The sequence below is a fragment of the Scyliorhinus torazame genome, chromosome 7 (genome assembly GCF_047496885.1).
Source record: "Scyliorhinus torazame isolate Kashiwa2021f chromosome 7, sScyTor2.1, whole genome shotgun sequence".
Taxonomy (NCBI): Eukaryota; Metazoa; Chordata; class Chondrichthyes; order Carcharhiniformes; family Scyliorhinidae; genus Scyliorhinus; species Scyliorhinus torazame.
Window position 1 is genome coordinate 239,328,961 of NC_092713.1, and position 138,909 is coordinate 239,467,869.

At 50.0% G+C, this 138,909-nt stretch overlaps 1 protein-coding gene and 1 long non-coding RNA gene across 5 annotated transcripts; one reads left to right on the forward strand and one right to left on the reverse strand.

The window, feature by feature from the left end:
* The first annotated feature begins 19,703 nt into the window (after positions 1 to 19,703).
* On the forward strand, positions 19,704 to 26,737 carry LOC140426920 (uncharacterized). The gene is made up of 3 exons (XR_011948345.1): positions 19,704 to 19,800; positions 21,788 to 21,841; positions 26,145 to 26,737. It is a non-coding gene; the product is annotated as an uncharacterized lncRNA (long non-coding RNA).
* On the reverse strand, positions 21,816 to 121,120 carry sncb (synuclein, beta). 4 transcript variants are annotated; one of them, XM_072512204.1, is made up of 6 exons: positions 120,970 to 121,120; positions 120,580 to 120,713; positions 120,055 to 120,093; positions 117,254 to 117,405; positions 63,671 to 63,769; positions 21,816 to 22,396 (listed from the first exon to the last, which is right to left on the reverse strand). In XM_072512204.1, the coding sequence occupies exons 2-6, from the start codon at positions 120,698 to 120,700 to the stop codon at positions 22,364 to 22,366; spliced, it is 444 nt and encodes a 147-aa protein (XP_072368305.1). In that variant the 5' UTR covers positions 120,701 to 120,713; positions 120,970 to 121,120; the 3' UTR covers positions 21,816 to 22,363. The 4 variants fall into 4 exon arrangements, with proteins under 4 accessions (XP_072368305.1, XP_072368307.1, XP_072368304.1 ...); XM_072512206.1 differs by having other exon boundaries at positions 120,580 to 120,728; positions 120,970 to 121,094; XM_072512203.1 differs by having other exon boundaries at positions 120,822 to 120,982.
* Between the last annotated feature and the right edge of the window lie 17,789 nt (positions 121,121 to 138,909).

Below are 138,909 nucleotides of genomic sequence, written 5' to 3' on the forward strand. Positions count from 1 at the left end.
TGACCCAGGAGCCCCCGGACTTGGGGTTGGATGAGGTCATTGACTTTCCGGCACTGCTGTCTCCTACACCCTCCACCATCTCAGAGACTATCACCTTGGTTGGGCAATTTAGTGGAGAGGCTACTGGTACGCTCACTGTGCGCACCACACAGCCGTACCGGTACAACAGGTGGAGGTAGGAGCTGCCGAGGGGCCGGATGGTAGGAGGGCAGCCTGGCCCCAGCAATCAGCTGCCGCCCAGATGGGTCCCGGGCTCCTGGAAGATCTATTCCGACCTATAGTTCATGTGCAGGTAGAGACGGAGGGACTAGAGACGGGGATGACGGCCGGCTTGCAGCAGCTGCAGACGCAGGTGGAGGAGTCCAACCACCTACAGAAGCAGGGAGTGGTGCCGGTCATGCTAGCCACCCAGGCCGAAACCGCACAGGTGGCATCTGCGGTGGAGGAATTGGGGGCAAGGGTGTCGGACATGGGTCAGGTTTTGCAAGGCCTGGGTAATTCTGTGCAGGCGGGGGCCGTGGCGCTGGAAAGGGCTGCCCACTCATAGGCAGCCATGTGCCAGAGCCAGATACAAATTGCAGCGGGGCTCCTCAGTGTGGCCCAGTCCCAGCAGGCCATGGCTGAGAGCATCGGTGCCATTGCCCAGGTGCTGGCGGGTGTTGCACAGTTCCAGAGGGAGGTGGTGCAGTCCCAGAGGGTGGTGGCACAATCCCAGTCAGGGATGGCCCACTTCCAGTGCTCCATGGCCACAAACTTACAGACCCTGGTCAATACCAGAGTGGGCATCCAGGACTGGCAGTGCCAGGTGTCGGGGGGGGGGCCTCGGGGCTTGACTCCGCTCGCACCGCCATCCCATGGAGAAGCCCGGGGAGCCATTGGGCACCCTGAGGGAGGGGAAGATGCTGGGGCCCGTGCCGGTGCCATCTGCAGGGGAGGTGCCAGAACAGCGCAGCACCTCGGACTCCACCCCCCCTCCCCCCATCACCACCCCCCACCCCTGGTGCATCTGGTGGGCAGCGGGCAGAACATATCGGTACCACGCCACCCAAGACGTCCGAGGAGCAGCCGGCCCCATCCAGGCCGGGCCGCCCCAGGAAACATGCGCCAACGGAGACCCTAGTCGCAGGGCAGGGGTCACAGCAGTCTACATCCACTCCTGCTGTACCATCTGGGGAACCACCTAGGCGCAGTGTTCGGGCCCATAAGGCCAGAAAACTAAACACCAGCTGAGTTGGCACGGGTGCAGGGCACAGTTTATAGGGGCTGGTCACAGACTATATATATCGCTTCACATTAAAGACATATTCTCACCGTTGAACGCCCCGCCTGTGCTCTGTCTGACAGGTGTGGGGGTGGGGCATTCAGTGATGGCCACTGTGGGTGAGGGGTGGTGGACGAGTGAGGCCCAGTGGGTGGGCCGTGCAGCCCCCTCCCCCCACCCCATCACCCCGTCCTCAGCTATTTGACAGGGCCATGTGATGGACTGGCCAGCTCGCATGCAGGGATCATCCTGGTGGGAGGTGCTACTGTGGGCGTGACTCAGACATTGTCTAACAATGTGGAGCGGAGCTCATCGCAGAGCGGGCTGTCATCATCCTCAATCCCATGGAGCAGACCCGCTGTCACTGTCAAGCCAGTGCCCCCAGCTCGTTGTGCCGCATGTATATATAATGGAGGGGGGTGTGCATGTGGGTGGTTCGGTGGTGTGGGAGGTGAGGGAGGTCGGTGGTGAGGTGGTGTGGTATTGTGGTGTCTGTGCCCCTGCCGAGCAACTCCCCCCACCCCCAGTTGGTGAAACGTGTGTCCCGTGTTCGCTGGCCCTGCTGATGGTGTAGTGCAGCCTCTCGTGCATGGCCGGCCCATTCTATCATGGTCTCCGCAGTACCGCATGTTGAGAAACCTGCTTACCTGACCGCTCCTTGGGTGTTTTGGAAGTAGCTTTGGAAGTGTCCTGTGTGTGCATAATTAATGTGGTTGGAAGTAGACACAACGATGCAAAATCTCCCCCACCTGAAGGATGGATAACAAATACTTGCCGAGCCAGTGATGTCCCCATCCTGTGAAAAAGAATACTTCCAAAAATTTAGCAGTAGAAATCTTTTTCAAAATAACCTTTCCTGTCCCTTTATCCTTGATGTTTGACAAGTGAATTCACTGCATTGGTCCCAATTTGGAAAATGGGTATCACACCCAGTGGTCGGGCTGCCTGGGCCTCGTTGTACTGGGCCACCGCTTTGGTCTCCGACCTCTGTACTGACGTCATTAGCCAGGCTCTCAGTAGGTACCCGTTATCCCCCAAAAGCCAACCGTCCATCCTGGGGTGCTCCTCGAAGAGGCCGGGGATGACCGACTGCCCTGGGATGTACCTTTCGTGGACACTTCCTGGGAGGCGTGCACACACGTGCATTATCTGCATCTTGTGGTCACACATGAGCTGTATGTTGAGGGAACCCCTTTTGGTTCACATAGGACATCCCCAGATGGCCCCATGATGCAGGGCGACATGCGTTGCACCTATTGAAATGAAATGAAATGAAAAATGAAATGAAAGTCGCTTATTGTTACAAGTAGGCTTCAAATGAAGTTACTGTGAAAAGCCCCTAGTCGCCACATTCCGGCGCCTGTTCGGGGAGGCTGTTAGGGGAATCGAACCGTGCTGCTGGCCTGCCTTGGTCTGCTTTGAAAGCCAACGATTTAGCCCTGTGCTAAACAGCCCCTATTACCCTTGGACCTGAGGCATCCCAGCGATGGCAGAGAAACCTGCTGTCAAATACAATGTAGTTTTTCGTCCGGGCATACAGGGCATCCATGACCTGCTGGATTCACCTGTGGGCTGTGGGGTGTGGCCTGTGGGCTGTGGCCTGTGAGATACCACATAGTTCCCTGCTGGAACCCTGGAATGATCCCTAGGTGTAAAAATTCAAGGCTGCGGTGAACTTGACGGCCACTGGGAGTGGGTGTCCTCCTATTCCATGTGGCGCCATGTCCGCGAGGACGTGGCACAGGTGCTGCACTGTCTCTTTGTTGAGGTGGAGCCTCCTGTGCCGTGCGCTGTCCGCATTCTGCTCAAATGACCAGCGACGCCTGTACACTCTGGCCACCGCGGGACTCCCCCTCTGGGCCCCCTGCCTGGCTTGATGGGCGGCCGGGTCCTCAGGGTGTGGGACAGGGTCTGGCACATGGGCTGCCATCTCAAGCATCTGCACATGCTGCCGCCGTCTCCGGCATCTGGTTGCCTGGCCTACCAGCAGCACCACTTGGGGCAAGTTCTGGGTTCAACATTCCTGCCACAGCGTTTAATATCTGTAAGGAATTGGGGAGGGTATTACCCTGACAAAGAGTGGTGGATCCCACCCCGGGACCTTCCATTCCCTCATTGATCCACCCCCTCCACCCACCCACACGGAATGCCCTGCCCACGCACTCCCAGCTGTGGCAGGCTCCTGTCACCAGACCCCAGACCCTGTACCCCGGACACCCGCTCATAACGTCACCTGGACTGGGCGCTGGTCCCATCCGTACAGCACTCACCCACCCTCCGACCCTGGACATGTCCCCGGAACTGTGTCTCATCCCCTGAGTGTTCGTATATTGGCTGCTGCGTATGTTCACCTTGGGATGAGCCCCAGCTGCCCCTGCATCATCTGGCTCTGCCAGCCCTGACGGTTCCCAATGGTCTGCAGCATCGTGTTGACACCTTTGGCAATGCTCCTCAGTGATTGTGCCACACTCTGCAGCGCCTCGGCAATGCCCACCTGCGACTGGGACAAGCTCCGTAGCGCCTCGGCCCTGCCCATCGGAGGACGGGACATGTCCCGCAAAACCTCATCAAGGTCGGCCTGATGCTGGGTGATATCCCCCAGCGAGGCAGACATACTTCTGAGACCCTTAACCATGGCCGTTCACCGACTGCGCAACGCCTTGGACACCTTCACTAATAGTGCCATCGCGTGCACCAGCCTCTCCACTGCGGTCGCCACCCTGGCAGTGTTGGCTTCGGTGCCACTCATTGCCGGCACCATCTCCTGAGCCCGTAACCTCTGGGACTCCTCCAAGTGGCTATGGATCTGCTGGGGTGGCGCTGGCATCACCCTCTGAATATCCCGGCTGCTACCTAATGTCTCCATCAGCTCTGGGTAACCCTGTTGCAAAAGCTCAGCATCAAGCTGGGATCCAGCTGGGTCCAGGGATCCAGCAGACCTCCAACTGTTGTCTCGTTTGGGGGTTCCTGCCTCCACCAGATGTGCATCATCAGCGGTGTGGTGCTCACCAGATTGTACCCCAGGAGCCTGACCACTAACATGTCCCAGCGAGGTGCATGTATCTGCACTTGTGGAGGGTGCGGGTGGACAGCTGTTCTGCAATTATAACAGTGGCATCCTCAGAGCTCTCCTCCAAGGTGTTCTCCTCGGAGTCAGGGTGCGGCCGTGATGGGCTGGCACTGCCAGCTGGAGGAGCTACAAGAGAATGGACATGTGGTCAGTGGGAGGGATGGGTCAATCAGTATTGCAATCACTACTCACGTTTGACAGGTCCTCTGGGTGGAGCCTGGTGGTTCCTCACCTTTGTGACGTCCGCTAGCCTCCGCGTTGGTCACCGCCCTGTCCTCAGCCACACCAGTCACCTCCAGGGCCCGCTCCTCGAAGGAGGTGAGGATTCGCAAGTCTGGCACCCCACCGCCAGCCTGGGGCCTCTCCCGTCGATTATGGGAGAGTTTTTCCTGAGGGAACGCAGAGAGGGCATCGTGAGCCACACGCTTAGTTCACAGTGGTGGGGGTGGTGTGGTGTGAAGGGAGGGTTGGGGTGGAGGAAGGATTGAAGGGGAAAGTGGATGAGGAAGGATTGAAGGGGAAAGTGGATGAGGAAGGATTGAAGGGGGAGGTGGATAGAAGAAAGTTTGGGGGTTGCCTGGGGGAATGCTCCCTTGGGGGGTGGGGGGGTTGAAACCTTGCTGTCTACTCACCTGTGCTGCCCAGTGTAGATTGTTGACCTTCTTCCGACACTGGAGGCCAATCCGTCTGGTCACACTGCCTGAGCTGACTGCTCCCATCACCTCGTCCCAGGCAGCACTGGCTGCCTTGTGGCTCACCCTCCGGGTTCCACAGGGGAACAGGACATCCCTCCTGGCCACCACCGTGTCCAGAAGCCTCCCAGGTCAGCATCTCCGAATCTTGGGGTTGGTCTCCTCGGTGCCATTGTTGCAAGTTGGCTGGGATTGGCTGAGCAAGGGCAGCGTAAGCGCTGCTCGACCTTGTTTGCGGGGGCTGGTGAGCGCTGTCCCGGCGAATCAGCTGGCGAGCCGGCATTCGGGGTGGGAAGCCCGTGAGACCTGGTTAAATGGACCAATTAACGTTGAATAGTGTTGCCGGTCTCGCTGGGCCGAAAGCCGGGAAACCCGTGACAATTCCCGCCCGCTACCACACTTCGAAATTTTTCGGGAAGATCGCGCCCTTAATTTTTTTTTGCACTGGAGAACTGAACTCAAAGATCGGGCTGCCATTTTGAAAGGGTGCCCTGATCTCTGAGGGAGCTTGTCCGCCCACCCATGGGCAATGTCACCACCACCACGTGGCCAGCTAAACACGTGGCTAAACAGCTGGTGTAGGAGGGAGGGTTTCCATTATCTGGACCACTGGGAGCTCTTCCGGGGCAGGTGTGACCTGTATAAGAAGGACGGGTTGCATCTAAACCGGAGAGCCATAAATATCCTGGCCGCGAGGTTTGCTAGTGTCACACGGGAGGGTTTAAACTAGTATGGCAGGGGAGTGGGCACGGGAGCAATAGGTCAGAAGGTGAGAGCATTGAGGGAGAACTAGGGAATAGGGACAGTGTGGCTCTGAGGCAGAGCAGACAGGGAGAAGTTGCTGAACACAGCGGGTCTGGTGGCCTGAAGTGCATATGTTTTAATGCAAGAAGTATTACGGGTAAGGCAGATGAACTTAGAGCTTGGATTAGTACTTGGAACTATGATGTTGTTGCCATTACAGAGACCTGGATGAGGGAAGGGCAGGATTGGCAGCTAAACGTTCCAGGATTTAGATGTTTCAGGCGGGATAGAGGGGGATGTAAAAGGAGAGGCGGAGTTGCGCTACTGGTTCGGGAGAATATCACAGCTGTACTGCGGGAGGACACCTCAAAGGGCAGTGAGGCTATATGGGTAGAGATCAGGAATAAGAAGGGTGCTGTCACAATGTTGGGGGTTTACTACAGGCCTCCCAACAGCCAGTGGGAGATAGAGGAGCAGATAGGTAGACAGATTTTGGAAAAGAGTAAAAACAACAGGGTTGTGGTGATGGGAGACTTCAACTTCCCCAATATTGACTGGGACTCACTTAGTGCCAGGGGCTTAGACGGGGCGGAGTTTGTAAGGAGCATCCAGGAGGGCTTCTTAAAACAATATGTAGACAGTCCAACTAGGGAAGGGGCGGTACTGGACCTGGTATTGGGGAATGAGCTCGGCCAGGTGGTAGATGTTTCAGTAGGGGAGCATTTCGGTAACAATGACCACAATTCAGTAAGTTTTAAAGTACTGGTGGACAAGGATAAGAGTGGTCCTAGGATGAATGTGCTAAATTGGGGGAAGGCTAATTATAACACTATTAGGCGGGAACTGAAGAACATAGATGGGGGCGGATGTTTGAGGGCAAATCAACATCTGACATGTGGGAGGCTTTCAAGTGGCAGTTGAAAGGAATTCAGGACCGGCATGTTCCTGTGAGGAAGAAGGATAAATACGGCAATTTTCGGGAACCTTGGATGACGAGAGATATTGTAGGCCTCGTCAAAAAGAAAAAGGAGGCATTTGTCAGGGCTAAAAGGCTGGGAACAGACGAAGCCTGCGTGGAATATAAGGAAAGTAGGAAGGAACTTAAGCAAGGAGTCAGGAGGGCTAGAAGGGGTCACGAAAAGTCATTGGCAAATAGGGTTAAGGAAAATCCCAAGGCTTTTTACACGTACATAAAAAGCAAGAGGGTAGCCAGGGAAAGGGTTGGCCCACTGAAGGATAGGCAAGGGAATCTATGTGTGGGGCCAGAGGAAATGGGCGAGGTACTAAATGAATACTTTGCATCAGTATTCACCAAAGAGAAGAAATTGGTAGATGTTGAGTCTGGAGAAGGGTGTGTAGATAGCCTGGGTCACATTGAGATCCAAAAAGACGAGGTGTTGGGTGTCTTAAAAAATATTAAGGTAGATAAGTCCCCAGGGCCTGATGGGATCTACCCCAGAATACTGAAGGAGGCTGGAGAGTAAATTGCTGAGGCCTTGACAGAAATCTTTGGATCCTCGCTGTCTTCAGGGGATGTCCCGGAGGACTGGAGAATAGCCAATGTTGTTCCTCTGTTTAAGAAGGGTAGCAAGGATAATCCCGGGAACTACAGGCCGGTGAGCCTTACTTCAGTGGTCGGGAAATTACTGGAGAGAATTCTTTGAGACAGGATCTACTCCCATTTGGAAGCAAATGGACGTATTAGTGAGAGGCAGCATGGTTTTGTGAAGGGGAGGTCGTGTCTCACTAACTTGATAGAGTTTTTCGAGGAGGTCACTAAGATGATTGATGCCGGTAGGGCAGTGGATGTTGTCTATATGGACTTCAGTAAGGCCTTTGACAAGGTCCCTCATGGTAGACTAGTACAAAAGGTGAAGTCACACGGGATCAGGGGTGAGCTGGCAAGGTGGATACAGAACTGGCTAGGCCATAGAAGTCAGAGAGTAGCAATGGAAGGATGCTTTTCTAATTGGAGGGCTGTGACCAGTGGTGTTCCACGGGGATCAGTGCTGGGACCTTTGCTCTTTGTAGTATATATAAATGATTTGGAGGAAAATGTAACTGGTCTGATTAGTAAGTTTGCAGACGACACAAAGGTTGGTGGAATTGCGGATAGCGATGAGGACTGTCAGAGGATACAGCAGGATTTAGATTGTTTGGAGACTTGGGCGGAGAGATGGCAGATGGAGTTTAATCCGGACAAATGTGAGGTAATGCATTTTGGAAGGTCTAATGCAGGTAGGGAATATACAGTGAATGGTAGAACCCTCAAGAGTATTGAAAGTCAAAGAGATCTAGGAGTACAGGTCCACAGGTCATTGAAAGGGGCAACACAGGTGGAGAACGTAGTCAAGAAGGCATACGGCATGCTTGCCTTCATTGGCCGGGGCATTGAGTATAAGAATTGGCAAGTCATGTTGCAGCTGTATAGAACCTTAGTTAGGCCACACTTGGAGTATAGTGTTCAATTCTGGTCGCCACACTACCAGAAGGATGTGGAGGCTTTAGAGAGGGTGCAGAAGAGATTTACCAGAATGTTGCCTGGTATGGAGGGCATTAGCTATGAGGAGCGGTTGAATAAACTTGGTTTGTTCTCACTGGAACGAAGGAGGTTGGAGGGGAGACCTGATAGAGGTATACAAAATTATGAGGGGCATAGACAGAGTGGATAGTCAGAGGCTTTTCCCCAGGGTAGAGGGGTCAATTACTAGGGGGCATAGGTTTAAGGTGAGAGGGGCAAGGTTTAGAGTAGATGTACGAGGCAAGTTTTTTACGCAGAGGGTAGTGGGTGCCTGGAACTCGCTACCGGAGGAGGTGGTGGAAGCAGGGGCGATAGTGACATTTAAGGGGCATCTTGACAAATACATGAATAGGATGGGAATAGAGGGATACGGACCCAGGAAGTGTAGAAGATTGTAGTTTAGTTGGGCAGCATGGTCGGCACGGGCTTGGAGGGCCGAAGGGCCTGTTCCTGTGCTGTACATTTTTTTGTTCTTTGTTCTTTGTTGTTCACATACATGGACACTACCCCACACCCCTGCAAGTGAGGAAACCCCGCTATGGTGTCACTGGGTGACCCCCCTCTTCAAGCCCCCCCCCCCAAGACTCCTTACAGCACTCCCTTCCTTCTAGGACCCCACCCATCACCCACCCAACCTCCTGGAGGCCCCTACTTACCTGCCCTGCACTCCCCACCCTTCAAAGCCCCCTCCACCTTCATTTCATGGGCATGGTCCCCTTCACCCCCTGACCCTTGGCAGTGCCACCCTGACACGCAGCCACCCTTGCATTGCCACCCTGGCACCCAGCCAATGCTCCTGCTGGCTTAGCAGTGCCATCATGGCACCTTGGCAGTGCCAGGGTGGCAGTGCCATGGTGCCAGCTGTGCAGTGCCAAGGTGCCCGCATTCCAGGGGGAGGGTCAGGGAGCCACACTGCACTTACCCTGAACATCCTGGGCATTGCCCCTGGGTGCCGTTCTGCCTGGGCTGCATTTGTGTGTTCCAGCACTGATCGGCGCCCGGCTGCAGCCTCGATGGGGAGGCCAAGAAATCGCGGGAGGCCGCTGAATCCCACACAGGTAGGTCATAAGTAGGTTTAAGACCTACTTCCGTGAATGTCATTCGGTCCCGTCCATTTGAAGCGGGGTTCCGACTCTGACGTCTCGTGGGACTTCGGAGAAACTTGGGAGGTGTGGAGCCTGTCGGGAAGCTCGCTGGAGGCCTTTCTCAGCATTCTCCGGCTGCATTGCGCCCAAGCGAGAGCCCAACGCGGCCGGAGATTTGCGCCCGAAACATTCTTTGTCCACAATCTGGCACTCAGGAAGCTAAACCCCTGCACTCTCCACCCAGTCATGTGCCTGAGTGCAACCTTCCCCTTGCCTGAGGCCAGGTATACTGCTTCCCCCTCGGCCTGCAGACATTGAAAAGTCAGCACCACCGGTCCTGTTGGCAGACACTTTCCTGTGAGACCCCCCCCTGAAAGCGATGAGGTACTTTCTGCAAAGCCTCCACTTTGTGTAGAAGATTTTAGTTTAGGCTTGGAGGGCCAAAGGGCCTGATCCTGTGCTGTACCTTTCTTTGTTCTTTGTTTGGTACCTGTGAGACCTAATCTCGAAATCACGAGTGAAGCACAGGTCACCAGTTCCATATCGGGGCGCATCAGGTTTTGGGGAGTCAGGAGGGAAATACTTGGTGCATAATTCCCAGCCTCTGACCTTCTCTTGTAGGCACACTATTTATATGGCTGGTACACTTCAGTTTCTGGTCAATGGTGACACTTAAGATGTTGATATTGGGGGACTTAGCAATGAATTCAGCCATTGAACACGCTGGGCTGATGCACGATCAATTGCACAGAGACGAGAGTTGAATACAACTGAGGCTTTATTACTCTAAGATGTGTGGCCTCCTACAGCAGCTGGCAAAATGGCTGCCGTATAGGGAGCACACATATTTATACGCAGCCTACTGGGCGGAGCCAGCAGGCAGGGACTACCCCCATACCTGTAGTACAGGGCCTTACCACGCCTCCTAATATATACAACAATGGTTATTACCATATTCACCCCCTATTAAAATTGAGTCCGGTGGGGGTGGTGGAGAACGATATACAGAGCAAGTTTAATATACAGAAGCGAAAATTTTTTTTTATTTTTGAAGTCCAGTACAAGGTGGTTTGATAGTCCCGAACCAATTATAAATTTAGCCGGTCCGGGGCCTTGATGTGCCGCTGGGAGCGACGCAGTGGTGGCGGCGATTCCGATGTTGGTCTGGTCTTGGGTGACTCCGGGAGCGTGCTGAAATCCTCTTCATCCTCGGGCGTGGGCAAGGGGAGGACAGATGGTCCTGGGGGGGTTGCTGCTGGGAGCGCCGGGGGAGGGGGGGTGGAGACGGGCCGGAGGTGTGTGTGTGTGGAACCTGCTGGTGCCAAGTCCCTGAGGGAGACAGTAGCCTGGCGGCCGTTGGGGTACGCTACGTAGGCATTCTGGGGGTTAGCATGGAGTAGCTGCACCCTTTCAACCAACTGGTCCGCCTTGTGGTGTCAGACGTGCCTACGGAGGAGTACGAGTCCTGGAGCTGCGAGCTAAGTCGGGAGCGACACCCCAGATGTGGACTTCCTGGGGAAGGCAAAGAGACGTTCATGGGGTGTGTCATTAGTGGCGGTGCATAGTAGCGACCGAATGGAGTGCAGTGCATCGGGGAGAACCTTCTACCAGCGGGAGGCTGGGAGATTTCTGGACCGTAGGGCCAGTTGGACGGCCCTCCAGACCGTCCCGTTCTCCCTCTCCACCTGCCCGTTTCCCCGGGGGTTATAGCTGGTCGTCCTGCTGGAGACGATAACCCTGCTGAGCAGGAACTGATGCAGCTCATCACTCATGAATGAGGATCCCCTGTCACTGTGGATGTAGTCGGGGAAACCGAACAGAGCGAAGATTGTGTTGAGGGCTTTGATGACGGTGGCAGACGTCATATCAGGGCATGGGATTGCGAAGGGGAATCTGGAGTATTCATCGACCACACTGAGGAAATACGTATTACGGTCGGTGGACTGGAGGGGCCCTTTGAAATCTACGCTGAGGCGTTCAAAGGGGCGGGAGGCGTTCAAAGGGGCGGGAGGCCTTCACCAGGCGCATGCGGTCCGGCTGGTAGAAGTGCGATTTGCACTCCGCACAGACCTGACAGTCCCTGGTGATTGTCCTGACTTCCTCGATGGAGTAGGGCAGATTGCAGGCCTTTATGAAATGGTACAACCGTGTGACTCCCGGCTGACAAAGGTTATCGTGCTGGATCCGGAGTCGGTCCACCTGTGCGCTGGCACATGTACCTCGGGATAGGGCATCTGAGGGCTCGTTGAGCTTGCCGGGGCGTTACAAAATCTCGTAGTTGTAGGTGGAGAGTTCGATCCTACACCTCAAGATTTTATCATTTTTGATCTTACCCTGCTGTGTGTTACTGAACATGTAGGCTACCGACCGTTGGTCAGTGAGGAGAGTGAATCTCCTGCCAGCCAGGTAATGCCTCCAATGCCGCACAGCTTCAACGATGGCATGGGCCTCTTTTTCGACGGAGGAGTGCTAATTTCGGAAGCATGAAGGGTGCGGGAAAAGTATGCCACGGGCCTGCCTGCCTGATTGAGGGTGGCGGCTAGGGCGACATCTGATGCGTCGCTCTCCACTTGAAAGGGCAGCGTCTCGTCTACTGTGTGCATCACGGCCTTGGCGATATCGGCTCTAATACGGTTGAAGGCATGTTGAGCCACGGCCGTCGGGGAAAAGGGTGGACTGGATGAGTGGGCGGGCCTTGTCCACGTAGTTTGGGACCCACTGGGCGTAGTATGAAAAGAACCCCAGGCAGCGTTTGAGGGCCTTGGGGCAGTGGGGAAGGGGGAGCTCCATGAGGGGGTGCATGAGGTCGGGATTGGGCCCCAGAACTCCGCTCTGGACCACATAGCCTAGGATGGCTAAGCGGCTTGTGCTGAATATGCACTTCCCCTTGTTATAGGTGCGGTTTCGGAGAGTGGCGGTCTGGAGAAATTTGGCAAGTTTGGCATCTTGGTCCTGCTGATTGGGGCCGCAGATGGTGACATTGTCTAGGTACGGGAAGGTGGCCCGCAACCCGTACCGGTCGACCATTCGGCCCATCTCCCTTTGGAAGACCGAGACCCCGTTGGTGATGCCGAAGGGAACCCTGAGAAAATGGTAGAGGCGGCCATCTGCCTCGAAGACAGTGTATGAGCAGTCCACCTTACGGATGGGGAGCTGGTGGTAGGCGGATTTGAGGTCTACAGTTGAGAAGACCGGGTACTGTGCAATCTGATTGACCATATCAGATATGCGTGGGAGGGGGTACGCGTCGAGCTGCGTGTACCTATTAATGGTCTGGCTGTAGTCCACGACCATTCTGTGTTTCTCCCCAGTTTTCACCACTACCGTGGGCTCCGGGGGCTCTCCAGGGGCTGTTGCTGGCCTCGATGATGCCTTCCCGAAGCAGCCGCTGGACCTCGGACCTGATGAAGGTTCGTCCTGGGTGCTGTACCATCTGCTCCTGGTGGCGACGGGTTTGCAATCTGGGGTTAGGTTTGCAAATAGGGAAGGTGGGTCGACCTTTAGGGTCGCGAGGCCGCACACAGTAAGGGGTGGTAGGGGCCCGCCGAATTTCAAGGTTAGGCTCTGGAGGTTACACTGGACGTCCAGGCCGAGTAGCAGGGCAGCGCAGAGGTTGGGGAGGACGTAGAGGCGGAAGCCACTGAATTCTATGCCCTGGACCGTGAGTGTGACTATACAGTACTACCGGAGTGGGATCCGGAGGCCAGGGAGATTCTTTGATTGGCGGGGCGTACTGCAAGGGAGCAGCGCCTTACCGTATCTGGATGGATGAAGCTTTCGGTGCTCCCGGAGTCCAGCAGGCAAGAGGTCTCGTGCCCATCGATCTTCACGCTTGTCGAGGCAGTGGCTAGATTGTGCGGGGGAGACTGGTCGATCGTGACCGAGGCGAGTCATGGCTGGTCGTCGCTGGTGTCGAACGATGCGGTGCCCGGAGGGCACGGGTGTTGGAACAATGGTGGTACCCATGTGCCGTGGGGAAGACAAGATGGCGGTGCCTGATGATCTTGGGTTGGACAAGATGGCGCCACCCACGGACCGCATGTGGCGGGGGTTGAAAAAGATGGCGGCACCCATGGGCCGCACGTGGTCCGAGAAGGGGAAGGTGGCGGCGCCCACTGGCCGCGCGTGGTCCGGTGAGGTGAAGGTGGCGGTGCCCATTGTCCGTACGCGAGAGGGGTTGTGGCAATAGCGGCGACTGAGCGGGCCTGGCCCACCGCAGCGAAGTGCCCCTTGCTGCAGGCCTTGCAAAGGGCGGGGCGGACCGGGCAGCGTTGGCGGGGACGTTTCTGTTGCACGCAGAAGTAACTTCGGGGGCCCCCGGGGTTGGCTGGCTGGCGCGTGGCACAGGCGTATTGACTGGGTGAGGCCCCCGGTGGGGCGGCCATCTGCGGAGTCCACGATGTGTAGGAGGGGTGGGCCGCCCGGTTAGGGTGTAGACCTGAGTATTGCGCGAGCCGACTGTCATCGATAGTGCCAATGTGTGTTGCTGCGGGGTTGAGTGTGGCCCCCTCCAAAGGTCGCTGGCGTCTGAGGTCTGACCCTATCCCCGTAACGAAGGCCTCCCGCATGAGGAGGTTCGAATGTTCTGTGGCCGTGATGGCCTGACAGTCACAGCATCTGACCAGAGGAATTAAAGCACGCCAGAAATCTACGGACTCACCAAGGAGTTGACTGCGAGTAGAGAGTACGTGTCTGGCGAAGAGCATGTTCTCTTTCAGCAGCGCCATGGCTTCGGCGTAGTTCGGTGCGTCCTGGATAAGAGGAAAGATGTTGAAGCTCAGCCGCGAGTAGAGTATCTGGATCTTCTGAGCTTCCGGGATTGGGTCTGGTGCAGACCTCATGTAAGCTTCAAAACAAGCTAGCCAGTGTTGAAAGTCTTTTTTGGCGTCGCTTGATTGCGGATCCAGCTGCAGGCGATCCGGCTTGAGGCGGAGGTCCATCTTCTGAAAACCTTAGAGTAATAAATTGATGCACGATCAATTGCACAGAGATGAGAGTTGAATACAACTGAGGCTTTATTACTCTAAGATGTGTGGCCTCCTACAGCAGCTGGCAAAATAGCTGCTGTATAGGGAGCACACATATTTATACTCCGCCTACTGGGCGGAGCCAGCAGGCAGGGACTACCCCCGTACATGTAGTACAGGGCCTTACCACACATCTCCTAATATATACAACAGTGGTTATTACCACAGAGACCCCCCACCTGAAAGCGATGAGGTACTTTCTGCAAAGCCTCCACTTTGTGTAGAAGATTTTAGTTTAGACGGGCAGCGTGGCCGGCGCAGGCTTGGAGGGCCAAAGGGCCTGATCCTGTGCTGTACTTTTCTTTGTTCTTTGTTTGGTACCTGTGAGATCTAATCTCGAAATCACAAGTGAAGCACAGGTCATCAGTTCCACATCAGGGGCATATCAGGTTTTGGGGAGTCAGGAGATGAGTTACTTGGTGCATAATTCCCAGCCTCTGACCTCTTGTAGGCACACTATTTATATGGCTGGTACACTTCAGTTTCTGGTCAATGGTGACACTTAAGATGTTGATATTGGGGGACTTAGCAATGAATTCAGCCATTGAACATCAAGGAGTGATAGTTCGATGCTATCTTGTTGGAAATGGTCATTGCTTGGCACTTGAGCAGTTTGAATGTTATTTGCCACTTATCAGCCCAAGACTGAATGTTGCCTCGGTCCTGCTGAACGCTATTAGCACAGTCTCTTTGGGTCCCTGCCTTACATAGAGACAGCCAGGAACTTGGAGATATTTTGCCCGAAGCTGCAGTCGAGTGACTTAGATGGCAGCACTAGATTTGCAAGCTGCACGTTGAATGGACAGGTCGCAAATCATGACCTCCATTCTAAAAAGCAGTATTTTTAGCCCAGTCTCTTTGAAGTAGGAAATACAAACTGAAAGATTGAGGTAAAGTATGCAACTAATTGAACAGCAAGAAGTATATTGGAACATATACAAGTAATTATTTGTAATATTATTGTTATAATACTACCTAATGTGAATGAATGATGTGATGCCGATTACTGGGTGAGATCTAGATTAGCATATTTAAATGAGCCTAGATTCCCCAGCCGTCCGGGATGGAATGGCTTCGCCTGGTTGACCTCGCTAGGGCGACGTATAGCTCTGATCCACACAATTATGAACCAGGCCTAACGCACCTAGGGGTCGCCCAGGCCATTGGAGACCCCCAGGTGGTTGGGTTCTGGGCATTGCCGCAGACACCCGGGCACCTTGAAACTGCCAGCCTTGCACCTTGGTACTGCCACCTGAGCACCCTGGAAGTGCCACCCTGGCACAACCAGGATGCCCGAGTGACACTGCCAGTTTGGCAGGAACATTGCCAGGGTACCAGGCTGGCAGTGCCATGTTTTCCATGCCAAGGTGAAGGGGGGGGTTTGAGGACCCCGTAAGAGGTAAGTTGGGTGCAGTGGGAGAGTCTGAAAGCCGCTGTGTGTTGGCTGCGGGGGGGCTCGAAAGATCAAGGTGGCTTTAAAAATGGCATCTCGATCCGCAAGTACACAAGTGCAGGAAATGATGAAGGTGCGGCTGGCCACAATGAGGCGTTTCCCCGCTGAGGCCAACAAAAACAGCAAAGTGCCATCGCATAGTGGGGTGTTTCTTGGTGCTGTGCCCGCAACGGGATTCTGGGCTCGATTCAACTAAAATGTCCCATAGCAAGCGCGTTTAGCCGCGTGTTTCCCGGAGCTCACAAGGTCTCCAAGGCAAAGAGGATGAATCCCAAAGCCTCAGGTACGTCGGGAAACTGCACATTATAGTGAGACTAGCTGCTCACTCTAATATACTGATTTACCAAAAATTTGACTCGGTTGTTTAAGGGACCTAAACGGGGAATGCGCGGCCAAGGCCGCACATAGCCCCATTTTGTACGCTGCGGAGCTCTGATGGCTGGAACTCCGCAGTGTAGCTAGAGATTTGGATTCCCCCAGCAATCCCCGCCTCTCCCCCACACATTCCCAACACCCACGAAGGGCACCCTGGCCTGATCATGCACATGACAAAAATGCCAGCATGGCTGCCACCTGCACACCTTGATACCAGCAAGAAGCAAGGCTGGCACTATCAGGGTGCCCAGGTGGCACCAGCAATGCCAGGGCACCACCCTGCCCAAAGGGCATGCAGCTGGGGGCATCCGACCCCCTGAGAGACCCACACAAATGCAATTCCGCCTGGTATTTGTGGGAGACCAGTCTCAAGGTCTCCAAGGCAAAGGGGTTGAATCCCAAAGCCTCAGGTACCTCGGGAACCTGCACATTAAAGTGAGACTAGCTGCTCGCTCTAATCTACTGATTTATCAAAAAGTGATCCCGCCCACAATGGGTTGGATCTTGTGAGGCGTTGCGAGCCAGGTACATCCCGGGAGTGGGAAGTCCTGGCTTTTATCGGTCACACTGTGGCACGGCGAGCTACCTTTCCAGTGCACTGTGGCCATTGGATCGCACCCTCTATTTTTTCTCCATTGCATCATGCCCAATGTCCTTGGGCAAGCTAATGGGGCTAAAGGTAGACAAGTGTCCTGGCCCTGATGGTATGCATCCCAGAGTGTTAAAAGAGATGGCTAGGGAAATTGTAAACGCACTAGTGATAATTTATCAAAATTCACTAGACTCTGGGGTGGTCCCAGAGGATTGGAAAGTAGCAAACGTGACACCACTGTTTAAAAAAGGAGGTCGGCAGAAAGCGGGTAATTATAGGCCGGTAAGCTTAACTTCGGTTGTAGGGAAAATGCTGGAATCTATCATCAAGGAAGAAATAGCGAGGCATCTGGATGGAAATTGTCCCATTGGGCAGACGCAGCATGGGTTCACAAAGGGTAGGTCGTGTCTGACTAATTTGGTAGAATTTTTTGAGGACGTTACCAGTGCAGTAGATAACGGGGAGCCAATGGATGTGGTATATCTGGATTTCCAGAAAGCTTTTGACAAGGTGCCACACAAAAGGTTGCTGCATAAACTAAAGATGCATGGCATTGAGGGTAAAGTGGTAGCATGGGTAGAGGATTGGTTAACTAACAGAAAGCAGAGAGTGGGGATAAATGGGTGTTTCTCTGGTTGGCAACCTGTAACTAGTGGGGTCCCTCAAGGATCAGTGTTGGGCCCGCAGTTGTTCACAATTTACATAGACGATTTGGAGTTGGGGACCAAGTGCAATGTGTCAAAGTTTGCAGACGACACTAAGATGAGTGGTAAAGCAAAAATGGCAGAGGATACCAGAAGTCTGCAGAAGGATTTGGATAGGTTAGGTGAATGGGCTAGGGTCTGGCAGATGGAATTCAATGTTGCCAAGTGTGAGGCTATCCATTTTGGGAGGAATAACAGCAGAATGGATTATTATTTAAACGGTAAGATGTTAAAACATGCTTCTGTGCAGAGGGACCTGGGTGTGCTGGTGCACGAGTCGCAAAAAGTTGGTGTGCAGGTGCAACAGGTGATTAAGAAGGCTAATCGAGTTTTGTCTTTCATTGCTAGAGGGATGGAGTTTCATAGATTATCATAGAATTTACAGTGCAGAAGGAGGCCATTCGGCCCATCGAGTCTGCACCGGCTCTTGGAAAGAGTACCCTACCCAAGGGCAACACCTCCCCCCTATCCCCATAACCCAGTAACCCCACCCAACACTAAGGGCAATTTTGGACACTAAGGGCAATTTATCATGGCCAATCCACCTAACCTGCACATCTTTGGACTGTGGGAGGAAACCGGAGCACCCGGAGGAAACCCACACACACACGGGGAGGATGTGCAGACTCCGCACAGACAGTGACCCGAGCCGGAATCGAACCTGGGACCCTGGAGCTGTGAAGCAATTGTGCTATCCACAATGCTACCGTGCTGCCCCCCTGTTCAAGACTAGGGAGGTTATGCTGCAATTGTATAGGGTGTTAGTGAGGCCGCATCTGGAGTATTGTGTTCAGTTTTGGTCTCCTTACCTGAGAAAGGACATATTGGCACTGGAGGGAGTGCAGAGGAGATTCACTAGTTTGATCCCAGAGTTGAGGGGATTAGGTTATGACGAGAGGTTGAGTAGACTGGGACTGTACTCATTGGAGTTTAGAAGGATGCGGGGGGATCTTATTGAGACATATAAAATTATGAAAGGAATAGATAGGATAGATGCGGGCAGGTTGTTTCCACTGGTCGGAGAAATCAGAACTAGGGGGCATAGCCTCAAAATAAGGGGAGGTAGATTTAGGACGGAGTGTAGGAGGAACTTCTTCACCCAAAGGGTTGTGAATCTCTGGAATTCCTTGCCCAGTGAAGCAGTTGAGGCTCCTTCTTTAAACGTTTTTAAGAAAAAGATAGATGCCTTTCTAAAGAATAAAGGGATTCGGGGATATGGTGTACGGGCCGGAGAGTGGAGCTGAGTCCACAAAGATCAGCCATGATCTCATTAAATGGCGGAGCAGGCTCTAGGGGCCAGATGGCCTACTCCTGTTCCTAGTTCTTATGTTCTTACTCACACCTGTCCTGTAAACCAGGAAGGTAAGTTATCAATGACAAGAGCTGTTTATAGTTAATGGTCAAACATGTCAAATATTTGAGGTGGAAGCAGGAAAATAAAACAAATGGACAATGATCAATCTTTAAGGCCAATCCCAACCACAGAAATTATGTCAAAGAGTATTTGCAAGTCTGAAATTGGGGCAGCACAGTGTTAACAGTGTTGCCTCACAGTGCCAGAGACCCCAGTTTGATTCCAACCTTGGGTGACTGTCTGTGTGGAGTTTGCACATTCTCCCGATGCCTCCTTGGGTTTCCCCTGGGAGCTCCGGTTTCCTCCCACAGTCCAAAGATGTACATGTTAAATGGATTGGCCATTCTAAATTGCCCCTGTGTCCAAAGGTGAAGTGGAGGTAGGGTAGGAGTGTAGCCCTAAGTAGAGTGCTCTTTCAGAGGGTGGGATTCTCCGGCTGCGTCCGCCCAGCAACCGGAAATTTGATGTCAATGGACCTTTACATGGCCCGCGTCCTGCCTGCGGCAATTTTACACAGGCGGGGCGGACGAATCCAGCCCAGAGTATCAGTGCAGACATGATGTGCCGAATGGCCTTTTCTGCAGTGTAGAAATTCTATGATTCTACGATTCTACAATCGCATTGAAGCCTCATACTTCAAGGGGGTAGAATTTCTGCAGGGGTATTCCGACCTTCCTCAGTTTACGTGTTCTCTGTATGAACTTTTTGCCAGTTTGCCGCTGAAGTTACAGTGAGGGATTGGGAGTTGCATCACAGAAATTATAACAAAGAGTCTTTGCAAGTCTGAATATTCACACAAAATACACTGCTCTTTTTGTATTACAGTGAGTGACACATAACTGAAACAAAGACCCTTTGCAAAGTTACATTTATGTTCCATATTTCCATAGTGCCAGGAGGGGACATGAGAAGTCTTTGGCAGGTAGGATCAAGGATAACCCTAAAGCTTTCTATAGATATGTCAGGAATAAAAGAATGACTAGGGTAAGAGTAGGGCCAGTCAAGGACAGTAGTGGGAAGTTGTGCGTGGAGTCCGAGGAGATAGGAGAGGTGCTAAATAAATATTTTTCGTCAGTATTCACACAGGAAAAAGACAATGTTGTCGAAGAGAATACTGAGATTCAGGCTACTAGACTAGAAGGGCTAGAGGTTCCTAAGGAGGAGGTGTTAGCAATTCTGGAAAGTGTGAAAATAGATAAGTCCCCTGGGCCGGATGGGATTTATCCTAGGATTCTCTGGGAAGCTAGGGAGGAGATTGCTGAGCCTTTGGCTTTGATCTTTAAGTCACCTTTGGCTACAGGAATAGTGCCAGAAGACTGGAGGATAGCAAATGTTGTCCCCTTGTTCAAGAAGGGGAGTAGAGACAACCCCGGTAACTAAAGACCAGTGAGCCTTACTTCTGTTGTGGGCAAAATCTTGGAAAGGTTTATAAGAGATAGGATGTATAATCATCTGGAAAGGAATAATTTGATTAGAGATAGTCAACACGGTTTTGTGAAGGGTAGGTCATGCCTCACAAACCTTATTGAGTTCTTTGAGAAGGTGACTAAACAGGTGGACGAGGGTAAAGCAGTTGATGTGGTGTATATGGATTTCAGTAAAGCGTTTGATAAGGTTCCCCATGGTAGGCTACTACAGAAAATACGGAGGCATGTAAATTTGCAGACGACACTAAAGTCGGTGGAGTTGTGGACAGTGCGGAAGGATGTTACAAGTTACAGAGGGACATAGATAAGCTGCAGCGCTGGGCTGAGAGGTGGCAAATGGAGATTAATGCAGAAAAGTGTGAGGTGATTCATTTTGGAAGGAATAACAGGAAGACAGAGTACTGGGCTAATGGTAAGATTCTTGGTAGTGTGGATGAGCAGAGAGATCCGGTGTCCATGTACATAGATCCCTGAAAGTTGCCACTCAAGTTGAGAGGGTTGTGAAGAAGGCATACGGTGTGTTAGCTTTTATTGGTAGAGGGATTGAGTTTCGGAGCCATGAGGTCATGTTGCAGCTGTACAAAACTCTGGTGCGGCCGCATTTGGAGTATTGCGTGCAATTCTGGTCGCCGCATTATAGGAAGGATGTGGAAGCATTGGAAAGGGTGCAGAGGAGATTTACCAGAATGTTGCCTGGTATGGAGGGAAGATCTTATGAGGGAAGGCTGAGGGACTTGAGGCTGTTTCCGTTAGAGAGAAGGTTAAGAGGTGACTTAATTGAGGCATACAAGATGATCAGAGGATTAGATAGGGTGGACAGTGAGAGTCTTTTTCTTCAGATGGTGATGTCTAGCACGAGGGGACATAACTTTAAATTGAGGGGAGATAGATATAGGACAGATGTCAGAGGTAGGTTCTTTACTCAGAGAGTAGTAAGGGCGTGGAATGCCCTGCCTGCAACAGTAGTGGACTCGCCAACACTAAGGGCATTCAAATGGTCATTGGATAGACATATTGACAATAAGGGAATAGTGTAGATGGGCTTTAGAGTGGTTTCACAGGTCAGCGCAACATCGAGGGCCGAAGGGCCTGTACTGCGCTGTAATGTTCTATGTTCTATATCAGTCAACAATAACACCAGTAAAATTCACAGCTTGGTTCATGTTAATAATATAAGATAAATCTAGGATGAGATGTGTCCATTTAGTTGTTGGACTTTCTCCCTCTGTAAATTGCTGCATTTAATTAGTGAAGGCTGTTTGTTTTTACCAGAATCTTATCACTGATGGAAAGTAATTACTTTCACTAATTAAACAAACATTTTGCACCAGAAAACTACCATTAGTTTAACGTTTGACTTGTGCGATCTATTAATTCTCACTTATTACAAAGAATGCAGCAAATGTTAAGCAATTCATCCAATTTAGAAGTGTAAATATAAAGTGGCTTGATGTGCAGTTTTCCTTTTGTTTCCTTGTACAGGTCTAGAAACATTACAGAAACGAATGCATTGTGGTTCCAGCACTTTATTTACAGGTAATCATTCTTCTCAGCATAAAGACATGTCCATGTTCAATTTGCTTGAATTGGGACTCACCTGGGCACTTTGATGCCACAATTCTGGATATTAAACAGTTTACTCCATTCTGATTTGATGGTTACAACAAACAACATTGAAGTAAGACAATGTATAAAAAGTCAGTCAATATGAAACACCTAAGTCACTTACAAGCAATGTACAGCTAGACAGCTATCTAACTTAATGTTCAAACTTGAAGTTTGCAGTAACATTGGTCCTTTGTTCAAAACACAAAATCACACATAGAAACAGTTTGAAAACAATGCCATCTCTACAAAGTCGAGGTCTCATCTCAGTGGGAGGGATTCAGTGAAATGAGCCATGGCAGGTAAAATTGTATAACACCAGTATGGCTAACAAAATGCTCTTTTCCACGCGATAACAAAATAACAAAAGTTAAGAATCATTGGATCAATTGAAGATGATTACAGTAATCATTTTATGTGAATCTTTTTATATCTTGTTGGTCCTATTGTGCTTCATGCCTCTGGTTCGTATTCCTGATACTCCCCCTAAGATGTGAAGAAAGAAAAATTATTGATTGCTTCCAAAATTGTATGAACAATTGGCTCTCATTTTTGCCATAAAAGCACAAAATATAATTCAACACTTCTTAACATATCCTGCATTGGTGTGCCTACATTGATTTAGTTCATGTCTTCCAGTAGGTTATGGTACCTCAGAAGTTGAAATTGCCACTATTGATTGTGCGGACTCATTCAGCAGCAGACATACATTTCCCTCGGTCAATACTCCAAGTCAAATGGACATATATATGTGTACTTAACACAATGTGAAGGCCTCCATAGAAAAATAATTAACTGTGACCTGAAATCTACACCCAATTTAAAAATAAATTAAGCAGCACAAAACATGCATAGTAAACTGAATTAATTTTACTGAGGTTGGATGTATTTTTAAATCACTAACATAAAAAATACCTTTCTCAAGATAATTAATTTCATTCTGCAATCATTTAAAAATGGCACTGAATGGCACAGTGGTTTGGGAAACATCTCACTGTGCAGATCTAGGGCGGTATTCTCCGAGCCTCCACGCTGAAATCGCAATCAGCACGGGGGCATAGAATAGGCGTCAACCCCGAAATCCGGTCCGACGCCGCTCCCGCGATTCTCCGGTTCCCAGAGAATCGGCGCGAATCACATGCGCGCCGTCTATGCAGCACGGGTAGGGAGACATTGACAGGGGCCACCCTGGTGGGGGGATCCTTCACCGGGGGGGTGCCTCACGGACGGTCAGGCTAGCGATCGAGGCCACCGATCCGCGGGCGTGCGATCTCAGGGGGCCTATATTGTCGGGGCCGGTCCGTGGTCTGAGTCCGCCATGTTGCACGGGGCGGCCTCTGAAGGCCGTCGCCGTGTGCATGTGCAGACTCCCGACCGGAAGTGCAGAGCCCCATATCGGCAGACAGAGCTGCGAGGACTTCAGGGATGTCCAGAGTGAAACCCCTGCGTTCTGACGCTGGAGTGGGTACATAGCCCCATTACTGGAGAATCCCACCCCTAGTTTTTGCTCGCAAGGCTATTAGGATGAAAGTCTCTCTTTGCTGAGTGGAGATCCTTTTCAAAACATCTGGGTTGTGTCAACATCATTTGAAGTCGGCACAAGCTCAAAGCCGAAGACTCTTCATAATTCTGCACTGATTGCAGTGACAAGCTCACAGGCCACAGATACCAGGTGCAGGAAATGGAAGCCAGGTATTTGTACCATGAGGCACCTTCTGGTGAATTTGTCTTTGAGTAATAGAGTGGGGGTAAAATGGAGCAGCCTCAACTTCACACTAACACATGTTTTACTTTTATGTCGACACCAAGTTTTAAATATTCCATTAATTATCACAGTTTAATGTTAACAATTAAATTGTTTCATTAGAAAAACAATTACTGAATAAATATCGTGAAGTACAAAAAATACAACATTACAACATTAATCTTATGCCATATGTGTTAATTATCATGACACTTGCCTGTCAAGTTGGGCCCAGTTTTGCATTTGTTATCTCATGGCATGTCTTTAATATTTAATAGCTAAATTATAGTGGTCTGAACAAATGCTTGAAGCCTTGATATGTGGGTGGCAAAAAATTAATTTTGAATATGCATTTTTTTAATGGGACATTTAAATTACTGCTGTTATTGGCCCCAGAATACAAGGAACATGGTTGCTTTCTGAGGGGACAAAATTGATTAGCACTGCAAATGGTGTGAGGTCTGCACTCCATAATTAACCCACACCTAGTCCTTCTAATGCAGGCAACTTTGCATTGTTTATCCAAGGCCCTAATTGTAACATGCAGCTGTCGCCTCTTAAAGCAGCGATGCTTTCTGGCTGCAGTAGATGTTGGAAGTGATTTGGAAAGAGTGTTCAAACAAGCAGAATACTGAAGAATGGTGTAACAGGGCAACTGAATGCTCCAATGTTGTCTGAGGCAGTACTAAAGGCCTTATTGCAGAGCGTGACAGGAGAAAAGTGGCCTTTATTTATTTTGGACCACAAGGGCCTCCAGACAGACACGAAGAAGCAGTTTGGCTCTCAGTCTCGGCCAGCAGTTTAGCCCCAAGGTCCTAGATGCAGTGCTGCAAAAGGTTTGATGAACTTATAAGATTGGTCAAGGTAAGTGACAGCATCTTCAAATACCATGGCTGGGATTCTCTGAGCCCGCGCCGGGTTGGAGAAACGGCGTGGGGGGCGCGAGAATCCCGCCATGCCGCTCCAACTCCGGGCCGCCGATTCTGCGGTCACAGGTGAATCGGCGGCAATTGTGCCCGCGCTGTCGCCGGTCGGGGGCCGTTGAAAGCGGCCCCCGCGGCGATTCTCCGCGCTCGACGGGCCAAGTGCCCGCGAAGTCCCGCCGGCATTGGTCACATATGGACCCATCTGGCGGGACCTCGGCGTTCTGGTTGCGGGGGCCGTCCTGGCGGGGGGGGGATCCGACTCCGGTGGGGGCCTCCACGGTGGCCAGGCCCGCGATCGGGGGCTACCGATCGACGGGCACGCTCATTCTGGGGGGGGGCCTATGTTCCTACAGGCTGGGCCCCTGTAGGGCTCCGCCATGTTGTGCGGGGGCCGGCGTGGAGACGGCCGGCGCGCACATGCGCTGGTGCGGAGACGGCTGGCGCACGCATGTGCGGTCCCGCGCCGTCTGTCGCGCGCATGCGCGGACCTGCGCTGGCCGTGCAGGGCTGGCTTTCGGTGCCGGAGCAGCGCACAGCACACCGGCGCCGTTCTAGCCCCTGAAATCCGGAGAATAACTGGGCCAGGAGTCCCGTTGACGTCGGCGTACGCCACTCCGGTGTTTATGCAGGCGTCAACACTTGGCCAGGTTTTCGGAGAATTCCGGCCCATATCCCAGCAAGTGAAGCACTAAGTACCAAATTGTGCTCAATTCACCATCTCCTTGTCTCTCACCACCAACTAATAATCTCTCTCAAGTATGACTCATACTTCGCATCAACAGCTTCATCTCACCCTCACAGCTACAATAGCTTCACCTCACCCTCACAGCTACAATAGCTTCACCTCACCCTCACAGCTACAATAGCTTCGCCTCACCCTCACAGCTATAATAGCTTCACCTCACCCTCACAGCTACAATAGCTTCGCCTCACCCTCACAGCTACAATAGCTTTGCCTCACCCTCACAGCTACACATGAACACCGCAACCTTCAGGTTTCCCTCCAAGTGACACAACATCTAGACTTGGATCCATATCGCTGTTCCTTCACTGTTTCTTGGTCAAAATCCTGGAACTCCCTCCCTAACAGCACTGTGGGTGTACCTACACCACATGAGCTGCAGCAGTTCAAGAAGGCATCTCACCACCACCTTCTCAAGGGCAATTAGGGATGGGCAACAAATGCCAGCCTCGCCAGTGATGTCCACATCCCAGAAAAGAATTTAAAACATCTTAGCATTGCTGCAAACACACATCTCATACTTTGCACACACTGCCAGCTATTGAACCATGACTGACACAGCGCACAAATGGATTATACCATGATCAGTGAGGCATATCCCTCTCTTTTGCAGGACAAGACGGTACGCAAGTCTAGACAGAACCATCTATTCTTTAGGTGATAGGTAGGGCTACATATCCTTCCCATGGTCGCCATCATTAGAGTGGCCATGACTGGGGGCGTAACAGCAGCAGGTCTGAAGCCATTGAAGATGACATTATGCTCATATATAATCTTCCTTCTCACATCCAACATCACCCCCCAATCTCTTCTGATTTACAGATTATCTAAACTTGCTCCCCCTCCTCTCCGACAAACATACCCTTGTGTCTTCCGATATCCTTAAACTGGAGCCAAGCAGTGGTGAAGGAGCAAGAAGTGGAAGAGGAGGCTAATGATGAAGAAACATTCTCACTCATTTTCACACTTGTAGCCACCTGTTCACATACTTGCATCGTGCATTGTTTAGAGAGTATCTTAGAGGTCAGAGTCACTAGCATGAAGGTTCAGTTCAGTTCAGATAAAGCATCTCAGTTCAGTTAAAATATATGTCTGTAGCTAGATTAGCAGTTTCCTTTCAAGCAATTCAGAAGAGGGTTATTAGAAGGTGAGTCTAATCAAGCTGGAGCAACTTCTGATGAAATGCAACCAGAGTTCCTGCATGGCTCTTACAGGATTCAGCTTTTTTTTAAAACAATTTCAGAAGATCTTTTTTTCTCAAAGTAGTGTCAAGACAGCTGTGTTAAGCAGGTATTCCTGTTGGTAATTGTATTTTAACAGTGGATTAAGAGCTGAGATTAGTTTTTTTGCTGTTTGCGTAGGAATAAAGATAGCAGTTAAGGGTCACTGTGTTCACTGCATCGATTAGCATTGTTTAAGGGGTAACTGGAAGCTATTTTCTGGTGTGATGTTAAAGATATTTTAATACTGTGTTAGTAATAAAGTTGATTTTAATATGCCATATCCCAATTTCTTCGTGAAATCACTCCTGAAGCTAGGTATCTTTCCTCACAGTCTTACAAAATGAAAATAAAATAATTGGGTATCTGTCCAGTATCCTAGTTACTGTTGGGATTTGTACGGGATCGCAATAATGGCTAGGAGAGAATTACGGGAGTTGAATTTCAGGTTATAAGGGTGTGAATAAGGAGTTATGTCTTATGGCGTTAGTCTGCTAATTTTATGCTGTGAGAAATTGTGGCATCTTGCTAACACAGGCAGTGGAGGAGTTGAAAAGGTGGAAGAGAGATAAACATCGTGAGCGGGATTCTCTGATCCTGAGGCTAAGTGTTGACGCCGTCGTAAACGCCGTTACGTTTCACGACAGCGTCAACAGGCCCTCAGAAGCAATGATTCCAAGCCCCTCAGTAGGCCAGCACGGCACTGGAGCGACCCACGCCACTCCAGCTGCCGAGACCAGCGTCAATTGGGTGCTGTGGGACTGCGCATGCGCGCTGTGGCCAGCGCAAATGCGCGCATGCGCAGTGCGACCGGCACGGATGTGCGCATGTGCGGTGGTTCCATTCTCTGCGCCGGCCCCGACGCAACATGGCGTAGGGCTACAGGGGCCGGCGTGGAGCAAAAGAGGCCCCCAGCCCGAGAGGCTGGCCCGCCGATCGTGGGCCAGGTCACAGTGGAGCCCCCCCCCTCCCCGGGGTCAGACCCACCCCCTCCTCCCCCACCAGGCCGTCTCCGGATGGATGCACGCCGAGGTCCCGCCAGGTAAGACCACACGTGGACGGCGCCGGCGGGACTCGGATTTTTTTGCGGGCACTCGACACATCACGGGCGGAGAATCGGCGGGGGGGGGGGGGGGGGGGGGGCGACCGGCGCCGTGCCAACCGCGCTCTGGAGAATTGGCGGACCGCGTCAAGTGTCGTTGCGCGATTCGCGCCGGCCCGGCGATTCTCCGGCCCGGCATGGACTGCGAGAATCCCGCCCCGTACATTTCTTTGGGTGATGTAAGTAAAGAGGCAGAAGCCAAGGATAGATTGTTGGACTGGTTGGATGTGAGCTGAGGTAACAATATGGGGGAGAAAGAGGAGCCATTACTGGAGGCATTTTCACTGAGATCAGATATATAGAAGCAGAAATACATAACTGCAATCCCACTGATTTGGAATGAAAGCGTTTTGATGGTGTCAAAAGGTGCAGAGACAAGGGATAATAAACCATCGTCACACAAAGGATCATGGTGTGATCTACCCAGGTGGGAACAGAGTCACATTGCGCATGATCAGGGTGTTTCCTGACACTCGGACCGCCGAGAAACACCACGCTATTGAATAACCATTCGGGTAGATTGGTAGCCACAGCAGGGAATGGGCAGCCGACGCCGTACTTAGTCCCATATTCTGCACTAAGGAGCTCCGCTCGCCGATACTCGACAGTGCAGGGAGATATTGGGATGCCATTTATCTCCTGACCCCCCCCCCCCCCCCCCCCACCTAACACAACCCTCAAACCACCTGGATAGGGGTCCTCGGCTTTCCCACACCCGTGCAGGGCATCCCTAGGCCCAATCCCCATCACACAAAAACACCAGCTTGGCACCTTATCAGTGCTACCTGTCATTCTGGCAGTGCCCCTTCCAGCTAGCAGTGCCACTTGGGCAGCTTGGCAGTGCCTGGATGGCACCACCAGTGTGCCAGGCTGGCAGTGCCAGGATGTCACCCTGCCCAGAGGGCAAGCAGCTGGGCACCTCCAATCCCCTGGGAGACCCCCACTGGTGCCGTTCCACCTGGTTTCTATTTGTGGAGACCAGCCCTGAACGGCACTTGCCTAAGGTCTCCAAGGCGAAGGGGTTGGATCGCATGACTTGGTTAGATCTTGGGAAATCATATTAGAGTGAGACTAGCTGAATTCACATTGCGACGCCTCGCGAGATTGCGTTAGATCTTGTGAGGCATGGCGAGCCAGGTCGATCCCAGAAGAGGGATCTCCCAGCACCTACTGGCTGCACTGCTCTGCCTTTTGGGCGCAACACACTGGTAGATCTTGCCCCTCATTTTTTACTTTATTTTGGGTCGTTCCAGTATTTAAAATTCAAGGGATTGTAGAAAATTGAACCAATCCCACAAAAAACCATTAGTTCTGAATTTCATGAATTGGGTACCCGTACATCATCTAGAAGTTGCTCTTCTCAAGTGCAATTAAGGATGGGTAATAAATGCTGGGCAATTACTGTCAGTGATGCCCACATCCCGTAAACAAATAAAAAAAAGTTTTGGTATTGTTATGGGCGAGGCGTTTTCAGAACCCCAAAATGTATCATGGAGTTCAACCAACCTCTCCCTTTAATGGATTTGTTGCTTTTCCTAGCACATGGCTTTTTCCCCAGGTGTGGGATTACAATTATGGACACGTGGGTTTTTAAACACAAAACACTTTTAATTCCATGAACTCAACTTAACATCTGAAATAAACATTGGAACTCTTAACACCCTTTACTTCAAAGATAACTCAGAAAATATTGCAACAGTAAATAATTCCTTAAAATGTTCCTTCAAACTTCCAAGAGACTTAACACCTTTAAACAGTATCACATCAAGTTAAAGGATATATATTTTTTCTGTAGAATGGCAGAGACATATTAGCTTGGTTGACTTCAGCTCCAGCACCTTGCTTTCTTCCTGCAGTTCTCTGGAAACCCACAGACACACCCACACTGCTTTCTCAAACCTGGCTTTCTCCCTTCAAGCAGATCACAGCAAAACAGAACTTCTCAAGCTGCTGTCTCAAACTGGCTTTCTACTTTTAAACTGCTCTCAGCAAAACCAGACAGGCATTTATCAAACTGCAAAACCACCCTTCAAAATGGCTGAACTGAGTTGAGCTCCACCCACTCTATGACATCACTGTTTTCTTAAAGGTACATTGCTTAAACATCCAGTTCTTAAAGGTACCCTCACATGACACCCGTGACAGGATGTTTCAGAGACCGTCACTTGTAATCATGCACAGTGTAAAATTGCCTCTCCAAAGTGATGTATTGGTGCTTTGGTTAGTTGCTAATTTTAAAAGTTGTATTCCACACTAATTTTAATACAAATTCATTATAACCCTCTTTTGACTCAGCAAATGGACAGGTAAGCTGTTTTAGGTTTTCTCCAACCCTCCCAAAGGTTGTGGGTGGGGGAAAAAGTGTGCGACCAACTGGTGGAGCACATGTGTAATGAGACAGGATTGATTCAGGATCTCATAGTTAGGGATCCTCTCGGAAGGAGCGATCACAATATGGTGGAATTTAAAATACAGATGGAGGGTGAGAAGGTAAAATCAAGCACTAGTGTTTTGTGCTTAAACAAAGGAGATTACAATGGGATGAGAAAAGAGCTAGCTAAGGTAGACTGGGAGCAAAGACTTCATGGTGAAACAGTTGAGGAACAGTAGAGAACCTTCCAAGTGATTTTTCACAGTGCTCAGCAAAGGTTTATACCAACAAAATGGAAGGATGGTAAAAAGAGGGAAAATCGACCGTGGATATCTAAGGAAATGAGGGGGAGTATCAAATTGAAGGAAAAAAACATACAAAGTAGCAAAGATCAGTGGGAGACTAGAGGACTGGGAAATCTTTAGGGGGCAACAGAAAGCTACTAAAAAAGCTATAAAGAAGAGTAAGATAGATTATGAGAGTAAACTTGCTCAGAATATAAAAACAGATAGTAAAAGTTTCTACAAATATATAAAACAAAAAAGAGTGGCTAAGGTAAATATTGGTCCTTTAGAGGATGAGAAGGGAGATTTAATAATGGGAGATGAGGAAATGGCTGAGGAACTGAACAGGTTTTTTGGGTCGGTCTTCACAGTGGAAGACACAAATAACATGCCAGTGACTGATGGAAATGAGGCTATGACAGGTGAGGACCTTTTTTTTTCTTTTAAAAAAAAATGTATTTATTAAAGTTTTTTAAAAACACAATTTTGTCCCCTTACAAACAATAACCTCCCCCCCCCCCCCAGCCCCGGTAACAAAATAACACAAAATTGCGCTGAGCAAGACATATACATGGCAAAATGGTATATTTACATAGCTTTATACACTGGCTCTCGCCCGCACGTGCCAGTTTCCGCCACCCTCCATGTTTATCTCCTGCTCATCCATCCCCTCAAACAATCTCTCGTTCCCCCTCCCATCCTTTCCCCCCCCCCCCCCCCTTCCAGGGTTGCTGCTGCTGCTGCTGACCGACCTTCTTCTAACGCTCCGCGAGGTAGTCTAGGAACGGTTGCCACCGCCTGTAGAACCCCTGCGCAGACCCTCTCAAGGCAAACTTAATCCTCTCCAGCTTTATGAACCCAGCCATGTCGTTTATCCAGGCCTCCACGCTGGGGGACTTCGCCTCCTTCCACATTAGCAAGATCCTTCGCCGGGCTACTAGGGACGCAAAGGCCAGAATGCCGGCCTCTTTCGCCTCCTGCACTCCCGGCTCATCCACTACTCCGAATATTGCTAGCCCCCAGCTTGGCTTGACCCGGACTTTCACCACCTGAGATATTGCTCCCGCCACTCCTCCCCAGAACCCCTCCAGTGCCGGGCATGACCAAAACACGTGGACATGGTTCGCTGGACTCCCTGAACACCTTCCACATCTGTCCTCTACCCCAAAGAACCTACTCAACCTCGCCCCCGTCAAGTGCGCTCTGTGAACCACCTTAAATTGTATCAGGCTGAGTCTGGCACATGAGGAGGAGGAATTAACCCTACCCAGGTCATCAGCCCAAACCTTCCTCGATCTCCTCCTCCAACTCCTCCTCCCATTTACCCTTCAACTCTTCTGCTAGGGCTTCCCCCTCTTTCATCTCTTGGTGTAATGCCGAAACCTTGCCCTCCCTGACTCATACACCCGAGATCACCCTGTCTTGAATTTCTTGTGCCGGGAGCAATGGGAATTCCCTGACCTGACGCCTCACAAAAGCCCTCACCTGCATCTCTCTAAATGCATTTCCCGGGGGTAACTCAAACTTCTCCTGCAGTGCCCCTGGGCTCGCAAATGCCCCGTCAATGAACAGGTCCCCCATTCTTCTAATCCCCGCCCGATGCCAGCCCTGGAACCCCCCCGTCCATCTTCCCCGGGACAAACCGGTGGTTACCCCTGATCGGGGACCACACCAAGGCTCCCACTACACCCCTGTGCCGTCTCCACTGGCCGCAGATCCTTAACGTTGCCGCCACCACCGGGCTTGTGGTATACTTTGATGGCGAGAGCGGCAGTGGTGCCGTCACCAACGCCCCCAAGCTCGTTCCTTCACAGGGCGCCATCGCCATCCTCTTCCATGCCACCCCCTCTCCCCCCATAACCCACTTGAGGATCATCGCCACATTTGCTGCCCAGTAGTAGCTCCCTAGGTTTGGCAGCGCCAGCCCTCCTCGGTCCCTACTGCATTCCAGGAACCCTCTCCTTACCCTCGGGGTCTTATTCGCCCACACAAACCACATAATACTCCTACCTACTCTCTTGAAAAAGCCCTTGGTGATCACAATGGGAAGGCACTGAAACACAAACAAAAACCTCGGAAGGACCACCATTTTGGACGACTGCACTCTACCCGCCAACAAGAGCGGCAACATGTCCCATCTTTTGAAGTCCACCTCCATTTGGTCCACCAACCTCGTCAGATTCAATTTGTGTAGGGCCCCCCAACTCCTGGCTATCTGGATCCCCAGATACCGAAAGCTCCCCTCCGCCCTCCTCAGCGGTAGGTCCCCTATACCTCTTTCTTGGTCCCCTGCCTGTAGTACAAAAAGCTCACTCTTCCCTACATTGAGCTTAAAGCCCGAGAACTCCCCAAACTCCCTCAGAGTCTGCATGACCTCCACCATCCCCTCCATTGGGTCTGCCACGTACAGCAGCAGGTCATCCGCGTATAGCGACACCCGATGCTCTTTTCCCCCGCGGACCACTCCCCTCCATTTATTAGACTCCCTCAGTGATATGGCCAAGGGTTCAATCGCCAATGCAAACAACAGGGGGCACCCCTGCCTCGTTCCTCGGTACAGCCGAAAGTACTCCGACCTCCGCCGGTTCGTCACCACACTCGCCACCGGGGCGCTGTAAAGGAGCTTAACCCAGCTAATAAACCCTCCCCCGAACCCAAACCTACGCAACACCTCCCAGAGGTACTCCCACTCTACTCGGTCAAAGGCCTTTTCCGCGTCCATAGCTGCCACTATCTCTACCTCTCCCTCCTCCGATGTCATCATTATCACGTTTAAGAGCCACCGCACATTGGTATTTAATTGCCTGCCCTTTACGAATCCCGTCTGGTCTTCATGAATCACCCACGGGACATAGTCCTCAATCCTCGTGGCCAGCACTTTTGCCAATAACTTAGCGTCCACATTAAGGAGTGAAATCGGCCTGCACGATCCACGTTGCAGTGGGTCCTTGTCTCGCTTCAGAATCAAGGAAATTGTCGCCTCCGACATTGCCAGGGGCAGGTCTCTTGCCTCGTTAAAGGTCCTCACTAGTAGCGGGGCCAACAGGTCCACATACCTTCTGTAGAACTCCATCGGGAACCCGTCCGGCCCCGGGGCCTTCCCCGCCTGCATGCTCCCCAAACCCTTACTCAGCTCCTCCAACCCGATTGGTGCCCCCAAACCAGCCACCTCTTGCTCCTCCACCCTCGGGAACCGCAGTTGGCCTAGGAATCGTCTCATCCCCTCTTCCCCCCCTGGGGGCTGGGATCTGTACAGCTCTTCATAGAAGGCCTTGAATACCTTGTTTATTTTCGTTGCACTCTGAACCGTGGCTCCCCATCCATCTTTGATTCCCCCTATTTCCCTCGCTGCCGTCCTCTTACGGAGCTGGTGTGCCAGCATCCGACTGGCCTTTTCCCCGTACTCGTAGGTCGCCCCCAGCGCCTTCCTCCACTGTGCCTCCGCCTTCTCCGTGGTCACCAGGTCAAACTCCGTCTGGAGCCGTCGCCTTTCCCTAAGTAATCTTTCCTCCAGGGCCTCTGCGTATCTCCTGTCCACTCGCAAAATCTCCCCCACTAACCTCTCCCTTTCCATGCCCTCTGTCTTCTCCCTATGAGACGTGATGGAGATTAGCTCTCCCCTGATCACCGCCTTCAACGCCTCCCATACCACCCCCACTCGCACCTCCCCGTTGTCGTTGGCCTCCAAGTACCTTTCGATACACCCCCACACACCACCTCATCTGCCAGCAGTCCCACGTCCAGCCGCCACAGCGGGCGTTGGTCCCTCTCCTCTCCCAGCCCCATTTCCACCCAGTGCGGGGCATGGTCCGAAACGGCTATGGCCGAATACTCCGTCCCCTCCACCCTCGGGATGAGCGCCCTGCCCAGAACAAAGAAATCTATCCGGGAGTCGGCCTTGTGCACGTGGGAAAAGAAAGAAAATTCCCTGGGCTGCGGTCTTGCATACCTCCATGGGTCCACTCCCCCCATCTGATCCATAAACCCCCTGAGCACCTTGGTCACCGCCGGCCTCTTTCCCGTCCTTGATCTGGAGCGGTCTAGTGCTGGATCCAGCACTGTATTGGAGTCCCCTCCCATTATCAGGCCTCCTATCTCCAGGTCCGGAATGCGCCCCAACATGCGCTTCATGAATCCAGCATCATCCCAGTTCGGGGCGTATACATTTACCAACACCACTCACGTCCCTTGCAACCTACCACTCACCATCACATATCTCCCTCCATTATCCACTACGATAGTCTTGCCCCCCCCCCCCCCCCCGGCCGACTAGCCATCTCCTTTTCTGGGCCAATCCCGTGTTCGCGTCTCCCTCACCCTGCAGTCCCCCAGTCGGGGGACCTCCGTCCCCACCACCTCTTCTGTGTCCCATTCCCTTTCGGCCAGTGCAGCAGCAACCCTTTCCCCCCCTCTCCCCCCCGTTCCCCCTCTCCCCTCCCCCCGCTAGATCCCTGACTAGCTTTTTTGCTCCCCCCCCCATATCACTCCCGTAAGTCAGCTGACACCTGCTGACCCCGGCTTCCCCCGCCATCCCTTTGACCCCCCCATGTGGGAGTCTCCCATCAATATGCGTTCCTTTGTTCCCCTTCCTGCGCAGGGGAAAAAAAAAACGCGCTTTCCAAAGCCTGCAATCCCTGCGCATGATTGCCCCCCTATATACAACAACCTTCATACATCAACGCTCAAACACCCCCCACCCTCACAAACCCTCAGTTAGAGTCCAACTTTTCAGTTAGTATAAAGGTCCACGCCTCTTCAGGCGTTTCGAAGTAGTGGTGTTGGCCATTATGTGTAACCCACAGTCGCGCTGGCTACAACATTCCAAATTTCACTCCTTTCCGATGCAGCACCACTTTGGCCCGGTCGAAACCCGCTCTCCACTTAGCGACCTCGGTGCTCCAGTCCGGGTATATTCTGATCTCAGCATTGTCCCACTTGCTGCTCCGCTCCTTCTTGGCCCATTTCAGGACCCTCTCTCTGTCCGTAAACCGGTGAAATCTCACCACCATCGCCTTTGGCGGCTCATTTGCCTTGGGCTTCCTCGCCAGCACCCGGTGCGCCCCTTCCAGCTCCAGTAACCCCGGGGGGGCCTCCGCCCCCATCAGCGCCCCGATCATTGTGCCCTCTATATGCCGCGGCGTCGGCCCCCTCCACTCCTTCTGGGAGATCCAGGATCCTCAAATTATTTCTCCTCGACCTGTTCTCCAGGTCTTCGAGTCTTCCCGCCCACGTCTTGTGTAGTGTCTCGTGCCGCTCCACTTTCACCGCCAGGCCCAAGAGCTCGTCCTCATTCTCACTCACTTTTTCCTGGATCGTCACCTCGTGGGCTTTCTGGGTTGCCCCAAGTCCTTCAATTATTGCCAACATAGGTGCCACCATCTCCTTACGCAGCTCCTCGAAGCAGCGCTTGATGAATTCCTGCATCTCCTCTTTGTCCCCGGTCGCCGCCATTTTGCTTGTCTTCCCTCTCTTCTCCCGCTGCTCCAATGCCACTTTTCTGGCTGTTTCATAGAACATAGAACAATACAGCGCAGTACAGGCCCTTCGGCCCACGATGTTGCACCAAAACAAAAGCCATCTAACCTACACTATGCCATTATCATCCATATGTTTATCTAATAAACTGTTAAATGCCCTCAATGTTGGCGAGTTCACTACTGTAGCAGGTAGGGCATTCCACGGCCTCACTACTCTTTGCGTAAAGAACCTACCTCTGACCTCTGTCCTATATCTATTACCCCTCAGTTTAAAGTTATGTCCCCTCGTGCCAGCCATATCCATCCGCGGGAGAAGGCTCTCACTGTCCACCCTATCCAATCCCCTGATCATTTTGTATGCCTCTATTAAGTCTCCTCTTAACCTTCTTCTCTCCAACGAAAACAACCTCCAGTCCATCAGCCTTTCCTCGTAAGATTTTCCCTCCATACCAGGCAACATCCGGGTAAATCTCCTCTGCACCCGCTCCAAAGCCTCCACGTCCTTCCTATAATGCGGTGACCAGAACTGTACGCAATACTCCAAATGCGGCCGTACCAGAGTTCTGTACAGCTGCAACATGACCTCCCGACTCCGGAACTCAATCCCTCTACCAATAAAGGCCAACACTCCATAGGCCTTCTTCACAACCCTATCAACCTGGGTGGCAACTTTCAGGGATCTATGTACATGGACACCTAGATCCCTCTGCTCATCCACACTTTCAAGAACTTTACCATTAGCCAAATATTCCGCATTCCTGTTATTCCTTCCAAAGTGAATCACCTCACACTTCTCTACATTAAACTCCATTTGCCACCTCTCAGCCCAGCTCTGCAGCTTATCTATATCCCTCTGTAACCGGCTACATCCTTCCACACTATCGACAACACCACCGACTTTAGTATTGTCTGCAAATTTACTCACCCACCCTTCTGCGCCTTCCTCTAGGTCATTGATAAAAATGACAAACAGCAACGGCCCCAGAACAGATCCTTGTGGTACTCCACTTGTGACTGTACTCCATTCTGAACATTTCCCATCAACCACCACCCTCTGTCTTCTTTCAGCTAGCCAATTTCTGATCCACATCTCTAAATCACCCTCAATCCCCAGCCTCCGTATTTTTTGCAATAGCCTACCGTGGGGAACCTTATCAAATGCTTTGCTGAAATCCATATACACCACATCAACTGCTCTACCCTCGTCTACCTGTTCAGTCACCTTCTCAAAGAACTCAATAAGGTTTGTGAGGCATGACCTACCCTTCACAAAGCCATGCTGACTATCCCTGATCATATTATTCCTATCTAGATGATTATAAATCTTGTCTCTTATAATCCCCTCCAAGACTTTACCCACTACAGACGTGAGGCTCACCGGTCTATAGTTGCCGGGGTTGTCTCTGCTCCCCTTTTTGAACAAAGGGACCACATTTGCTGTCCTCCAGTCCTCTGGCACTATTCCTGTAGCCAATGATGACATAAAAATCAAAGCCAAAGGTCCAGCAATCTCTTCCCTGGCCTCCCAGAGAATCCTAGGATAAATCCCATCAGGTCCCGGGGACTTATCTATTTTCAGCCTGTCCAGAATTGCCAACACCTCTTCCCTACGTACCTCAATGCCATCTATTCTATTAGCCTGGGGCTCAGCATTCTCCTCCACAACATTATCTTTTTCCTGAGTGAATACTGACGAAAAATATTCATTTAGTATCTCGCCTATCTCTTCAGACTCCACACACAATTTCCCATCCCTGTCCTTGACTGGTTCTACTCTTTCCCTAGTCATTCGCTTATTCCTGACATACCTATAGAAAGCTTTTGGGTTTTCCTTGATCCTTCCTGCCAAATACTTCTCATGTTCCCTCCTTGCTCGTCTTAGCTCTCTCTTTAGATCCTTCCTCGCTACCTTGTAACTATCCATCGCCCCAACCGAAACTTCACACTTCATCTTCACATAGGCCTCCTTCTTCCTCTTAACAAGAGATTCCACTTCCTTGGTAAACCACGGTTCCCTCGCTCGACGCCTTCCTCCCTGTCTGACCGGTACATACTTATCAAGAACACGCAGTAGCTGATCCTTGATCAAGCCCCACTTATCCAGTGTGCCCAACACTTGCAGCCTACTTCTCCACCTTATCCCCCCCAAGTCACGTCTAATGGCATCATAATTGCCCTTCCCCCAGCTATAACTCTTGCCCTGCGGTGTATACTTATCCCTTTCCATCATTAACGTAAACGTCACCGAATTGTGGTCACTGTCCCCAAAGTGCTCTCCTACCTCCAAATCCAACACCTGGCCTGGTTCATTACCCAAAACCAAATCCAACGTGGCCTCGCCTCTTGTTGGCCTGTCAACATATTGTTTCAGGAAACCCTCCTGCACACACTGTACAAAAAACGACCCATCTATTGTACTCGAACTATATCTTTTCCAGTCAATATTTGGAAAGTTAAAGTCTCCCATAATAACTATCCTGTTACTTTCGCTCATATCCAGAATCATCTTCGCCATCCTTTCCTCTACATCCCTAGAACTATTAGGAAGCCTATAAAAAACTCCCAACGGTGACCTCTCCTTTCCTGTTTCTAACTGCAGCCCATACTACCTCGGAAGAAGAGTCCCCATCTAGCATCCTCTCCGCCACCGTAATACTGCTCTTGACTAGCAGCGCCACACCTCCCCCTCTTTTGCCTCCTTCTCTGAGCTTACTAAAACACCTAAACCCCGGAACCTGCAACATCCATTCCTGTCCCTGCTCTATCCATGTCTCCGAAATGGCCACAACATCGAAGTCCCAGGTACCAACCCATGCTGCCAGTTCCCCTACCTTGTTTCGTATACTCCTGGCATTGAAGTAGACACACTTCAAACCACCTACCTGAACACTGGCCCCCTCCTGCGACGTCAAATCTGTGCTCCTGACCTCTATACTCTCATTCTCACTTACCCTAAAACTACAATCCAGGTTCCCATGCCCCTGCTGCATTAGTTTAAGCCCCCCCAAAGAGCACTAACAAATCTCCCCCCCAGGACATTTGTGCCCCTCAGGTTCAGATGTAGACCATCTTGTCTGTAGAGGTCCCACCTTCCCCAGAAAGAGCCCCAGTTATCCAAAAATCTGAATCCCTCCCGCCTGCACCATCCCTGTAGCCACGTGTTTAAATGCTCTCTCTCCCTATTCCTCATCTCACTATCACGTGGCACGGGCAACAACCCAGAGATAACAACTCTGTTTGTTCTAGTTCTGAGCTTCCATCCTAGCTCCCTGAAAGCCTGCCTGACATCCTTGTCCCCTTTCCTACCTATGTCGTTAGTGCCAATGTGGACCACGACTTGGGGCTGCTCCCCCTCCCCCCTAAGGACCCGGAAAACACGATCCGAGACATCACGTACCCTTGCACCTGGGAGGCAACATACCAAACGTGAGTCTCTCACGCTCCCACAAAATCTCCTATCTGTGCCCCTGACTATAGAGTCCCCAATTACTAATGCTCTGCTCCTCTCCCCCCTTCCCTTCTGAGCAACAGGGACAGACTCCGTGCCAGAGGCCCGTACCCCATGGCTTACCCCTGGTAAGTCGTCCCCCCAACAAGTATCCAAAGCGGTATACTTGTTTCTCAGGGGAACGACCGCAGGGGATCCCTGCACTGACTGCTTTTTCCCAGTCCCTCTTACAGTTACCCACCTATCTCCAATCTTTGGTGTCCTAAATGTGGGTCCGGTCCATGCAAGTTAGTAGGGGACCTCGCTCCTCTCTTCCCCACGGGTTGGCTGTAAAAAAAATTCCGTTGGGACTCTTCTATCGAGCCCGAAAGTCCGTGTTCGCGGGAGCTGCCGTATCGTGCGGCTTAGCTCCGCATAGCCGCAACCGGAAGTCTTGACAAGTGAGGATCTTGAGAGGATTGTTATCACCAAGGAGGTAGTGATGGGCAAGCTAATGGGGCTAAAGGTAGACAAGTCTCCTGGACCTGATGGAATGCATCCCAGAGTGCTAAAGGAGATGGCTAGGGAAATTGCAAATGCACTAGTGATAATTTACCAAAATTCACTAGACTCTGGGGTGGTTCCGGCGGATTGGAAATTAGAAACGTGACACCACTGTTTAAAAAAGGAGGTAGGCAGAAAGCTGGTAATTATAGGCCAGTGAGCTTAACTTCGGTAGTAGGGAAGATGCTGGAATCTATCATCAAGGAAGAAATAGCGAGGCATCTGGATGGAAATTGTCCCATTGGGCAGACGCAGCATGAGTTCATAAAGGGCAGGTCGTGCCTAACTAATTTAGTGGAATTTTTTGAGGACATTAACAGTGCAGTAGATAACGGGGAGCCAATGGATGTGGTATATCTGGATTTCCAGAAAGCCTTTGACAAGGTGCCACACAAAAGGTTACTGCATAAGATAAAGATGCATGGCATTAAGGGGAAAGTAGTAGCATGGATAGAGGATTGGTAAATTAATAGAAAGCAAAGAGTGGGGATTAATGGGTGTTTCTCTGGTTGGCAATCAGTAGCTAATGGTGTCCCTCAGGGATCAGTTTTGGGCCCACAACTGTTCACAATTTACATAGATGATTTGGAGTTGGGGACCAAGGGCAATGTGTCCAACTTTGCAGACGACACTAAGATAAGTGGTAAAGCAAAAAGTGCAGAGGATACTGGAAGTCTGCAGAGGGATTTGGATAGGCTAAGTGAATGGGCTAGGGTCTGGCAGATGGAATACAATGTTGACAAATGTGAGATTATCCATTTTGGTAGGAATAACAGCAAAACGGATTATTATTTAAATGATAAAATATTAAAACATGCTGCTGTGCAGAGAGACCTGGGTGTGCTAGTGCATGAGTCGCAAAAAGTTGGTTTACAGGTGCAACAGGTGATTAAGAAGGCAAATGGAGTTTTGTCCTTCATTGCTAGAGGGATGGAGTTTAAGACTAGGGAGGTTATGCTGCAATTGTATAAGGTGTTAGTGAAGCCACACCTGGAGTATTGTGTTAGGTTTTGGTCTCCTTGAGAAAGGACGTACTGGCACTGGAGGGTGTGCAGAGGAGATTCACTAGGTTAATCCCAGAGCTGAAGGGGTTGGATTACGAGGAGAGGTTGAATAGACTGGGACTGTACTCGTTGGAATTTAGAAGGATGAGGGGGGATCTTATAGAAACATATAAGATTATGAAGGGAATAGATAGGATAGATGCGGGCAGGTTGTTTCCACTGGTGGGTGAAAGCAGAACTAGGGTGCATAGCTTCAAAATAAGGGGAAGTAGATTTAGGACAGAGTTTAGGAGGAACATCTTCATCCAAAGGGTTGTGAATCTATGGAATTCCTTGCCCAGTGAAGCAGCAGAGGCTCCTTCATTAAATGTTTTTAAGATAAAGATAAATAGTTTTTTGAAGAATAAAGGGATTAAGGGTTATGGTGTTCGGGCCGGAAAGTGGAGCTGAGTCCACAAAAGATCAGCCATGGTCTCATTGAATGGTGGAGCAGGCTCGAGGGGCCAGATGACCTACTCCTGCTCCTAGTTCTTATGTTCTTATGTTCTATTCACCATTCCAATTTCTGCAGAAAATGGGCCAAAGCCATTGTGAGGCTGGGACCACATTAAAATAGAATACAGAAGTGACTTTCTGGATTCAGGCTAATGCAATATCAGGCAGTCCAGAGCCAGATGGCAGCAAGTTAGGTGAGAGGAAGTCCAAGGCAATAATGGCCCTACAAAAATATATATAAAACTTAGGTTTCTGGGATCCTTCTGCACACTCTAACCAATTTTGCCCTATAATGGCGAGCATGATTCTATGTATGTCAAAGGTCCCCATATTATGGATGGTGGGAAATGCAGCCCCACAGTTATTTAACACTCTGAGGAGCATTAATTGTTCGCAAGGCTGCGTACTTAGCCCCCTACTATACTCCCTGTACACACGATTGCGTGGAAAATTTTGATTTCAACTCCATCTACAAGTTTGCTGATGACACAACCATAGTGAGCCGGATTTCAAATGACGATGAGTTAGAATACAGGAAGGAGATAGAGAACCCAGTGGAATGGTGCAATGACAACAATCTATCCCTCAATGCCAGCAAAACTAAAGAGCTGGTTGCTGACTTCAGGAAGCAAAGTACTGTACACACCCCTATCAGCTTCAATGGGGCCGAGGTGGAGATGGTTAACAGCTTCAAAATCCTAGGGGTGCACAGCACCAAAAATCTGTCCTGGTCCACCCACGTCGATCCTACCACCATGAAAGCACAACAGCGCCTATACTTCCTCAGGAAACTAAGGAAATTCGGCATGTCCACATTAACTCTTACCAACTTTTACAGATGTACCATAGAAAGCATCCTATCTAGCTGCATCACAGCCTGTATGGCAACTGCTTGGCCCAAGACCACAAGAAACTTCAGAGAGTCGTGAACACAGCCCAGTCCATCACACAAACCTGCCTCCCATCCATTGACTCCATCTACACCTCCCGCTGCCTGGGGAAAGTGGGCAGCATAATCAAAGACCCCTCCCACCCGGCTTACTCATAAAATTAATCTTAATTGCTTATTATAATATTTAAATTGCTTGCCCAATAGCTGCACAGAGAGACCCCGTCCACTTGCAAGTTAGTCTGGGTAAAGCTGGAAAAGGGGGTTCTGCGAAAACTACTCCCAATGTATTCAGGTCCTGGAATGGGAATAGAACCTGTGATCTTCTGATTTGGACGCAAGAGTTCTACACTGAGCCAAGGCTGAAGCACATCGGTTAAGAGGGTGAGTAGGGGGTGGAAGCCTTCACAGACATAAAAAAAAATGAAACTCAGGTGTGGTTAAGCCAAGGAAAGGAAAATAATGGGAGTTTATTTATTAAAAGAATGATTGGTCAGATTCTCCGTTCCTGAGACTAAATGTTGACGCCGGGACAGGATTCATAGAGTTCTACGACAGCAAAACAGGTGCCGCATCTGGACCGCTTTAGCGACCGTTGGGGGGTTAGCACTGGCGCCACGTGCAATATGATTGATTCCAATGATTGATTCCAATGGACAGCACGGTAGCACAGTTGCTTCACAGTTCCAGGGTCCCAGGTTTCATTCCTGGCTTGGGTCACTGTCTGCGTGAGTCTGTACGTTCTCCCCGTGTCTGCGTGGGTTTCCTCCGGGTGCTCCGGTTTCCTCCCACAGTCCAAAGATGTGCAGGTTAGGTGGATTGGCCGTGATAAATTGCCCTTAGTGCCAAAAAAGGTTAGCTGGGGATGCTGGGTTACGGGGATAGGATGGAGGTGAGGGCTTAAGGGTGCTCTTTGCAAGAGCCGGTGCAGACTCGATGAGCCAAATGGCTTCCTTCTGCACTGTAAATTCTAAGTAAAACAGTGTCAGATTCGCCGGGTTTCGGGATTGACACTCGAGAGTTGACAAGCTGCAGCTGCATGTTAGCATTCCACACCTCACACACACTCTCATTCCAGCTAACAAGATTGCATTGGTTGCACTGAAGGCCATCCATCCTGTTGATGGGTCAGCTGGGGCCAAAGGGTACCTAGGAGGGGGCCTGGGAGGGCACCCATACGACCTGTGGCACTACGTTCACAGTGGGCAGTCAATGGCATGCGCAGCTGCATGGCTGCCTTGTCGGCTGCGGCAATAGTGTTCCATGCCAGTCCACCTCGACCCCACAGCCCATCTCCTGGCCACCCCCGCTACTCCCCCAGGCGCTGGCAGAAGCACCCCAGCCAGCGGCACAACTGTCAGCACACTTTGGCGATGCTGGACACTTTCTGTATCCCCTCTCTCACCCACATCAGCCACGGCACCTGTATCATGATGTTAGAAAGGACAAGTGAACCTCGCCGCTGGGAATTCCCTCCAGCGGAGGCCGGAAAATCGTGGTGGCCCCGGAGAATACCGGGTCAGGCCCGCTAATGATACGCAAACGGTTTTTACTGTACGTGTGGATGGGACGCATTGACGCTGCTGTTGACGCACCAAAGAATTGTGATTTGGTGTGAATCTGGCGCCCGTCACGATTTTGCCGTCAAAACCGATTCCCCGCTCAATTACCTGTCCCAATTTTGGCCTTGGCTGACGGAGAATCCTGCTTGATGTGTTTAGAATGGCAGGGTTTAGAATGTTCTGAGGAGTGAGAGAAATATTTTTGGGGTTCAGAATACAGCTGGGTTTCTATAAGAGAAGAATGTGGGCACTGGAACAATAGGTTTCAATTACATTAATTTTCTTGTATAGCCTTGGAATTTCTTTATCTCCTTAGGAGTATGTTTTGATTTACATGTAAAATGACATATGTCATGTTGGTTTTTCTTCATTATCGAACATGGACATTTCTTGTGTGCGTGGCGTCCTCTATTGTGTGTACTTGTGTGACAGTGAAGCCCGATTGGAAACCTGCATGGTTTTCCACAACATGGGCAAGGATGAACTGTCTGATCTTGTTGAGACTACACTGTGTTTTTGGCCTACCTTTTGTCCTTAGTTCCCTCTATTCTTTGCTGTTCGAAGGAAACAACGTCACTACTTGAGATTGCTCCCCAGGTATTTCTTTCTTGTGTATATTTCTCCTTGGCTCTGGTGAACAGATCACATTTCCTGATGTTCGCCTCCAGGAAATCCTTGAATCTTAATCTCAGCCTTCCCCTCAGGCGGTGTCCAAGTTTAAGTTGTGAATACATGACTGTTTTAGGGATTTTATTATCAGTTGCATCTAGTACACATTCACTCAATCTGAACTGGGCTCTGATAAGGAATGTTTCAATTCCAGAAATTTCTGCTCTTGTACTTTGCCCTCCGATTTCATGCTCATCATGTTCCAAATGCATCTCATGTGGAGCCTGTCCAACTACTTAATATGTCTGGAGTAAAGATAAGGTAAAGTCACCATAGACCCAGATGACCATAGGCTGCTTTCCCCTTTGAGGGGGAGAGCTGACTGGTGGTGATTTAACCTGAAGATCACAACACCTCAGGTGAGAGGCAAGGTTGAGAAGACAGGCCTTCATGAATAACTTCAGCCATTACAGGAAATGAACCCACGCTGCTGGCTTCGCCCTGCATCACAAACCAGCTGTCTAACCAACTGAGCTAAACCGGGCCCCCCGGTAATCCATGCCCTGCAGGACTATAGGAGAGTGGGTATTATTTCCATAGCTTCGTACAAAACAAGTTTTATTGTAGCTTGATAACTCATTTCCTCCACAATTTCTCATGGAAATGGCTAAATGCTCAGCTTGCTTTGACAGTTCTATTTGCCACTTCACTGTCAATGCAGACACTCCTGAAGATTTGGCTTCTGAGATAGGTCGCGTTATCTACAGCCTCCAAAATCTTGCAATTGATTGTTACCGTCATGGGGTAAAGCCAGAAATTACTGGTGGTTGTTGGAGCATCTCTGTCTTTCTTGAGATGATGGACCATTAGCCCATAATCATCACACACTTTTGAATACCAGTCCATAGTCAAATGAAGGCCATGATCACAGTTTGTTACAAGGGCATAATAATTGGCAAACAATAATTCCCATATCATCATCTATCATACATTAATTGCGAATTTCAGTCAAGTCAGGTTGAAGAGATTGCCATCTGTTATGAATTGGATGTATATTCCATCAAATACCCCAGAAAGCAAGGCAGCTAAGAATATACCGAAAAGCAAAGGGGCCATGACACACCCTCGCTTCACACCAATTGTTCCATCAAAGTGTTCAGAGTCATTGACTTCAGTGGTTATTCCATTATGAAATTGCTTCATCGGATGGGCAGCTCGATTCGGACATCCGGGTTTGGCAAACAAAAGCAGGTTTGCAAATGCTTGGTCTCTAGCTTTCTTATCAACTGATAGTATTTAGTGCTCTGTTGGGGTTACCAAAAGTCTTTTTTTAAATTAGCAAAAAATCAATCTTCAAAGATTTTATAAATCAATTTTAATGGTAGTAATAACATATCATTTACACAGGTGCACTGAATTAAGTATATATGGAGCGAGGAAGGTTGGGAGAATTTTTTATATTCCCCTTTGACTCATAAGAACAGATCTTCAATTAACAATATGAAAATGAGACAAATACACAATTTCTTTTGTTGCTTGTTATCCTTTGGTGATTGAAACATGCAGAACATTTTGCAGAATCTCTGCTTTCTCAATGCATTGTTACAAATAATTATCTCTCAATAAGCAAGTAACACGTCTAAAACCAAGCAGCTTTATCTTGAACTGCAGCTTTACCGCATTTTCCATAAGAAACACTGAATAGCATTTTAGGATCAAAGTATGTGTATGCAATTGTTTTTTCGGAAAGTAGGTCAGCTCAAATTCAGTAGGGGAAGGGCTGCACTTCTCAGTTTTTCTTTTAAACCAGCGCCTTTAATCGGAATATGGTTAATCCCCACAATACTGAAAAGCATGGTGCACACTATAATTTTAAGATCTTGCACACCATCATTATTGATACTTGAAAATATGTTTAGCGGTGCAAAGAGGATGACATTCAGAAGGAAGATTATTGGCTGTCAGTGCTTGTTTAATAGCCTTGGCATTTAATGCTGCAATATGTAATTGTGTTGCCGAGAGGAACAGGAACTGCTGCAGTTGTTGTTTTATTGCACCATTATCCAGCTCCAACTAAGATCATTAGACGCAGCATTCTTTAAACGTTTAAAATATCAATGCCTGTTCTCGGGAAAATGTATGCCTTAGTTTAATTTCCCTCAGTTGCACATATAGATTAGTATTCCATTTAGAAATAGCATGTTAAGTTCATGTGCATATAATGCAGACAATGGCAATTCTAGAGAATAAAACATTTCCACCATTCCGTCCAACAATAGTTTAAAGTATTTGGGTGTCATACAAACTAATCCTCAATTTAAATAATTTTCAGAAAATCACTCCTACTTCATCAGCCTGTTATGTCCTTCCTCTGTATTACTTGCAATGTTTTTTGCTTGGAATACGAATACTACGTATTCAGAATACCAGATATGCATAGTAACATCAAGAAAGTTTCTCAAACATGTTATCCAGCAAGTAAAAAACATGGGACTGGATTCTCTGTCAGTGGGATCCTCCATTTCGCAGGCAGCGCACTCACTCCCGCCGATTTCCAATGGCCGGCTGCCGGGACGGAAGATCCCACTGCCGGCGGGGGCACGTTGCACCTGAAAACGGATGCAGCAGGATGGAGAATCCCGCTCATGTTGCCTTTGGGAGGCCTCTGAAGATGAATACGAACTAAAATATTATTTTCTATCTAATTGGTGTTTCCTTTTTGTCATACCACTGTTGTGCTGAAAGAATATAACCGCAAGAGGCTTAAACAAGAAAATATTACAAACTGGATGATGACATAGCTGGCAAAAAAAAAATGCTTCAAATGCTACAGGAAAGCTTTGTACATCTGTAAGATGCTTTTGAAAAATCATGTCAGTTACATATCTATGAATATTATAAGTGTGGTTAAATGGCTCAGACTCCCACTTGAAGCTGTTCAGCAGAGCTGTATTTATGATGGAATATATGAAGTTCCAAAATAATACTTTGTTGTATGACAGTTTTATGAATTGTATCATTCAATAAATAGATTGGTTGATAATCTGCATCATATTTGCATTACGTATGTAGTGCAAGTATTTGGTAGAATCATAAAATCCCGACAGTGCAGAAGACCACCCGGTCCATAGAATCTGCACCAACCCTCCGAAAGAGCACCCCACCGAGGCCCATGCCCCCACCCCAGTAATCCCATCTAGCCTTTTTTGGTCACTAAGGCACAATTTAGCATGGCCAATCCACCTAACCTGCACATCTTTGGACTTTAAGAGGAAACCGGAGCACTTCGGAGGAAACCCACGCAGACACGGGGAGAATGTGCAAACTCCTCACAGTCACCCAGGGCTGGAATTGAACCCGCGTCCCTGGTGCTATGAGGCAGCAGTGCTACCGTAGCGTTTGTTTATTTTCAATCTTTTCTGCATGTTATCTTGGATGCTTTGGCAAAGTCTGTGTGGACTGCTACTCAAAATAGCGTTTATCATCAACAAGTTATACTTATGTAGTGCCTTTGACATAATGAAACATCCCAAGGTGGTTCAGAGGAGCATTATAAAATGAAGTATGACACTGAGCCACATAAGGATATATTAAGTCTGACGACCAAAACCTTTGTCTATGAGGTAGGTTTAAAGAAGCATCTTAGGGGGAAAAGCGAGACTGAGTGGCTGAGAAGTAAAGAAAGGGAATTTCAGAGATTGGAGTCTAGGCAACTGAAGGCCTGGCCACCAATGTTGGAGCAATTGAGAATGCAGGTACAGGCAGAAAAGCCATTGCAAATGATTCTCTGGCTCTGATTAAATAGGAGGTTTGGCACCATATGAAAACAGTCCCGCCCGGCTGGATAATAGATGCAGTGGAGGGGAATGGTGCGGTTAGCCATGTCAAATCTGATTGAAAGGTTATCTTAGAATCCATACAGTGCAGAAGGAGACCATTCAGCCACCAGGTGTGCACCGACACTCCAAAAGAGCACCCCACCAAGGCCCACATCCCGCCCTATCCCCGTAACCTCACCTAACCTACACATCATTTGACACTAAGGCGCAATTTAGCATGGACAATCCACCTAATTTGCACATATTTGGACTATGGGAGAAAACCGAAGCACTTGGAGGAAACCCACGCCAACACAGGTAGGACGTGCAAACTCTAGTCACACAAGGCCGGAACTGAACCTGGGTCCCTGGCGCTGTGAGGCGGTGCCACCATGCCAACTACATGCTGCAGACAGATCATCAAGGATGAGGAGGGAATGTTTAACTTTGTCACAGTTATTTAAGATTTCATTTGTAATTTTGGCAAGAGCAGTTGTCGTACTGTAGCAGGGGTGGAACCCCGATTTTAGGAATTCAAAGATGGAGTTCCAGGAAAGATGGGAACCCATTTTTGGAGGCAACAACACATTCAACAACCTTGAAGAGTGTGGTAATCACCACTAACCGTATTAGATGTATATTAGATGTAGTACGGTAAGACTCCTGTACTAGAGGTACATGGGTAAATCCCTGCCTGCTGGCTCCGCCCAGTAGGCGGCGTATAAATGTGTGTGCTCGCCGTTGCTGCAGCCATTCTGGTAGCAGCTACAGGAGGCCACACATCTTTGCTCAATAAAGCCTTGATTATTCAGTCCTCTCGTCTTTGTAGTGATTGATAGTGCATCAAAGAGGACATCATGATAATCATACAAAGAGAAAAAAGCAGAAGCATACACACTGGGAAAAACAAAAGCACTCAAAGTGGTAAAGAGAAATTTCAGAGGGACAGCAAAATAAATAATGATTAAGCTAAAAAAATATAGTGGGTGAGATAGTGAGCTGTAAAGAGAAAGACACATAGTGAGGGAATAAGATAATCATGGGAACAAACAGACATGAAAAAAAGAAAATAGAAGCATCTGAAATCAAACCAGTGCTAGGAATCTGCAGGCTTAACAGTCTGATACCCATTATTAGGAAGATGCTGGGAGGAATCATAAGAAATATCTTTTCTGATCACAGGGAAAGGGAGGGGCAATTAGAAAGTAACAACATGCCTCCTAAAACATAGGTTATGCCTAATTAATCTGGAATTGATTTTTCAGAAGTTACTAGGAAAGTGAATGAGGGGGATTTGGTGGTCTTTGATCTCCGAGACTTTCTGAAAATTTTGACAAGATATTTCATAAAGATTTAGATGCATTCGTAAAGTGGGCCATTTATTGGTGAATAGTATTTCATTTGGGTAAATGTTACGTCCTGCATGTTGGTCAGGTCAACATAGCATACTCATATAACTTGCTAGGAACTATATTAGGAGAGACCAAGAGAGAAAAAATATTATGGCGGCCTTGTGCACAATTCACCAAAGGTTCAGGCCCAATATAGGGAAGCTGTAGCTGAAGCAAACAGATGTTGGGTTATGTTAATAGAACTCAATATATTAAAGGACACCTTTTGGACATCATATAGATTGCTGGTCAAACAATGTCTAGAGTATTGCGGCAGTCTAGCCCCTGCTCACCCCTCCCCTCCCCCCACCAGTAGTCTTGGAGAACTACAAGAATGGTGGCCGGGATTCTCCGAAATCCTGGCCAAGTGTTGATGCCGGCGTCAAAACTGGCGCGAGCGGCGCCGGCATCAATGGGCCTCCAGGCGGGAGGCCTGGCTGGGGCGGCAGGAATCCCGCTATGACCGGTGGGGCAGGTATAGAACATAGAACACACAGTGCAGAAGCAAGCCATTCGGCCAATCAAGTCTGCACCGACCCACTTAAGCCCTCATTTCCACGCTATCCCCGTAACCCAATAACCCCATCTAACCTTTTTTTTTTGGACACTAAGGACAATTTATCATGGCCAATCCGCCTAACCTGCACATCTTTGGCGTGTGGGAGGAAACCGGAGCACCCGGAGGAAACCCACGCAGACACGGGGAGAATGTGCAGACTCCGCACAGATAGTGATCCAACGGGGAATTGACCCTGTGACCCTGGCGCTGCGCTAGCCACAGTGCTAGCCACTGTGTTACCGTGCTGCCCAACAACAAAAAATGGAGAATTGCGACTGGTTTTCTGCCCGGGGAGAATTCCGATTTTGCCCTCCAGTGGGATTCTCCACTCAATCGGGATTAGAGGCGGGGAAGGGAGAATCACGGCCCTCGTCAGTTATTCTATTGTTTGTGGTAGCTCGCTGTTTTGCAAATTGGCAATGGTCATCTATTCAAACCAAATAGTGATTTTCTGATAAACCGAGATACAAAAATGAAAGAAAACAACTAAGTCTACAAATATCTCTGCAAGATTAATTCTATTATCACCAGTTGCAACATAGCAACATTCTCTGAAAGGAATGTTCGAGTCCTGGAGCATCAATGCATGCTTTGCACATTAGAGCAAGTATGAGTAATTTGTTACATTGATCTTACTGTCATGATGTAAATCCCCATGCACCTGTTAACACAGTTTTATGTTGTCCTTTAACAAATCCTGAGGAGCTATACTCTTATTTCCTTACGTAGAATATTAATTATTTCCTCAGGTATGTTGTAATTTAAAAAAAATGTAATTGGGTGTATTTTAGGTGTTGCGTTGCGGATCCCACTGGCGGTTGGTGGGAATCTGGAACAGGTCTGTAGCATGGGCAGCACGGTAGCATTGTGGATAGCACAATTGCTTCACAGCTCCAGGGTCCCAGGTTCGATTCTGGCTTGGGTAACTGTCTGTGCGGAGTCTGCACATCCTCCCCGTGTGTGTGTGGGTTTCTTCCGGGTGCTCCGGTTTCCTCCCACAGTCCAAAGATGTGCAGGTTAGGTGGATTGGCCATGATCAATTGCCCTTAGTGTCCAAAATTGCCCTTAGTGTTGGGTGGGGTTACTGGGTTATGGGGATAGGGTGGAAGTGTTGCCTTTTGGTAGGGTGCTCTCTCCAAGAGCCGGTGCAGACTCGATGGGCCGAATGGCCTCCTTCCGCTCTGTAAAGTCTATGTATGTCTATATGGCCAACTGTGATAAAATGGCAGCTAGCTTTTGCAGACCCCAAATGAATCTGACCCAAGAAGGTTAAAGAAAACATAGTTCATTACAACACACTCGTATTTACAATATACATCAGATCCCAGCCAGGTCTGTGCTGTTGGGGCCATACCTGGCCGACTTTATACAGAATTTAATCATGGTGATTTAGGGCTCCCGCCCCCTTAGTGGGGGAGCTCGTATTTGGTGAAACAAATGGGGAGACTGATTGTTCCAACCCTGTAGGCCTTGGGTGAGCTATAACATCGGCCAAGGAACAGAAGTGACATGCAGAACCAATACAATTGCAGGATGGGGGCCAGTGGAGGAAGCCAGCATCAGGAGATTCTAGTGCAGGAGCTGGCACTGTATTTAAATGACAGTCAGCTCTGCCTCTAGATTTCAAAAGCTCCTGGAAGATGTCCCTGAAAGCTGCAGAGCTAGGGAGAGGAGCAACTCAAACCAGAAGACTCCAGCATCCAATTACAATGACATACCATTGAGGAATAGGATACCGCACAGAGAGAGAGAGAGAGAGTAAAGGTTACAGTCAGCTGTACAGCATAAAACTGAAGGGGTGCCACAGACCTCCTCCAGACAATCACTGAACAACTCAATGCATTCTCCCAGAATATGGTCACAGCGAACCCGAGTAGTAATGAGCCTATGCCCAGTACAGTAATGACCTCCTCTGGTCAGGTGTGATTGCAGCAGAGAGTCATGAGGAAGCTGCCAGTGGGGACCCTCAGACCTCCTCTAAGGTGGAAAGTGTTGATGTCTCAGAGTGTACAGCATCACATCATTACCCCTGTTCCAAACACCAGCACTGATACAATCACTCCAGTGGGTAGACATTGCTGGTTTGGCTGAGGGGGGTCACACTCTGGTCAGTAGCTCACAGAAAAGCAGATGCTGATGCCAGAGGTTGTGATAGCTGAGGCCACTGACAGCGAGAAGGCTCTTGGAGCCCAAGCCAATGATGGGCCTCTGATGACAGCCATGCTCTGATGCTGGAGCTACAGAAATGAATGAGGGGAGGAATCAGGGGCGAAATTCTCTCCCAACGGCGCGATGTCCGCCGACTGGCGCCAAAAACGGCGCCAATCAGACGGGCATCGCGCCGGCCCAAAGGTGCGGAATGCTCCACATCTTTGGCGGCCTAGCCCCAACATTGAGGGGCTAGGCTGACGCCGGAGGGACTTTCGCCCCGCCAGCTGGCGGAAAAGGCGTTTGTTGCCCCGCCAGCTGGCGCGGAAATGTGGCGCATGCGCGGGAGCATTACGCCGGCGGGACAGGCAATATCTGGGCGGGACTTCGGCCCATCCGGGCCAGAGAATTGAGCGGGGAGTCCCGCCAACCGGCGCGGCCCGATTCCCGCCCCCGTCCAATCTCCGGTACCGGAGACTTCGGCGGGGGCGGGATTCACGGCGGCCAACGGCCCCGGCGAGGGGTCGGAGAATGACGTCCCTGGTTGCGCTGCCTGAGGCTTTGAGCAGACATGAATGGGAGATGAAGGAGTCCATCCAGGTAATGACATCTTCTATGTCTCAAGTAGGCAAGTGCATTGTTTCATTCTTGGAGAGGTTTTATGGGCAGCACGGTAGCATTGTGGATAGCACAATTGCTTCACAGCTCCAGGGTCCCAGGTTCGATTCTGGCTTGGGCCACTGTCTGTGCGGAGCCTCCACATTCTCCCCGTGTGTGCGTGGGTTTCCTCCGGGTGCTCCGGTTTCCTCCCACAATCCAAAGATGTGCAGGTTAGGTGGATTGGCCATGATAATTTGCCCTTAGTGTCCAAAATTGCCCTTAGTATTGGGTGGGGTTACTGGGTTATGGGGATAGCGTGGAGGTGTTGACCTTGGTAGGATGCTCTTTCCAAGAGCCGGTGCAGACTCGATAGGCCGAATGGCCTCCTTCTGCACTGTAAATTCTATGATCTATGAGGTTAAAGAAAGCCATGGATAGGCAGACCTAAGAGAACACTCAGTTGTTGCCTGGTGTTAGTGCAAGCCTGCAGACCATTGCTACCTCCATGAGCTTACTTCAGGAGTAGCCAATTAAAAGATGAAGGGTACATCTGGATAAGCTTCCAGGTGCACATCCATCCACATAAAGCAGGAAACTGCCATATTGCATGGAGAGATGGAGAAGCTACAGCTTAAAGTGTTGACAGTATCTCCTCAGGCTTTCAGTCTGTGACCCAAACTCCTCCAGTGGCAACAGCTACAGAGGAAGCATCTACAATTGTGCAGGAGACCCTTAGTTTCCCAGTGCCCTACAGACGTGCGGCTATCAGAGAACACCCTCCACAGTCATCAAGCTATTTTCCAGTACTTGATCTATAATGTTGTATGCTACGGCATTTCAAGTGCTCATCTCACTGCATCTTAAATGTTGTGAGGACTCTCACACTTTCAGGCAGTGAGTTCCAGATTCACATCACCCTCTGGGCAAAAAGCTTTTTCCTCAAAACCCTTCTATATCTCCTGTCCCTTACCTTAAATCAATGCTCCCTGGTTATTGATCCCCCTACTAAAGGGAAAGATTTATTCCCATCCACCATACCAATGTTCCTCAATTTTGTACACCTCAATCAGCCTTCTCTGCACGAACGAAAACAACTCTAGCCTAACCAGCTTCACTTCATAGCTGAAAGGTATATGCGTGAGTTTTTTCTGGTGGGATATGTGAAATATTAGGCTAGAGAAGATCAGAGTGGCTGCCCCTCTTGAGACACCATCATGATGGAAACATGTAAGAATCAGGTTCTCTCTGGTCTCCATGGTGTCAACCTCTAGCCCTCTGGCCTCAACAGAAAGTCAAGTTTTCTTGTCCTCCTTTCTGCTCAACCCCTTCAACCCCAGTGACTGCCTCCTCTTCTGACACATGGTTCAGATTCTCATCACTTTGCATCACCAGGTTGTGCAGTGCTCAACATACTATGACAATATGAGCGAACCTTGTTGCTTCAGACTGCAGAACTCCCTGGACCCGTCAACGTAACAGAAACACATCTTCAAAAGACTTAGGGTTTATTCTGGCCCTTGTGAAGCCATGACTGGAATTGTATCTCTCAGCCTTACTGTGAAGGTTCCTGATGGGTGTCATCAGCCAAGTCCGGACAGCTTAACCCCTATCACCATCTATCCAGCTGTGGATGTAGGATGAACAAGTGTGGCACTCGGCCCGTCGAGCACGGAGAATCGCCATAGGGGTGGCTTTTAACGGCCCCCGAGCGGCACTGCATCGATCGCATACGCACGACTGGCAATGATTCTCCGGTCACCGGAAAATCACGTTCTGGAGTGGGAGCCTATTTTGGGTAATTCTCCGCCCATACGTGGATTTCCGCGTGGATGGTCGGAGAATCCCGCCCTGAGTCTTGACAACTTTCAACACTTGCATTATAGAAGTCTAATCCTGTCCTCAGCTGTAGCCCATCTAATTCCTTCAGAGTTCATCCAGTAAGTGTTCAAGAATCCTGGCAAATTGTTCTTAAAAATTCCTTCTCAGCAAGTGAACATAGCTAGCAAAATCAACAGACGCAATTTAACGCGCAGCACCTAGAACGACCCTATGCAGGAAGAGATTGGGGGGGCTTTTTTTAATGCTGTACTAATCTTTCGACCCCCTCGGAATTCCCACCATGGTCTACAGAACCCCCCCCACCCCGCACTGCCCCAACTTATCTCTTAGGGGTCCTTGAGCCCCCCCCCCCTTACCCCACCTCACCCTTAAGGGAAGGGCACCCTCGGGCCCGATCCCTGGCACGGGCAATCTGGCAACTGGGCTCCCTTTTACTGCCAGCCTGGTGCCCTATCAGTGCTCATGCCAGCCTGGCAGTGCCACCCAGACACCGTACTGCCAGGGCACCCAGGTGACGATGCCAAGGTGCCCGGGTGCCATCGGTGTGTCAGGGTACCACCATGCCTAGAGCCCGACCGCCCGAGGGCCTCTGTTGGCCAGGGAGCCCCCCCCCCATGGTGCCATTCTGCCTGGTCCACGTTTGTATGGACCAGTGCTAAATGGTGCCATGGCGAGGTCTCCCAGGGGCGGGCATTATTTCCTGGGCCTCGGGAGGGGCCCAGGCCCAGTGAGGGTGAGATCCATATTATGACGACTCACAAGATTCCGTTAGATCTTACGAGGCGCCCCGATCGTCACAAATCTTGCAAGAGGCCTCTTACGAGATTTAACTGCCTCACTGCGTCACCATGTTGGGTGCAACATGGCCATTACATCGCATCCAACATTTATCGCTCATCAACAATTGGCCTTGAGAAAGACAGAGGGGTCTTTCTTCCAAGATTTGACATAACGGAATTGTTTCTTATGTTGCTTCAGAAGGCAGTTGAGAATCAACCATTAGTGTGGGGCTCAAGTAAAATCCAGGTCAGGCTGGGAATGGATGGTAGTTTTTTCCCCGAAAAAATATTATCTTTAATATGCATTATTTCACTGTGTCCACGGTGTCCCTCTATCAACTTTGACACTAATTTTGTTCTCTGCAATCCATTTTCATTGCAATGCTCTCTTTTCGCTTTGTTATATCTGGAAAAACAAAGACAAAAAGCTCCTAATAGCTTCGCCTACTCTGCGTCTAAGGCCACCATCAGAAAGAAGAGATGCCATAGCTCCTTTCTCCATTCCATTCTCTTCCTCCTTTATGTTTCCTCCCCTGGCCATAACATACACAAGTGCCGCATCAGTCTCCGCACATTGACTTACGTCTCAGCTCTAAATCTATGTCTTTTCCATCAATGTAAACCTGCAAGTATATTGCTCAAGTTTTCACTGGCTTTAAGGGCAGAATTTCCAACAGCTTTAATCACAGAGTCATAAAGAACAGTGTCTTATTCAGCCCATCATAACTGTGCCAGCACTTTGACAGAAGTATCCAATAAGTCACATTCCCTGCTCTTGCCCTGTAATCCAGCAGAATTCTCCTCTTCAAGTATATATTTAATTACCCTCTGAAGGTTAATGTTGACTCCATTTTCACCCTGTATTCCAGATCATAACATGCTGCAGAAAAAGCATTCTCACAATTCTGCCCTGGATAATGAGACAATTATCTTAAATTTGTGTTCACTGGTTTCCAACCTTCTTGCCGAATAATCCAGGAAACATGAGCAGGAAGACTAATGTAGTTTATTTGCAATACAAAAGTAAAGCCACTACTGTGGCTTACAGCAATAGAGTCCCAACTTGGGTCTCCCAGCACTGTCGGTCCAGGTTAGGGCCGGTATTTAAAGGGCTCAGTTAACAAGTCACTGCCGGATGGGGCTCTGCATGCTACCAGGGAAGTCCGTACTCCAGGAACCACACTGGGAGATCTATCAGTAATCCCCTGTGGGGGTTATCACAAACAAACAACTTTGAGCACCCCTATCAAATCTCCACTAAAGCTTCCCAGCTCTGAAGGTGAAAAAATACCGCAAAGGCTATGGATCCTAATAATATTCCGGCAATAGTACTGAAGACTTGTGCTCCAGAACATGCCGCACCCCTAGCCAAGCTGTTCCAGTGCAGCTACAACACTGGCATCTACCAGGCAATATGGAAAATTGCCCAGGTGTGTCCCGTACACAAGAAACAGGACAAATCCAACCCAGCCAGTTACCACCCTATCAGTCTCCTCGCCATCATTACAAAAGTGATGGAAGGAGTCATCAACAGTGCTATTAAGCGGCACTTACTCGGCAATAACCTGCTCATGGACGCTCAGTTTGGGTTCCGCCAGGGTCACTGAGCTCCTGACCTCATTACAGCCTTGGTTCAAACATGGACAAAAGAGCTGAATGCCAGAGGTGAGGTGAGAGTAACTGCCCTTGACATCAAGGCAGCATTTGACCACGTATGAGATCGAGGAATGTTAGCTAAACTGGAGTCAATGGGAATCAGGGGGGAAATTCGCCACTCGTTGAAGTCATACTTGGCACAAAGGAAGATAGTTGAGGTGGTTTGAGGTCAATCATCTCAGCTCCAGGACATCACTGCAGGAGATCCTTACGGTAGTGTCCCAGGCCCAACTATCTTCAGCTGCTTCATCAATGACCTGCCTTCCACCATAAGGGCAGAATTGGGGATGTTTGCGGATGACTGCACAATGTTCAGCACCATTCGCGACTCCTCAGATAATGAAGCAGTCCATGTCCAAATGCAGCGAACTCAAGACCTGGACTATATCCAGGCTTGTGGCTACCAGGGCAGGTCAAAGGCAAGGAAGCCTACGGCGAGTAACTCACCTCCTGACCCCCAAAGCCTGCCCACTATCTACAAGGTACAAGTCAGGAGTGTAATGGAATACTCTCCACTTGCCTGGATGAGTGCAGCTCCAACAACACTCAAGAAGCTTGACACCATCCAGGACAAAGCAGCCCGCTTGATTACTCCTCCTTCCACAAACATTCAAACCCTCCACCACTAAAGAACAGTGGCAACCATGTGTACCATCTACAAGATGCACTGCAGTAACTCACCAAGGTTCCTTAGACAGCACCTTCCAAGCCCACAACCGCTACCATCTAGAAGGACAAGAGCAGCAGACACCTGGGAACTCCACCACCTGAAGGTTCACCTCCAAGTCACTCACCACTCTGACTAGGAAATATATCACCGTTCCTTCGCTGTCGCTGGGGCAACATCCTGGAACACCCTCCCTAACAGCACAGTGGGTGTACCTACACCTCAAGGACTGCAGTGGTTCAAGAATGCAAATTACCACCACCTTCTGAAGGGCAACTAGGAATGGGCAATAAATGCTGACCTAACCAGCGACGCCCACATCCTTTAAATTAATTTTTTAAAATCCAGACCGTCCTATGTCTCCAAGTTTCCAGATAGGTTGTTCAATTATGGACTTGACAATTCTCAAGTTGAGGCATAACCATTGAGATGCAACTCCAGTTATTTTGTATGGAATACCTTAATGTGGACAAAGCTATTCCTTTAATTTCCCACCATCAGCCTCTTGGCCAGCTAAGTCCACTCGCTGGGAATTAATTTTTTAAAAGATTTTGTCAAGGCTCCTAAAGATTATTATAGGACAATGCAATTTAATGGGCTAGAGCTGAGGACAGGATGAGCCTGCTGCAATGCAAACGTTGAAAGCTGTTCATACCCTCTGTCCGGGCTAAAGCATGAAGCATGGCCACATGGAGAATGCACAGAAGACCATCAGCACTCTTGGTTGTCAGCTCAAGCTGGTTGAAAATTTTAACTTACTCCCAAGGCACCTTCCCCATGAACTTTCTCTTTCTAAGGACGGCATGGTAGCACGGTGGTTAGCACTGTTGCTTCACAGCGCCAGGGACCCAGGTTCGCTTCCCGGCTTGGGTCACTGTCTGTGTGGAGTCTGCACATTCTCCCCGTGTCTGCGTGGGTTTCCACCGGGTGCTCCGGTTTCCTCCCACAAATCCCCAAAGCCGTGCTTGTTAGGTGAATTGAGCATTCTGAATTCTCCCTCAGTGTACCCAAAATGGCGTGTGGCGACTAGGGAATTTTCACAGTAACTTAATTGCGGTGTTAATGTAAGCCTACTTGTTATTATTATTATTAATTTCACTTTCTTGTGCCTCTCCATTGTCATCAAAACTCTAGACCCGGCTTTATTTTGAGTATTGATTTCTGAAAGATTCTGGTAGTCGGCCTCCAGATTTTGCAAATTACCCATGACTTGTTCACACAAAGATGACCGCTCCCATTACACTTTTCCAATCTTCACTGGTTAGTCATGTTTTGGTAAACTGAAGTATTTCAATCCTCATTACAGAGTCTGATGGCCTCTAATGTCTGTAAATGAGAGGTTAATTGCATATGCATAGCATGGCCTATTCTTTTGGATAAGCAGGAGAGTGCAACCAAAAGCCCAGATAGCAATGATGAGTTCAAGTCTGGGCACCCCAGGACAGAACCAGTTATGGAGGGACTGGGCAGAGCGCAGCGAGAGATAAGGGGCGTCATTCTCCGACCCCCCAGCGGGTCGGAGAATGGCCGTTGGCCGCCGTGAATCACGCCCCCGCCGGTTGCCGAAGTCTCCGGTACCGGATATTCGGCGGGGCGGGAATCGGGCCGCGCCGGTTGGCGGGCCCCCCTGCTCGATTCTCCGGCCCGTATGGGCCGAAGTCCCGCCGATAAATTGCCTGTCCCGCCGGCGTAAATTAGAGTACCTATTTACCGGCGGAACAAGGCGGCATGGGCGAGCTCCGGGGTCCTGGGGGGGGGGACCTGGGCGATCCGGCCCCGGGGGGTGCCCCCACGGTGGCCTGGCCCGCGATCGGGGCCCACCGATCCGCGGGCGGGCCTGTGCCTTGGGGGCACTCTTTCCCTTCCGCCTCCGCCACGGTCTCCACCATGGCGGAGGCGGAAGAGACTCTCCCCACTGCGCATGCGCGGGAAACTGTCAGCGGCCGCTGACGCTCCCGCGCATGCGCCGCCCCGACATGTCATTTCCGCGCCAGCTGGCGGGGCAACAAAGGCCGGTTCCGCCAGCTGGCGGGGCGGAAATCCCTCCGCGTTGGGGCTCAATGTTGGGGCTCAGCCCCCAAAGATGCGGAGCATTCCGCACCTTTGGGGCGGCGCGATGCCCGTCTGATTGGCGCCATTTTGGGCGCCAGTCGGCGGACATCGCGCCGTTTCTGGAGAATTTCGCCCCTGATTCCTAGATTTCTCAGTGTGCAGACAGCAAATGGTGATTGTCACAGCAAGTAGAGGCATTTCCAACTCATTCCAAGTCAAAGGATAATTGGTCAGATTGGGACTTGCGGTCTATAAATGGTACGCTGCCACCACATGAACTGGACTTGAATATTCTGCCGTCCAGTTATTATCTGCTAATCAAGCTAGAAGTGATACTGCTTACAGAACAACCTAGAAAACACGGAAAGCTTATGAAGATGAGAACACAAGAAAGAAGAGCAGGTGTAAATCATAAGGCCTGTCAAGCCTGCTGTGACATTCAATACCACCATGGCTGATCTTCAGCTTCAGCTTCATTTCCTGCCCATTCCCGATATTCCAGTCGGCGGACATCGCGCCGTTTGGGGGGAATTTCGCCCCAGAATCCTGGATGGGATTCTCCGACTGTGGGCCGGGTCGGAGAATCGCCGGGGGGGGGGGGCGCGCGATTCACGCGACGCCACTCCGACACCGGTCCGCCGATTCTCCGGTGACCGGAGAACCAGCGCCAGGGGGCCGTTCTAAGCGCCCCCGGCGACTCTCCGCACGCGATGGGCTGAGTGAACGTCGAGATAGGCCGAATCTCGCCGGCGCCTTTCACGTGTGGTCCTACCCAGCGGGACCACGCCGTTCATCCTGTGGGGGGCTGCCTGGTGGGGGGGGGAGGGGGGATCCAACCTCGGGGGGGGGCCTCCACCATGGCAGGCCGGCTTCTCCTGGTGGGGGTCTATGTTCCTCCGCGCCAGGCCCCTGTAGCTCTCCGCTATGTTGCGTTGGGGCCAGCGCGGAGAAGGAAACTAGCGCGCATGCACGAGTTTGCGCCGGTCGTAACGTGCATGCGCAGACCCGCGGCGCCCGTTTGACACCGGCGTCAGCAGCTGGAGCGGCGTGAGTCGCTCCAGTGCTGTGCTGGCCCCCCTGTAGGGTGCAGAATCGCTGCTCCTAGGGGCCTGTTGATGCCGTCGTAAAATGCAACGCCGTTTACGACGCTGTCAACACTTAGCCTCAGGATCAGAGAATCCCGCCCCATGTTTGAACAGGTGGAGAGAGAAGGATTTGGAAAACAAGTGAGAGAGGTCACGAAAAGCTGCCACCAAGGCAAGCTTTCGGAAAGGGGTCTGAAAGAGCTTCACTACCAGCAGGAATGTATTCTGTAAATATAAGTATCATTGTTGCCTGCTTGCCTGCCTGGGTTAAGCTGAGAGCTATACGTTCATTTTGCATGCTATTTAATGGGAAATCATGTGGTAGGGTTAAAAGATACATGTAAGCTGTTCTTGTTAGGTTTGAAGTTTAAAAGTTTAAACTTTTTTTTAAATCAAGTTTTGTTTGTAAAAATAATCAAGCCCTATTTATTATGCAATCACTCCTGGAGTGAATTGATCTTTCTGCACAGTCTTAAAATGTTTAAATACACTGCGGCTCTGTCCATTATCTTAGCCACTGGTGGGAACCAGTCTGGCATTCGTAACATATTATGCAAATTTATGTAAGCATGCGACACATTGGGGAATCTAACAGATTCCTGAAGACAGAAACTGCCTCTTCGATGAAAAATGTTATATTCATTGTCGGTCTGCGTTTAAAATCTGACAAGATTTATGTTCAGATTTTGTTGTGCAAATCCTACTAAATCCTTAATGTCATAATCAGGATGATCTTCATTTGTAATCTTAAAATGTTTTGACATGAAATGTAGTATTTTTGTTGAGAAGACTATTTTGTGCAACCCTCGGTAAACTCAAAGCATTTCTCAGATCCATTATTGTCACCAAAATCAAATTCTGCTGACTACTTGTTAATTTTGGTTCTCACTTAACTTTTACATAATGGGTCTCAAAGATTGCTCTTATGTTCAACTCACAGCAGAACATATGAAATATAACAACATATTATGTGGATGCTTAATATTGGCACTTTGGGAGCAGGTGGGAGTGTTAACATTTACAAAATTGTTAGTGTGTCAGGAAGCTACTTCCAACTTGCCAACTTCCACGTTTGATTCCAATGTGTTCAAGGTGTTAGGTTAACTCACACTGTACAATATGTACTTATACAGCAAAATCTTCCATTGATCAGAATCAAATAAATGCAACTTGTCTATTCAATGTGGATATATGACCAGTCCAAACTTATCAATTTTATTCTGTATTTGTGCAGGGAATCACTAAAAGTAGTTTCATTCTATAGTTAGTAATGAGAATGGATGTTGGGCCGTTAATTGACTCAGGGCATGATTTACACTCCAATAAAGTGACCACCAGATCTTCAGCCACCAGTCCCTAACCAAGAGTACTGAGGGATCTGGATATAAAGCTGCGTGGGGTGGTGCGGGAGAATTCACCAGTGTTAGTCAAGTAGGCTCTGGTGGGGGTAGGGATGGGTGGGGGCGGGAATAGTGGTAGGGTGGGGTTGAGGTCCGCCATTTGTAAGACCAGGGGGGGAACAAGCGGGGCCACAGAGTGCTGGGAATGGGGACAATGGGTGCCCTCCATTGGACACAGGTTGCTTGAACAATAGGGGCCTCACCACCAGCCACAACAGGGCTACCAGGCTTCACCTGGCAACCTTGCCATGTGGCATGGTCCCTTCAACCACTGGTAAAATCAAGCCATTAATTGGAGATTTAGGGACCTTAATTGGCCCAAGGGCGAGCAGGCCATCTGGCACCTCCCCCACCACTGGTAAAATACCAGTGGAGGCAAACACACCATGGGCATGGTGCTCCCTGTCATGATTCCATTGTACATTCCCTTATAATTTAATTCCCTTGGCCTAGCCAGACTGCCCCATAAGGTGTAAAATTACAGTCCATATGTTACCAATTATAAAGTAAAAGTAAGTGGAGTCGCCATAGTCCCAGATCACCATTCGCTTCTTTCCCCTTTGGTGGAGAGCCTTGTTAAATCAGGTTAATCACCTCGGTGGTGATTTAACCTGAGGATCACCACACCTCAGGTGAAGGGCAAGATTGAGAAGACAGGTCCTTCATGAATAACCTCAGCTGGTGCAGGAATTGAACCCATGCTGTTGGAGTCGCTCTGCATCACAAACTATCTGTCCGGCTAACTAAGCTAACCCGGCTCCAATTATACTGCTTCCAGAGTTAGTGATGATCGATTAGAAATAATTGATCGCATGTTAACACCAAACACATGGTTACATTTTTAGTATTTTAGGATAAAATAGAGATAGTTTTATGGTATCAATATAACGGTCTTATATTTTAATATGATTGTATAATTACAAAGCTGTTTGAATGCCTTCAATGATTCATACTTTCATTCATTTGAATAACAATACATTATTTATATTATAATTATATTTTTGTGTATAGAATACAGAACTAGTTTTGGAGATTATTTCCCCATTATTTCCAGTATGAAGCATATTTATTAAATCTATTGTCACTTCATCACTTTTGCTCAATTATCAGTTATTAGAGCTACCAATAGTGTGTATAAACCTCCACAAAATACCTATAGTTTATTCCATCATTTATTATGGGCTGTGACTGAAGATATACCAGAAAGCTGAAATTGGTATTGCAGTTTCAAATTGGACCATGTTTAAAATGAAAAGCTGCCCTTGGGTTTCAATGCTGATGGTTCCACTAGGGCAACTTCACAAACATATTTACATGAGTCACCGATAATGAAGTCTGTGACTATCTTACCTGTGGAGCTTCTTCGTAAGTTTCAGGTTCAACGTCGCCTTCTGATTCCATTGTACTTTCCCCTATGATTTCAACAGCTTCTTCCCCAACCTCTTCAGGCTATCAATAGAGAAGAAAATAAATGTATACTCACAAATCTACACAGTTGATATCAGTTGAAGATATAATTACAGTCATTGGGGTGAATTCAAAGCTACCTACCTGGATCATAGAGGGTGGGCAGGCAGTAAAAGTGGCAATGGGACACCTACACTGATCTCACTTATTGTAACTAGCTCTTCTGAGCATCTAGAAAGGAACCTGCTGGAAGCTATCAGCGAGCCTCTATAAATATACAATTGAGTCTTCACCAGTGGCATGGGGGCCTAACTATTATTTTAACAGAGACCAGCCAAGAACATTATTTTATGATTTTTTTCCCCCAGGACAAGGAAGCAGAAAGAGGAGTTCACTGAGGAGAGGCTTAAACAGTTAATCTGTTCTTTTGTGCATTTTTTAAACTTTCCAAGTAGGGCCTAAAGGAGTAGGAATGGTCCTCTAAGCCCCACAAGGTAAGTTTAGATCTCCTCTGCCCTAGCTTACCTGCTCTCCTCTCCCCCGCCCCCTCCCACTCCACGGACGACCTGAAGCAATCACCCCTTTGGGTCACCAGCCAGCTTTCGGTTCTCACTGATATGACACATTGGACTGACTGAGCCTATGCAAATAAAGCTTAGATGTGCATATCTCTCGCTGCCAAGTTTAAAATGGTTTCCCATTCCACCTCAGCTCCCACCTATCCTGCTTCCTTTGTGATTTTAAATCAAGGCTACAGTGACTTCCAAATATTTACCAAAGGGAAAACTAATTTTGCAAGGTATTTTTCCATATTCCCTAGTATTTTTCATGGGCTAAAGTTGAAGTTGAATTGAGCCAATGTTCTTCTACAAATGTAGCTCTGGATTGGGAGGCCAGGTTTAAAACAGCATTGCGTGCGTTTACATCTTAATTCTTGTTTCATAGTAAGTTTGAAGTAGTCACCTTCCAGGTCACATATAATCCAAATTTTGAAGGATATCCTGTTCCTTCATCACCACTTGGTCAAAATCCTGAAACTCCCTATCTAATAGCACTGTGGGATCCCAGCACCACATGGGTTGTACAGTTCAAGGAAGTGGCTCACTCACAAAACGGCGCCAATCAGACAGGCATCGCGCCGCCCCAAAGGTTCGGAATGCTCCGCATCTTTGGGGGCCGAGCCCCAACATTGAGGGGCTAGGCCGACGCCGGAGGGATTTCCGCCCCGCCAGCTGGCGGAAACGGCCTTTGTTGCCCCGCCAGCTGGCGGGGAAATGACATCTCGGGGCGGCGCATGTGCGGGAGCGTCAGCGGCCGCTGACAGTTTCCCACGCATGCGCAGTGGAGGGAGTCTCTTCCGCCTCCGCCATGGTGGAGACCGTGGCGGAGGCGGAAGGGAAAGAGTGCCCCCACGGCACAGGCCTGCCCACGGATCGGTGGGCCCCGATCGCGGGCCAGGCCACCGTGGGGGCACCCCCCCGGGGCCAAATCACCCCACGCCCCCCCCCAGGACCCCGGAGCCCGCCCACGCCGCCTTGTCCCGCCGTTCAAAAGGTGGTTTAATCCACGCCGGCGCGACAGGCAGTTTATCGGCGGGACTTCGGCCCATTCGGGCCGGAGAATCGAGCGGGGGGGCCCGCCAACCGGCGCGGCCCGATTCCCGCCCCCACCAAATATCCGGTGCCGGAGACTTCGGCAACCGGCGGGGGCGGGATTCACGGCGGCCAACGGCCATTCTCCAACCCGCTGGGGGGTCGGAGAATGACGCCCAAGGTTTAATTTGATTTTCCAGGAGTACCTCATAAATATCCACATGCAGGACTTTGAAATAAATTATTTTGACGTGATTATTTACCATGAGCTAGCTAAATTTAAAAACAATTGGAATAAAAAGGTATTAGTAAATGGCTAAAATCTCTATTTGGGGAGCTGTTATGAAAGAAATTCTGCAGGATTTGTTTTGGATCCACTGTGGTTCCTCATTCCGGTAGCAAGCAGGTTATTCATTTTGTGTTAAACTATTGAATTTTATTAGTTTTGCAATTCTAATCCTGGAATTATAAAAATGGAAGTTTGAACTGTTTGATCACACTGCAGTTTAATGTTGAAATAAATGCTATATATTCACGATTTGGGGATTTTCACAGTAACTTCATTGCGGTGTTAATGTAAGCCTACTTGTGAAAATAATAAAGATTATATTATTATATTATATTATTATAACCTTAATAAGCATAGATCAATGTTTTTCAGAGTTCCTGTTAATTATATGAACCAAGATGCTGCTTTAATCTTCTCCAAACTGTGACCTCATATATGGGGCGGGATTCTCCAATCCCGCGGCAGAGTATCCACGCCGTCGTAAACGCCGTCGTGTTTTAAGACAGCGTGAACGGGTCGCTCCCACGACTAATTCTGGTCCCTACAGGGGGCCGGCATGGCGCTGGAGCGGTTTGCGCTGCTCCAGCTGCAGTTCCCGGCGCGAACTGAGCGCCGCGGGATCCGCGCATGTGCAGTTGCGCCGGCGCCAACGAGGACATATGTAGTGGCACCGGCGCCAACGCGCGCATGCACAGTGCCTCCTTCAACGCGCCGACCCCGACGTAACATGGCCCAGGACTACAGGGGCCAGCGCGTAGGAAAGGAGGCCCCCAGCCACAGAGGCCAGCCCGGCAATTGGTGGGCCCTGATCGTGGGCCAGGCCACATCAGAGGCCCCCCCTGGGGTTGGATCCCCCCTCACCCCCAAAGGCCGCCACCCGACCCTTACACACCGAGGGCCCGCGGCCCAGAGCAGGTTAGAACGGCGCCGGTGGGACTCAACTCTTTTCTTACACCCGCTCGGCCCATCCGGGCCGGAGAATCGGCGGGCTGGCTGCGTAGAGCGGCCCGCGACCGGCGGTGCGCCAACCACGCCGGTGCCAATGGTGCCGATTCTCCGCTCTGCAGAGAATCGCATGCCGGCTTCGGGGCGGCGTGGCCCGTTCGCGGGGATTCTCCTGCCTGGCCCAGGGCTGGGAGAATCCCTCCCCCTGTTCCTAAAACAGACTCTTAAAGTAAAATTTGTTTACTCTAATTTTTACCCATTTTTAAAATAAGGTCATTATAGCACAATTATAAGGAGCAGTGCACATAATGTCCTGTGAATTGTGTAAGGAACCAGGGGTGAAATTCTCTGTTATCGGCGCAAAGTCCGCCGATCGGCGCAAAATCCGACCTGCGTCACGCCGCAAAAATCGTCGCGAAGTCTCCGGCCCGAAATGGGCTAGCAGCGACGTGACGGGATCCGTGCTTGCGCAGTGGTTCACGCCGTGCAGCGTCATTCGCGCCGCACGGCGTGACGGCTCATAAGGACGCGCTGCTCCCCCCACCCGACCGGAACACCCGACCGGATGGCCGGCCGCCGCTCAGCCCCGAGGTTCCAGTCCCACGACATTGAGGCGCTCCTGGACGCGGTGGAGCAGAGGAGGGACGCCCTGTATCCCGGGCACGGCGGCAGAGTTGCCCCACGCCACAGCCGGCGTCTGTGGAGGGAGGTGGCAGAGTCCATCACCGCTGTGGCCCTGACACCACGGACAGGCACCCAGTGCCACAAGAAGGTGAACGACCTCGTCAGAGCAGGCAGGGTGAGCCTCCCCCCCCCCCCCCCGCCCGATATCAATATTCCCCATATCCCCCCTCCCCCATTATCCCCCCTCCCCATATTCCCCCTCCCCATATCCCCCCTCCCCCATATCCCCCCTCCCCATATCCCCCCTCCCCATAACACCCCTCCCCCATATACCCCCTCCCCCATATCTCCCCGCCCCCATATCCCCACCTCCCCCATATCCCATCGCGCCGTTTCCGGAGAATTTCGCCCCAGGAGTCACACGGTGTGATTTGGTGCAAGTACTTACAAATGGGGTCCTGGCGCTATGGCATTTGAAAGGGAGAAAGGAGGTAAGTACTTTTTCATTGTCTTCGAGCTTGCTGTGGGTGTATGCCTGGAGCGCTGAGACTAGTGCGGACCAACTCGGTGGCAAGGCTGTGGACTCGGAGTGTCTCCCTTGGGGTCGGGGTGCAGTGGATGAACTTCCCATTGTAGCTGTGAAAGACTAACAACTCACCCCTTACGAGTCACTTGCAGCCTCTTGACTATTTAAACTCTGGACCGCTGCCAGTATACTTGATTTCTCTGAGGTCTCCTGATCGGCACGGTGGCATAGTGGTTAGCACTGCTGCCTCACTGCACCAAGAACCTGGGGCGATATTCTCCGGTGTCGGCGCGATGTCCGCCGACTGGCGCCCAAAACAGCGCAAATCAGTCGGGCATCGCTCCGCCCCAAAGGTGTGGAATGCTCCGCATCTTTGGGGGCCGAGCCCCAACCTTAAGGGGCTAGGCCCGCACCGGACTAATTTCCGCCCCGCCAGCTGGCGGAAAAGGCCTTTGGTGCCCTGCCAGCTGGCGCGGAAATGACATCTCCGGGCGGTGCATGTGCGGGAACGTCAGCGGCCGCTGACGGCATTCCCGCGCATGCGCAGTGGAGGGAGTCTCTTCCGCCTCCGCCATGGTGGAGACCGTGGCAAAGGCGGAAGGAAAAGAGTGCACCCACGGCACAGGCCTGCCCGCGGATCGGTGGGCCCCGATCGCGAGCCAGGCCACCGTGGGGGCACCCCCCCGGGCCAGATCGCCCCGCGCCCCCCCAGGACCCCGGAGCCTGCCGGCGCCGCCTTGGCCCGCCGGTAAGGTATGTGGTTTAATCTATGCCGGCGGGACAGGCATTTTAGCAGCGGGACTTCGGCCCATCCGGGCCGGAGAATCGCGGGGGGGGGAGCCCGCCAACCGGCGCGGCGCGATTCCCGCCCCCGCCGAATATCTGGTGCCGGAGAATTCGGCAACCGGCGGGGGCGGGATTCACGCCAGCCCCTGGCGATTCTCCGACCCGGCGGGGGTTCGGAGAATCTCGCCCAGGTATTCGATTCGAAACTCGTGTGGAGTTTGCACATTCTCCCCGTGTGTGCGTGGGTTGCCTCCAGGTGATTTACTTTCCTCCCTCAGTCCAAAGATGCGCAAGTTAGGTGAATTGGCTATGTTACATTGCCCCTTAGTGTCCAAAGATTAGGTTAGGTGGGGTTGCGGGATAGGACGGAAGGGGAGGGGGGGGGGGGGGGGGGGGGTTGAGCGTGGGTAGGGTAATATTTCAGAGGGTCAGCACAGACTCGATGGACTGAATGGCCTCCTTCTGCACTGTGTGATTCTATGATTTTACATCCATCTACCTCGCCCATCTGGAAACCCTCTTGTATCAGCAGTATAATGGAGGGTGCACTCCAGGGCAGAGGGTGAGTGTCGGTGATCGGTGTCGGTGCCGGGTGTGGGTGTGGGGGGGGGGGGGGGGGGGGGGTGTTGGGTTGGGGAGGGGATTGGGGGTGCCATGGATGGGAGTGCCGGGGACGGATGTGTCGGGGATGGGGGTTCCGGGGATGGAGGGTGCCGGGGATGGGGGTGCCGTGTCTCTGGAGTGCCGGGGATGAGGGTGCGTGGCTCGGGAGTGCTGGGGATGGGGGTGCCGGGGATGGAGGTGCCGGGGATGGGAGTGCTGGGGATGGGAATGCCGGGTATGGGGGTGCCGTGGCTCTGGAGTGCCGGGGATGAGTGTGCCGGGGATGGAGATGCCGTGGATGGGAGTGCCGTGGCTCTGGAGTGCCGGGGATGGGGGTGGGGGTGCCGTGGCTCTGGAGTGCCGGGGATGAGGGTGCGTGGCTCGGGAATGCTGGGGATGGGGGTGCCGGGGATGGAGGTGCCGGGGATGGGGTGCCATGGCTCGGGAGTGCTGGGGATGGGAATGCCGGGTATGGGGGTGCGGTGGCTCTGGAGTGCCGGGGATGAGGGTGCCGGGGATGGAGATGCCGTGGATGGGAGTGCCGTGGCTCTGGAGTGCCGGGGATGAGGGTGCGTGGCTCGGGAGTGTTGGGGATTGGGGTGCCGGGGATGGAGATGCTGGGGATGGGAGTGCCGGGGATGGGAGTGCCGTGGCTCTGGAGTGCCGGGGATGGGGGTGCCGTGGCTCGGGAGTGCTGGGGATGTGGGTGCCGGGGATGGAGATGCTGGGGATGGAGGTGCCGGGGATGGGGTGCCGTGGCTCGGGAGTGCCGGGGATGGGAATGCCGGGTATGGGGGAGTGCCGGGGATGAGGGTGCGTGGCTCGGGAGTGCTGGGGATGGGGGTGCCGGGGATGGAGATGCCGGGGATGGGAGTGCCGGGGATGGGAGTGCCGTGGCTCTGGAGTGCCGGGGATGGGGGTGCCGGGGATGGAGGTGCTGGGGATGGGGGTGCCGGGGATGGGAGTGCCGGGGATGGGAGTGCCGGGGATGGGAGTGCCGGGGATGGGAGTGCCGGGGATGGGAGTGCCGGGGCTCTGGATTGCCGGGGATGGAGGTGTCAGGGATGGGGGTTCCGGGGATGGGAGTGCCGGGGATGGGAGTGCCGTGGCTCTGGAGTGCCAGGGATGGGGGCTCCGTGGCTCGGGATTGATGGGTGTGCCGGGGATGGAGGTGCTGGGGATGGGGGTGCAGGGTATGGGGTGCCTTGGCTCGGGAGTGCCGAGGTTGGGAGTGCCGGGGATGGGGATGGAGGTGATGGGGTGCCGTTGCTCGGGAGTGCCGGGGTTGGATGTGCTGGTCATGGGGGTGCCGGGGATTGGAGGTGCCGGGGATGGGGGGGGGGGTTGCTTGGCCAGGTGCCAGCTGGCAACAGTGGCGACCATGCAGCCCATGGCACCTGGCTGTGGAGGGGGGTATGGGCAATGATGACATGTCGTCTACCCCGACCCCCCACCCCCTGCAGACCGTTATGTTTGGGCATCACCCAGTGATGTTGGCCTCCGTGGCGGGAGCCGCCCTTCTACATGTTGCCATATGGGAGCTGGAGCAGGAATGCCAGGGTGGCGGCAGAGGCTTGCACAGAGGAACATACCGCAGAGGGGCAGAGGGCAGCCGCCCAGGCTGGAGGGCCGCTCGCCCGACAGGACGAGGAGGAAGAGGAGGAGGAGGAGGAAGAGGTGGTGGTGGTGCCACGGCGACGGAGGCGCCCGATGAGGCCCCATGTGTACCAGCGCCGCTCGTCGTACCTGGGCCCCACGACCCGGGCATGCAGGAGGCGACTCAGGATGAGCCGGGAAACTGTCGCCCATATCTGCCATCTCATGGCACACCTGGCGCCACTTGGCACTAGGGGAGGACACCCTCTCCCCATGGCCTTCAAAGTCACGATGGCCCTGAACTTCTACGCGACGGGATCATTCCAGTCGCCGAGTGGAGACCTGTCCGGCATTTCCCAGGCATCGGTGCACCAATGTATCCGTGCAGTGACGGATGCCCTGTATGACATCGCGGACCAGTATATTCAGTTCCCTGTGGACCGCACCCACCAGGATGCCCGGACAGCGGGCTTCACTGCCATGGCCAGGATACCCATGGTCCAGGGGGCGATCGATGGGATGCACGTCGCTATGCGGCCACCAGCGGATAACCGGGCTGTGTTCACGAACAGGAAGATGACCTACTCCATGAACGTGCAGGTGGTCTGTGACCACCGAATGAAGATCCTGCACGTCTGCGCCCGGTACCCGGGCAGTGTGCATGACTCCTTCATATTGGCACAATCATTCATCCCCGCCACTGCTGAGGGGCTGGTTGCTGGGTGACAAGGGTTACCCATTGCGGTCGTGGCTGATGACGCCTATACGGAGGCCGCAGACCGACATGGAGAACCGCTACAATGACGCCCATGCAGCGACCAGGGGTGTGGTCCAGAGGTGCTTTGGGCTGCTGAAGATGCGCTTCAGGTGCCTGGACCGCTCTGGAGGGGCCCTCCAGTACCCGTCGGAGAGGGTCGGCCGCATCGTTGTGGTCTGCTGCGTCCTGCACAATATAGCCCAGCAGAGGGGAGATGTGCTGCAGGCAGAGGAGGGGGAAGGGGAGCATCACGACAAAGGGCAGGCCTCCCAGATGAGGAGGATGGGGGCAATGTACAGGACAGATGGGCTGGACATGGACGGGAGGCTGCCCACCGTTACCGGCTGGGCCAGCGGGCACGGGACGGGTTGATAGCCGCACAGTCCACAGACTAAGGGGTTGTGGGAATCGCCGAGTATGGGTACGGACAGCACAGTATGGCACCAGCCCACCACCCTCCCCCGCCCACCACCAACCACCCTCACCCCGCCCACCATCAACCACCCTCACCCTGCCCACCACCAACCACCCTCCCCTCGCCCACCACCAACCACCCTCACCCCGCCCACCACCAACCAACCTCACCCCGCCCACCACCAACCACCCTCACCCCGCCCACCACTAACCACCCTCACCCCGCCCACCACCAACCACCCTCCCCTCGCCCACCACCAACCACCCTCACCCCGCCCACCACTAACCACCCTCACCCCGCCCACCACCAACCACCCTCACCCTGCCCACCACCAACCACCCTCACCCCACCCACCACCAACCACCCTCACCCTGCCCACCACCAACCACCCTCACCCCGCCCACCAACCACCCTCACCCCGCCCACCACCAACCACCCTCACCCTGCCCACCACCAACCACCCTCACCCCGCCCACCAACCACCCTCACCCCACCCACCACCAACCACCCTCACCCCGCCCACCACCAACCACCCTCACCCCGCCCACCACCAACCACCCTCACCCCACCCACCACCGCATCACCCGCATGCACACCACCGCTCCATTGCACATCCACCTGCGGCAGAACAGCCAGGGCTCTCACAGTCGCCAGTAGAAGTGGGTCTTTTGCATGGCATGGTGGATGTTGACAACCTGCTGCGCAATGAGCTCTGGGCTCTACATCGTTAGACAATGTCTGACTCAGGGCCACAGTACCACCCTCCACCTGGACCGTCTCTGCATGTGGCCTTGACATTGCAGCGCACGGAGCCGTCATCTGCCCGGGGGCGGGATGGCGAGGATGACCTGGGGAAGGGGGGGGCACACTCACCTGAGCTCGATGTTCTATCACCCCTCACACACACTGGCACAGACCCCACCCCCCACCCCCGCACGCATTGGACAGAGCACAGAGGCAGCTTCTGTAGGTGTGAAAGTGATTTTAATGACAAACAGTTCATACACGTGCCCTAGCCCCTATAACTAATCTGTGCCCTGCACCCGTGCCAGTTTACTCAGTGTCTACTTTTCTGGCCTTAAAGGCCCTATGACTACATCTAGGTCGTTCCCCAGAGGGTACAGCAGAACTGGAGGTGGACTCCTGTTATTCCTGCCCTGTGACTAGGGACTCCTTTGGCGGCCGTTTCCTGGGGCGGCCCGGCCTGGATGGGCCAGGCTGCGGCTCAGGCGACTGGGATGGTGAGCTGCCAGCCTGTCCTGCCCGTTGCCCACCAGATGCACCTGGGACGGAAGGGGGGGGGAGTCCGAGGTGTCGCGGTGTTCCGGGACCTCCCCTACAGGGGGACCCGGAACGGGCCCCAGCACCCCCTCATCCCTCGGGGTGCCCGATGGCTCCCGGGCTTCTCTGTGGGTCGGGGGTACGAACGGATCCAGCACCCGAGGCACCCACGGCACCTGGCACTGCCAGTCCTGGAGGCCCGCCCTGGTATCAACAAGGGTCTACATGTTTGCAGCCATGGAGCTCAGGGAGTTGGTCATCCCTGCCTGTGTCCGGGCGACGCCGGCCAGCACCTGGGCAATGGCACCGATGCCCTCAGCGATGGCCTGCTGGGACTGTGCCATGGCCTGTTGAAACTGGGCCACGGTGTTGAGCGTCTCTGCGATCTGCAGCTGGCTCTGGCTCATGGCTGTCTGTGAGAGGGCAGCCATGTCCTGGGCCATGGAAGCCGCGTGCACGGAAAGCCCCAGGCCTTGCATACTGCGACCCATGTCTGACACCGTCGCACCCATTGCCTCCACCGCGGATGCCACCTGTACAGTGTCAGCCTGAGTGGCACGCATGACCGGCACCACTACCTGCTCCTGCATGCAGGTGGACTCCTCCACCTTCGTCTGCAGCTGCTGCAAGCCGGCCGTCACCTCCTTTGTCCGTGACTGCATCGGGTCTATGGGTGGGTATGGTAACTCCAGGAACCCGGAACCCGTCTGGGCGGAAGATGATTTCTGGGGCTGGGCTGCCCTCCAACTATCCGGCCCGTCAGCTGCTCCTACCTCCACCTGCTGTACCGGGACGACTGTTGGTGCGCACCAGTGTACCAGAAGCCTCAACGCTAAAGTGCCCAACCGAGGTGAGTGTCTCTGCGATGGTGGAGGGTGTAGGAGATAGCAGTGGCGTAATGTCGAGGTCCTCATCGGACCCGAAGTCTGGGGTCACCAGGTGTGGTGTTTCCTGTCCGTCCATCCCCTGTGTGTGGGTGTCCTGGGTGGTTGTGGCCTGTGTGTCAATGTCCTGGGTGGTTGTGTCCTGTGTGTCAGTGTCCTGGGTGGTTGTGTCCTGTATATGGGTGTCCTGGGTGGTTGTGTCCTGTGCGTCAGTGTCCTGGGTGGTTGTGTCCTGTATATGGGTGTCCTGGGTGGTTGAGTCCTGTGCGTCAATGTCCTGGGTGGTTGTGTCCTGTGTGTGGGTGTCCTGGGTGGTTGTGTCCTGTGTGTGGGTGTCCTGGGTGGTTGTGTCTTATGTGTCAGTGTCCTGAGTGGATGTGTCCTGTATATGGGTGTCCTGGGTGGTTGTGTCCTGTGTGTCAATGTCCTGAGTGGATGTGTCCTGTATATGGGTGCCCAGGGTGGTTGTGTCCTGTGTGTCAGTGTCCTGGGTGGTTGTGTCCTGTGTGTCAGTGTCCTGGGTGGTTGTGTCCTGTGTGTCAGTGTCCTGGGTGGTTGTGTCCTGTGTGTCAGTGTCCTGGGTGGTTGTGTCCTGTATATGGGTGTCCTGGGTGGTTGTGTCCTGTGTGTCAGTGTCCTGGGTGGTTGTGTCCTGTGTGTCAGTGTCCTGGGTGGTTGTGTCCTGTATATGGGTGTCCTGGGTGGTTGTGTCCTGTATATGGGTGTCCTGGGTGGTTGTGTCCTGTGTGTCAGTGTCCTGGGTGGTTGTGTCCTGTATATGGGTGTCCTGGGTGGTTGTGTCCTGTGTGTCAGTGTCCTGGGTGGTTGTGTCCTGTGTGTCAGTGTCCTGGGTGGTTGTGTCCTGTGTGTCAGTGTCCTGAGTGGATGTGTCCTGTATATGGGCATCCTGGGTGGTTGTGTCCTGTGTGTGGGTGTCCTGGGTGGTTGTGTCCTGTGTGTCAGTGTCCTGTGTGGTTGTGTCCTGTGTGTCAGTGTCCTGGGTGGTTGTGTCCTGTGTGTCAGTGTCCTGGGTGGTTGTGTCCTGTGTGTGGGTGTCCTGGGTGGTTGTGTCCTGTGTGTCAGTGCCCTGGGTGGTTGTGTCCTGTGTGTCAATGTCCTGGGTGGTTGTGTCCTGTGTGTCAGTGTCCTGGGTGGTTGTGTCCTGTGTGTCAGTGTCCTGGGTGGTTGTGTCCTGTGTGTCAGTGTCCTGGGTGGTTGTGTCCTGTGTGTCAGTGTCCTGGGTGGTTGTGTCCTGTGTGTCAGTGTCCTGGGTTGATGTGGCTGTGTGATGTGGGATGGGGGCCTGTTGATGTGGCTGCCCTCCTCGTCACTGGGTGTGGCCCTCCGGCATCGCCGCACTGGCACTAGATGGGGGCGCGTACGCCTGACGGTCCGGGTCTATCCCTGTCTTGTGGGCGCCCTGGCACGTCCTGGGGATGGTCGGCATCCGCAGGTGGGTCGACGTTTGGTCCTTCAATGCACAATACAACATGCACGGTTAGGCACGCAGACGGGGATGGGGGAATGGGGATGGGGGAAGGGGGTGGGGTAAGGGGGAGTGGGGGGAAGGGGGAGGAGGGATGGAGGAAGGGGGATGGGGGATGAGGGATGGGGGGAAAGGGGGCAGGTAATGGGGGGTCTTACTTGGTGCTGCGCCCCCGACCTCTGCATCCGCAACCTCCCGGTCCTCGGGTCCGCCTGCAAGGTCCAGGGCCCTCTCTTCATGAACGGCGCAATTCAGGTGGACCCCCTCTGGTCCTCTCACACTCCCTGTTGTTATGAGCGCGCTTCTCCTGTGGGGGTGTGGGTGACAGAGATAAAGGGCAACAGTGTTAGGCGGACATATACATGCAGACCACGGTTGTGTGTATGTTGGCATAGATTCAGACCCCATCCTGCCAATGCAGCCTGCATGGGTGGATGCAGCCATGTCGGTTTCAGCTAGGGCTGTGCTGCCCATCCTTGGAGGGGCGATTGGAGGGGGTGGGGGGGTACTCACCCTGACTGCCCTGACAAGGTCATTGACCTTCTTGTGGCACTGGATACCTGTCCTGGCTGTTACGGCCACGGCGTTGACGGCCTCTGCCACCTCCCTCCACAGGTGCCGGCTGAGGCGTGATGTGACCTGCGGCCGTGTCCGGGGTACAGGGCCTCCCTCCTCTGCTCCACTGCGTCCAGGAGTGCCTCAATGTCTCGCTCCTGGAACCTCGGCGCTGCGCAGCGGGCGGCCATTTTGCCGAGTCTCCGGTGGTGGCATCTTTTGTGCTGCGATGCCGCGCAGCGTCAATTACGGCGCATGCGCCTGTAACGGGTGACGCCGACACGATTTGCGTCACGCTGCTGCTAGCCCCTTCCGGGTCGGAGGTTTCCTAAAGTTCCGGTTGGCCCGACGCCAGAGTGGTTCGCGCCGTTCTTGCCGTCGGGACATCCCGCCGATTGCGGGAGAATCCCACCCTCGCTCTTTTCTCTCCCTACAGATGCTATCAGACCTGCTGAGATTTTCCAGCATTTTCTTTTTGGTTTCAGATTCCAGCATCCGCAGTAATGGGTCTCGGGAGACATCGCAATCTGGATCTCGCCCAGTGTCAGCCATTAAGCTAATTTAAATATGTCTATGCTGTATTCTCCCAAGGCCCGGAAACTAACTGCCTTGCCTAGGAGATCTCGCCATTTGCATTTTAGCACTAGTCCACATAAACGTGGACCAGGCGTAATGGCCCCTGGGGCGGGACTCCCTGCCACTGGAGGCCCCCAGGTGGTTGGCTCTGGGCATGGTGGTACCTTGGCAGTCCTGCTGCCCCTGGGCACCTTGGCACTTACAGTCTGGCACCTTGACACTGCCACCTGGGCACCCAGGCTGTGTTACCCTGGCACTCTAAGATGACTGGGTGGCACTACCATGCTGGCAGGGGGAATGCCAGAGTGGCAGGTTGGCAGTGCCACAGTGTCCTGGTTTCCAGTTCCAGGGATCGGTCCCAGGGTGCCCTGCCCTTAAAAGGGTTGCTCGAAAAACCCCTAAGAGGTAAGTAGGGGCAATGGTGGTGGTGGGGGGGGGTTGCTGGAGGCCACGGTGGGATGTCAGAGGTGGGTTAAGAGATCGGGGGTGGCATATAAAGATGGCACCCCAATCTCTTCTTGCACTGTCTGAGCTCATCAGTGCAGCTAAGGAGGTGAGTGTGGACTCGGCAGGGCGTCCCCGCAAAGGCCAAAAAAAGTGTCCCATTAGACAGCAGGGTCTTCCTCGGCACTGCAGGTGCCGAGATACACCCCAATATACCCGACCAGAACAGGACTCTTTTTTTTTTCCCCTTGTTAAATCGCGCTCAATATATTTGAGTATAAATCCCAAAAATAGTGTTTGTGGATTAAGGTTTTCCATGTTACCAACAGACATGAGGGGTGATTTTTGTATGTCAGTTCTTTTCTTCCGTTGCATCGAGCAACATATGTCAAAATTTTATTTAACATACAAATGAGAGTTCTGTTAGAACTACAAGATAAAATGGTATGCTTACGTTGATTTATTTTCTATTGGATTATTTCAACGATAGCAAAATTTTATGGCACTCTAGAAATATTTTGTATTTTAATAGAATGTTAGTATGATATAATGATGAATATTTTTTGAAGTTCTGCTCTTTATTCCTATCTCACTCTCTGAATGGTGATTGAAGCCGCTTGGTGGAACACTGTGTTGGAAAGAATTCAAGGATACTCAATTCTCAAAGGGTTAACGTGGCTTTGTTTCTATGGAATTGAGGTCGACGTGATGTAGAAACAATTTGAAGTAATTAATATGAGCAGATGTCGCTAATCATTTGAGACACTTATTTTAGTCATCCTTGTTGTCCTCAGAATGGTGAACTCAAATCTAGACAAGGCAACAGAATCAATTAGTGAATAACATTAAAGATGCAAAATCTTCTTTTTGCAACCTCTGTCTCATTAAAAACACTTTGTGTTCAGCTGAACAATTAGTGATCTGTATTTTCTGTAGAACATCCCCTATGAACCAGATGAAATTATTCCCCAGGGCACCAAGAGTGCCGAAGGCCTGAATAGTTGCTTCTATGCATTAAATTCAAGCGTGCTTTCAATATAACTTAGTGGCGTAGAAGTTTTCATTTTACATTACAGCACAGAATTTATTGATTGGCTCGGTCAAGGATTTTCAAAGTCAGGGTTCGGGTCACGGGTGGGTGTCGGGAGGATCACAAAGCGATTAGCCCCACCATTCCCGCAGTGGTCCCAATTGCTGGAGAAGCGTCCAACAGCCATTACCGGCTTTTATATCAAGAATTTATATCAAGACTGCTGCCGCCTTTTAAATGGAGGTCCAGATTAGGCTGTGTGGAGTCTTCTGGATAGAAGTAGCCGCAGAGAGCAGGTCCATGCACCCTGCATGCAGAATTGACATGAAGCACAGTCCAGGTACCTGTGTTTTTGCGCCAAAGCAGGGAGCTGAGATGCTTCGATTTTGCAGTTGCTGGCAAGCAAGGCAAGTGAACTGTGACAATCAATGGTTTTTTAAAAAGTAAGATTTGGCCAGAGACTCAAATGTGCAGTTTACCCATTGGACAGGATCTCACAACAGAATCTGCTGGAGAGAGCTGCTCAGGAGAGTACAGGCCAGGACAGAGCAGTGGTAGCGTTAGAGCTCCAGGGCCTCTGGTTAACGGCCCTGAAAAAGAAACTTGACTTGGAACAAAAATTATAAAGATGATTTCTTGAGGTATGGTTTTGTCAGTTGTAACAATGCAAATAAGGAGGCAAAGCCCAGGTGCGTTATATGCAGGGAAGCACTGGCAAATGAGAGAAGTTTCAGAATTTGAAAGAAAAGTGGTGTGTGAAAAATTTCATTTCAGGTACAGACCGCAGTCAGTTATTAACTTAGAGCTGACTCCAAATTCAAAGACTACGCTGCTGCAGCTAACCTAAGCTATCACATTAAAAACACGACAAAAGCCCTCAAGGCTGTCAATATTCTGGTGCAGCATCTCACATAAGTATCCAGTGCTGAGTAAAACATGCACTTTGTTGCTATTGCCCTTCATGACAATCGTACATGTGTAAGGTTGGACATTCCATTTTCATACAGATGAAGACGGCACAAAGGAACTGGCTGAAGTCTGCACCTGATAGGTGCATTGCCATCTGCTCCTTTGAACCGGATTCAAGTGACACCATGAGGACAAAGCAGGCTCCCCTTTCGCATTAAAAGGTACGCGCACATGGCATGTGTCACAAAGCTGGCCGGCCTGGGTCCCGAAGGTTGGCCGGTTGCCAAAAGTGGGTCCCAGGAAAGTTTGAAAAACATTGAGCTAGATAATAGACTATACAGAGAATATAACCTCTGAAACTAATGGTTGATAAGTTAAAATCATTTCCCAGACATTACAAAATTCTAGTAACTAATGCCACTCGAGCAACCAAATAAAAGATATAAAGGTTATAAAGGTGATAACATTTAAATTCAGGTGTAAGAAAACCGACATTGAGCTGGGTCATTGTCAATATGAACCAATCAGATTAGCTAGAAAGACAGAAATGAAAGCTGTTCCGAGTTAAGTTTTTATTGGATTAACATCCATTCAACCTTTTTTATTTGCCTATTTAAAATGCTTCAAGCTTTTCAGGATAAAATATTTTTATTTCTCAAAGCAGAATTATGGGGCGGGATTCTCTCATCCCGGGGCCGGGCGGGAGAATCCCCGCAACCGGCGCGAATCGCGCCACGCCGCCCCGACGCCGGCTAGCGATTCTCTGCAGAGCAGAGAATCGGCACCATCGGCGTCGGCGTGGTTGGCGCGGCGCCAGTCGGGGGCCGTTCTATGCGGCCGGCCCGCCTGGGATGGGCCAAGCGGCCGTCGGAAAAACCCGAGTCCCGCCAGCGCCATCCACACCTGCTCTCAGCCGGCGGGAACTCGGCGTGGAAGGGTCGGGGGGGGCGGTCTGTGGGGGGGGGAGGGTGGTCCAACCCGGGGGGGGGAGGGGCATCCGATGTGGCCTGGCCTGCGATCGGGGCCCACCGAACGGCGGGCCGGCCTCTCTGGCTGGCAGCCTTCTTCCGCGTCTGCCCCTGTAGTCCTGCCATGTTGCGTCGGGGCCAGCGCGTGGAAGGAACCCACTGCGCATGTGCGCGTTGGCGCAGGTGCCACTGCGCATGCGTGAATCCAGCGGCACCCATTTGACGTCGGAATCAGCATCTGGAGCGGCGTGAACCGCTCCAGTGCCGTGCTGGCCAGAATTGCTGATGATGAGGCCGTGTTGACGCCGTCGAGAAACGCGACGGCGTTTCAGACGGCGTCAACACCTAGCCTCAGGATCACAGAATCCCGCCCTTAGTATGATTCAGGATGCAGAAAAGGGCATAATTCTCTCGCCTGGGGACTAAGTCCCATGGCAGGGACATGAACGTGGAATGTTTCCTACTGCGGAGGCCAGCGGGAAAGCACACCATATTTTCTGGCCCTGACCTCATGATTTATGCAACCAGGTGCTTTGCACCATAATCCATGGTGCGGCAGGCATGATGACGCACAGTCTGCCATCTTATCTGGGTTCCATATTGAAAAGGTGCCTAACATCAGTGACCCACTGTTGAAGAAAGATGATGGACTTACTGAAAATAAAGATGGACCTCGAGGAACAATCTGAGGGTGGAAGATGGACCTCCTCGATGACACTTAAGTTGGAAGGTCTACCTGCAGATGCTCCACCCATCGACTGCTGTGCTGTTCTGGGGTTAGAGATGCTGACGGCCTACATTCTGACTCTGGAGGCAGCCCTAGGCATTGTTTAGATAAGTTCTGACATCTGCATGCCACATTGCTCCAGACGTGTTTCGCACTAGCTGTTTTCCCACTGGCATTGTGGAGAATCCAGCGTGGAAGGAAGAATCCCATCGGGTCTTCATCTGCATCCCATTAGCAGGATGCAAATCAGTTTTATGACAACTTCCAGCGGGTTTACCAATCCACCATGGGGGCACCAGTAGAAGCTCCCGCAGGAAATTCACGCTAGTGTGAAACCAATTTTTGAACCTCCCATCGATTTCTCCGTCACCCACCATTGAACCCGTGGCGGGGACATGGAAGAATTCCGCCTAAACTATCAGAAATCAGGGGCTGGATTCTCCGTTCTGCCGCGCCACTTTTCTGCCCTGACCCGCCAGCGGGATTCTCCGTTATGCCAGGCGGTCAATGGGGCTTCCCATTGTGCGGCAGCCCCATGCCATCAGGAAACTCCCGGGTGCTGGCAAAACAGAGAATCACGCCGGCGGAGAATCCAGCCCCAGATCTCTCGGAGGAGGAAACATCCCTCCCAATACCCAACGGAAATAAATGTCCCATCGTCAGTATGTACACCTTCCTTCAGTACAAATGGTGCGAGCTGTGATTTTGTATATTTGGGGCTTTTTATCGTCCAAGAAATTATTACCTTTTAGATACACCTTTAGTTAGTTATCACTTGCCTATCTCCCAATTCATTTTCAACTTTGATACAATCTCTCATTCACAGTCTCAGTATAAAGGGCTGATCATTGAGGACTAAGATGAAAATAAATTATTTCACTCAAAGGGATGTGAAGCTTTGGAATTCTCTATCTCAGAGGACTGTGGATCTTCCACCTTTGAATATATTTAAGACTGGGATAGACAGGTTTTTGGTCTCTCCCGTAATTAAGGAATATCGGGAATGGGCAGGAAATGAAGCTGAAGATCAGCCATGGTGGTATTGAATGTCAGAGCAGGCTTGACAGGCCTTATGATTTACTCCTGCTCTTCTTTCTTGTGTTCTCATCTTCATAAGCTTTCCGTGTTTTCTAGGTTGTTCTGTAAGCAGTATCACTTCTAGCTTGATTAGCAGATAATAACTGGACGGCAGAATATTCAAGTCCAGTTCATGTGGTGGCAGCGTACCATTTATAGACCGCAAGTCCCAATCTGATCAATTATCCTTTGACTTGGAATGAGTTGGAAATGCTACTTGCTGTGACAATCACCATTTGCTGTCTGCACACTGAGAAATCTAGGAATCAGGGGCGAAATTCTCCGGAAACGGCGCGATGTCCGCCGACTGGCGCCCAAAATGGCGCCAATCAGACGGGCATTGCGCCGCCCCAAAGGTGCGGAATGCTCCGCATCTTTGGGGGCCAAGCCCCAACATTGAGGGGCTAGGCCGACGCCGGAGGAATTTCCGCCCCGCCAGCTGGCGGAAACGGCCTTTGTTGCCCCGCCAGCTGGCGCGGAAATGACATCTCCGGGCGGCGCATGTGCGGGAGCGTCAGCGGCCGCTGACAGTTTGTCACGCATGCGCAGTGGAGGGAGTCTCTTCCACCTCCTCCATGGGAAAGAGTGCCCCCATGGCACGGGCCCGCCCGCGGATCGGTGGGCCCCGATCGCGGGCCAGGCCACCGTGGGGGCACCCCCGGGGTCAGATCGCCCCGCGCCCCCCCCAGGACCCCGGAGCCCACCCACGCCGCCTTGTCCCGCCGGTAAGGTAGGTGATTTAATTTACGCCGGCGGGACAGGCAATTTATCGGCGGGACTTCGAGCGGGGGGGTCCGCCACCCGGCGCGGCACGATTCCTGCCCCCGCCGAATATCCGGTGCCGGAGACTTCAGCAACCGGCAGGGGCGGGATTCACGCCAGCCCCCGGCGATTCTCCGACCCGGCGGGGGGTCGGAGAATGTCGCCCCCTTTCTTTACTTTCCTTATAACAGGATTTCCCCATCTTTTTTATTTACCAATCTAACACTTACTTTATCATTAGATTCCAGTACTTCAAGTACTAGAATCATAGAATGGTGACAGCACAGAAGCATCCCTTTCAGCCAATTGTGCCCATGTCAGCACTCTGTGAGAGCAATTATGCTGGTCCTACTCCCCTGCCTTTTCCCTATAGCCCAGTCAAATAGAACTGTAGAACTCTAACTAAACATTGCTGATTAAGGTAAGGCTGCATGCATTTACTGTAAAATGATTCAAATTATGTTATTTCGTTGTCATTTTTCATCTTGGTCATTTTTACTTCAGATTTTTCTCTAATGTTATGAATTATAGCTTTTATCTGTTGTTTTAGAATTAATGGAGGTGCTTTTACCTGACCGAATAATGCGATGGCTGCTTATAGCTGCCAGGTGACTGAATTTAAATAATCTGGTGTAATAGTCAATAATAGCACAACACCTTTGACTCCAACAACCTTCTGCTAAGGTTTCTGCTACAATGTTGTGACTTGTTACTGTGTAAAACCTTAAGTTTCTCTTTGATACTTGGTCCTGGCACATCATGACAACCTGATGATCAAGCAGAGAAGCCGAGGAGGGTTGGGGTGGAGTGGCAGAGGCAGTGATCATGGTCTTTCGGACCTCTGGGGGGTGGTGCCCGGGGGCTGGAGAGTTGCAAGTGTTATGCCCATGTTTGGAGGGAGGAAGGGGGCGTGGGCGATATGTGGAAATAGCATCAGCCACTGTGAGCCAGTCAGTTTGACCTCAGTTGTGGTAAAGGTCTACAGAAATGATGATTTGGGAAAAATAAACAAACAGTCATTTGGACAAATGTGAATTGGTTTAGGAGGGCCAGCATGGATTTGTTAGCAGCAGATCATGTTTGATGGACGTGCATGTGTTTTTTGATGGGGAACATAGAAAGCTGATGAAAATGAATGAAATGAAAATGAAAATCGCTTATTGTCACAAGTAGGCTTCAAATGAAGTTACTCTGAAAAGCCCCTAGTCGCCACATTCCGGCGTCTGTTCGGGGAGGCTGATACGGGAATTGAACCGTGCTGCTGGCCTGCCTTGGTCTGCTTTCAAAGCCAGCGATTTAGCCCTGTGCTAAACAGCCCCTGATGAGGGTGATGTGGTTGATCCAGTGTACAGGGACTTCCAGAGGCCATTTCATAAGATGCCACATGACAAGCTTGATAGGGAGGTTGGAACTTGTGGAGAGGGAAGTGGGAACGGTAGCAGCAGGGACACAAAATCGGCTGAGCGGCAGAGTACTGGTGAACACTTGTTTTCCATGATGGAGGAAGATATATCATGGGGCTGCCCAGCGACTAGTGTTGGAATCTCTGATTTTCTTGATCGATGTTAATGTCCTGGCTTTGGGTGCACAGGGCATAATTTCAGGGTTTGTAGATGACAAAAACCCTGGAGTTGTAGAGAACTGTGAGAAGGGTAGTGGTGAAATTCAAGAGGCCATAGACAAGCTGATGGAGTGGGAAGATAGGTGGCAAATGAAACTTAGTACAGGGAGGTGTGGATTGATTCATTTTGAAGGGGAACCAGGAGAGCTCATGTAGAATGATTGGAGGAGCAGAGAAAAAGACCTGGAAGTGTATGTTTTCAGGTCATTGAAGGAGGTGGGACAGGTTGTGAGAGCAATTGGTGAGGCATATGGGACCTTGGGCTTCATGGATAGGGACAAGGTATGCAGGAGCAGTGAAGTTATGACATATCCGTATAGGACACTGGATTGGCCTCAACTGAGTATTGTGACCGGTTCCTGGCACCGCATTTTAAGAAGGATGTGGAGGCATTATCATGGGTGCTGAGGAGGATCATGGGAGTGGTTTCAGGGATGGCAAGATTAGGTTGTGAGGGTGGACCAGAGATATTGTGTATGTTCTCCTTAAAGAGGAGGGATTTCGGGGGAGATTTGGTGGAGGCGTTCAGCATCATGCGGTGTCTCAATGGAGAGTGGATAGGGAGAAGCTACTCCTATTGGTTGAGAAATCAAGGCTTGGCAGATGTCATTTTGAGGTCATTGGCTGGCAAGGTGCCAGCAGCATTGGGGGAGTCCTTTTGGTGGTAGATGGTTGGAATGCATTGCCTGAGAGGCTGGTGAAGGCAGCTACAAGTGACGATCTTCAAGGGAGAATTGGATAATTATCTGAAGAGAAAACATTTGCAGGACTGTCTGTGAAAAGCCCCTTGTCGCCACATTCCGGCCCAGAACAGGCGCCGGAATGTGGCGACTAGGGGCTTTTCACAGTAACTTCATTGAAGCCTACTTGTGACAATAAGTGATTTTCATTTCATTTCATTTTCAAGTAAGGGCCAGGGAGTGGAACTAGGTGGGTTGCTCTTGCAGAGAGCTGACATGGGCACAACAGGCCTCTTTCTGTGTTATAACTTTCCTATGATTCTCTGTATTAAGACAAAAATATCTATCTTTGATGTGACAGGGATAACTATCCCAGTAGGTTAACAAGTTAATTACTGAGAACTCTCCTCCTATAATCTTGTTTTCTCAATTAATCAGCAATACCTTTAATGCACTTAAGCCAAACTTCATTCACAAGCATGATTTGTGGTTTTTAGTCTCTGATTGTTGCCTCTGCTGTAAATGTTTCTCTGCGGCCAAGCTTTGATTCGTTAGTCTTTAATTGCCTCAACATAGATTAATATCTCTCAATGGAGCATGTTAATTTCAATGCTGACAAATAGCTATTGATAGATGGTTTATTTTGTTGCAACACCATCTATCTGTGAATAACGAGGTACTGTGAAAAAGAAAAAGACCCATAGACTGGTTCAGTTTGGACTGATGTGGTGCAGTTAAAAAAGGAGTGATGTTCTGATTTCTCCATTTGGGTGATAAGCTGATGGAGTGGATCACCTACTTATTATGGATCCAAAATCTCAATGTAATATAAATTAAGCAGGTTGTATATTGGGCAGGCAATGTGATTGGAGATGAAAACCTACCCTACGGAGTGTACAAAAGGAATTTAGGCTTGTAAACCCCAGGCACTGTCAGTTTTAGGTGATGAGAACCACGTGATGATTTGAAACACTAGTCTAGACTTGTGTCATTACTTCAACTGGAAGGTCATCAGACAAGGATTGCCAACTACAAGTACAACTCTGATCATTACTGTAATCAGGGCAGACTTCCTACCCTGTAAAGTATTGAAATGAACTATCCCTTCATCTGAAAGGTATGTATTGATTGTCATTCCAGTATTACTTTATTTGCTATTTATATTCAAGATTTACTACTTTCCATTTGGGAAGAAAAACTGGGCGCGATTCCAGGTCCGGCTGCAGTGTTGAGATTGACACCACTACTCAAAAAAATTTTCTGGGCCTCGGGGAGTTTTTCGCTGTGGAGTTCACACTTAGGAAAATTTCCTGCAATAGGAAACTGAGCTCCCAGCAGGACTGGCTCCTAACAGATTGGGGCACCATTTTGAAAGGCCGCCTGACCTCTACCGACTCCATGTTGAGTTGGGGCCGGCGCGTGTAAGAAGTCCCCCGCGCATGCGCAGGATGGCATGGCCCAACTGCACATGCGCAGGCTTGAACTGGCCCAACTGCGCATGCGTGGGTTGGCGCGGCGCCCATTTGGCGCCGGGAAAGGAGACTGGAGCAGCGTGAACCGCTCCAGCGCCGTGCTGGCCCCCTATGGGGGCCAGAATCGTACGTAACTGGGCCCGGTTCGCGCCGTCGTGAAACACGACGGCGTTCACGAAGACGCAAACTCTTGGGCCCAATACTGGAGAATCGCCCCCATAAACATTGTTTGCTCTACTTCTAAATCATTCTACCTGTGGAAAAGTGAAAAACAAGAAAGTAAATTAAAATCTGCAGCTCTGCAGTTTAGAACAACTACAAAACATGGGGAACACATGCTTGGATGCACACATGAGTCATGTTGATCTTGAAGCTTTTCATTATCTGAGCTCCCAGCAGGACTGGCTCCTAACAGATTGGGGCACCATTTTGAAAGGCCGCCTGACCTCTAACGCCCCCCCCCACCCCACCTCCCCCCCCCCCCCCCCACCCACCCCACCCCTCCGCTTTCAGGACCCTTCACTCCCCCCCAATCTTTAATTGGTGCATTTAAACCCCCCCTCACATTCACTTTCATGGGCATGGCCGCTGGGCCCTGACCCTTGGCAGTGCAAATCTGACACCTGGGTACCTTGGCACTGCCAGCCCAGCATACTGACAGTGCCCCTGGCACAGGTTGGAACTGCCAGGGTTACTAGGTGGCAGTGCCAGGCCTGGGTGCCAGAGGAGTGCCAGGTTACTACCCTACCCTGTCCTTTACCACAAGGGGGGCTCTAATAGTCCCTAAGATTACACCCTCCCCCCCCCGAGGTGCCATCAGGCCTAGTCCACGATTGTGGAAATCAATCCTAAACGGTGCCCAGTTGAGGCCTTGCAGATGTGAATTTGGCATCCAAATATTTAAATGAGCCATTATCTGGATCACACCCAGCAAGGGCGTGATTCAGATCGCGCTGGGCGTGAGTCCGGTGACTTGCACGAGGTTCTGCGCCCGGCGCAGAGCCCGATTTAAGGCTCTCCCGCGATTCATCCGTCACATCTGGCATTATTACAGCTAACTGCATCTTTTATATAGTTTGAAGTGACTGTCATTATTCCATATTAGTAAAACATAGGGGGCGATTCTTCGAGAATCGCCGCAACCGCGCCCCGATGCCGGCGCGTGATTCTCCGAGGTGTGGAGAATCAGCGTCATTTGCGCCGGCGCGTTTGGCGCGGCACCCGCGGGCAGCTGGAATCGGCGGGGTCGGCATGGCTTTGAGAATAGGTGTAATGTAATAATGAACATTATCCCTCTTCAGATGCTTTGTTCTGGATGATCTTTCACAATTTTTGCTGTGGCCACCCTGATGATCATTTTCAAAATAAATAATGGAGAAGCACCTTCATGTGACTTTTTTACAGATTCTTTGACTGCTCATTACAATTATGCCATTTTGTATTTGAATAAAGTCATTTTATATCATAAATGTAGCTAATAACTGGATAAGTTAATACGAAAGCTTCATGATGCAATGTGATTAGTTATGAATATGAGGGTATTGATATCTAGCTAATAAAATTGACTTCCCCATTTTCTCTCATATTGATCTATGTGCTGAATTATTTTAATTCTTCTTGAAGCAGCATTAAATTGTGATCAGGGGGCACAATCAGCAAGTTATTGCTGATTATCCGTCCATTCATGCACCTATGTGTCAACACAAATTCCTCTAATTTGACTATTCTGGAGCTAGGAACCAGCCACTGAGGTCCCAGGTTGGAGTCTGTAAAAGCCATTGGGGTGAGGTTAGGTGGGGGGGGCAAGTGAAATCCTTACTTTAAAGTGGTGCTTCCTCTATTCTGTCGTGGGACATGGCCGACGCTGGGAAGGTTAGCATTTGTTGCCCATCCCTAATTGCTCTTGAACTGAATGGCTTCAGAGGCAGTTAAGAGTCAATCTTGTTGCGCATCTGGAGCCAGATTATAAATCAGACTAAGTAAGGATGGTACATTTTCTTCTCTAAAGGGAAGTGAACCAGGTGGGTTTTCACCACATTTCATGATATTGTTTCAAAGTAACCATTACTGAGACTGCCTTTAAATTCCAGATTTCTTCACTGCCATGATTTGCATCAATGTCCCAGAACATTAGTCCGCACCTCTGGAAACTGCCCACCAACATTACCACTACACCAACTTTCCCTATCTCTTTAAATTCTTCTTTATTGACTTAAAACCCTCAGCAGAGAATCTACATTGTCTCAAGTTTATCCCTTCTCAGGGCAGCACGGTGACACAGTGGTTAGCACTGCTGCCACAACACACCGAGGTCCAAGGTTCGATCCCGGCTCTGGGTCACTGTCCGTGTGCAGTTTGCACATTCTCCCCGTGTTTGCGTGGGATTCGCCCCCGCAACTCAAAGATGTGCAGGGCAGGTGGATTGGCCACGCTAAATTGCCCCTTAATTGGAAAAAATTAATTGGGTGCTCTAAAATTTATAAAATAAGTTTAGCCCATCTCACAGATGAGGTGCTGAAAGTGTTGAACCTTGCCAACAGCAAGATCGGATCAGCAATCTTCCATGAGGCGGTCTCCTAATTGGCCGCCTCTGAGCTCTCATCCTATTCCAAGAGCCGGTGCAGACTCAATGGGCCGAATGGCCTCCTTCTGCACTGTAAATTCAATGATAATCTATGATTAATCTAGCACAAAGGTTCGGCACAACATCGTGGGCTGAAGGGCCTGTTCTGTGCTGTATTGTTCTATGTTCTATTATAGATGGCAGGTGGACTCTCGATGCGGCAGGCCCAATCGGGTGGCTGTAGGCTCTGGGGCAATGGTAGCCCCACAGGTGAAGGTACCCGGGGATCAAAAGGGTGCCTCAAAACGGATGTGCCCCTCTGGGCTGCAAAGCAGTGAAGATACATACAAGATTTACACTGAGGTGGACAGGAAGCCCTTCTGCTGGATTGGACTCGGCCAAGATTGTGGCCTTTCATTCCCGAGAACCCTTCAAAAGGATATGAAGTCTCCTACTCTGATGGGCACCCTGCCTGCTGTAGAGAGCCCGTCACAATTGAGCTGACTGCATCCACACTCAGCAAGGAGTCACTCCATTGGTGGTAAAATGCTGTAGAATCTGCAAAATTGCCCCTACCTGGCTCCTTAACCAGCTTAATTCGCTGCTCGCATCCCTGGAATTTTCCCAGCCTACCCCTGGGAAAGTTCCCTGGCAGCAGCAATGTGCCAGGGAGTTGTTCTAGCATGACTCCACCTATTTTCTCAACTTTCCCATCTTCCAAGCTGGTCATCACATAGTCAGGAAAGTTCCACCCAAAATGTTATGAAAGACTGATGGTTTCTATCCAAGAACATAGAACATAGAACATTACAGCGCAGTACAGACCCTTCGGGCCTCGATGTTGCGCCGACCTTTGAAACCACTCTAAAGTCCATCTACACTATTCCCTTATCATCCATATGTTTATCCAATGACCATTTAATGTTGGCGACAGGGTTGCAGGCAGGGCATTCTACGCCCTTACTACTCTCGGAGTAAAGAACCTACCTCTGACATCTGTCCTATATCTATCACCCCTCAATTTAAAGCTATGTCCCCTCGTGCTCGACATCACCATCCGAGGAAAAAGGCTCTCACTGTCCACCCTATCTAATCCTCTGATCATCTTGTATGCCTCAATTAAGTCACCTCTTAACCTTCTTCTTTCTAAAGAAAATAACCTCAAGTCCCTCAGCCTTCCCTCATAAGCTCTTCCCTCCAGACCAGGCAACATCCTGGTAAATCTCCTCTGCACCCTTTCCAATGCTTCCACATCCTTCCTATAATGCGGCGACCAGAATTGCACGCTGTAATAATCCACAGGAGGCAGGGGTTCCGTCACCACATCAGTATTTATTTGCAATAACTTATATACAAGAGCAGCTCCAAACAGTGCTGCTAGCATTCCAGTCAACTTAAGACTGCCTCACAAAGCCTACACAGGTGCTTATATGGGGCCCCTAAATGAGCTAGCATTGAGGGAGCTCATACTCCAATTGGCCAACCAATAATGCCAATTGGAGGTCATTACACCCCTACCCCCCAAGGTCCGAGGAATTCCTGCCAGCTGGCATTCCTCTGAGCTTCTTCCTGCTCCTCGTGTCCGGGTCTGTCACCTCTGTGTCGTCCGCCGGGTCGTTCTCCGACGTGGGTGGGGTGGTGTACCTTATAGGTGCCTGTCTTTTCCTTGACGACCTCCTTGGAAGTTGTACTTCCTCCTCCTCGGGGAGAGGTGTCGCGGCGGCCTCATCGAACGTGTCCATCTCCGACTCTGACGACTGGATGACGGGGTCTGGAGAAATTGCTCGGGGCTTGGGTATCTTTCCCGTCTGAGCTATCCCAGCTTGAGGTGGTCCTGCTTCGACTGCCTCCAGGTGTGGTTCTGCTGCCCTTATTTGGTCTAGGTGTTTCTTCAGCACCTTACCTCCTATCAAAACTTTATATGATATGGGCCCTGTTTGGGACTCTACCGTGTCTTTGACCCACGTTGGTCCATTCCCATAATTCTTGACCCAAACCGGTGCCCCCACCTGGAAATGTCTCTACTGCCGACTATTATCATGCCCCCTGCATTGGACCTCCTGTTGTTTCTCCACTTTCCCCGTTAAATTTGGAAAAAGGAGACTCAGCCTCGTTCGCAGCCGCCTTCCCATTAAGAGTTCAGCTGGCGGTATGCCCGTTGTGGAATGCGGTGTGGTCCTGTAATCAAACAGCCAGTGGGAGAGCTTTGTGTCCATTGACGCTGCCGGCTGCTTCTTGAGTCCCGCTTTTAGTGTCTGGACCGCTCTCTCTGCCAGGCCGTTGGATGCTGGATGGTAAGGGGCCGTTTTGATGAGGCGGACTCCGTTTCCTTGTTCCGTTTTCCAAATTCCCCACTAGTGAATGCCGTTCCGTTGTCCGACACCAATACCTCTGGAAGCCCATGTGTTGCAAACGAGGCCCTGAGCTTTTCAATTGTTGATGCTGTGCTTGCCGCGTTTACCCGGTGGACGTCCAACCATTTGGAGTGGGCGTCCACTATCACCAAAAACATTGAGCCCATGAAAGGGCCGGCGTGGTCAATATGCAGGCGGGTCTACGGTCTGCCTGGCCATTCCCACGGGTGCAATGGCGCAGCTGGTGGCACTCTTTGCCCCTGTTGGCACTCCTGGCACCGATGTACCAAGGCTGCTATGTCTGTGTCCAATCCTGGCCACCAAACGTAGCTTCGAGCTAGCATCTTCATTTTAGACACCCCTGGGTGTCCGTGATGTAACTCGGTTAAGATTGCCTGACGGCCCTGAGCTGGGACTATTACCCGGACTCCCCAAAATAGGATACCATCTTCTTCGGTTATTTGGTCCCTTCTGCTCCAGTATGGGTGCATCTGGGGCTCCACTGGTCTCTCCAGTTCCCCTGTTAGCAGTAAATGCTTCATCTTGGCTAAAACTGGGTCTTTTTGTGTCCACAACCGAATATGTTGTGCGTCCACTGGTAGGGTGTCTCCTCTACTTTCGGTATTAGCGGCGGGGTGTCTGGGAGGGGAAGTCTGCTCAAAGCATCTGCATTTGCTACTCGCATTCCCAGTCTGTGCTCCAGAACGTATCTATACGCCGCCAGTAGCAACGCCCAGCGTTGGATTCTAGCTGATGCAATCGGGGGTATTGACTTGTCTTCTTTTAATAACCCTAATAACGGCTTATGGTCCGTCACTATGGTGAATTTCCACCCGTACAGATACTGGTGAAATTTTTTTACTGCAAATATCACCGCCAGTCCTTCCTTCTCGATTTGGGCGTATTTTCTCTCAGCCATCGCCAAGGTCCTCGAAGCATTGGCTATTGGCCGTTCTTCCCCATTCCTTCCTCCATGGGCTAAGACGGCTCCTACCCCGTAAGGTGATGCGTCACACGAACTCCTTCCTTGGGTCATAATGCTCTAGGACAATTTTGGATGACAGCTGTTCCTTAACGTCCCTAAATGCTCGGTTTTGGCGGGCGGACCACTTCCATTCTTGTCCCTTTTTTAGTAGCTGGTGGAGGGGTTCTAGGATGGACGCCCTATTTTCAATAAATTTGCCATAATATGTTACCAATCCTAGAAATGATCATAGCTCCTGGACTGTGGTGGGAGCTGGGGCTTCTTTTATTGCCCTTACTCGGTCTTCCAATGCGTGTAACCCCGACTCATCTACTTTATATCCCAGGTACGTCACTTGTGGGGCCAGAAAAACACATTTTTCTCTTTTCAGCCGTATGCCTGCCTTTGCGAAACACCTGAGCACTTCCTCCAGGTTCCTTACGTGTCCCCTGTTTGTCCTACCCGTGATCAAGACATCGTCCAAATAAATTGCCACCTGCGGTAGTCCCTGCAGAATATTTTCAATCGTACGCTGGAATATAGCGCAGGCTGATGACACTCCGAAAGGTAGCCTAGTATAACGAAAAAGTCCCTTCAGGGTGTTGATCGTAGTGAACTTCTGGGAGTCCTTGTCCAGTTTGAACTGCAGGTATGCGTGGCTCATGTCCAGTTTCGTGAACAAAAGCCCACCTGCCAATTTGGCATATAGGTCGTCTATTTTCGGGATCGGGTATTTGTCCAGCAATGCGTATTTGTTTACCGTTTGTTTGAAATCTCCACAGAGACATATCGAACCGTCTGGCTTCAAAGTTGGTACCACCGGCGCTGCCCATTCCGAGAACTGTACTGGTCTGATAATGCCGTCGCACTGTAACCTTTCTATTTCGATATCTACTTTCTTCCTTAATGCAAAAGGTACCGGCCTGGCCTAACAAAATTTCGGAAGGGCTTCTGGGTCCACGTGCAAAGTTGCTTTGGCGCCTATAATTTCCCCCAAACCTTCTTGGAAGACCTCCGGGTATTTTTGGAGTACTCCACTCAACTGCCCGCTTCCACTCTGGAAAATTTTCATCCAATCTAAGTTTAGGTCTTTCAGCCAGTTCCGTCCTATTAAGTTCGGTCCAGAGCCCTCTACTATCGTCAAAGGTAATCTGAGCAATTGTTTGTCATATTCCACGGGTACATGAGTCGTGCCTAGAACTTCCAGGGGTTCCCCCGTGTAGGTTTTAAGTTACGTCGATGTTTTTGTTAGGGTTAGTGGCTGGACTCCATCTTTGATTTTTTAAAAATGCTGCCACTCCTATTACTGATACGGCCGCACCCGTGTCTATTTCGATTATTGTCGGCCGACCATTCACCCGTGGGATAATCTTAATAGGTTCTGCTTTCTTCGTCACAATATTATATAACTGTTCCCCTTCGGAGGAGGATGGGGCATCTAGGTTGTGTACTTCCCTGCGTCCCCACCTGCTATTCCTCTTTTGCCACCTCCTTCTAGGGTTTCTGTCGCTGTTACCCCACTCTGTCTGGTGCCAGAAACGGTCCTCCTCTGTTGGGGGAGCCTCAGCCGGTAGTTCCCTCTGTCTCCAGTTAGTCCTAGCAGACTTGGGGGCAGTTCTGGGGTTTTCTTTTGGCCCTCTATTCCTCAGGCTTTTCCTGAGGGTGGCTATCTGGTAGCTGGACCCATTGTGGTAGTCCCTCTCCCAGGTATCTACCTCCATTGGCGAGCCCTGTAGTTCCTGCGCCCCACTTGCTGCTTTTTCTAGGGACAGTGTGAGCGGTAACGCCCGCCTGCAGTCTAGCTGCGTTTCCGCCAACAGGCGCTTCTGTATTTGGAGGTCATTTATGCTACACACTAACCGGTCCCGAAGCATTTAATTTAGCGTCGGGCCGAACTCACATTTTTCCGCCAGCCTTCTCAGGCAGGTCAAGAAATTTGTGACTGACTCTCTGTCTTCCCGCTTCGTTGTATAGAATCTGTACCTACGCAAAATGAGGGGTGGTTTTGGGTCATAGTGCTTTTCCACCAATTTCGTTAATTCTTGGAAAGGTATCGTGTCCGGCGTATCGGGATAAGTTAGACTACGTATAATGGCGAAGGCGGAGGGTCCGCACGCCGACAGCAGTATAACCCGTTTCCTTCCGTCCTCCGTTATCTCATTGGCCTGGAAAAAGTAACACATTCTCTCCACGTACTGGGACCAGTCCTCAATAGTCGGGTCGAATGCATCCAACTTCCCAAAAAGAGGCATTTTTGAAAGAGCAAGGTTTACCCTCCGAGTGCGGCAGCTGGTTCTTTGTTTACCTCGTTGCCACTGTAATAATCCACAGGAGGCAGGGGTTCCGTCACCACACCAGTATTTATTTGCAATAACTTATATACAAGAGCAGCTCCAAACAGTGCTGCTAGCATTCCAGTCAACTTAAGACTGCCTCACAAAGCCTACACAGGTGCTTATATGGGGCCCCTAAATGAGCTAGCATTGAGGGAGCTCATACTCCAATTGGCCAACCAATAATGCCAATTGGAGGTCATTACACACACAATACTCCAAATGTGGTCGCACCAGAGTTTTGTACAGCTGCGACATGACCTAATGGCTCCGAAACCCAATCCCTCTACCAATAAAAGCTAACACACCGTATGCCTTCTTAACAACCCTCTCAACCTGGGTGGCAACTTTCAGGGATCTATGTACATGGACACCAAGATCTCTCTGCTCATCCACACTACCAAGAATCTTACCATTTGCCCAGTACTCTGTCTTCCTGTTATTCCTTCCAAAATGAATTCCCTCACATTTTTCTGCATTAAACCCCATTTGCCACCTCTCAGCCCAGCTCTGCAGCTTATCTATGTCCCTCATTAGGATGTGAAAGCTGTAGTTGAGAAAATTCCAAATGCTTCATCAAAAATTTTCAAAAGTTCCATTGATTCAAGAGTTAACACTTTAAATTGGAAAATTGCGTATGTAACCCCATTATTTAAGAAAGGTGTGAGAAAGAAACAAAGAAATTAGAGCCTTGATAGTCTAGCATTTGTCCAGGGAAGCTATTGGAATCTGTAATTAAAGACAGAATGACTTTGTATTTAAGGAGAAATGTATCATAGAATCCCTACACTGCAGAAGGAGGCCATTCGGCCCTTCGAGTCTGCGCTGATCCTCTGAAGGAGCAGCCCACCCAAACCCACTCTCTTGCCCTATTCCCATAACCCCACCTTAATTTGCACATCCCTAGACACGAAGGGGCAATTTTATCATTGCCAATCACCTAACCTGCACATCTTTGGACTGTGGGAGGGAACCCGAGCACCTGGAGAAAATCCATGCAGACACAGGGACAATGTGCAAACTCCAGACAGTCACCCAAGGCCGGAATTGAACCTGGCTTCCTGGTTTTGTGAGGCAGCAGTGCTAACCACTGTACCACCATGCCGCCCCCTAGAATTAAACACCTGGCCACTGGTTTACAAGGCCAGGGCTCTAACCACTGAGCTATAGAGCCAAATGATGTAAGCTGTTTAGAGTCCCTAATATGGATTTGCAATTGCTAACAAACCTCATTGAATTTATTGAGAAATTAATGGACAGTGCAATGCCTATGAATGGTGTTTATATAAATTTCCAGAAGGCCCTCAGAATATTTCCACATAAGAGACTGAAGATCACTGAATGTTTGGTTGCATCTTTTTGACCCCCTAATGTCAGGTGCCCTTCTGGTATCTCTGATGGAACAGCAATCCCACTCCCTGGCCTTTAATGGGCTCAAGATATTAAAATTCTGGTGGGTGAGCTCCCATTTCCTGAAAGTGAACCCTCGGAAGGTGACGGGTCCGGACGGGGTCCCTGGTCGTGCATGCAAGGACCAGCGGGCAGAAGTGTTTGCAAACATCTTTAAGCTGTCCCTACTCTGCTCCGAGGTCTCCACCTGCTTCAAGAAGACCACCATCATACCGGTGCCAAAGAAGAACCAGGCAACGTGCCTCAATGACTAGTGTCCGGTGGCCCTGACTTCAGTCATAATGAAGTGCTTCGAGAGGTTGGTCATGAAGCACATCAACTCCATACTCTCAGAACGCCTTGACCCACTGCAATTCGCATACCGCCGCAACTAGTCCACAGCAGACACCTTCTCCTTGGCCCTACACTCATCCCTAGAGCATCTCGACAACAAGGACTCCTACATCAGACTCCTATTTATTGACTACAGCTCCGCCTTCAACACCATAATCCCAACCAAGCTCATATCAAAGTTCCAAAGCCTTGGACTTGGATCTTCTTTCTGCAACTAGATCCTCGACTTTCTGACCCACAGACCACAATTAGTAAGAATAAACAACAACACCTCCTCCACAATAGTTTTCAATACCGGGGCCTGTACTTAGCTGTGTACTTAGCTCCCTACTATACTCCCTGTATACACATGACTGCGTAGCAAAATTAGGTTCCAACTCCATCTAAAAGTTTGCTGACGACCATAGTGGGCCGGATCTCGAATAACGACGAGTCAGAATACAGGAGGGAGAGAAAGAACCTAGTGGAGTGGTGCAGCGACAACAATCGCTCCCTCAATGCCAGCAAAACTAAAGAGTTGGTCATTGACTTCAGGAAGCAAAGTACTGTACACACCCCTATCAGCATCAACAGGGCCGAAGTGGAGATGGTTAACAGCTTCAAATTCCGAGAGTGGACATCACCAAAAATCTGTCCTGGTCCACCCACGTCGACACTACCACCAAGAAAACACAACTGCCACTAATACTTCCTCAGGAAATTAAGGAAATTCGACATGTCCACATTAACTCTGATCAACTTTTTACAGATGAACCATAGAAAGCATCCTATCAGGCTGCATCACAGCCTGGTATGGTAACTGCTCAGCCCAAGACCGCAAGAAACTTCAGAGAGTCGTGAACACAGCCCAGTCCATCACACGAAGCTGCCTCCATCCATTGACTCTGCCTGGGGAAAGCGGGCAGCATAATCAAAGACCCCTCACACCCAGCTTACTCACTCTTCCAACTTCTCCCATCGGGCAGGAGATACAAAAGTCTGAGAACACGCACAAACAGATTCAAAAGCAGCTTCTTCCCCGCTGTTACCAGACTCCTAAATGACCCTCTTATGGACTGGCCTGATTAATACTACAACCCTGTATGCTTCACCCGATACCGGTGTCTATGTATTTACATTGTGTACCTTGCGTTTCCCTATTATGTATTTTCTTTTTCTTTAACTTTATTTTCAATAACTTAATGATCTGCTTGAGCTGCTCGCAGAAAAATACTTTTCACTGTACATCGGTACACGTGACAATAAACAAATCCAATCCAATCCAATTTCTAGTTTCTGGCTGCTGATTAAAAACTCAGCCCCCCCCCCCACCCGGAGACTTGTGGGTCATACAGGCCGATCTCTTTGATCAACGTAGATGCCAAGTTACTGGCCAAGGTTTTGGTGACCAGAATTGAGGACTGTGAACCGGATGTAATTGTGGAGGACCAAGCCGGGTTTGTAAAGGGGAGGCAGCTGGTGGCCAACATAAGAAGGCTTCTCAACGTGATTATGATGCCCCCGGAGTGTAGGGAGGTAGAGATAGTGGTAGCCATGGATGCTGAAAAGGCTTTTGACTGGGTCGAGTGAGATTATCTGTGGGATGTACTAGGACGGTTCGGGTTCGGGGGGGGTTTCATCGACTGGGTTAGGCTATTGTATCAGGCCCCGGAGGCGAGTGTAAGGATGAACAGGACGACATCGGACTACTTTAGACTGCACCGTTGGACAAGACAGGGCTGCCCTCTCTCCCCACTGCTGTTTGCGCTGGCCGTAGAGCCGCTGGCAATTGCACTGAGAGCTTCTAGGAGCTGGAAAGGGCTGGTCCGGGGGGGAGTGGAACATAGAGTCTCGTTATACGCGGATGATCTGCTGTTATATGTATCGGACCCAATGGTGGGGATGGACGGTATTATGGCAACTCTGATGGAATTTGGCCGGATCTCCGGAAACAAACTGAACATGGCTAAGAGCGAGTTGTTTGTAATTCAGGCGAGGGTGCAGGTGAGTAGCCGTTCAGGCTAGTGGGGGAGAGTTTCCGATATTTGGGGATTCAGGTGGCACGGGACTGGGGCAAGTTGCATAAGCTCAACCTGTCCCGACTGGTGGAACGAGTGAGGGAGGAGGTCCAGAGGTGGGATGCGCTCCCGCTGTCATTGGCGGGGAGGGGGCAGACTGTTAAGATGATGATTCTCCCGCGGTTCTTGTTTGTTTTTCAGTGTTTCCCCATCTTTATCCCGCGGTTCTTCTTTAAGAGGCTGAATAAAATTATTCTGGGATTTGTATGGGCAGGGAAGTCCCCGCGGGTAAAGAGGGTGATGCTTGAAAGGAACAGAGGAGAAGGGGGGCTGGCGTTGCTGAACGTCAGCAACTATTACTGGGCGGCCAACATAGCGATGATAAGAAAATGGATGGTGGGTGCGGGGTCAGTTTGGGAGCGGATGGAGGCTGCTTCGCGCAGGGACACTAGCTTAGAGCCCTGGTCATGGCGCCTCTGCCGCTTTCGCCGGCACAGTACTCCACCAGCCCGATAGTGGTGGCGGCTCTTCGGATCTGGGGCCAGTAGAGGAGGCATGTAGGGGAGGTAAGAGCATCAGTGTGTACCCCAATCTGCGGCAACCACCGATTTGCCCCGGGGAACATGGACGGGCGGTATCGACTGTGGAGGAGGGCAGGAATTGTGAGGATAGGGGATCTGTTCCTGGAAGGGAGCTTTCTAAGCATGGAGGAGAAGTTTGGGCTGACGAGAGGGAACGACTTTAGATACTTGCAGGTGAGGGATTTTGTACACAGACTGGTGCCGTCCTTCCCACATCTCCCGCCGAAGAGGAGGCAGGACAGGGTAGTTTCTAGGGGAGAGGGGAGAGTTTCAGACGTCTACAAGGAGTTAATGAGAGCTGAGGATACGCAGACCGAGGACCTGAAGCTTAACTGGGAGGAGGAGCTCAGGGGAGAGCTGGAGGACGGTATTTGGGCAGAAGCCCTGAGCAGAGTAAACACGACCGCAACATGCGCCAGGCTCAGCCTGATCCAGTTCAAGGTCGTGCACCGAGCCCACATGATGGTGGACTGGATGAGCAAATTCTTCGGGCTGGAGGACAAGTGTGTTAGATGCGCCGGAGGGCCGGCTAACCATGTACACATGTTCTGGTCGTGCCCTAAACTCGGGGGGTATTGGCAGGGATTCGCAGATGGCATGTTCCAGGTGTTGAAAACTGGGGTGGTAATCTTTGGGGTTTCGGAGGATCCGGGAGTCCAGGAGGAGAGGGAGGCCGATGTTCTGGCCTTTGCTTCCCTGGTAGACCGGTGACGAATACTGTTAACATGGAGGGACTCAAAGCCCCCGAGGGCTGAGGTATGGCTTCGGACATGGCGAGCTTTCTTGGCCAAGAGAAAGTGAAGTTCGGCTTGAGAGGTTCGCGACTAGGGTTTGCCCGAAGGTGGCAGCCATTTATTGACTTCTTCGCAGAGGAATAAGCGTCAGCAGGGTGGGGGGGGGGGGGGGGGGGGGGGCGGTGGTGGCTAGGGTAGAGTAGAGTAGAGTAGAGGGATATTGAGGCAGGTCTGTGAGTGAACAGAACTGTCATGTGGGCCCGATGCATGACCTTAAACTGGATCAGGCTGAGCCTGGCGCATGTTGCGTTCGTGTTTACTCTGCTCAGGGCTTCTGCATTATGTTTAACGTGGAATTTGTGTCTTGACCTCTTTTTTTGTTTGTATTGTACAATGTCATTTTTTCTATATGCCTAAAATACCTCAATAAAATTGTTTGTTCAAAAAAAATCAGCCCCTCCTTTCTATATAAATATCTTAAAAACCTCTGTCAAATCACCCCAAAACCTTCTAAATTCTAGGGAATACAACTTTATTTTATGTAATCACTTCTCAGAATTTTAAACCTTGACGTCCAGTGTTATAACCCACACCAGACCCACGGGGATGACCCAATTAATCTCCCCGTGAGCCTCGAGGAGTACAAGCTCCCCCACTGAGGGGCAGAGGCACATCAGTGGACTTGTAAATTCCACAGGATAAAACTCGACCCAGGTAGGAGCCGGGGTTCCAGAATAGCCCCGACTGAGACTTAGACTGTTGCTTGTATACACTTTTCCTAAACTAAGGATTTAAAATGAACCTTTTCTGTCTCTCCTTTCCAGACTCGTCCTTGACTACCATATTGGTGACGAGGATAAAGCGGAACCACAGTTGGCGCTGCTAACCATTTGGAGTACAGCCATCTCTCTTTGTGAAGGAAAAAATTCTGCACCATTTTGAAAATTCCGCTCTTTGGCAAACTCGATGCATTCAATGGACTGTGCTCAGCATGCACTTTTTTTAAAATTTGAAGGATATCTTAGAGGATGATTGCCAGAAGGTAATTCTTTTGACTGCCTGTAGGACCCCCAGCTTCAGTGTCATAAAGAGCCTAACATACCCCATAGCCACAGACTTCAAGACTTCAAGTTCGAAGAGCAAGTGAAGCTCTAGACATTGGTCATTGTTCAACAAGACCAATTTAACACGGTCAACAGAACCCCAGGGAAGTCTGTTACCGAATTTCTGGCGCCAGAATTGTGCAACTGACTGAGTAATGCCACAATGGGCCATCCCTAACCAAAATGCTGTGGACTGTCTTGTTTGCGGGTTAAATAATGTGGCGACCCAGCAGAAATTGCTGGCCGAATTGGTGCTAGACCTAAAAATGTCTGCAGAGGTATCCTTCTCAAGGGAGAGCACAGAGAAGAGAGTCCAGGCCACCCTCCCCAATTCAAATGCACATAGTCCTCTAGGGGTGGGACCCCTGGAACCCCACCCTGGCCTGAACACCATCGGGACCAGGCCCGTTGGCCAAGGGCCACTGTAGCCAGGACACCTCCCTGGAGTCAATGGAGGATGATGCATGCTGGTCCAACACTTGTGGCCGGTGATACCGCAGAAAACCACATGTCAGCCAGCAAACCCCACAGCCCTAACCAAGGGAGACGCCAGCCTACAGCCAGGACCATCCATCTGGAGCAGCCTGCTGAAAGTAAGTGCATTGCAGCACCATGGATTGTCACTATCAGAGTAACTGTCTGGGTAAAACGACACCCGTTGGATATGGAGCTGGACAGGGGGGGCCATGGTTTTAGTAATAGGGAGAAACACTCAAGAAAATTAGGATGGGGATTCAAAAGCTGGGTTTGCGGGACACTAAGTCAAGACTAACAACCTGCATCGTACCCCTAGCCATAGCAGACTATGACCCCAGTCACCTATGGACAGCAATCCACTAGACTTCTATTGATAATAGTGCGGGGCCCCGGACTGAGTCTGCTGGGCCGCAATTGGCTACAACATCTGTCTGGATTGGCAATGGATCTTCTGGATGGGCACCGGGGTTCTTTACAACGTCTTGGGGAAGTACCCCGACGTCTTCCAGGCAGGCATGGGAAAAATTACACGTAGACCCTGAGGCCCAGCCAAAATAATTCAGCGCCCGCCCGGTTCGCTGGTGAAAGTCGAGGACAAGCTCAGCTGATTGGAAGGCCTCGGTATCATCCGGCCAGTAGAACCTGTACTAAAATCTGACAAAACCGTGTGCCTGTGTGGGGATTATAAATTGACCATAAACATTGCCTCTCATCTGGACAGGTACCCGATGCCAGATTAGGATAGAAGACCTTTACGCAAAACTAGCTGGAGGGGGTCATTCCTTGTCCAAGCTTGATATGAGTCACGTCTATCTCCATTTGGTGTTGGACATCGATTCCAGACATTGCATGACTAGCAATACCCACAGGAGCCTCTATGAAGATATAAGGTTGCCTTTTGGAGTGTCATCAGCTTGCACAATTGTCCAGTGCTTCATGGAGAATGTCCTCAGAGGGCTGCCGCGTGTGGCGGTCTACTTGGACGCCGTCCTAGTCACTGGAGCAAACAGAAAGGGAGCACCTGACCAACCTGGAGAAAGTCCTGTGCCTGTTTTCTGAGATCAATATCCGCCTCAAGAGGGAAAAGTGCATTTTCCACACCAAGGAAGTCACAAACTTGGGGTATCAAGTTGATCGTCACAGCCTATACTCAGTGGAGCGAAGGTGCGAGCAATAAGACAAACCCCCTTTCCAGAAAATGCAACAGAGTTGCAATCGTTCTAAGGTCTCATAAGCAACTACGGGAAATCTATTCCTAACCTGGTGATGACCCTCACACGGCTACATGCATTGGCTGAAGAAGCATCAAGAATGGGCGTAAAGAGCATCTCGGGAGGAAGGCTTCGCCAGGGTAAAGCTGCAGCTTACATCGTGGGGTGTTGACCCATTACAATCCTTCCAAGCCCCGTTTGGTGATGTGCGATGCCTCAACTCACAGCATCAGGACAGTATTGTCCCACCACATGGAGGAAGGATGGGAGAGGCTAATACAATACGCCTCACAGACTTTGGCCGCGGAGGAACGCAATTAGGCTCAAATCGAAAAAGAAAAGCTGTCCATCATCTTTGCAGTGAAAAAATTTCCTCAATATGTATATGGCCGTTGATTCACCACCATTGTGATGGACCACAAGCCACTGCTAGGGCTTTGTAAACAGGACAAGGCTAACCTGCCAATACCGCCTGCCCGGATGCAACAATGAGCCCTTTGCTAGCTGCATACGAGTACATATTTGAGCATCGCCCAGACACACAGATCACAAAATGCAGACACACTGGGCCGGCTCCCATCCCCACCAAGAGCTGACGAGGTTGTTTCAACGCTAAACTTTATGGACACCTTGCCGGTCACCAACGGCTTCTGCCCAGATAAGCGATTGGATATAAAAGAACTCAGAATTGGCGAAAATACACATCGTCTTGCATGAAGGCCAGCAAGGGAAGCTGCCCAAAGAACTACAGGTCTTTCACACCAAGACGCGGGAGCTCAGTGTCGAAGATGGCATTGTCTGTGGGGGGCGCACATCATGATCCCAAGCCAGGGCAGACAGGCCATACTCCAGGACCTGCGCAACAGACACCCAGGGGTGTTGAAAATGAAGATGTTGGTCAGAAGCTCGGTGTGGTGGCCAGGCCTGGATGGCACGATTGAATGACTAGCCCAACAGTGTACCACATGTCCCATGGAAATGGCTGGGCTGGCTTTGGGTGCACCTGAATGCCAGCTTTGTTGGGTTTTTCCAAGGTTCTGTATTTTTACTCGTGGTAGACGTCCACTCCTCGTGGCTGGGAGTCCATTGGATGATATCCACCATGTCGAAGGCTACTGTGGAGAAGTTACGGTCTCCTTCAGCACCTACGGCATTCCGGAGGTGCTAGTTATGGACAATGGTACCCTGTTCACCAGTGACGAGTTGCATACTTTATGAAGGCAAACTGGGTGAGACACATCTTGACGCTCCCATACCACCCTTCCTCAAACGGGTGAGCCAAGCAAGCGGTGCAGACCTTCAAGAGAGGGTGAAGAAACAGATCATGGGATCCATGGAAACAAGAGTAGCATATTTTTATTTAGTTGCAGGACATCGCTTCATGTCACGACCAGCTGAACTACTAATGGGCCGAAGGCTCAGAACTCACCTTGGCCCCGTGTTCCCCGATATTGGTAGGAGAGTGCAACGCAGTCAGGAACTCAGTGTCCGCCTGCCTCAAGGTCGAGGCAGGCGGACACTGACCAGGAGTTTTCGACGGTGTACGTGTTAAACTTTGGGGACAGAGCCAATTGGATTCCAGACCAGGCCAGTCTCGTACCAAGTAAAGACTCGTGAACAGACGGTGAAGCATCTTGATGACCTTAGGGATATGGAGCCAGTGTTAGGACATACCCATCAGAAGAATTGTTTTCCTGCCACGTCAGCCGGGCACATGGAAGCCTGGGGGTGTCGGCCCTGGGGGACCTAACATCAAGATGCACGAGGTGGTGGAGTTGGGCTCGGAGACCCAGGTATCGAGGTTACGGACAGCGACCTTGGCAGGGTTCAGACGCCAGCGGCACCCCCAGACAGTCTTCGTGAAAACAACGATCCCCAACATGCTACAAACACCCCCATCCTGCACCGCAGCCACAGAAGGTGCAGCTCCGGGCAAAGATGAGAAGATGATCTCCTACATTCCCTAGTCAGAGGAACTTGGGCGGGATTTTCCGATACCCCACTAGGTGGGAGAATCGCCGGGGCTCGGCGTGAATCCCGCCCCCGCCGTCCTCCTAATGCTCCCGCCCCCCAAAAATTGCCCCGGAGAATGGCGGGGTCCGGCGCGACATAATGGACCCCGGGGCGGACTGAATTCTCCGGCCCGCGAAGGACTGAAGTCCCGCCCGTTCTTTGCCAATCCCGCCAGCGTAAATTAGGGTAGGTCCCTTACTGGCAGGACCTGGCGGCGTGGGCGGGCTCCGGGGTTCTTGGGGGGTCGCGGGGGGATCTGGCCCTGGGAGGTGCCCCCATGGTGGCCTGGCCCGCGGTCGGGGCCCACCGATCTGCGGACGAGCCAGTGCCATGGGGGCACTCTATTGTTCCACACCGGAGGCTGTGGTCTTGCGCCATTCCTGGTGCGGAAGCGAATCTCTCTGCGCATGCACAGGGATGACGCCAGCACGTGCTGGCGCTCCCGCGCATGCGCCGACTCGCGCCGACCGGCAGAGGCCCTTCGGTGCCAGTTGGCGTGGCGCCAACCCCCTTTCCCGCCGGCTAGCAGGGTGCCAACCACTCCGGGACGGGCCTAGCCCCTGAAGGTGTGGAGGATTCCGCACCTTTGCGGCGGCCGGACGCCAGAGTGGTTCACGCCATTCCGTCCCGGCGGGACCCCCGCCCCGCCGGGTAGGGGAGAATCCCTCTGCAGGACTTTGGAGGGGTGGAATTTCCTGTTGACTGCACCCCTCTTCGCCGGGAAACTCATGCGCTGTCGGTGGGACCAGAATATCCCGCAGGCATGAACAGTCGGTAAATTCCGCCATAGTCTTTTCGACCCTTATTTTCAGTACTTTTATATCTAGTAGAGAAATGTTCAAAGAAAGTGTTTTAAAATATATTTTTTAATCTCCCTTTGATTTTTTTTCTCCAGGACTGAACACAGCAGTGTCTTGAAGATTGATCTTCAATTCCTGGCGCCTCCACTGGAGGGTTGGCAACTCTGGACACCATTAATCACATCTTGCAATTGAGAGTACCTTTCCATTATCCTTCTTCCCTGTAGTCTGCCACTCTGACAATTTCCTAACCAGATCAATCATTTGATTTCAATTCCAAGTGCTTCAACTTCAGCTAACAGTCTCTTATGAGGGCCTTTATTAAATACATCCTGGAAGTTCATATAAATAACATTCATGGACATTCCCCCGTCCATCACCTTAGACACCTCTTCGAAAAAATTCAATCAGATTTTTCAGGCGCATTTTACCCTTTACAAATCCAAGCTTGTTTTCTCTGATCAGATGAACACTTTCAAAGTGTTCAGTCACCCTATCCTTATTATAGACTCGAGCAATTTTCTGACAACAGATGCTAAACTAATTGGTCTCTAATTCCCTGGCTTCCACCTTTCAGCTTCCTTAAATAGCAGAGTGGCATGCACATTTTTCCAATCAAAAGAAATGGTTCCCAAGTTGAGAGAAGTTTGGAAATTGTAGTTATAGGAATAACTAGGAGAAGGATTAGCCCTTGAGCCTGCTCTGCTATTCAATAAGATCATGGCTGATCAGATTGTGGCCTTAACTTCACTTTCCTGACTGCCCTCCTGCAGCACCTCCCCCCCCACCCGTTAACCCTGGAGTCCTTTGTAGCTCAAAAATCCATCTAACTCATCCTTGAATATTCAAAGATCCACCCTCCATTGCTCTCTGAGGTAGTGAATTCCACAGATGATCAAACTTCTGAGAGAAGAAATTTCTCCTTGTCCCCGTCTTAAACAGTAGACCTCTTATTTTGTCACTGTGGCCCCCCCCACCCCAGTATAAGATTCCCCTTCAAGGAGAAACATTCTCTCAGCATCTACCGTGTCAAGTCCTTTTAAAACTTTATGTTAAAAAAAAGCGCCAATATGGTGCTCAAATTCATGACCCGGGGTGAAGTCTGGTGACAACTCTTCATTGAAAGGACGGTAGAAGTGTTGAACACACTCCCAAAAAAAGTCAGTGCTGACTCAATTCATCATCAGAGAATCACAGAATCCCTACAGTGCAGAAGTAGGGCACTCAGCCCATTAAGTCTGCACCATGCCCTCTGAAATTGCACACCACCTAGGTCCATGCCCTCACCCCATCCCTGTAATCCCACCTAATCATTTTGGACTCTAAGGGGCAATTTAACATCGCCAATCCAACTAGCCTGCACATCTTTGGACTGTGGGAGGAAACCGGAGCACCCAGAATGAACCCACGCAGGCAAGGGCAGAAAGTGCAAACTCCACACAGTCACCCGAGGCCGGAATTGAACCCGGGCCTCTGGCACTGTGAGGCAACAGTGCTAACTACTGTGCCACTGTGTATTGTAGGAAAGGATGTGATGTATCAGAGAGTGTTGTGCTAAGTGATTTCTCCATTAAGCAGCGACATGTGGTGTATCAAAATGGCGATGTACCGAAGTAGTGATATATGAGGGGCTGTTATGACCCCACGAGATCCACGGGGACAACCCAATTGATCTCTCGTGGAATACAAACTCCCCCACTGAGGTGCAGAGGCCCAACAGCAGAGCTTGTTAATTCACCAATATAAAAGCTGGCCCAAGAGGGAGCCGGCATCTCAGGATGGAACCGGCTTGGTCTTGGACTGTTGCTTTGTTGCTGTTTCCTAACTGCGAGTAGCAAATAAACTACTTTTGGCTTACCTTATCGGGTCACCTCATTAACTACAATAAGTGCCATATCAAGAGACTGAAGTCTATCAGAGATGGGGCCCACAAAATTGATGGTATACACAAGGTGGTGATACTACTGACACTGGTGGTGCACTGAGGTCGCCTGATAACCAAGGATCCTGAAGGAAGAACTGTCCCTCCTTCCATCCCCTCAGTGCTGCAGTCATTGATTTCATAGAATTTACAGTGCAGAAGAAGGCCATTCGGCCCATCGAGTCTGCACCAGCTCTTGGAAAGAGCACCCTACCCAAGCCCACACTTCGACCCTATCCCCATAACCCAGTAACCCTACCCAACACTAAGGGCAACTTTGGACACTAAGGGCAATTTATCACGGTCAATCCACCTAACCTGCACATCTTTGGACTGTGGGAGGAAACCGGAGCACCCGGCGGAAACCCACACACACACGGGGAGAACGTGCAGACTCCGCACAGACAGTGACCCAAGCCGGGAATCGAACCTGGGACCCTGGAGCTGTGAAGGAATTGTGCTAACCACTATGCTACCGTGCTGCCTGCACTCTTACATACAGGGAGGTATGACAGAGAAGAAGCTAGGTGTTGTTGTCATAGGTGAACTGCATTTTAATAACAATCCATATCTGACGGCTGTAGCCCTGTATAATTCCGGGTGAACTGGCCAGTTACCAGGCCTCCTCCATGACCAAAGGCAGAAGGGATGACACGGGATTCCCTGCTGCCAGCAATGGGATGGCAATTAAGCTCTTTAATGAGCCAACTGACATCCATTATCCCTGAACCTCCTGCAATTTAGTGGTGGCTGAGAGATTAAATGGAGGCTGCGCGGCTCTCCCACTCATTCCAACGACAGTTCAGCAAACTCCGTCAGGTATAGATTTGGATAGGTTGGGCAAGTTGGCAAACCAATGGCTGATGCAGTATAATTTGGTTAAGTGTGAGGTTATTCGTTTTGGAAGCAAAAACAAGAAGGCAGATTACTACCTGAATGGTTGTAAATTGGGAGAGGGGAGTGTGCAGCGGGACCTGGGTGTCCTTGTGCATCATTCGCTGAAAGTTAGAATGCAGGTGCAGCAGGTGGTAAAGAAGGCTAATGGTATGTTGGCCTTCATTGCAAGAGGTTTCGAGTATAGAAGCAGGGATGTGTTGCTGCAATTGTACAGGGCCTTGGTGAGGCCACACTTGGAGTATTGTGTGCAGTTTTGGTCTCCGTCTCTGAGGAAGGATGTTCTTGCTCTCGAGGGAGTGCAGTGAAGGTTTACCAGACTGATTCCAAGGATGGCGGAACTGTCATATGAGGAGAGATTGACTAGGTTGGGATTGTTCTCGCTGGAGTTCAGAAGAATGAGGGGAGATCTCATAGAGATTTATAAAATTCTAACAGGACTAGACAGGGTAGATGCAGGGAAGATGGTACTAATGATGGATGTGTCCAGAACCAGGGGTCACAGCCTGAGGATTCAGGGTAAACCATTTCAGACAGAGATAAGGAGACATTTCTTCACACAAAGAGTGGTGAGCCTGTGGAATTCATTACCACAGGAAGTAGTTGATGCTAAAACTTTGAATATATTCAAGAGGTGGCTGGATATAGCACTTGGGGAGAATGGGATCAAAGGCTATGGGGAGAAAGCAGGATTAGGCTATTGAGTTGGATGATCAACCATGATCGTGATGAATGGCGGAGAAGGCCCGAAGGGCCAAAAGGCCTCCTCCTGCTCCAATCTTCTATGTATCTATGTACTCTGTGCCTGATCAATGAACCCAGTTTCAGGAAAGGGTGTTTCTGAAAGTTCCACTCCTGCCCTTACGTCTGACCCTGCTGCTTCCTCTCTCCCACGACCCCCTTCCTGTGACCCCTCTCCTGCCCACACTATCTTTGGTCTGGGGTCCCATGATAATCCTGAACCTCTGGTGGGTGCAATGACACCAGCTGCCACCTCTCCCTGATGGCCTTGGTGTTTTGAAGAACTTCTGGCCTCTGATTGGATGGCAGCACTTGGTGCCGATAATTAGTTGCTGGGGACCTCAATCGCAGGGAAGGCCCAGCGGTCACCACTTAAGTGCCTGAAAGAAACTTGATTCAATCAGACCTCACCCCACAGAAACTGACTATCCAACCAGTGGCCCGACGGAATCCAGGCCACTGTTTCAGCTTGATTACATTTAATCAGACCTGACACATTAACTTTGTTTTTCTCACCACTGATGCTGCCTGATCTATTGAGTATTCCAGCATTTTCTGTTACTCCAAGTTCTACTATTTATGTCTTATCCATAATCTTAAAATAATAATTGAATTTTCTTCACTGAAATATTTGACTATTATTCATCTATTAAAAAAAAGCTTAGATGAGAGCACTTGCGATATGATTAAAACACATTTCCATTTAATGATTAAACAGTTGCTGAATATGTATTTTTCATACACAACAGATTGTCGCATTTAACAGGTATTATATTCTCAGAGGCATAATTTAAAAGTCAATGCAACCCAGTTTAGCTGTTTTACGTAAAGTATACTTAATGTAAAACAAGATTAATATACAGGCTGAAAAGGAGTGGCATGATGGCAGGTCTCCGAAGTAAGCTTGTTAAATGGCTAGAAATTCTAACGAAGCACAAATATACCAGGCATCATTTTTGCTAGTTGCAGTGCAGTTTCAAAATGGCATACTTGTCAAATTAAGAAAATCATGTACAAACTAGCAATAAGCCTTAATAGGCCCAAGGGCAGAGGCTTGAGGGTTTGACACCTTCTCCGTGCCCCATAAAACAAGTCGGGGAGGGTGGTTAGGTAGCAGGCAGGTTATCTGCTGCTGGATTTTACATGCCACCCACCCGCCCCCAACCTTCAAACCCACTGACAGGGAAGTGTCAAAACTAGTCCCTTGTGTTTATATTAAATCTAGTTTCCTTATCCTGGCAGCTGAGTAGTCGATCCAGGTCTTGCAAAATCCGACCCAAACAAGTATCAATATAAGAACAACTTATGTGGAAATAGGCCTGCTGTCATTTTTCAGCCTCAGTGCTGAAGGTGCGCTAAGACCAAAAGGTTTGTGCAGAGAAAGCACAAGTGGCAGAACATCACTCTGCAGTTGGCTGCATCAAAATAGCAATATTCGTATCGTCACGCTCTCACCTTTTCAGAGTTAAAAGAAATTGTAATATTATCAGGTCTATTTTTGTTTCCTAACACCTAGCTTGGTATAACTACACCAGATGGACTGCAGTGGTTCAAGAAGGCAGGTCACCGCCACCTTCTCAAAGGTCAATTAGGGACAGACAACAAATACTGGCCTTGCCAATGATGTTCACACCTCAAGCAAATACTTGAGTTTGTAGAGTACGCAAAGTGCTTTATGAAATAGTGCTCAACTTGAACCTCAACTGTTGTAAGACAATCTCACATGTCAGCCATCTAAACAACCTGTGATAGAGATTGAACAATTTGAAATGAGGATATTCTCTGCTTCATCCAAATGCTCAAAGCAGCAATTGATCAATAATAAAATCAATTATAAAGTTTGAAGTACTGCTCATACCAATGGACATAATTACTTCCGTGCTGGATCTTGAACTGTATTGAGCAGAAAATGTCAAACTCCATGAAACAAGTGGATGGAAAATAATTCTACAGGACAAATCATTCCCCCCCTCTTTACGATTGTGAAAAACTAACTTTATAAAATATCTGTTGATGGTTTACACTCCCCAAGATAAAGAAATCTGGTGAAGAAATTGAAAGTACATTAGTTAAATGACTTGGAAGAACAATGTTTTAAATTCCTGATTTTATGCAGACATTATTCATCAAATTAATTCAAGTCCATCTATACCCCTCTTATTATTGAATCTGGAACATTGTTACAGCTCAATATTTGGAGTTTCCCGACGGAGGAATATATGACTTCATGATATGTTTGGTAAATACTAGGCCTAATAAGATTCCCCCCTTCCTCTCACCTTAAATAATAAAGTGACACTTGCAATTTTACTAACCAACAATAAAAAATTTGAATCTAGAGAGCTTTAGAAAATTATGACTAACTCACCTGCAATTTTGTCACCTGTGTGCTTTTCTTAATCCTTTGGGGTGGGAGGCATCACATCGAACAAGTTTGTCCTGAGACCCATTATTTTCCCTATTATCATATTGCTTACATTAAATTTACTAAGCTCTTCTCCTTGACTTATTTTTAGGTTCCTTTGTGCCACAAGTACCCATTTAACAAGTCTACCATTTCCGTAATGTCCATTATTGTCTCTCCTACATCTACCTTAAATGAGACCATATTTTCCTTTACTCTTTTAATATATTTAGAAGGAATGCTGTTTGATTTTATATTCTTTGCAAGTATTTTTTTGCAAATTTTCTTTTGCACCCCATTACTTTCCTTGTACCCTTTTGTTGCTATTTCTAATGCTCCCTGTCAGCTGGATATTCACTTTTTCTTGCATTTGAAAATGCCTTTTCTTTCAGACTGACAGTGATTTGCAATCAATGGTTGATTTATTTAATGGTTAAAATTGAAGACAAATGTCAAATGGTCCCATTCCATTACAGTACCACAATTCGTATTATATTTGTGAGCTATAAAACAAATGTGATAGCAATACAACTCTTGGGGGAGTAGTACAGTGTTTATTGGGTAGTTTACTCTTCTGAAAGCAATAGTGCTGTTTATTCAACAATTGGGTAAGGTCTATGGCCAGAACTGTATATTAGTATTTGCAATGGCAACTGCTTATACCTAGTAATATAAAAGCAAAATACTGTGGATGCTGGAAATCTGAATTAAAAGCAGAAAATTATGGAAAATCTCAGCAGGTCTGGCAGTATCGGCAGAGAGAAACAGAGTTAATAATAATAATAATCTTTATTGTCACAAGTAGGCTTACATTAACACTGGAATGAAGTTACTGTGAAAAGCCCCTAGTCGCCACATTCCGGAGCCTGTTCGGGTACACAGTGGAAGAATTCAAAATGTCCAAATTACCTAACAGCACGTCTTTGTGGACTTGTGGGAGGAAACCGGAGCACCCGGAGGAAACCCAAGCAGACAGAGGCAGGGCGTGCAGACTCCACACAGACAGTGACCCAAGCCAGGAATCGAACTTGTGACCCAGGAGCTGTGAAGCCACAGTCCTAACCACTGTGCTACCGTGCCACTCACTAAAATAACGGTTGCTGTAACTCGGATTCGAGCTGAGGTTGCTGAGACCACAACGCAAAGTACTAACCGTTATACGATCACGCCGCCAGAGTTAACATTTAACTCTGGCTCTGAAGGAGAGTCATACAGACAGAAAATCTGTTTCTTTCTCCATAGATGCTACCAGTCCTGCTGAGTTATTCTAGCATTATCTGTTTCTATTGCATATATATAGTTCCTTGATCATTATGTAGAATTATTTTCCATACCCTTGTAAACAGTGAAGGCTCAACATCACCAAAGGCTCCATTGTCAAACGGCTTCTACATTAGACAGCACAATTATTCTAGTAATTATGAAGATAAAAACTGCATTTAGTTTCTGGACACTAATTGTTTCCATAGCTTCATGATATAATTGTCAGGATGCTTTATTCTCTACAAATCATGACGTCTTTTTCCTGTGATTCATGAGCAACAAAAACAAACTTTGTGAGCTATTCGTAATAGTCATAATGTTCCTAAGGCCCTCAGTGCAGTAGGTTATAAACTATTATCGATGTTTGTTGCTGATTTATCTTGACTCCTGTCATAAATAATTTATTCTGCCTCAGCCTTTTCTTTGTATGAGGTTTGAAACTGACACAAATTGTAAGGATGGTCAGTTGAAGACTGTGAATTTTGGTTGGGAATCCAGATTGTAGACCACACCTCTCGATCCAAAAGTCCAGAATAATCAGACATGTCATTCCACTCATTGCACAACTGTGATGTAGTGAAGGTGCACTTCAGATGCCCACTGTTATATATAATTCAGAAGATATGTCAGACTTTCTAACATAACTCAAAAATCTTGCCAGTTATTGCGGGTCTTTGATACCCATTCCAAAGGGTGGATTTAGTGTTCATAAACAACAAATAGCTAACTTCCATGTTGTAGCTTGATGGATGTGGGAAGAGATAGGACCAGCTCCATGAATGGAGTAATATTCTGACCAATATTTAAATTAAAAATAGGAATCAGAAATATATTTTATGTGTTTTGTATTGCACAGCTCTGTCTCTGGAATGCAGCTAATATAACAGTTTCTTTACCTGAACTCATTGTAGAACTATTAATTTAATGGGAATATTCAAAACCTCAGAACTTTTGGCAACCTAACCACCTATATACATGTTTCTAATAACCCTTAATCACTCTCATTTGTTTAAAAGAACCTGATATTTCAGACACTACTTGCTCACCAAACTTTCCATTCATTACTTAAACTTGTTAAATGACTTCTGACCAATTTGAGAAGTATTAAGGATCTTATTACAGGTGACACATGACTGGCATTTCTGACGTCATATATTTCAATATTATGTTTTCCATTTCATACGCCATTTCATTTATAGATTATGAATGAAGATGAATAAAGGGAATTTATTCTATTTTCATCTAAATAAAATGATGTCTTAGGTCACTTAGTTGATCAGAGTTGTTCCACAAATACCGATTCTTTAAAAGTCTTGTTTCCTGTATGATTTGCCAATGAACTAGCAAGGTGCAGTGCATTCCAACTTGTGCTTTAATTGAAACAATGCACACTTTAACAGAGTTTTAATTTTTTTAAAGTTATTAATTCTATCTTCTTTTACATAGATACATAGAAGATAGGGGCAAGAGGAGGCCTTTTGGCCCTTCGAGCCTGCTCCACCATTCATCACGATCATGGCTGATCATCCAACTCAATAGCCTAATCCTGCTTTCTCCCCATAGCCTTTGATCCCATTCTCCTCAAGTGCTATATCCAGCCGCCTCTTGAATATATTCCTCTTTTCACCAGTTTGTCGCTGAGAAAGCATATTCAGTATCGAGTGGCTATTAGAAAGTGTGAACCATCCCATCTCCAGACAGCCTAACCAAGACTGAGAATCCACATTGTAAATACTCAGGTCCAAAACCTTACATCCTGTTACTCTGTGGTGTATCATATTAAATACCACTGCGGTGTGCAGCAGACAGTCCTTCGAGTTCACAATTTGAAGAAGACTCAATATTTTTCTATAAATTTTAAACTCACTAAGATCTTCTTGGATGGAAAATAAGATTTTACAAATAAGAATTTTAGGAAGGAATTAATAAAATTATTTGGAGGGTATATTAAATAACACTCGGAAATGGGCAAGGAGATTAACACACGTTGGTTCGTTGTATTGCTGGGCCAAGTTACAATGGTGCTGCTTGCGCTTTAAAATGATAGCTGCAGTCAGCTAGCACTACATTGACTTCATGCATCAGCATGACTGGCTAGCAATATTTAAAAGCAGCCTGTGTGTCTTTAAATGAAGGTACACCATGACTGCAAGAAGTGATGTGATTTTCTTCCCAAAGTGAATCTGGGCTTTGATACTTTGAGGAATGGCTGAACATGGCAGTGAGCGAGCACCAAGGTTTTTGGATGGCATGCTGGTGGTCACAGTGTAAGAGGTGGAAAGGGAGAGAAAAATCTTTGTGTGACAGGAGGGACACCAGCCATATGTTCAGGAGGTAGTGGGAAGATTTAGTGGCAGACATTAATCTGAGGAGTGTTGCTCCAAGACCATGGGTGCATTGCAACAAGGAGTTTAACAATCTGAAACAAGTTGTTAAGGTGAATGAGTTCATCTTCAAATGGCATATCTTAACAACTCCAAGACTAGCATCTTCCACTGCTCAATTCTCTACATTCTCATAACCCACCTAATAACATCTCAATCTTAATACTTCACACACACAACACTGCAAACTCGTATTCACAACACACAGTTCTCATGCATTGGCAGCTATTCAACAATGACAGCCACATCACATAAACCAATCGCAGAAACCTTAATGACACACTTCCCCCTTTCTTGCTGGAGAAAGTAGTGTGTAACATGAGGCAGCAGGAAAGAAGAATAGAACAAGTGTGTCATCCATAAAGGAGACTGTTTGCTATCTTGGAAAGAGGCTGTTGGGACTAGCGCAGCTGGACAGGACTGATGATGAGGGCATCTGCATACTTAATCTCTCTCTTGTCCCACCTTTCCCTCATCACATAACATTTTCAGATTTATAAGCTGCAGATGATGCAAGCACTCAGTTTTTATTTTCTGTTCTTTCCTCATTTAAACCCAGCCCATGTTCCTTTTTAGACACCAAGAACTGGAACCATCCCAGTCAGAGGAAGGAGAGGATGAACAGAGTGAAGATGATGAGACACTGTCTCCTTATATTACACATAAAATCACCAGGTACTGACACTATACGTACATTAGAGGCCAGCTAGAATAGGAATCTGCATCCGGTTTGACACCAGGCACAAGTCAATCAGAGCGAGGACAAGAGAAAGAATAGTGCAGATGCAAGACCACGATTAGTTCACTGCAGAAGAGACAGATGTGGACTTTGATGGGTTTGGTTACTGAAGAATGTTGATGAATATGCGCAACCAAATGCTCGTTGCACTAGAAAGCCAGCACTCAATGTCAAGGAGAATAGAGGAGTTCAGAATCAACTTTGCACAAGGTTGATCAAAAAATGAAACCGATCCTTTCCAACATGACTGAGTGGTCAGCTCTATCAATACTGTCAAACTCACCATGATTCAGAGTCTGATGGTTGATTCCAAAGTTTGGATTGCCACACAAACAGTGTCCAGTGCAGCACAAACAGCCAGCATCAATGGTCTGAATGCTGCACTGGAAGATCAAGAATGTTACCTTGCAAGCTGAGACTGCTGCCATTGTGACTCTGAATACCTCCATCCAATGGGTTTTTCAGGATGTCATTGCAGTTCATTAATCTGTCCACCAATCAATCAACAGGATTTCGATGGCAGCTCCTCAGAAGAGTGGCAGTAGCTTGATGGAGCACAAACCTGTTCTCCATTTGCAGGATTTCAGTATTTGTGTTCCTACCCCTGCCAATCTGCCAGTGCCCTTGCTGTTCCCCAGCAGCCAGCCAGACCTGACGTCTGGCGCCCAGGCTGAGATAGTACAGTCTGAAGTTGGGCCCTCTTGGCACAGGGTAGCTTGAGATCATCCTCTGCCGGCTCCTTAAGTGAAGCCTTAGCAACTTTCCACTAGCTATCCTGCATACACTGGGGAAGCAAACATTTTTCAGGAGTATTAGGACAAAGGGTATACGGCACCTGTATTCTATTAAACAGGTTTGAGAGAAGTGGCAGAGGAAGGGGGAACCTTCAGTCCATTTTAAGTCATGTTCTGCTGTGCCAGGTTAAGATAGTGTGTTGGCTAGAATGTGAAGTTTGAAAATGACAATGATGGTGTCAAATCAGTGTTGCACACGAATTGATATCTAATTTGCCTGCTCTGCATGCTACCAATGGTCACTAGAAGTGTGCACACAAATCCCTTTTAACAAGATGGCATTACTGAATCACAGAATTGTTACGGTGCAGGAGGCCATTCGACACATTGGGTGGAATTTTTCGGCAGTGGGATTTTTAATGGCTTTTCACATTTTCCAGTTTCACCTGCTTTCCAAACAAGCATCATGACTTAGTGCCAACCCCCTGCCTTTTCCCAATACCCCTGCACATTATTTGTATTCAAGTAATCATCTAATGCCTTCTTAAATGCCTCAACTGAACCTGTCTCTGCCACACTTCCAGGCAGTGCATCCCAGACCCCAACCTGCACATTTTACATTAGAGGTCAATGCGTACATTTTGGACCCAATCTTTGAGCATTAGGTGACCTCATTGTGGTTGAAAAAAAGGTACTTAACAGCAAAATGTAGCCCCCATTGAACTTCTATCTAAATTTCTGTCTATAATGAAAATCATTAAGTAGAGTAAATCTCAAATCATTTAAAAGAGCTTGTAGATATTCAAATCAAAATAAAATTGAGACTTCAGTCATGTCTTGTGTACTGACTGTATGCTGGGCATTTACATGCTTTTTAAAAAAGAGTACAGCGTTAGTTCAGTCTGAATGGTTTGATGTATGATTACAGCAGCAGAGAATGGGGTGTGGCATGCTTGATGAAGGCCTACCTTTACTTCGGTTGGGAAATCTTCCTTTTTCACCAGACCGGTCGCTGCCGCAATGTTCCCAGCTCCATCTACCGTCTTCTGAGCCACGGCTGAGACCCCAGTGATAACAGCACCTCCCACCAAAGAGGCCTGCTCCTTTGTCTTCTCAGCGACTGAAAAGGAAGTATTAGTATACTCTGATTCTATTCAAAGGAAGATTTACTTATTCAATTCCTTCTTTTCCGAGCCACTTTTCAAATCAATTTAATATTAATTGCTTAAACTGAACCGATATCTTCCTTGGATTTAAAAATAAATAATCCCTTAACCATTTCTTCAATGCAAGCCTGGATTCACTGAGTAGTGTTTCATTTAAATGTAAATTAACTTTGGTGTAGAGAAAAATAGAATTGACGTATGAATACAGGAATAGTTTAAACAAAGGGCGGCACAGTGACACAGTGGTTAACACTGCTGCCTCAAAGTGCCAGGGATATGCGTTCAATTCTGGCCTCGGGTGACTGTCTCTGTGGAGTTTGCATTTCCTCCCTATGTCTGCTTGGGTTTCCTCCGGGTGCTCCGGTTCCCTCCCATAGTACAAAGATGTGCAAGTGAGGTGGATTAGCCATGTTAAATTGCCCCTTAGTGTCCAAAAGATTAGGTAGGTTTACTGGGATATGAGGATAGGGTAGGGGCGTGGGCCTAGGTAAGGTGCTCTTTCCAAGGGTCGGTGCAGACTTGATGGGCCAAATGGCCTCCTTCTGCGCTGTAGTGATTCTTTGATTCTAAGTTGCCTGACCTTCTATTGTTAAGTGCTATTATTTTTAGCTGGCAAGATACAAAGTTGTACCCTTGCACACCATGCAGCATGGATACACAAAAGATAGAATTGTGAACGATGTGCATACCGATATCAATTTTAGAATGACATGGCCAACAGCTTGAACACTTTAATGTGATCAATATAGCTTTTCAAGAATGCTGTGGATGTAATTATTATTACATCGAGATGGTCATCATCCTCATCATTCAATTGGGGTTTGAGTAGAGCAATTTTGTATCTAGAATTTCAGGAAAAGGTGCTTATGTACATCAGCTTGTCAGTTAACTGAGTGTGTTTGTTTTCCCACAATTATCAAAAATATCCTGTCCTCTTTCTTCCAAGAAAACCACAAACTATTTAATCACACCACTTTGTTTTCTCTTTCCCCTTTCTTTTGCTAACTCTGACCACAAACACCACGCCCTGGTCAAATGGAAAACATGAGAAATGGAACCGATTGTTGTGTTTATTTTTTAAAGTAAGAATGTGTCTGAAAGAAAACTCATATCCCTTTAAAGGTAGAGTTCAGTACCATTCAGGATGTTTGGCTCATCAGTAATGTAAATAGATTGACCAATTTGGGTCTTTTTTGCAATATTAAAGAGAACATGTGAATGAAATTTCTAAACAGCCTTCTTAGGTTGCAGTCATACTGTCACTTTTATGATTCTGTGGCAGCATAGTCATGGAGTCCAGTCTAATTCTGTGGTGCATGAAAGTAGGAGAAATAAAATTCCAGGTGGTTGTAGGATTCAAACCCACTTTTCCATTCACAAGAGGCATTGTAACTATGGTCTCATGACATATGGAAATTTGCAGCCTAAAACTGCAACTCAGCAATGAAGCATAATAGAAACATTTTTTTATTATGAACAATAAATTGTTCCAAATTTTATATTTCAATTGCTTTTGGTGTGATTTGCACACATGTCCATAATCAAACTTATGTGCATTGTATGCTCGCATGTCTGCACACTGAATTGGCCAGAATTACACTTCAGCAGCATCCATCTCCACCACAGAAGTCCCTAAGTGGAAATGTATCAGTATATAATGACAGTACCTACAACCATTTGAGCACACAATGTTTTCAGACCAGAATGTGCAGTATAACTGCAGTTTTGAATTATTAACAGTAATTGTTAATTACTTGTTAATCTTATATGAATCAAAATCATTTTGAACGTGACAGCCCAGAATTTACTGGATTAATATGGCACTACTTTGTCTATTTGTTTGAGAACAAAGTGACTTTATAACCTGTTTATTTTAAATGGGTAATCCTTCCCATAAAATAAGTAAGTACTGACCTTGAGTATTGCTGAAAAAAGACATTTTGTCAAAGCTTTTTGTCCGGCACTGATCAGGACAATGGCAAGAATACTTGCCAACCAATCAGCACTTTCTTCTCATACAGTATAAAGTTGTTGTTTCCCCTGAGGTTGGTTGGTATTCTTGTGATTCTGCAAATGAGTGCAAAACCAAAAGCTTGGACAAAACATCTTTTTCAACAATACTCAAGATATTAAGGCATTAACATCGCACATGGCACTTCTAAACTTTTATATGTGTTTGCAACTTCATTGTAAAAGCCAGGTTGACACAATAATAAGGCAACTTCTCTGAGAAACGTTTCACCTTATTACAGGGAAAATTATTCGTGCATTTAACTTCACCATTTACAACACGGTTGTAGTTGACGGATGTACGGGATGCAAAGTTACTTATTCAGCTACAGGTAAACTGTAAGGGCAAGCTACACTTCCGATAAATCCTCTGGAGTTCACGTCACGCTATGTTGAACTGTAAGGATTGCTGTTTTTAATGGACTGATTGCTTTCTGTCCACAAATGTAGAACCAACATCTTACACCAGCTCCTCGAGAGTCAACACAGAGAGAGAGAAAACATCCTTTGATTTCGGCACATTGATGAAAGCGAGTACCAGCAATTGCATCGTTGCACATTTCAATAAGTGGAAACATTCGTGTGAAACTTACCGGAAACGACACTTGAAACACCCTCTTTGGTTTTGGACCCTGAGGGTAAAGATTGATCACAAACACGGTTATCCCAGGGCAAATATCTGAATTCACCATTTTGTAAAAGGTTTTGCAAATGTCACGATTATTATTGCTCCTTTTTTTGATGGCAGGCGGGCGATCTGAATGTGTTGGAAAGAGGATCTTTTCCCCTGGGTTGGAGGACAGGGCCATATGGCTGGTCCATCTGCTTAGCGGAAATAAGACTCGAGCAAACAACGAGAGCAGCCCGGGATGGAGAATGGGTCCATCCCTCGAGATTCAACCTTTTTTCTGTTCATTTATTTATTTGACAACCTGTGCAGGTTACTTTCTATTTCTAATATTCAATTGACAAAAGACCGCTTCAGCCCAGTGTAATGCCGGGACTGTGGAAGTCACCCGTCCGAGCCACTGGCGGAAGGAAGGTTTTTCATTGTGCAGCTGGAAGGGGCGACACGACCTTCCATGTACGCGTTCGCTGGCTTTAAAATGTGTACATACCGACATAGAGCACTCCCTCTTTGGTCTTCTCTGCCGCTTCTGCTACACCCTGTTTGGTTTTCTCAGCTGCAGCGGCCACTCCTTCCTTCGCTTTGGACAGTCCTTTCATGAAAACATCCATTTTGGTCCTCGATCTGTGGAACAAGCATCTACTAAATCTGATTGATTCACCCTCTTAAGTCAAACATCAGCGAAGAAGATAACAGGCACCGACTGAAAATGATACAATCATCAGCACTGACCTTTGCCAAGCAGGATTCGAATGGAGTGAACAGATTTGATCAAAACATCATGTGGGGAGGGAAGGGGGGTGGTGGGTTGGGGGCTTTCAGATTAAAGGGGGATGGAGATCATCCAGTTCGGCAGTGATGTTGCCACCGATTCACTGACCTGTCAGCCTGAAGCTACTGTCGTGCTGTCTGGAGTGCTGTCCCTCCGAGGCTCTATCCCCTCCTCCTCCTCCTGTACCTATTGCTCTCCAGAAAGAGCGTGTGATTTCATCAAAGTGTCGTGCAATCACACACGGACACTAGCACATCCTGCCCCCCCCCGCCCCCCCAGTGCAATGCAACTCCCCTAAGACAAGTCACATTATTTTCACCAGTGATCACTGTGTCCTTTGTGCCACTCTGATGTCTCTCCTTTCAATATAGCAGGAGGGTTTTTTTTTTTCAGTTTCACGATGGGAGGGCGAAATCGCCCTTTTCTTTTTACGAACATATTTCAGCCGTTGCGCCCACCCCTCCTACAGTAGCGGCGACGATTTAGGCACACAACAGCACACCCTGCTCCATCAAATTCTGTAATGTAAAGGATTTTATGTCAACAAAACATAGAAAGTACTACCTCCATGGCCAGGTCGATGCCCCGGAATGTTTCCACTATGGGGCGCTTTAACCTGGTCAGTAAAGTTCCCAACAAATTACAAAACTGCAGACTAATAAGTGGGGGGGGGGGGGGGGGGGGTGCGAGTGTTCAGGTCGGGGGGGAGTTTGGGAAAGTAAAAGAAAGGACAATGCAAAAGAGCAGGTTCACCATCGGGTAATGTTTTTTTTTAAATTTAGAGTATCCAATTCATTTTTTTTCCAATTAAGGGGCAATTTAGCGTGGCCAATCCACCTACCCTGCACATCTTCTGGGGGAAAAACCCACGCAAACACGGGGAGAATGTGCAAACGCCACACGGACAGTGACCCAGAGCCGGGGTCAAACCTGGGACCTCAGCGCCGTCACCAGCAGTGCTAACCACTGCGCCGCCATGCTGCCCTCCATAGGGTAATGTTAACCAAAGTGTGGGAGGAAGGGTCAGAATCTACAAACATAAGTGCACCAGCAAATAAGGTTAGATAGAGTAAATGGAAACGGTAAAAATACACAATTAAATACAAAGGTACTTTATCTGAATGCAGGCCACATTTGTAACAAGGTGGGTGAATTGATAGCACAAATGGGAATAAATTAGCATGATGTGAAAGCCATTAAAGACATGTGGCATGATTTAATGCAAACATTTCTAAGTGAGGTATGAGGAGAGATTGAATCGGTCAGAATTGGATTCGCTGAAGTTCAGAAGAGTGAGGGGGGATCTCATAGAACCCATAATATTCCAACAGGATTACACTGGGTAGATGCTGGAAGAATGTTATCGATGGTGGATGTGTCCAGAACCAGGGGTGGGATTCTCCGACCCCCCCCTCCGGGCCGGAAAATTGTCGGGGGGCGGCGTGAATCCCGCCCCGCCGCCCTGATGCTGGCGCCGGTTTTTCAGCAGGGGCGGGAATCGCGTCACGCCGGTCAGGCCCCCCCCCCCCCCCCCCCCCCCCCCCCGGCGATCCCCCGCTCCACGATGTGCCGAGTGGCTGCCTGTTTTCGGCCAGTCCCGCCGGCGTAAATCAAACAAGGTCCTTATCGGCGGGACCTGGCTCTGCCGGCGGCCTGCGGAGTCCTTGGGGGGGCGCGGGGGATTCGGGCCCCGGGGGATGCCCCCACCATGGCCTGGCCCGCGATTGCAGCCCACCAATCCGCAGGCGGGCCTGTGCCGTGGGGGCACTCTTTCCCTCCGCGCCAGCCGCTGTAAACGTCCGCCATGGCCGGCGCGGAGAAGAATCCCCCCTGCGCATGCACTGGGATCACGCCAACACACGCTGGTGCTACCTTGCATGCACCAACTCGCGCCGGCCAGCGGAAGCCCTTCCGGGCGGCCCGACGCTGGAGTGGTTCACGCCATTCCTCGGCGCCGGTACGCACCCCCCCCCCCCCCCCCGGTTAGGGGAGAATCCCGGCCCAGAGGTTACAGTCTGATGATCTGACCATACGGGGTAGACCATTTAGGACAGAGCTGAGGAGAAATTTCTACACCCAGGGCATGGTGAGCCTGTGGAATCTGTTAACACAGAAAGTAGTTAAGGCCAAAACATTGATGGGGGATTCTCTGTCCCATTGCACCAGTTTTCTGGTGTAGCACACCCTCGCCAACAGTGTGATTCTCTGCCCCGCCAGCCAGCCAATGGGGTTTCCCATTGTGGACAGTCCCACATCTCAGGAAATCCTCGGGCATGGGTGCGCTGCTGGTGCTATGGAGAATCCCGCCAGCAGAGAATCCGGCCCTGTATGTTTTCAAGAAACAGTTAGATAGAGCTCTAACTGAAGGGGTGAAGTGGTTTCAAAAAATCTGGGGGGAAAGCAGGATTAAGCTATTGAGTTGGATGATCAGCCATGATCACAATGAATGGCGGAGCAGGCTTGAAAGGCCGAATGGCCTCCTCCTGCTTCTATTTTCTATGCTTCTAAGTGTCATTTTGGGTGTGATCGGCAGTATGTTTCTCGACAGCCACATGAGACCGCGGTCCGTATTTAACAACACTTAGTGCCAGAAATGAGCTCCCATGAGCTTCTCATCATTGTTGGCTGTCTCACTATCTGATCCACCAGCATCTCGCCACCAACAAGGGGGATCTGTATTTACGCGCTCCCTGACTACTCACTCCGTTAAGCACACCAGGCATGGCAGCGGGCAGACCTGCTCCTCACTTTGGGGATGCCGACCTAGCCTGGATCCTGGACGCAGAGGATGGAAGATGGGACATCCAATTCCCCCAAGGGGGTCGGAGCATCAACAGAAGCGTCAGCAATACCATCTGGGAGGCAGTGATAGCAGCTGTCAGTGCGGGCAGCATGACAAAGTAGACCACCATCCAATGCAGGACAAAGATCAACGATCTCCACTGACTTGCAAGGGTAAGTTACCACCTCTCTCTTGGCATCAGTTCCACCTGCCACACCTCAAACTCCCAACCACCCCTCCCCAAATCACTGGCTGACACCTCGCACCCTCCCCACATTTGATCTTTGTGTTTGTTCCTCAGAACCTACTGGCACCCACCATCACAACCCCTTCATGTCCATATACGGTACCCACACATACCACCTGCTTTTGACCCCATCCCTCGACCCATCAAGCATGCGGCTCACACTGCCCTCTCTTTGACCCCGGAGCAGAAGGTAGCCCAAACCACAGATCTGAGCCCTCACCCCCTATGACGAGTAGTCCTGGAAATCACAGGGTTGACTGAGGGGAGAGCTGTCACCGACAACGAGGTTGGCAATGTCATTTCCGCGCCAGCTGGCAGGGCACCAAAGGCCTTTCCCGCCAGCTGGCGAGCGGAAATCAGTCCGGCGCGGGCCTAGCCCCTCAAGGTTAGGGCTCGGCCGCTCAAGATGCGGAGGATTACGCACCTTTGGGGCGGCGCGATGCCGGACTGATTTGCGCCGTTTCTGGCGCCGGTCGGCGGACATCGCGCCGATTACGGAGAATTTCGCCCCACATATCCATTGTCTTGCAGGATCTCCATCTGATGGAGCCGGTACATCTGGAGTCTTTCCATCCCTACCACCCAAGAGACCACATTGGAAGAGAGCTCCGAGGAGACCACCATCAATGCGTCACAGCTTTAACTCCCCCCTTCCACCAGGACGGAGACACACACTTCGGTGGGGGACATTTGTGGACAGGCTTCTGCGGCACAATCTAGTGAGAACCATACAGTTGCTGATGCACATCAAGTGGAGGAAGGAACATCCAAGGAAGTCAGCAGTCAGATGTCTGCTGGAACCCAGGACTCTGCTTTGTCCCATTCTGATGTTGAACCTCTGGACAAGATTATCCCAGAGCTGATGCAGATGATAGGACAGAGCCGTGACATTCAGGAGCGAATGGCAGTGACATTCCAGCGAGTGATTAGTCCATTAGAGGAGTCCCCAAAGCCCAAGTGCAGTAGACGATGCTGCCAATGTGTGAAACTGAGGCCAACATTGCTAGGGTGGGGACTGCAATGGAAAGCCTGGAGCACGACATCAGTGTCTTGAGTGGTGGTGCAACACGCCCCGGGACAGAGAATCATTGAACATATCCTACAGAAGTAGAACCAGCAGACCAGACTGTTTATAAAATTCATTGGGAATCTATACGGACCCAGTGCTTTACGCATCTGCATTAACCTAATACAGTTCATGATCTCCTCCCGTTCAATCAGCGCCTCCAACTCTTCTGCTTTCTTTCCTGTTCCACTTCTGGGAAGGTCAACCCATCCAAAAATTGTAACATTTGTCAAATCTTCCTCTGGAGGCTCACACTTTTATAGCTCATGGTAAAAAGTCTCAAACACCTCACTGACCTTCTCTGGGATAGAACCCAACCCGCCACCCGAGTCCCTAACCTATCTCCCAGGAGGCAGCCTGCCACCTCAGCTGGTGAGTTAACAGACAGCTGGCCTTCTCCTCATACTCATAAAACATCCCACTCGAGCGACAAAATTGGCTCACTGCCTTCCCCATTGACAACAACTCCAAATCCATCAATAATTTATTTTGCTCTGCTCTGGGGTTGGGGAAATCGAGCATTGGCAGTCCACCTCCAAGGATGGACTCCACCAGCCTCTGTCTCTCCACCCTCTCAGATTTATCCCTATGTGCCTTATATGAAATTACCTTCTCCCTAATGACCGCTTTCAATGCTTCCCAGAGTGTGGAGGGCAAGACCATCTTGTTCTTATCGAACTCCACATACTCCCTAATAGTGGAGGATACACGCTCGCAAAATCCCTTATCAGCAAGCAGCGCCGTGTCCAACCTGCACAGGGATCGCAGAGAGCAGCCTGGCTCCAACAACAGATTCACATAATGTGGGGCATTATCAGATATGATGATCACCGAGTACTCTGCTCCCCCTAATCCCAGGGAGTAAAGACCCACCACCACAAATAAATTAATCCAGGAGTAAACCCAATGGACATGAGAAACTCCGATGCCTACATCTCCACGGATCTGCACCCCCCCCCCCACCCCCACCCCCCCGCCGCGCCCCCAAAACCATCTGTTCTATGAACACCAAGAGTTCTTTTGCCAACCCCGATGCAGTGAAGGACTTGGGACCTGAACTATCCAGCCTGGGGTCTAGTACACAATTGAAGTCCCCCCCCATGATTAACTGATGCGAGTCAAGATAACTAAAACCACTGGCGACTTCCGGGTGCGGTGATGACCAGCTAAGTCGCACGTTTCGACAGCTCCCGGTGGAACGGACTTTTGGGCTCTTAATAGGAGCCCCAACGGCAATTTTAACGGCTAAAAACACTGTGCGGTAAACCAGAAGGGAATCCACCCTGGACACGGATGGAAAAAGGAGAGGAAAGTGGCCGGATTGCGGTGGATCCTTTAGAGCAGCAGCAAGGAAGGCAAGCAAAAACCAAGATGGCGTCGGAAGGTGGCAGTTTAATATGGGGCCCTGAACAACACGAGTTCTTGAAGGGCTGCGTGGAAGAACTTAAAAAGGAGATGAAGAAGGAGCTGTTGGACCCGATATTACAGGCGATTGAAGGGCTAAAGGATGAGCAAAAGACCCAGGAGCAGGAGCTTCGGGTCGTGAAGGCAAAGGCTGCCGAGAATGAGGACGATATACAAGGCCTGGTGGTGAAGATGGAGATGCACGAGGCACACCATAAAAGGTGTGTGGAAAGGCTGGAGGTGCTGGAGAATAATGCGAGGAGGAAGAATTTAAGGATTCTTGGTCTTCCCGAGGGTGCAGAGGGGGCGGACGTCGGGGCATATGTGAGCACGATGCTGCACTCGTTAATGGGATCGGAGGCCCCGACGGGTCCGTTGGAGGTGGAGGGACCCTATCGAGTTATGGCGCGAAGACCGAGGGCTGGAGAAATTCCCCGAGCAATAGTGGTGAGATTTCTCCGATATAAGGACAGAGAGATGGTCCTCAGATGGGCAAAGAAAACTCGGAGCAGTAGGTGGGAGAACGCGGTGATCCGCGTATATCAAGATTGGAGTGCGGAGGTGGCGAGAAGGAGGGCGAGCTTTAATCGGGCCAAGGCGGTGCTTCATAAAAGGAAGGTCAAATTTGGAATGCTGCAGCCGGCAAGACTGTGGGTCACACATCAAGGGAAACACCACTACTTTGAAACGGCAGATGAGGCATGGACATTTATTGTCGAAGAGAAATTGGAATAAGTGGGTTATAAAAAAGAACGTTTGAGACAAAGTGGTGGGGCGAATATGGGGGGCGAAAAGGGGGGAGAGATGATTTTTAAGTTGTTAATCCTGCGACCCTGTAACTTTTCTCTCTTCCCCATGTTATGGGGAGGGAGGGAGGGAGGTAGAGGAGCTGGGGGCGTCGGCCATTGGGGGTGGGGCCAAAAGGGAAGCGCGGGTTTTGTTCCCGCGCTATGATAATTATGGCGGGAACAGGGAAGCAGGAAGGAGGGGGCGTCGCACAGTGCGAGCCGAGGTCACGGGGGGAAGCCGAGGTCGGCCAGAGTTTGCTGACTTCTGGGAGCAACATGGGGGGTGCAATTACGCTAGTGAGGGATCTAGCGGGGTGGGGGTTAACTGGGTTGCTGCTGCTGGGGAGAAGGGGGAGCTGGTATGGGGTGGGGTGGGCGGGGTGGGGGGGGCGCCGCCTGGGGGAGACACAGCTACGTGGGAACCGGGTGAGGAGCTGGATTAAAAAAGGGGATGGCTAGTCGACAAGGGGGGGGGGGGTAAAGAGCCCCCCAACCCGGCTGATCACGTGGAATGTGAGAGGGCTGAACGGGCCGATAAAGAGTGCACGGGTACTCGCACACCTAAAGAAACTTAAGGCAGATGTGGTTATTGTGGTGTTGGGTGTTCTGACACACAGAAGAGCCAACACAGTTGCATATGGTACAACGCTTCTTTATTTAAACTCACTATTTACAACTTGGTCTTTGCACTCTGCACGTGGGGGGCTCCCTGCTTGTGGTGTTTCAACAGCTCTGTCTTGTTCCCTTCTCCCCAGACCTACTGACCTCCAGGTGTCGTGCTCGTGCTTTTTATGTGGTTGGTGTTCTTGTCTGTGATTGGTTGTGGTGTTGTGTACTCTGATTTGCCTGTTAGTGTGTCCATCATGATGTGTGTGTTTGAATATCATGACATCCCCCCTTTTTACAAAGATATGTGCCTACGTGGTAATAAATATGATCGTGACGTGAGTGCATCTAAGAGTGTGTGTGTGTCGTGTGCAGCATGTGTCTATGACGGAACTATGTACATGGGGCGATGTCGAGTGCGTCACATGAATCCAGTTGTACCATAACATAACAGAAATGCGAACGAGAGAAGAAGAAAAAAAAAATTTGAACAGTTGTCCAGTCAGACGACATCTGGAACGATAAACAACAACAGGTTATCATGTAAGATTGTCCAACTTATTAAACATATGAACTGTATTATAAGTCCATTCTAATGGGTTTGCGACGAATTCGGGTTGACCGCCTCAAGGGTGGATCAAGAACCACCGGCTGCTGTGCAGGCATGGCCATGGGTGGCGATGGAAAGGGCGTGATGTGCGGCAGCTCCACAAAGTCATCCTCGGAAGCCTGTTGAGGATCTGGCGTGTTGTGTGGCTGTGAGCGTGGAAGTCGGCGAAGGGCGCGCCGATTGCGGCGACGCACGGAACCATCCGGCATGCGAACCAGGAACGAGCGGGGAGCCACTTGTCGGAGGACTTCGGCCGGTGCTGACCAGCCACCATACGGTTGATGGACGCGTACTTTGTCTCCGGAGGACAGGGGGGGCAGGTCCGTCGCTCGTGTGTCGTACCGACCTTTCTGGCGATCACGCTGCAGTTGCATGTCCCGAAGAACCGCCTCATGGTCTGTTGTCGGTGCCAGGACGGAAGGTACCGTCGTCCTGAGGGAGCGACCCATTAGTAGCTGCGCTGGCGAGAGGCCCGTGGATAACGGGGCCGATCGATAGGCCAGCAAGGCAAGGTTAAAGTCCGATCCGGCATCAGCCGCCTTGCACAGGAGCCGCTTTGCGATGTGGACACCCTTTTCAGCCTTCCCGTTCGATTGTGGATGCAGAGGGCTGGATGTCACATGAGTGAAACCATATGCTGCGGCAAAGGACGACCATTCACGGCTGGCAAAACAAGGTCCATTGTCTGACATGACAGTCCTTGGAATGCCATGGCGAGCAAACGTTTCCTTGCAGGCCCCAATGACTGCGGACGACGTCAGATCATGGAGAGGCATGACTTCCGGGTAGTTTGAGAAGTAGTCTATAATAACAATGTAATCTCTGCCGAGCGCGTGAAATAGGTCAACACCCACCTTCGCCCAGGGGGACGTCACCATCTCGTGTGGTAGAAGTGTTTCCGGAGGTTGCGCTGGCTGAAACCTCTGACAGGTTGTGCAGTTGAGCACCATGTTGGCTATGTCTTCATTAATACCCGGCCAATATACCGCCGCCCGGGCCCTTCGTCTGCATTTTTCGACGCCCAAGTGGCCTTCGTGTAGTTGACGAAGAATCATCTGGCGCACACTGTGTGGAATGACGATCCTATGCGATTTCATAAGGACCCCGTCTATATTGGTGAGATCATCTCGCACATTATAAAACTGGGGGCACTGCCCTTTTAGCCACCCTTCCGTCATGTGGCGCATCACTCGCTGCAGCAGAGGGTCAGTCGCCGTCTCTGCGCGTATGTGGGCCAGACAAGGATCATCAGCTGGCATATTTGCTGCTGTCAGAGTCACGTGTGCCTCAATTTGACGCACGAACCCCTCCGCATCTGGTGGTGTGCTCACTGCTCGGGAAAGAGTGTCCGCCACTATGAGTTCCTTCCCCGGAGTGTAGATCAGTTCAAAATCGTACCTCCTGAGTTTAAGTAAGATGCGCTGGAGGCGAGGAGTCATGTCGTTCAGGTCTTTGTTAATGATGTTGACCAGGGGGCGGTGGTCAGTTTCGACCGTGAATCGTGGCAGGCCATACACATAGTCGTGGAACTTGTCCAGCCCAGTTAACAAGCCCAGGCATTCTTTTTCGATTTGCGCGTAGCGCTGTTCGGTAGGGGTCATGGCTCGTGAGGCATACGCAACCGGGGCCCATGATGACGTGCTGTCTTTTTGCAGGAGTACCGCTCCAATACCAGATTGGCTGGCGTCTGTTGAGATCTTTGTAGGGCGAGTCGCGTCAAAGAAGGCCAGCACTGGTGCCGTGACCAGTTTGTGCTTGAGCTCCTCCCATTCCCGCTGATGCGACTGGTGCCAGTTGAATTCCGTCGATTTTTTTACGAGATGGCGCATGTTTGTTGTATGAGAAGCCAGGTTGGGAATGAACTTCCCAAGGAAGTTGACCATGCCCAGGAATCTTAAGACAGCCTTCTTGTCAGCCGGTCGTGGCATGGCTGTGATGGCGCTAACCTTGTCTGCATCGGGACGGACCCCGGACCTTGAGATGTGGTCCCCGAGGAATTTCAGCTCCGTCTGGCCGAAAGCACACTTCGCACGGTTGAGACGCAGGCCATTTTGCCGTATGCGGGTGAAGACACGTCGAAGACGATGCATGTGTTCCTGCGGAGTGGTGGACCAAATGATGATATCGTCCACATATACACGTACCCCTTCGATGCCTTCCATCATCTGCTCCATAATGCGGTGGAATACTTCAGATGCCGAAATGATGCCGAATGGCATCCGGTTGTAGCAGAATCTGCCAAAAGGGGTGTTGAATGTGCATAGTCTTCGGCTGGCCGGGTCCAGTTGGATCTGCCAGAATCCTTTGGATGCATCCAATTTAGTGAATATGTTGGCTCGCGCCATCTCGCTGGTGAGGTCTTCTCGTTTCGGGATGGGATAGTGTTCCCGCATGATGTTGTTGTTCAGATCTTTTGGATCTATACATATACGGAGCTCGCCAGAGGGCTTCTTTACACAGACCATGGAGCTGACCCATGGCGTGGGCTCCGTGACCTTGGATAGGACCCCTTGGTCCTGAAGAATCTGCAGTTGTGCCTTGAGGCGGTCTTTGAGAGGCGCAGGAACCCTGCGAGGTGCGTGAACGACAGGGATGGCGTCCGGTCTGAGTCGAATCTTGTACGTGTGTGGCAATGTCCCCATGCCTTCAAAAACCTCCTGGTTGTGAGCGAGGAGGGAATGGAGATTCGCGTGGAACTCAGCATCCGGGAAGTCGGATATCTCATCTGGAGAGAGAGACATGATGTGCTGTACCAGGTGAAGGACCTTACACGCTTGTGCGCCCAGTAACGAGTCCTTTGATGAGCCCACAACTTCGAAGGGGAGTGTGGCCGTGTACCTCTTGTGAATCACCTGTAGCTGGCAAGATCCTATGGACGGGATAACGTTCCCGTTATAGTCAACCATCTTAAGCCGGGATGGTGTGATGGGTGGTTTGACCTTCATGGCCTGGACTGCAGAGTAAGCAATCAGGTTGGCGGATGCGCCGGTGTCCAGACGGAAGGCGACGCGCGATCGGTTGACCGTCAGGGTGGCACACCACTCATCGTCTGGATTGATGGCATTGACCTTGTTGACATCAATGACGGCAACTCGGAAGTCATCCTGGTCATCTGCATCACTTAACTGGAAGTCGTGATGCGTGGGCTGGACGGTCCTGACTCGTGTGCGAGGTTGTCGAGGATGCGCCGGATCCATGGGTTGAGCCGCACGACAGCGGGCTGCGTAGTGGCCTATCATGGCACATCTGTTGCACTGTCGGTATTTTGCAGGACATTGCCCTTTTAAGTGTAGACCTCCACAATTGCTGCACGTCATGACGTCACGACGTTCGTTGCGCCACTGCGCATGCGCAGTGCGATCTTGCGGTGGGCGCGCCTGCGCAGTGCGTCCCTCGTTGTGGCCGTTATTTTTGGCGCGCACCTGCGCGGGAGACCGCGAAAAGCGCGGGAAGCGGCCGCTGTCGTCCGGGCCGTGGGGCGGGAAGAAATCGACGGCCTGGATGCGTTCAACGTCGTGGGCGGCCTGGCTTGCCGATTCGACGGCTGGGGACCCCCTCCGTGCCAACTCGTACGCCTGAAATCGGGCAAAACGGCAGGTAGCATTTTCATGGAGGACACAGGCTTCCACAGCAGACGCTAAGGTGAGGCTCTTTATTTTAAGAAGCTGCTGGCGTAGGCCACTAGAGGCAACGCCAAAAACAATCTGGTCCCTGATCATGGACTCTGTAGTGGTGCCGTAACCGCAGGACTGCGCCAGAATCCGGAGGTGCGTCAAAAAGGGTTGAAAAAGCTCCTCCTTACCTTGCAGGCGTTGCTGAAAGATGTATCTTTCGAAAGTTTCGTTTACTTCAGTTTGAAAGTGCTGGTCCAGTTTGAGGATGACCGTGTCATATTTGGCCTGGTTTTCGCCTTCCTCGAACACCAGTGAATTAAAGACATCGTTTGGGTGGGGGCCTGCGTAGAAGAGGAGCATTGCAATCTTCGAATCATCCGAGACATTCTGTTTTTCGGTGGCACGGATGTACAGGTCAAATCGCTGCCTGTAGAGCTTCCAGTTGGTGCCTAGGTTCCCCGTGACTTGCATCGGCTGCGGTTTGCCGGTGTGGTCCATGTCCAGAATGGCAGGTTGGTAGGCAGGTATCGATCCACTCCTGTACCATGTGGTGTTGGGTGTTCTGACACACAGAAGAGCCAACACAGTTGCATATGGTACAACGCTTCTTTATTTAAACTCACTATTTACAACTTGGTCTTTGCACTCTGCACGTGGGGGGCTCCCTGCTTGTGGTGTTTCAACAGCTCTGTCTTGTTCCCTTCTCCCCAGACCTACTGACCTCCAGGTGTCGTGCTCGTGCTTTTTATGTGGTTGGTGTTCTTGTCTGTGATTGGTTGTGGTGTTGTGTACTCTGATTTGCCTGTTAGTGTGTCCATCATGATGTGTGTGTTTGAATATCATGACAGTTATGCTGCAGGAGACGCATTTGAAACTGATAGACCAGGTCAGACTACGCAAAGGATGGGTGGGGCAGGTGTTTCATTCGGGGCTAGATGCAAAAAACAGGGGGGTGGCCATACTAGTGGGGAAGCGGGTAATGTTTGAGGCAAAGACCATAGTGGCGGATAGTGGGGGCAGATACGTGATGGTGAGTGGCAAATTACAAGGGGAGGCGGTGGGCTTAGTGAACGTATATGCCCCGAATTGGGATGATGCCAACTTTATGAGGCGCATGCTAGGACGTATCCCGGACCTAGAGGCGGGGAAGCTGGTAATGGGTGGAGATTTTAACACGGTGCTGGAACCAGGGCTGGACAGATCGAGGTCCAGGACCGGAAGGAGGCCGGCAGCAGCTAGGGTGCTTAAGGACTTTATGGAGCAGATGGGAGGAGTAGACCCCTCGAGATTTAGTAGACCTAGGAGCAAGGAGTTTTCGTTTTTCTCCTATGTCCACAAAGTTTATTCACGGATAGACTTTTTTGTTTTGGGAAGGGCGCTGATCCCGAAGGTGACGGGGACGGAATATACGGCTATAGCTATTTCGGATCACGCTCCACATTGGGTGGACTTGGAGATAGGGGAGGAAAAAGAACAGCGTCCACCCTGGAGAATGGACATGGGACTATTGGCGGACGAGGGGGTGTGCTTAAGGGTGAGGGGGTGTATTGAAAGGTACTTGGAACTCAATGATAATGGGGAGGTCCAGGTGGGAGTGGTCTGGGAGGCGCTGAAGGCAGTGGTTAGAGGGGAGCTGATATCAATCAGGGCACATAAAGGAAAGCAGGAGGGTAGGGAACGGGAGCGGTTGCTGAAAGAACTTCTGAGGGTGGACAGGCAATATGCGGAGGCACCGGAGGAGGGACTGTACAGGGAAAGGCAAAGGCTACATGTAGAATTTGATTTGCTGACTACGGGTAATGCGGAGGCACAGTGGAGGAAGGCACAGGGTGTACAGTACGAATATGGGGAGAAGGCGAGCAGGTTGCTGGCCCACCAACTGAGGAAAAGGGGAGCAGCGAGGGAAATAGGGGGAGTGAGGAATGAGGAGGAAGAGATGGAGCGGGGAGCGGAGAGGGTGAATGGAGTGTTCAAGGCATTCTATGAATGATTATATGAAGCTCAGCCCCCGGATGGGAAGGAGAGAATGATGAGTTTTCTGGACCAGCTGGAATTTCCTAAGGTGGAGGAGCAGGAGAGGGTGGGACTGGGAGCACAGATTGAAATGGAGGAAGTAGTGAAAGGAATTCGGAGCATGCAGGCGGGGAAGGCCCCGGGACCAGACGGATTCCCAGTTGAATTTTATAGGAAATATGTGGACTTGCTGGCCCCGCTACTGATGGGAACCTTTAATGAGGCGAGGGAAAGGGGGCAGCTGACTATGTCAGAGGCAACGATATCGCTCCTCCTAAAGAAGGAAAAAGACCCGCTGCAATGCGGGTCCTATAGGCCTATTTCCCTCCTGAACGTGGACGCTAAGATTCTGGCCAAAGTAATGGCAATGAGGATAGAGGATTGTGTCCCGGGGGTGGTCCATGAGGACCAAACTGGGTTTGTGAAGGGGAGACAGCTGAATACGAATATACGGAGGCTGCTAGGGGTAATGATGATGCTCCCACCAGAGGGGGAAGCGGAGATAGTGGTGGCGATGGATGCCGAGAAAGCATTTGATAGAGTGGAGTGGGATTATTTGTGGGAGGTGCTGAGGAGATTTGGCTTTGGAGATGGGTATATCAGATGGGTACAGCTGCTGTATAGGGCCCCGATGGCGAGCGTTGTCACGAATGGACGGGGGTCTGAATATTTTCGGCTCCATAGAGGGACGAGGCAGGGATGTCCTCTGTCCCCATTATTGTTTGCACTGGCGATTGAGCCCCTGGCAATAGCACTGAGGGGTTCCAGGAAGTGGAGGGGAGTACTCAGGGGAGGAGAAGAACACCGGGTATCTCTGTATGCGGATGATTTGTTGTTATATGTGGCGGACCCAGCGGAGGGGATGCCAGAGATAATGCGGATACTTGGGGAGTTTGGAGATTTCTCAGGGTATAAATTGAACATGGGGAAAAGTGAGTTGTTTGTGGTGCATCCAGGGGAGCAGAGCAGAGAAATAGAGGACTTACCGTTGAGGAAGGTAACAAGGGACTTTCGGTACTTGGGGATCCAGATAGCCAAGAATTGGGGTACATTGCATGGGCTAAATTTAACGCGGTTGGTGGAACAGATGGAGGAGCACTTTAAGAGATGGGACATGGTGTCCCTGTCACTGGCAGGGAGGGTGCAGGCGGTTAAAATGGTGGTCCTCCCGAGATTCCTTTTTGTGTTTCAGTGCCTCCCGGTGGTGGTCACGAAGGCTTTTTTCAAAAGAATTGAGAAGAGTATTATGAGTTTTGTGTGGGTCGGGAAGACCCCGAGAGTGAGGAGGAGATTTTTGCAGCATAGTAGGGACAGGGGGGGGATGGCACTACCGAGCCTAAGTGAGTACTATTGGGCCGCCAATATTTTAATGGTGTGTAAGTGGATGGGAGAAGAGGAGGGAGCGGCGTGGAAGAGATTGGAGAGGGCGTCCTGCAGTGGGACTAGCCTACAAGCTATGGTGACGGCGCCGCTGCCGTTCTCACCGACGAAATACACCACAAGCCCGGTAGTGGTGGCTACATTGAAAATTTGGGGGCAGTGGAGACGGCATAGGGGAAAGACGGGAGCCTCGGTGCGGTCCCCGATAAGAAATAACCATAGGTTTGTTCCGGGGAGAATGGATGGAGGATTTGGAGCAATGCAAAGAGCAGGGGTAGCACAATTGAGAGATTTGTTCGTAGATGGGACGTTTGCGAGTCTGGGAGCGCTGACGGAAAAATATGGGTTGCCCCAAGGGAATGCATTTCGGTATATGCAACTGAGGGCTTTTGCGAGGCAACAGGTGAGGGAATTCCCGCAGCTCCCGACGCAGGAGGTGCAGGATAGAGTGATCTCAGAGACATGGGTGGGGGATGGTAAGGTGTCGGACATATATAGGGAAATGAGGGACGAGGGGAAGATCATGGTAGATGAGCTGAAAGGGAAATGGGAAGAAGAGCTGGGGGAGGAGATTGAGGAGGGGCTGTGGGCTGATGCCCTACGTAGGGTAAGCTCATCGTCCTCGTGTGCCAGGCTAAGCCTGATACAATTTAAGGTGTTACACAGGGCGCATATGACTGGAGCACAGCTCAGTAAATTTTTGGGGGTAGAGGATAGGTGTGCGAGATGCTCGAGAGGCCCAGCGAATCACACCCACATGTTCTGGTCATGCCCGGCACTACAGGGGTTTTGGGTGGGGGTGGCAAAGGTGCTTTCGAAGGTGGTGGGGGTCCAGGTCGAACCAAGCTGGGGGCTGGCTATATTTGGGGTTGCAGAAGAGCCGGGAGTGCAGGAGGCGAGAGAGGCTGATGTTTTGGCCTTTGCGTCCCTAGTAGCCCGGCGCAGGATATTGTTAATGTGGAAGGAAGCCAAACCCCCGGATGTGGAGACCTGGATAAACGACATGGCAGGGTTTATAAAGTTAGAACGGATTACGTTCGTATTAAGGGGTTCGGCTCAAGGGTTCACCAGGCGGTGGCAACCGTCCGTCGACTACCTCACAGAAAGATAGAGGGAGTGGAAAAGAAGAAGACAACAGCATCAACCCAGGGGGAGGGGGGGGGGGGGAGGGGGAGGGGGGGGAGGTATCGGAAGGACTCTCATGGATGTTATTGTATATGTATAGGCACTTGTTTTAGGTAATATATATTGGACTGTTGGATTGTATCTTTGGAGAGTATTTATTCTTGACCAGGCAGTTGCCATTTAGTTTAGTTTTTGTTTCTGTTCATATATTATTTATTTATTTGTTTAAAACTGGCCACTGTTATTTATATTGCTTTATTGTTGTTTAAAAGAAACACTACATACTGTTATGTTTGGCCAAAAAATCTTGAATAAAATATATTTAAAAAATAAAGAAACTAGAAACTTTGCTACACCAAAGCTGGTGATGGAGGAGTGCCAAATAATGGTTGCAGCCATTGAGGGAATCAATGTTTAAGCATAGATTTCAGAGGAAACAACATCGAAAATAAGCTCGCCACGTGCTCTGCCTGGAAAGATCTGGAATAGTACAGGAGCATTGTGAGTAGTAATTAACCTGCAACAATAGTTTAGAGCTGGGGGGCTTCTAAATCTCGGAAGGAAGCAGGCTGAGTTCAGGGTACCTAGTTTGAAAAAAGAAGCAAGATATTTGCTAAAAATCTTATGGCACATCGTGCTTACGCAGGCCTTTTCCATAGTAAAAATGGCAGAAATGGTTAGCACCGTGGGACTGTATGATGAGGACACCAAGTGGTGGAGTTCATACACTGAAAGATTTGATTATTTTGTCCAAACAAATAAAGTTGAAATGAAAATGAAATGAAAATCGCTTATTGTCAGAAGTAGGCTTCAAATGAAGTTACTGTGAAAAGCCCCTAATCACCACATTCCGGCGCCTGTTCGGGGAGTGTAGCCATGTAAAATGGCTGCGTTCCGATTAATCTGGCCAAAACCCAGTTTAAAACGGCTAACCCGAAAGACTGCTGGGAAAAGCAGCCAAAAAGACACAAGCAGGCAGCTGCAGACAGGTTTGCATATTCAGCTCTGGGAATGTAGCCCAGATCGATACTCAGGGCTATCAACAGCCCATCAACCCAGGTATCCGCAGTTGCATTCAGGACTGTTTACACCTAATCTACTCAGACATCCACAGTTAAATCGGCTATCCCCGGGAACAATTGCAACATATTAGCAATTGAATACCGGGCCAGGCCTGTCGGCGCCTGCAGTGACCGAAACAAAGACAGGTGAGCGACCACCCCTCGATCGAGGAATCGCCTCACCATTGGACACATCGACCCCAGAGACTGGGGACAGAATCCAATCACTTGGGACTCAGGGTCAAGGGCCGCCCCGGGAGGCGGGAAGCCCTTGGGCCCTATAAAAGTAAAGATCCAAGTTCAGATCTCTCTCTCTCATCTTCGCCTGCTCGAGACTTTCGCAAGACCAGCCACCGGCAGCAGTAAGTTTGAATCCAGCGATCGCTATCCGGTAGAGACACCTAGCCACCGACCTGTAGCAGCCTTTTGAATCCCGCGGGCCAGGTTTGATTGGACAAGCCATTTGTTTCCCTGACCTGGTGGGCTCTTCCTAAGTTAAGTATTGGCCAGTGGTGATAGGTTTATTGTATAAATAGTAGTATTAGGGTATTAATATTGCTTGTTGTATATAATAAATGACCGTTGTTTTAATCCTTACTAAGCGGTGTGCTGTGTTATTAATCATAACCTGAACTTGAACCACGTGGCGGTATCATAAAGATACCTGGCGACTCATGAGCAAAGGTGACCTAAACAGAGCAAATAGACTAAAGCTAGAAAGAGCAACAGGATGCTGGTCCAGGAATTGAACCGTGCTGCTGGCCTGCCTTGGTCTGCTTTCAAAGCCGGTGATTTAGCCCTGTGCTAAATCAGTTACGGCAGATATTGTAGTCCCAACTTTCCTGATTGCAATGGGGGTAAAACATTCAACCGCCTGTGAAGTCTGGTGCAGCCAGAAAAAACAGGTTTGAAAACCTATAGTGAAATCAAGGAGACATTGCAGGGCCACTTCTCACCTAAACCTTTGATGATCGCCGAGATGTTCAGGTTCCATAAACGTAACAAACAAGAAGGTGAATCAATCACAAAGTTCATAGTTACTTTGAAGAAATTAGCTGAATTCTATGAATTTGGAGATGTCTTAGAATCACCACTGGGGAAAAGGAGACCATTTGGCACATCAGGTTTGCACTTGAAGACTGCTGGTGCAAAGATGTAAAATGCAGGAATTATGGTAAAAAAAGGGGCACAATGAACGTGCATCTTGGGGAAAGAAAAACAAGTTCCAAACAAGAGTTATAAAAAGCAAGAACCAAGTGTTTCAAAGGGAAAAGTTTCCACGACACAAAAAAGGTCCAAAATCACAGTAAGATGACAAAATGGCCTGAATATACTGGCATTGCAGGCGCAAC

Bases quoted from the DNA above. Each gene is read 5' to 3' on its own strand.
- sncb (XM_072512204.1), bottom strand. From the start codon at position 120,700: ATGGATGTTTTCATGAAAGGACTGTCCAAAGCGAAGGAAGGAGTGGCC. The intron at 63,770-117,253 runs GTAGGCCTTCAT...CTCTATTGATAG, and splicing joins ATTTCCCAACCGAAGTAAAG to CCTGAAGAGGTTGGGGAAGA. The intron at 22,397-63,670 runs GTAAGATAGTCA...TTCACATCTTAG, and splicing joins CTTACGAAGAAGCTCCACAG to GGGGAGTATCAGGAATACGA.